This window comes from Mytilus trossulus, chromosome 2 (assembly GCF_036588685.1).
Source record: "Mytilus trossulus isolate FHL-02 chromosome 2, PNRI_Mtr1.1.1.hap1, whole genome shotgun sequence".
Taxonomy (NCBI): Eukaryota; Metazoa; Mollusca; class Bivalvia; order Mytilida; family Mytilidae; genus Mytilus; species Mytilus trossulus.
In genome coordinates, this window is record NC_086374.1 from 37,849,413 (window position 1) to 37,971,308 (window position 121,896).

Here is a 121,896-nt window from a genome sequence, read left to right on the forward strand (position 1 = left end):
ATTAGACGGATGAGCCAGTAACTATTGCGAGGAGAAAGTTTTTATCGCTATATTGCCCGATAACCAAGACGAGTCTGAATGCCACATTTTTCAAGCTTTGCAGGATTCAGCTGAGGATGTGAAGCAAGTCAAACAATGGGTACGTGAAAGTGCAGAGCCTTCTTTCGATCGGTGAAGTTGAAAAGTCGGTCAATCAGAGCTCTTTGAAACAAATTCGAAACAATTTTCGTTGAAAAAGATATTATGTATAGATGCTGGATTGATTGTAATCGGACAAAACGCCAGGCAGTTATACTGTGGTCGGAGAGACGCAACGTTCTTAAAATGTCTATGACTCCAAGATTCCGTGCCATCTTAGTATAAAGAAAACATTGCCTAGTGTGAGACAAAATTTAACTGACTACAAAGATGTCCGCCCGAATGTTCTGGATTGTTTTATTTTTATGAAAAGAAAGACACTAAGGAAAGCAAAAAATGCACCAATGCAGATTGAAGGATCCGCGTGTCCAATGGAGCGCATTGCTCTTGATATAATGGGACGCCTTCCAGTAACAAAGAAAGGGAACAAGTTTGATTTAGTATTTCAAAACTATTTCACCAAATGGGTTAATAGATTTTCCCATAGAAAATATGGAGGCGATTACTGTCGTCGCAAGATTGTTAGCAAATGACATAATATCGGGATTTCGTGTTCCCGGTATGATCCATTCGGACCAAGGAAGGCAGTTTGAAAGCGTAGTTTTCAGAGAAAGAACTGTGCAACTTGCTTGATAAACACAAGACAAGAATAACGGCCTTCCATCCAAAGTCAGATGGAATTGGAGTGATCAAATCAAATTGTGATCACAATAGTAAGCGCTGCCACAAACAGAAAAGTCAATGCCTAGTAACATGTGGTCTTGGGAAGTAAATAATTATCAGTACCAGGATTATAATTTAATACGTCAGACGCGCGTTTCGTCTACATAAGACTCATCACTGACGTTCAAATCAAAATAGTTATGAAGCCAAACTGAGGAATCAAAATTCCAAAAAAAGTTGTGCCAAATACGACTAAGGCAATCTATTCCTGGGATAAGAAAATCCTTAGTTTTTCGAAAAATTGGAGGCTTTGTCAACAGGAAAGGTGTAGGTCCGGTAAGACCCCTTTTTGGCCCCAAAATATAACAGTTTTATAAAATTGTTAAAATATAAGTTTAGTAATTTATTGCACAGAAGAATGCTTCTGCTACATAAACATTGGCTGTTTTTGACAATACAATGCACATATATCGGGATGTAGCACCATTAAGTCATGCGAAATTACTGAAATCTTCAAAATTCTAGCATTTTAGTTAAATTTTAGACGGTTTCTGTGTAAAACGAAAGTGGCCGTTTTTATCCTTAATATTCAAATGTAACTTGTATTCTATGATAATACATAACATATATAAAGGTTGTGGATGAACACAGATGCGGCCACTTCCATTTTTTACAAAAACCATCTGTAAAGTGACATTTTTCAGCATAATTGGTAGATTTTTCATATTTGAGCTTGACTCGGATCGTTTTTAATAGTCCCGCCGATCGGTAAAAAAATTGCTCACATAATGAGGAAAGCACCAATTTTTGCATGATGGTACATTTTTGTGTACTGAGCAATATTAGCTATGGACCCACCCTCAAAATTTTATATGGCGGCTTATTTCAAGATGGCTGCCGTACGTTCTAAATTATTTTCCAGTATTGCACAAACCACAGTGGATTTGATGATGGGTGCACAAAAATCAACATATTTTAAGACTTGGTGTACTACGCAAGATTTTGTTTTGATCTATTTTTGAAATACAAAATGGCGGCTATTTTCAAAATGGCCGCCTTGAAAAATAAGCAAATATTCATTATTGAGAATTGATCTGAATATAAGCATTTTATTGATGTATAGTGTCATTTGGTATCTGTCCCAGTTCTGTCCTTTTTGATTTTGCCTTGCTTTCCATTTCATACACAAAGTAGTAGCTTTTATAAAAAGCTGCAGTAGTAGCTTTCATTAAAAGCTGCACTATTTGTTGTCTTGGGTCACACATACAAGCTGTGATTTTCGGATTTATCTGCCTTTAGATATGATTCAGTGACTATCTTATCTCTTGGGTCGCAATTATTTGCAATTTGAGACATTAAACTGTGAATTGAGAATCAGTTAAACACATATCAGTGTAATGGCAGGAATTGAGGACAACAAGGACAAGATCATTGAAATGGCAGAAATGGAATCACTTGGGGTATGGAGAAACCCACAGCTGAAGACGCTTAAACAGAGAACAGCTCAGAAATGACTATTAAACAATTGTACCAAGAATATTTAGCAGATAGAAAATCAAATGCTCAAAGAACAGCTGAAAGTTACCGCAATATAAAACAGAGCGAAGCGCGAATATATAAAATATGTGTTGGTCTCATTACTTGTCAAGCTGAACTGAAACAGGCAATAAATATTAATAACAAACAGATAAAAGCAATATCTCAGCAACTTCAGCAGTCTATTCAATCTTGTGGTGAGACGAATGGACAAGCTGACAACAATTAAGGAAAGAGACACAGTTCTATTTAATAGTGCATTTGAACAGCAGGATACCTTCCAAAAATTGGCATCTGTTTTAAATGAATCAGTGGACAATCGAAATTAAGAAGTTTATATTTCTGCAATGGACACATCATCTAAGCCAAAGTTTGACCTTAGCCAGTACAACGCAAGTTTACCAAAAGTACACAACAAAATCCATGCCGTGGGTCTTTCCCAGTTGTAGTTCGCATGAACCATTAATCGCACCAACTTTGTTGAAGGTGCCCTTGGCCCTGCATGAGACAGTTCAAATTATTCAACAACAATCTCCATTTAAGAACATACTATAAACCTCTAGCACTAATCAAGGATACCAGTAAAAGGTTTATGTGTCTTCTTACGCACACTAACCATCTACTATGAGTCAATAATATTTGGTTCTGATCAGCACACCATTACAGAAACAATTGGCTGCAAGTGGATTCTATCATGTTCTCCAATGCTGAATGCAGGGTCTACTTACGGTATCATCCCCGTCGAGTTTATGGCAAATCCCACATTTATCACTCCAATTATGACAACCTCGTCCGCTTCTGGAGCTCTAATATGCTTCCCATAACAGCAAGTTGACTCCATTGACCGATCCAGGAAAGAACAGAGGAAACAAAAAAAATGTGGCAACACCTCTTCTTCAGACTCCTCACTGGAGAGAATGCAGGGGACCGGAGCCGAAGCCCACAGCTGCCAAAAATGCAAAAAACTCAATTGAAGAGGATCCATCACTTGGAAGGCGTTCATTTACCAATTTGAACGAACTGCCGGTAGATGACAATGGGAAATCAGGAAAAAATGTGTGTAGGCCCCCGATTGCCATGCCGATGTTGGCGTTGAGTACGCTCGCATGGTAAACACAGATAATGATTCCAAGGCTTTAAAAAAGCATTCATTTAGAACAGCGCTGCAGCAAGAAAGACGATCAAACCAGTTTGGAACCAAAACATTCCGTCGAGGTCGTAAAGACAAAGATTCTTCAAGGCACGTAATAGAGAGGAACCCAGAAACATTCAGCAAGGCGTTAAAACAATTAAAAACCTCAAAAGAAAACCAGATGGCGATATATGGATAAAAAAAGTGCCAATTATGACAATCGACAAGTCTACTTTGCTGATGGCGCAATATCACCAACCGATAAAGAAAATATGAGCAGTCCTTTGGATTATGAGTTGCATAACCTCACACAAATTGTCACAAAACTAGCTGATTTATGCTTTCAACTAATCAGCATAACTTTGGATTGGCCGATCAATATAATCTGGGTTCTTCTGATACAAAAATCATGGAAGATCACCAGTTCAATGAAGATCAATATAAACGTGGAAGATCTCTTGAGCAATACAATTGCGGTAAATCGGCAGATAGAAGTACACCAAAGCCTAATGCCTATTGATCAGCAACACTCCCACTAAGCTAGAGATCATATAGTCCCTAAAGACAACGGTTAGCCTCTCCACGGACAAACTCCAGAAATCCCGAATATTTCAGACAACGTTCACCTTCACCAGGATACGGAGCAAATCAAAGTGTAACCCTAACAATGGAGCAAAGGGTCGGGCCAGTTGGACAACTCATATTTTAAAGTCTATTGGCCATGTAACATCACCTTATCACAAAATCGAACAGAGGCCCACTGCCTCGTCCAGTATTGTCATCAGACGAACCATTTGAAAGAGCTTAATAGTACGAGGTACTATACATGACCAGAATGTGAGCATGCTTGTGGACACTGCTGCAATGATAACATTAGTAAATGAGAAATTAATCCCGGCAGAAAATGGAGATTTGGAGAACGTAACGCTACGTGGTTTGGGTTAAGAGCTTGTTATTGGGAAGATTATAAGGAACGACTCTCGACATTAATAGAGTGAACATACAATGGGATGTGTGCAAGGAGCCATTAACAGACGATGTTATACTTAGGCTAGTTATTTTGGACACACTGATCGCAGTGATATACCTGAGTACTCCCACAATTACCATCAACAAACATAAAACTAATAAAAGTGCTGACCAGGAGTGCATTTTAGGACCATGCTCGGTGAAATGCTGCAAATTGATTACGCACGTAGTTGGAAAAGGAAATTGTTGCCCCTTAACCATTTTAAATGATGACAATTGTCTAATCTGCCTGGCGAAAGGTACACCTATTGATTACATGGAATAATTTGACGATGTAGTGGGTACGGCAGATGAAAACGCGAAAAGTGACGTAAGACGTGGCATTGAAGAGACACGAGACAAGGTGCCCTCGGCACTGCCTTAAAGTTCAGATGAGTTACCTACTATTCCACCACATTTAACCGACCTACATGTATATTAACGTCAATCGACTCGTTTCAACCTATTTCATTCCAACCATTAAAACAATTACAATAACATGTAACATATTCATTAACATTTTGAATTTCACTATTTGTTTTTGTATATGCAGCCATATTTGCAACTTGTTACAACTTTGCAACAATGTGTTATAGAAATACCCAAATTATTTTTTAATACTTTGGAATTAATTGATAACAAATTCAAGAACATGAAGTCCATTTTTAAAGAATCATTACTTCAGTTTCCGAAATTATATAGAATACATTTAGGACAATCTTGAATTTTATACCGTTTCCGCCATCTTGAAAATGGCAGCCATATTGGATTTTTCAGAGTGGGTCCATAGCTGAAATCAAAGGGTATATAATTAAGAACTACTATGCAAAGTTTCATGCTTTCCTCATCAAGTGAGCAATTCTGCTCTATATCTGCACCAATCGGCCGGACTATAATGACTAAATCAGTTAAAATCGTACACATAAATTAATTAAGTCGAGTGAAATAGACACTTAATTAAGTGTTTAAAAAGTGGTCAAAATCTTTCGTCATATTAACCTGAAATTTGAGGCCAAACTCAGTCCTAACCGGGCCTACTCGGATATGGTCATTTTTATAAAGGAGTTACTCCTTTATAAAAAATGACCATATAATTGATACTCCTGTCAACACCGCAGTGCTGACTACTGGTCTGGTGATACCATCGGGGACGAAACGTCCACTAACAGTGGCATCGACCAAGTAGTGCAAATAACTATCAAAAGAGATTAATTGGCCCATAGATTAGCAAGAGAGTATTCAAAACGAGAAATGCTAAGACAAAAGAAGTAACACGACAATCGACTTTCGTGGGATGGGAATCCTTTGAACCAAGCGACAAAGTTTTGGTATATTTTCCGACAAGAAAAATGGCCAAAACCCCTAAATTCATGGGTTTCTGGCAAGGACCTTTTAAAGTATTATCGCAAAAATCAGATGTCACTTACGAAGTTACACGAACATTTGATGGAAAATCACAAGTTGTACACGTAGACAGACTTAAGAAATATAGGACACAGATACTATAGTAGGTGAAGAGAATTCGCAGAGACAATGTGTTAACCATAGAAGCGAAAGGAAGGATTATATGATTAACAAGTGTCCAATAAGAGTTATTCCTGGGACAAATGAAAATGACGACAATCATACAATATAAAAAAGATGTGGTATGATTGCCAATGAGACAACTATCCACAAAAGACCAAAATGACACAAACATTAACAACTATAGGCCACCGTACGGCCTTCAACAATGAGCAAAGCCCATACCGCATATAGTCAGCTATAAAAGGCCCCGATAAGACAATGTAAAACAATTCAATTTCAAACTTGTTTCAAACTCAACCGCGTTTGACGGGGAAATAGCAACGCGAAGTACGCGAAGTACGCGAGGGCGCAAATTGCCTGTCCTATAAAGTTTTCTATTTTTACAAAATAACTCCAAGACGAGGAACGGGGGATATATCAATAGAAGATGTCACAAGTTAATATGCGCTATGTGTAATAGCTTGTTTGATACAGAAGACAAATGGGCAGCTCACACGCTTGAATGCGACAAGACCAAGAGATTTAAAGTGTGAAGCTTGCTCGTATGCTACTAACAAGTCGTCAGATATCAAAAGGCATATACTAGTAGGATACTAGTACACAGTGAGTGAAAGACTAGATAGCGAAACTGATTGGGAGAGACAGGATCCTGGACCAGTAATAGATATTTTAGGGCCATTGTCGGATTTGGAGCAAGACGTGATGAGTGAGACGCCTCAGAAGTCGACTAATGAGTTACCACAATCCGCAGAACAGATAAGTCAGAAAGATCCTGCTGTGGTTTTCGCTAAGCTGCTCCGAATTATCACAACGGACCCTGAGGTAGGAAGTCTTTAGAAAGAGAACGACGTCCAAGGTAATAAGTCAGACATTAAAGCGACTCACAGTTTAACTGTTTCCAAAACGCCTGGGAAGTCTGTCATTACTGATGACAAGCCTAATGAAACAGGTCCTGATATAGAGGAAGATTTGATGGAAGTGTCAACTTCGGAAACTAATCCTCAAGAACGTCAGGAAATGCAGAAAAGTCCAAACATAGGAGAAAAATGTACACTATAAGGCAGAGAAAGAGCGATACACGCATCAGAAGAACCAAACCGACACAAGAACATACCAAGAATGAGAAAAGAACATTATACACTATTGACCTTTTATTTTTGTTAAAGACACTTTGTATTAATTTGTTGGAATAGACTCAGAGAAAATCAACTTTAACTGTTATGTAATGTAATATAAAATCAAAACAAAAAGTCTTCTCTACCCACTAATTCTGATTTCTAAATAATAGAACTTATGTTACTCCCAAATTTGTATATAAACAAATATCATTTTCTTAACACACAAATAAAATCTTGAAACAATTCCTGTAACAAGCAGATATAACAAGGCTGGAAATCTGCGATAGAAATCAATCATCAAATAATTATAATCTTCTGCAATTATGTCTGCTCCCTTTTAATATTAATAACAAATCAATACTTCTGTATATATAAACACATCAAATAACTTTTATCTGCTTAAAAAAGGTTTATTTGTGACAGCAAAATATTTAACTATACAAAAACATAAAAATGCAAGTTCTGTTAAAAAGCAAGTCTCTGAGATATAAACTTGTTCAACTAATATTATTGTCAAACTTTGACTTCAACAAATATAATGAAGATTTTTAAATCAAAAGTATTAATCAATAAAGCTTTCGATATTCTTTTTTTCTTCATTATTTTGTTCCAAAAAAAGCTAAAACATTTGGTAATGGCAATAATTGCTCTGTATGTCATACAGAAATAGTTAAAATTGCAGCTTTATATTTGAAATTAGATTGTACAATGTCATAAACAGTTCTAGAACCAAAATAAATGACATAAAGCACAACTAACTTTGGCAAGCTTAAACTCAAACTTAATATCAGTTTAAATAAACATTTTAAATATTAAATTATAATCCTGGTACCTTTGATAACTCTTTCAATAACAAATCCTGGTACCTTTGAAACTCTTTAAATAACAAATCCTGGTACCTTTGATAACTCTTTTAAAAACACAGGTTTTTTTAGTATTTTTTATATATTTCTTATTTGAAATACTGTTGATTTCAGTATTAATCATAGAATAAAATTCTTATAAATACTTTGAGAGGCTCAGTTTTATTAACTTTTCATTTTGTAAAAATGTCAAATTGTTTTAAGGCATAATTTTAAAAGCCTTAAAAAATATTTAATTTGTAAAATGCCTCAATCTCCACAAGCATACTATAAAATTAATAAAATTTTCTGACATTTTATAAAATGTGTAAATTTATAAAAATGCTTGTAAAATATTCAAAATGTAATTAAAAGCTAGGTTGAAATATCTGAATGAGCTACAGTCATGTGACAAATGATTCCAACTTTATTTATTGTAGCGAAATTAAGGTTTGGTTCAAATCATAGATACCGGTATTAAAAGAAGCATCATAAAACAATTTGAACAAACAAGAATGTGTTCAAAGTACACGGATGCCCCACTCGCACTATCATTTTGCATGTTCAATGGACCGTGAAATTTGGTAAAAAATTTAATTTGGCTTTAAAATTAAAAAGATCATACCATAGGGGACATGTGTACTCAGTTTCAATTTGATTGGACTTCAACTTCATAAAAAACTACCTTGACTAAAAACTTTAACCTGAAACTCCCATTTTCATTTTCTATGTTCAGTGGACCGTGAAATTGGGGTCAAAAGTCTAATTTGGATTAAAAATTAGAAAGATCATGTAATAAGCAACAAGTTTTACTAAGTTTCAAATTGATTGGACTTCAGCTTTATCAAAAAACTACCTTGACCAAAAACTTTAACCTGAAGAGGGACGAACGGACGGACATAGACCAGAAAACATAATGCCCCTCTACTAGGTGGGGCATAAAAATAAATGCTGGTACAAATTAAGCATAACTCAAAAAATATTTCTTATGAAAATCAATCATGTAAAATCTAAATAATGAATCTTCAATTTTTTGATTTTTTTTGTTCAAAATAAAATTATTGGATTCAAAATAATAACATTCAAACCAGAAATGATTTGATAATCCTGAAAAAAAATAAACTATCAAAATTAGCTTATATTCAAGCTGGTAAAGTCAGTATCAAATAAATGGGGAATGTGTCCATTGGACTCATAAGATGCCCTTGCTTGAATATCATATCAAGTTATAAAGGGACATAACTGTTGAACGTAAAAGTGACCCTACCCAAATTTGTACTTGATCTGAGTTTTATGGTAATAAGTACTTTGTTTTAGTTTCAAAAAATCAAGTTGATGCAAACTACGGTAAATTTAGAGAATGGAAACGAAAAATTCAGCATTTTTTCCATTGTGAAGGACCATTTCTCTTAAGAACAGTTAAAGTGACGACCCCAAAGTTCAAACTTGATTTGCATTTTGTGGTGATAAGCATTGTATATAAGAGTCAGTGCATTTGGTTGAGGCAAACTAAAGTAAGAGAATGGAAACAAAAATATTCAGCATTTTTTTCATTTGTAAAGGGGCATAACTCTAAAACAATTAAAGTGATACCCCCAAATTTATACTTGATCTGGCATGGTGTTTTGTGGCTATAAGCATTGTGTATAGATTTCATAGCATTTGATTGGGGATGAATGAAGTCACATGGATTTCATTGATTAATTAATGTAAATGGACATGAACATGTGACGTTGTTACACCTATGGCTGATTGTATTGCTTAACATTTTTTGAGTATTATTTATCCTGTCCATGATCTGGAAAAGTATCAAGTTTAAGATCAAAAGGAAAATGAAGTTATTGTTGGTATTACTCATTAGTAACTTGTGCATTTTTCCTTTACACCTTTTTTTGTGATAATTTTTCATATCATGCTACTCGCTTGAGATGGAAAATTATTGCTAGAAACTAAATAAGCACTTAGCGTTGATAATGAAATTGACATGAAATTGACAAAATAGTCATAGGTAAAATAGCGATAAACAGATTATCATTGGTCATCTCAACTCGATTGCTTTTCTCACTTTGGCCGTCCCAACTCAGGCGAGAAAATCAGTTATCTCCAGATAACAATACTTAGTTTGAGTCACTGAAGTTACATACAATAATTGTTTATCACAACAAAAACCACCACAAATAAAAAGCCACTTTAGGAGTCAATAATCCACAGAATAATGATGATAATAAGTTAACACTATGATTATCTAACAAGGCCCATCCACAGATATGTTCCACATTTTTACCTTCTGTTTCTACAATCTTATGTGTTACTCTGTTGTATCCTGCAAATAAAAAGAAATATACATCTTATTAACCTTTTATCATTTGATACATCTAGTTAACCTTAGAATCTAGTCAACCTTTATTCATCTTATACAATTTGCAATAGAAAAATTGAATGACAATTTTATATAAGTCAAATCCACTTTGAACCCAAATGTACTCAAATACATTTGAGTTATCTGCAATATACTCAAGCTGATTAGATTGATATATGGAGACAATATGTTCTTCATTTTACAATTACATTTACATTTACAAAAATCAAGCTGTTTATATTATTACATTGAGCAGGAAATTTTCATGTGCAAACCCCAAGAGTTACAATGTATCTAAATTAAGTTGACTGTCATAAAACTGATTTTAAAAATATTGATATTAACTCCTTATACAGTTCAATACCTTTTATATAAAATATGAGCACAACATCCACAACAATTGCTAATAATAAAGTACATAACCTTGATCATCATGCAAATGTTTTATGACTGTATCTAGATTAAAGTAGTTCATATCAGAACAAACAGTTCTCTTGGCCTTACTATTCAGTGTTGACACATTGGTAGCAAATTGAAATGAAACATGACTCAAATAGCAAACAGCTTGAGTATAATTTGCAGATAACTCTTTTTTTGAGAGCATTAAGGTATAAGGTAGATTTTACTTATAATCTTTATTCAATTTTCCTGTAGCAAATTCTTAAATTTAGACAAGATCATATAAATATGATAGTTTCTTTACTCGATAGTAAAGCAATTGATTATATTCCTAATTACTGCTCTGGTGTCTATAGCTGCATCATCATTCATGACATTGCCATTGGTTTCTACCCAATAAATAAGCCTTCACAATTTTAAAGCTATGAAATAAGACATAACAGTAGAATAAACAAAGCATTAAAATGTATCCTGTACATGTATTTCTAAATGTTTCTTATACAGATATTCAAAACTAAAGTCATGGTGTAAAAGTAATTACATGATTTGTAGGACATGATCAATACACCTAAATCTTTAGTATGGAAGTAAACATCACTAGATTTTTTCAAAAGGTTCTTTTCAATAAATATTATCAATCTTCAGCTGAAGTCTTGGAACAAATTTACTACATTTCAATATAAAAATATAAAACAAGTGAAACTGCGAGCTACTGCTCACTGATGAAGCCCCAGCCGCAAGTGGATAATATTAATAGTGTAAAAATATGCAAGTGTTCGGTAAACAGGAAGTTGTCAAGTGATGAATCTGAAAACCCATCACACAGTATAGCTGACTTAGACCCTGTTCACACTAGCATTTTGTTTTATCAATCTAATTTGAATTGATCTATATAAAACCAGTTAGTGTTAACATTATCTTTAATTATATCGATTTCTATCGTTCTAATCTGAACCACTGCGTTCACACTACAATTAAAAACGCAATCGGTCTAACCTTTTTGCCCGTAAAACTGTAAACAATATGTATAAACTGATTTATCAAATTCATGTGTTGATACACTGATACACACACTTGGAAAAAAATTGGATAAACTTATTGTTGTTTCTCTTGAATTACAAGTTAAAATTTTTATACTGGTGTTATTGCAGTTTTCTTTAATTTTGAAAAAAATAAGTGTAGCAACGAAGTTACAACACAACGCCGGAAATACTGCGGTTCTTGCAAAGAAAAAAATCAACATAATAAAAAAAGACACAGATTTCGCAAATCTATGCCATGACGAAGACAACATCTTTACAGTTTCTTTTAAAGGTCTTTTATGGGTTAAACAACTTACCTCTGAGTAAGTTTTGCCGCTATACATGCACATACGTTATTTTCGATTCAATTGTACTAGTTTAAACTGATCTCTGCGTTCACATCTAAAGTAAGATCGGTTTACTTTAGATCGATTCAAACTAAACTACCTCTTTTGGTGTTTTAGTTTAGACCAATTGAAGATCGATTCAATGCGTTCACATTAGTCCATAAACCGATCTAAAGTGAACTGGTCTTGTTTAAATCGATAAAAATGTCCTAGTGTGAACGGGGTCTTATATAAATCCTGAAACCAAATTTCAGAAATCCTTGTATTGTGGTTCCTGAGAAAAATGTGACGAAAATTTTCAACTTAGCTATCATGTGTAAAATCATACAAGTGTTCGCTAAACAGGAAGTTGTCAAGTGATCAATCTGAAAACGCATCACACAGTATAGCTGACTTAGATAAACCCTGAAACCAAATTTCAGAAATCCTTGTATTGTAGTTCCTGAGAAAAATGTGACGAAAATTTTCAACTTGGCTATCAGGTGTAAAATCATACAAGTGTTCGGTAAACAGGAAGTTGTCAAGTGATCAATCTGAAAACGCATCACACTGTATAGCTGACTTAGATAAACCCTGAAACCAAATTTCAGAAATCCTTGTATTGTAGTTCCTGAGAAAAATGCAACGAAAAATATTCATGGGACGGACTGACTGACGGACGGACAGACAGAGGTAAAACAGTATACCCCCTTTTTTAAAACGGGGGAATAATTAAGAAAATATCTAGTGAAAAGTAAATTTCTAATTAAACTTTACAAGTCTCAGGTTATGGGCTCAGAGATTGTAAACAATAAATCTTACAGAAGGAAATAATATTTACTAACTACAAGATATGCTTTAAATTTATCTATACATTAGAGTGCAAAATGTTAAACAATATAATTAATTTCCCATAAATTTAGAATTTAATGAACTTTATTCAGCTGTGAACTTTATTGCATGTTAAAAACCAATACACCAATTCAACTTCAATTAAAATTCCACATTAAAAATGATATATACTACTCTTAAACTGAAACCTATCTTTTTTGTGGCTTTCTGCCCAGTTAAAACAAAGAATAAGAACACTTATAAATAAACAGAATATTTTTTGGACATTAAACAATTCCAAATTTATTTTCTTTGCATGTATTGCATTAAAATAAAAATAATTCATCATTACTCTAACATGTCTAATGGGTATTTTTAACAATGATTTTATATTTAAACTGTTTTGCTCACTGAAAATTATACTTAAAAATGTCCTACACGGAAGAAATAGAAGAGTACACATGCTGAAATGCCTTGCTTGATTAATGATTGAGATTGAATTTTATGATAAAAAAAATTAAGATCAAGGTCTAACTACATATATCACAAAAACTTTCCATTATTGATGGTCCAGGTCAGACTTACCCTATCTGATAGACATTAATTTGAACAACAAATACAGGGTTCCAATGTCTCCTATGGTTGCATATATTTATATGCTATAAAAGGGCAATAATTCATTTTTTTTTAAATGTTTTTTAACAAATTAAAAATATCTTTCATGTACAGAAACTGTATGCATAAGATTACTAACAGTTAACTTGCCATTATTGATGGTTCAGAACAATGTTACTAAGGTCAGACTATCTCTATCTGAAAGACATTTGAACAACAAAATCAGGATCCAAATGTCCCCCATGGTTGCACATATTTTATCTACTAAAGAGCAATAACTCAAATTTTTTTTTTAAATATTTTTTTAACAATCTAAGAAATATCCTTCATGTACAGAAACTGTATGCATAAGATAACTAACAGTGATTTTCCAGTAACAAAAAATGTAAGTGTGACGATGTTGTAAAAAAGCAATGTTTAAGTATTTTTAAAGAAATGCTTCTAAATTCTCAAAAATGCATTCTTATACCTGAATTGTAGGTAACCAAGTGAATGATATTTAAAATTGGACATAACCTCAGTCAGAGAAGTTTGAAAATGGAGGCCACAGGCACAATAACCAACTGTTTTAGACGTGCTGTTTTACCCCCCAAAATATGCATTGTCAGCCTAAGTTATATAATGGAAGGGTGATGAGTATGGTATATAAAGCATATTTCAGCAAAAAAATCTATGGGCGAAGGGTGGTGATACTGTCAATTTTGCAGAAAACTGTCATTTATTATGCAGAGTTCTACAAAAATTCAAGATTTTACGAAATTCACCTTCAATATGAGGTCATAAAAAAGTCACTAATAACATAATTGGTGAATACTGTGAAAGTACTTTAATTCGTGGGTATCAATTTTCGTGGTTTGAGCAATATTTACATGTTCGTGGGTTTTTAAATTCGTGGATTTTTAGTTTTCAAAAAAAAATTAAAACCTATAAAAAACGAAGGTTACAAACAGTCTGGATTGAAGAAAATTGCAAAGTAAACATTGACCCGTGTAAATTGGAGTGATAACACTAATTAACCCATGGTAAAGTGATCAACAGATTAAAGGTGTTAATTAGGCCATAAACATGTCACCTAAAGAAAACAGTAACATAAACAAATGCTATAAACGTATCATGAATTGTCAAATAATTCTTATCAAAATCAAGCCCAGCATGAAATTATTATTTCCCATATGTATGTCAAATAATTCTTATCAAAATCAAGCCCAGCATGAAATTATTATTTCCCATATGTACGAGAACTAGGAGGATAAAAAATGAACACTTTATCATTCTAGCATATCAAGTCCGGAAATCTGACTTTTATCGATCAAAAGTATTTTTTATTAGAATTTAAAGATCCAAAGTTGTACAGTTTAGGTTATTAAAGATTAAATGGGTATAATTCTGCATGTGCTTCTATTCTTTGACTACTATTATTCTCAGATTGGCGTTATTCAATATATTCTCTAGATCATATTGATCAGTAGTCAAACCTACCGATGGGGATCTTTCCATGTCTTGATTTGGACAATGGTTGTTTTATTTCGTTGGACACTTAAATTCGTGGATAAAGTCATCCACGAAAACCACGAAAATTGGTACCCCACGAATAAAAGTACTTTCACAGTACCTTTTTTAGCTGCAAATTAAACTATTGGACATTTTAGCATAGATGTCTTCATCAAATTTTCAACACATTTATGACTATGTAGTGAAAATTTAAGATTTAAAATTAATAATCTTAAATGATAGAAAAAAATAAGACTTAAGGCCACGTTGTCACAAAAAGGGTAAGCCTTTTTTTTTAAATGCTTTGGGAATGATATATTGAGCACTATCCACCTATTTCATGAAGTTTATGCACTTTTTCATCTTAAAGGTTGAAAAAATTGAACTGATCCCTCCCATATAAGACTATGAAAAGTGAATAATCGATCCCCGACAAACCAGTTGATCACATGGTCGATATTGTACAGCTAAACACTGGAAATTTGAAAATTTGAAAAACAATAGCTCTGATGTTTGATTGGATATTGCTGCAGAATGCCCAATAGCCACTGAAATTGGATGGTGCTGAATACCGTAGCGCTAAAAAAGCATGGGGAGAACAGTAAAATCTTTAAATTGACCCTTTGTCTAATTAAAAATTTCTAAACAATTGAATCACACACTGACTGGAAAAAAATTGTTGGTCCTATAGCAGTTTATCAAACAAAACTTATTTTGATCATTGAGAAGCTCATGTGGCAGATCCAAGGGGGATTCCGGGGGTTGGAACCCCCCTTTTTTTTGGCCGATCAATTCATTTGAATGGGGGCATATAGCTGGAACCCCTCATTTACTCTGTGTTGGGACCCCCCCTTTTAAAAATGGCTGGATCTGCCCCTGAAGCTTGTTAATTCCCTTTACAATGGAACATGATTTTTAAAACAAGAGTATGGGTACTATTTACAAGTAAAAGGTTGTCTAAAGTCTTCAAGATGATATAAAATCATCCTACGAATTTTTTTTAAAATAATACAATATGGTTGTAAATTTAGCCTATAGTGAATAGGTAAACTCCTTTCAAACTTGTGCATATGTGTGAATAAAGCTGTACCAATACTTTGAGATAACAAAGTTAAATGCACTATGTGCAGTATACTATGTACTTACCAGAATATTGAAATAAAGCACCAAGGTAGGAATCTATAGTGGATCCTAGAACTCCTGCTATAGTACCTAACAGTATGATAGGCCATTGAGGTGGACATTTCTGTAGGTATTCATCTGACAATGAAAATATTAATGTCAAATAATAGGCCACACCCACCACTAATCCTCCAATCAAACTGCAAAAAGTTCCAACTAATGATACTCCACCATTTGTTCCTGCAGGAATATTTATTATAAATTAAACAATTTAGGACATGGATTAAAAGACATATTTCAGTTATCATACTAACAAACTTGTGAAGGTGATGCTCAATAATGTCTGAAATTCTTGTTGAGTGAGAAAGAGAAAAATTGTTATAACAGCTGGCATTGATTAGTTAATTGTTTTATATATAGATTCAAGACCGTTCGTTTTCCCATTTGAATGGTTTTACACATGTCATTTTTGGAGCCATTTATAGCTTGCAATTTGGTGAGAACCAAGGCTCAGTGTTGAAGACTGTATTTTGACTTATAATGGTTTACTTTTGCACATTGTGACTTGGATGAGAGAGATGTCTCATTGGCACTCATACAACATCTTCTTGTATCTAGTTCAGTAATTCCTATATTTGTCATGTTTGTAATGTAATAATTTTTAAGGATTGAAAATGTAAACAAATAAATAAATCAACACTGCTCAAACTCAATTTGAATGAACAAACAATATGTAATATTCAGCAAATATTAAAATATCTTCAATCTTTAATTTTACCTGCTTTCACAGGAGAAACCAATACACATCTTACCCACCTTTTGGAACTTTTCTGCATGTTGTTATAAGTCTAGGTTGTGTATTATACTTAAAGACAGTCCCAAGCTCTGATGCAAAAGTATCACCACAGCTACAAGCTAGTGCTCCCAAGACAGCCATTGAGAAGAAAGAAGGTGTATATCTCTTAGAAAAATCTACTGGCATTTCTCCTACCCCATTATCTAACATGTATATCATAGCAAACATTGATGCTATACCTCCATTACATATAACCTGTACCCAGTTTCTTTGTCCACCTGTAAATAAAAACCATATGTATCATGTTAATTCAGGCCACTACAGATTTACATTAATAAACAAATTTGTAATACTATTACATGTCAATCTAATTAAAAACCGATCTCTTATTGCTCCCATTTTCTAATATGTCGTGTGGGAGATCTAACCAAACCCACTTTGAGGTCAATGAAAATGAGTCTTCCATGATCTTGAAAATTTATCATAAGGTAAAGGAATGTAACTCATTTTAATTAAAAAGAAATCGTCAGTCCAAATAATTCATAAACTTTTTTGATTGGCTTATTAATAGGTTGTCAAGTCATTTGCATATCATTATAAATTCATAACTTCCAGTTCACTCACATGTGACCTCAAAGCGGGTTTCGTTAGATCTCCCACGAGACAAATCAGAAAACGGGAGCAATGAGAGATCATTTTTTTATAGATTGATTATATGTAACCATGCTGGTTCTTTTTTCAAATTATGTTTTAATTGTATTGTTAACTACCGTAATACATTTGCAAAATATTGATTCATAACAAACCAGTGTGACGAAAGACTCAAATGATAGCTTTAAAACCAGGTTAAGATATTCTACTAATTTGAATTACTGCATCATTTTTCAAAAATTTTGAATCAGGAAAAGTTGAATATTTACATCACATACCATAGATTTATTGCAACTTGATTGTGATTTATTCTTCCATTTGATATGCATGATGAGAGTTCATAACCTTGAGAATAATACATGTATCACCAAAATATTTTTCCTATTATTCTTCGTAGAATGAAGCATAAAATTATCAAAAACTACAATATATAATAACTTTATCCTTTTGGAAAAAGAGTCGCACTCTTTATACATAAGTCCAAATCCATTTGAGTATCCCTGTATAAGCTTCAACTTTAGTTGTTCAATGTTTATATAAAATTAAATTGTATTACATTATTCAAAAGAAAGTTTAATAAAGTTTTGTTATAATTTGTTTGTCTGTGTTAATAAGTATCATTTTTTCAATACTAGAATATTCAAGATTGTTTACCTTCTTTAAAATCTTCTTCCAACTTCTTCTTCACCAATGACTTGTATTTAGTTGCCTTTGAGGCTAACAGGAAGAATGTCAACAGTGAAGTGAAAAAACACAAGTTGCTAATGGTCAACAGGAAACCAACTACAATACCTGAAATCACAAGACACATGTTACTAATGGTCAACACCAAACCAGCTACACCACCTGAAATCACAAGACACATGTTACTAATGGTCAACACCAAACCAGCTACAATACCTGAAATCACAAGACACATGTTACTAATGGTCAACACCAAACCAGCTACAATACATGAAATCACAAGACACATGTTTTTAATGGTCAACACCAAACCAGCTACAATACCTGAAATCACAAGACACATTGATCTGTAACTCATCATGGTTATTTCGTATACCAAAAATCAGCCCAATATCTGAAGGCGTTAAGAAAAAAAGTTCGTATAACTGTGATTTTCAACAATTTCTCAAAGTCCAAAGCCCGTTTTTTCAGCAAAAATTAGTGGAGCAGAATGAAATTTAAACTTGATCTGTAACTCATCATGGTTAACTCACATACCAAAAATCAGCTCAATATCTGATCTGTAACTCATCATGGTTAACTCAAATACCAAAAATCAACTCAATATCTGATCTGTAACTCATCATGGTTAACTCACAAACCAAAAATCAGCCCAATATCTGAAGGCGTTTAGAAAATAACTCTGTATAATGGTTTGTTGCAGAATGACGGATGTATAGAATTTCAGAACTACAGAATTACGGAATTACGGAATTATGGAATTGTGGAATTTCGGTATTTCAGACAACTATATGGCATGGACAACTTCATAAAATTCAAAATGAGAGTTCAAATTATTGCGTTAATAACCCTGTCGCATTTTTACAATAATAAAAACACAGCAAAATATTTCTGAATTTACAGTACCAATGATGTGGTCAATTATTTCTTACATATCAAACATTAAATAGTGAATCAGAATAAACTTACCTGCTACTGCACCAGATTTGTCCAAACTTTTCTTTCTCAAGCCATACCATGCCAATAGTAAAGAAGCAAATATAGCTACCAGCCATCTCCATGCTGCTATGTAGGAACTGTAATCTAAAACATAAATGCATACAGCTTCAATCAGGCCTCACTGAACTAGTTTAAAGAAAGGTAAACTTAAAAGATGAAAAAAAGCTGAGAATAAAAGTATGGAGATGAGGTAAGATTGCCAATGAGGCCAGATTTTAAGTGACACAGATAAGCAATAATGAGTTATTGCACTGCCTTCAACAATGGAAAATTTTGCACATCCAGTATGTGCCTTTTGGTGCATGGTTTAACAATGTTTAATACGGATGATGTTCTTTTGATAGAACCAATAAAGGCAGCCATCACAAAGATTTGATGCAACAATGAGCATATCCATTTCGGAAGGTAAACAATTTCAATCTGCAATGTCCATTTGGATATAACACAATCTTTCAGTCATGTCAGTGACTGTCATGCCTCAGGTAATAAATACTTGAACCAAATGATTTTGACATTTGCCAACATATGTAACATTGTAAGTTGACAATGTTTTGGCTATAGACAAATGATAGACATGACACTGATGAACAGAATTTAATTTTTTTTTGTTGGTAAGAAATGTTACTGGCAATTAATGAATATAAAGCTATATATATAGTAAAGTATCAATAAATTTCAATATACTCACAATTTTATTTGTACATAACAATGCTAAGGACATGTGGAGTAAACATCAATGTCAGAGACAGTTTGTTTTACCAAAACATGACACAAATAGATATTTGTTGGAAAAAACTATTTTTCTTACTGGTTTTGTGATATGTTTTCTGTTGTTCAGAATTATTTTTTTGTAATTTGGTTTTCATGGTCTAACTTTTATTTGAAATCTGTTAGTTTTCATACTTTGATGAGTTGAGCCTTTTTTTCAATAAATGTTTTATAGTGTTTCCCTTTATGTTGTATTGTTACACCAATGTTTTAGGTTAGAAAGATGGATGGTGCCAGATAAAACTTTCATACCCTTTGCATTTGTGTGCACCTTTCTAAAGTCGTGAACCTAATGTTCAGTGGTCATGGTGGTTGTCTTTTGTTGATCTGGTTAATAAGTGTTTTTTGTTTCTCTGTTTTTATATAGATTAGATCGTTAATTTTCCTGTTTAAATGGTTTTACACTTGTTATTTTGGGGGCCCTTTATAACTTGCTGTTTGGTGTGAGCCAAGGCTCCATGTTGAAGCACAAACTTTTATCTATAATGGTTTACTTTTACAAATGTACGGAGAGTTGTTTCATTGGCACTCATACTACATTTTCTTATATATATATTTCATATTGTCTAAATGCATATATGAGGCTAGGAATGGGGTACCCCACATGAGGAATGACGGTAAAATATTTGTTAAAATAATATCATCATCAAATAATTTCTGCATTTGATGTTGACTGTATCTACAGAATGTGATTTGACAAATGGTGATAATAATATCAGGCTCATATCATGTATATGGGTAGTAATGGGGTACCTTCATGAGGTATAATGGTAACAATTGTTGCTAAATGAGGTTAACAGTAATTTTTAGTGCATGACAATTAAATGTACACTTTCTATAAGATGATAGAAACATCAGCTGAAATTGAAGAATCATGCTATTTTTTTCCCAAAAATAACGGTAACAATAATTATTTGAGACATCTGACGAATGAATCACGACAAAGATAATTTGAAGAAGCACAGTACAATTTTGACCAATTTGACACTAACAATAGCCAAATGACAGTTTGACACCTGACAGTAAAGGGCATTACCACCCTCTTATATGATGCAGATACTAGTTTATATTTGTGACCTCTAGAATATGATTAACTTATTTTTTTTTTTAATGTCTAGGTTTGAATTATAAATTTGTGTATTTATAAATTTTATTTAAGTTATTCTAAAGCAAAATAAAAATTATGTGTGTTTCCTATAATTTTTCCCAACCTACCCTGGTCTAGTGTTATAATTATTATTAACAATCCTATGTCTGAAAGGGAATTGAAATCTATTTGTATGTATATTGAAGAAGCTCTTGATTTGAGAGATCATCATACCTTTTCATCAGATAATAATCTTTTACAGTAGTTCGTGCATATACACATATATATCTTATATTGTGTGTTTTCAGTAAATTTATGAAACATAGAATAATACTGATGTATAAGTTTATGGTATCAATATCAGTTTATTATTTAAGAATTGAATGCTCTTGTAAATTTATTGGGGTGTAAAAGCATTGACCCAAGTACATTTTGTATTAAGCGAAATGTGCACACGGTCAACGTTTTTACAACCCTTTAGAGTTATAAAAAAAATGCATTCAATACTTATAATTACATTTTTACCTGAAGGATCATGAAAACACACCTTTTATAAAGTTTTTATTTCATTTACCTGTGTACTTTATTGTGGGACCTCGTGTTATCATGAATGAAAAGTTGCATTTAAGAATTGAATGCTTCTTTTTGTAAATTTATTGGAGTGTAAAAGCGTTGACCGAAGTACATTTTGTATGAAGCGTGGAAGCGCTTCATTCTAAAAATGTACGCACAGTCAACGCTTTTACAACCCTATAAAGTTACAAAAAGAAGCATTCAATACTTATAATTACATTTTTTAGGTAGGATTATAAAAACACGATTTTCATGAAGTTAAATTTTTAAATTAAATTCACCTGTGCACTTTATTGTGGGACCTCGTGTCATCATGAATGAAATGTTATTGTCTCATGCAACTGCTTATGGAATAACATGTGATGTGCAATTAGCCAATCAGAATAACGTATTATAATGAAACATACATCTAATGTAATTATTGTGTAATGAAATTGATTTAGGAATATCACGAAATTGCTAGTTAGCCAATCAGAATAATGTATCATAATGAAACATACATCTAATGTAATTATAATGTAATACTATACATAGAATTGGCTTATGACTTGTTGTTACATGCATCTTTATTTTATTTATATGTTGTTTAAATATTATAATTGTCTATATTTGGATCAACCTCGAGCCGTCTAGGGTGCTCTTTCCAGAATATTATATTCAACATATTTCTCACTCAATGACAACTAATTTACCTCCACTAATAAAAGCGTAAACAACACTAGTTAACCATAAAACCAAACTTATTGGAATGCCAATAGCTAATATAACTGCTAAAATCATCTTCAATTTCTTGACCCCACTTTCAGTTTCACTTTCAATTTAACGTGAAAGGGGCGGTAACTTTTGGTGACTTCCGTTGCGGGAAAAGCCGGTCTCTCTAATTAGCGACAAGAATAATTTTAGCGACAAGAAGCGACAAGAAGCGACAAGAAGATTTAATTTAGCGACAAGAAGCGACAAGAAACTATTTAGAGTCCATTTAGCGACAAGAAAACATATAATATTTACATAATATTTTATCATTTAATATGTATAACAGCCAGTATTACATTTACACTGTTGTGTTTTAGAACATATTATTTATCTTATAATTTGGTTTTTTAAACTTTTTTTGTACAATATATACAGAGACATATAATACACTGATATATATTAAGCTCGCAAAATGAATTATGTGTGCATCATTGTCCTGAAAATACAGACATAAATTGTGAAATCCGAAAACTGAAATCAAACAAGAGGAAAAGAAAATTAAAATGTTGATAATTATTTTCATCTTTTTTTTGGGGTGTGTATTGCCTCATTAAACGATATTTATCATGTTTATGCATGCCATATCAATTGAAGATTAAAGGAAACTAATGACAATCTTGAGTTTTCAACAGGTCTTCACTATTTACAATGATTGTATATTCTGGCGCATGTAATTGTATAGTCTGACGCGCGTACAAAGTTAAAGGTGTTAATTGGATGTTATTGTAGCAATAACACAAGGGACACGCTCCTCGTTAATCTCATTTGATGTTCCACATTGTGTGTACTGTTATTACCTTCGGGTTAAGCCACATCTAATGTTGTTCTTATCAAGAACATTGAATTATACTGTTAGAAAGGTAATAATATTTTATGTTTTTAAAAATAAAAAAATAATAAAAATATGGACCCAAGGTAGAACCACGTTCTCGTCGTGGGGTCTGGAAAAACGCTTAAATAATAAAGATGGCAAAGCGTGGTTGAGAGTTCAGGATTACAGCTAGAGCATAGCATTAGGTAGTCCGAGATTACTCTGACGTCCAACGGCTGTTATGCCAGACAAGCTGGGGCCGTGGGACGTCAGAGCTTGTCCCGTATCAAAAAGTGGATATTTGCCCACCCAAAATGGATGCGCTACTTCATCGCTTCTGGAGCCGACTGAGGGCCTTGGAATTATATAAATCGGGCATCAATCTCTTCATTTTTCATTTATCTTTTCATATATGTAAGTTTCACCTACCTGCCAACCATTATTTTTCTATATTTTAACAGTTTTTAAAGAGACCCGTCGGTTTATGCATTATGCCTTTCATTTTCAAAGATTATCACGTGACCACGAGAAAACAGTGCAAATAACCATAATGTAACTCCTCGTTCATTTACGATGCAAGATACCTAAATGTCCGAGAGCTTCCGATTGTTATCGTGGTCGGCACTAGATGCTTACTACCAATCTCCTGTAAAAGGAGGTGAAAAAACGTGGTTGCTTCTAAATGTTAACACATCGATCTCCTATAAAGGAGGTTAAAAAATATAAATATTTGCATATTTGAGTCTCGAGGCCACGAACTCTCTCGTAACTTGACGTCCATTTGAAAGTGAAAGTCAAAATGCATAAACCGACGGGTCTCTGTAAAAACTGTTAAAATATAGAAAAATAAAGGTTGGCAGGTAGGTGAAACTTACATATATGAAAAGATAAATGAAAAATGAAGAGATTGATGCCCGATTTATATAATTCCAAGGCCCTCAGTCGGCTCCAGAAGCGATGAAGTAGCGCATCCATTTTGGGTGGGCAAATATCCACTTTTTGATACGGGACAAGCTCTGACGTCCCACGGCCCCAGCTTGTCTGGCATAACAGCCGTTGGACGTCAGAGTAATCTCGGACTAAGCATTAGGCAAATGAATCAAAAGATTATATTCTATTATGCCCACTCCATCTATATCTCTCGTTTATTCATACTTTGACTTTGCTGAAAACAGATACATACATTATCTTATACATATTCTTCATATTTAAAAAAAAAGGAAAGAAAAGAAGCTCAATCTCTTTCTTCCTCATAAATGTTTTATTTCTTCATCTATCAATATATTATAAAAAAAAAATATCTGCTCGTATATTAAAATAACCCATTAAATACAAATTCTTTATATCTAAATAAATATATTTATTAATAGTATCGGAAGCACATGACTTGTTTGTGTTTGTTTATGTTCAACACGTGTTGATGAGCACATGGTTGCATACCTGGTTTGTTATTGTATGATTTGATTGGCTATTGTATGTCGCAATGCAGGTATTCTACCCGTTTGTACGAGGGTAGGATCGTGATTCTCGTGCAGAATCTCATTATAAATATAAGATATTTTTATAACCAGTTATTCGAAGTTCTGCCTTTACAGAGTAGCATACCTTCCGTTTCGTTATACACATCCCCCACCCACCCCACCCATTTTGATAGATTTAAGTTAGACAGTAATGATGTGACAAGATATATTGTAATAATAATGTATTTATTGTGTTTTGTAGATTGTTGTTGATTTTGATTTTTAGTGGGATGGAGTCCCGATACGATGTTTTGTTATATTGAGAAAATTGTGTGATTTACTAGGAGTAATTTGATGCAGATGGACGTTTGAATGACAATTGAAATATGAATATATATGAAATGGTTTTGTTGTTTGAAGAAAAATAAAGTATAAGTGTGCTACTCACAAGGAGAGCTCATTCCTATTGTATACATGTGTTGAGTTTTATTGACTAAATAATTTATGTTCGGTTAAGCTTGGCGAATTAGAACATAATAATAAAAAAATGTTTCCTTGTCGCTAAATAGTTTCTTGTCGCTTCTTGTCGCTTCTTGCCGCTTCTTGACGCTTCTTATTGCTTCTCGACGCTTCTTGTCGCTATTTAGTGAGACCCAGAAAAGCTGATCTTGTAACTACAACTTCCAACATGTAAATATACTATGTACTAGTAAATGACACAAGTTGAGATGACAGTTATGAGACCTTAATCCACAATTTTATCTTCTAACCCATCACATGAATACTTTTTCATAGCCTATTCCGTTCATGACAACTACGAATTTTGAAAAAAAGGGGGAGGGCATATCCCCAAAGAATTTATGGTCAAATCGATACCTGGTTAATGTGGCTAAGGCTTCTAAAATAAAATTGATAGAATCTTTTTTAAATTTGTTAAAGTGATGTTTTGAACGAGATTTTTTTCAAAAATATAATGATAAGTATGGGTCACTGTAGTCCAAATAATAATGACGTCTTGAAAGGCTATTATAATTTTTTTCTTAGACACCTTACTTCGGCTTGAAAGAATAAAAGTGTAATAGCTTTTCAAGACGTCATAATTATTTGGACTAGGGTCACTGGACTGGACTGGGGCGGCAATCAAATGTTGTCCGTGCATTAACTCATGAACCGTTCAACCAAAGCTTTTAAAATTTTAATACTTTGTTACTGACAACCAAATGAAGGTCAAGTTCAATAATGCAGTTTTGACTTTTACCGTTCAGGAGTTATGGTTCTTGAAAGATGGAAAAATGGAGTTTCCAGTCGTGTCAGTGCATTAACTCATGAACGGTTCAACCAAAGCTTTTAAAACTTTAATATGTTTTTACTGACAACTAAATGAAGGTCAAGTTCAATAATGGCGATTTTGACTTTTACTGTTCAGGAGTTATGGTTCTTGAAAAATGGAAAAATGGAGTTTCGAGTCTTGTCTGTGCATTAACTCATGAACCGTTTAACCAAAGCTTTCAAAAGTTCAATATGTAGTTACTGACAACTAAATGAAGGTCAAGTTCAATAATGGTGATTTTGACTTTTACCGTTCTGGAGTTATGGTTCTTGAAAGATGGAAAAACGGAGTTTCCAGTTGTGTCTGTGCATTTACGCATGAACTGTTCTACCAAATTCTTTCCAAATTTTAATATGTTGTTACTGATGATAAAATGAAGGTCAAGTTCAATAATGACGATTTTGACTTTTACCGTTCTGGAGTTAAGGTTCTTGAAAGATGGAAAAATGGAGTTTCCAGTCGTGTTTGTGCATTTACGCATGAACTGTTCTACCAAATCTTCCCAAATTTTAATATGTTGTTACTGATGACAAAATAGAGGTCAAGTTCAATAATGACGATTTTGACTTCTACCATTCAGGAGTTATGGTTCTTGAAAGATCGTAAAATGGCATTTCCATTCAATTTGTTGAATTTACTCATGAACCATTCAATCTAAGCTTTTCAAATTTTAATATGTTGATACTGATCAAAGTTGAGGTCAAATTTGATATTGACGATTTTTACTTTCACCGTTCATCAGTTATGGTTCTTGTGATATTTGCAGAACACAAATAAATGTTAATAAATCCGGTTTGCTGTCGTTGTGACAGCCTCTTGTTACTTGTTTTCTCATGTTTAGGTTGATGTTTGTGCTTTGTGTTTCCCCATATTTATTTCCGTGTTTTGTGTCATTACTCTACACTTCTCTTGCTTGTCATGCTTTTGATAAAAAAAAAAGTCACCTTGGATATCAAATTACTTCTGTGAATGATTATGAATAAAATTATTTTTTTCAAATCAAGATTTCAAGATTTTATTGTAAAGCAACGCTCAGACGCATATATATGTATAACAGAATATTTTTATTTCCAATTCTGCTTGTAATAAAAAAAAAAAAAGTAACATGAGTAAACCAGGACTCATTCAAAGTCACCTCGCATATCAAATTACTTAGATATGAATGATTATGAATAAAATTATTTTTTTCAAATCAAGATTTCAAGATTTTATTGTAAAGCAACGCTCAGACACATACATATGAAACAGAATATTTTTATTGTAACATGAGGTACATAAATACAATGGTAAACATGATTTAAATTACAAAGGAAACATTAAAAAAAAAAATGATAATAATAAAAAACCATAAAAAAAAACCAATAAAATAAAAAAATAAAAAAATAAGACAAATTAATATACATATATATCACAATAAGTTATTCAGCTTTTTGATAAAAGATGCCACCTGTCTATATAAATTAAAATTGCAGTAAGTTAACATTACAGATAATTTCTGCTTACTTGGATGCTTCGTATAATAACTAGGGATATGTTGTTCTCTAAAAATAACCAGTTGAGGAGACTTGCATATAAAAAGATAGTGAAATTCGTCTCCTACACTTTCTTTACATATGTGACATTTTCGGTCCTCCGCCGGAATATTGTGCCAATGCCCAGTTTCAATGGGAATTTTTATATTAGACGTTCTTAATTTGTCATCCAAATTCTCGAATTATCGGTATTTTTATTAAATAATTTTCCAAACCAAAACAGTTTTTATACGACCGCAAATTTTGAAAAAAATTTCGTCGTATATTGCTATCACGTTGGCGTCGTCGTCTGCGTCGTCCTTGTTGTCGTCGTCGTCGTCCGAATACTTTTAGTTTTCGCACTCTAACTTTAGTAAAAGTGAATAGAAATCTATGAAATTTTAACACAAGGTTTATGACCATAAAAGGAAGGTTGGTATTGATTTTGGGAGTTTTGGTCCCAACGTTTTAGGAATAAGGGGCCAAAAAGGGCCCAAATAAGCATTTTCTTGGTTTTCACACTATAACTTTAGTTTAAGTTAATAGAAATCTATGAAATTTTGACACAAGGTTTATGACCACAAAAGAAAGGTTGGGATTGATTTTGGGAGTTTTGGTTTCAACAGTTTAGGAATTAGGGGCCAAAAAAGGGCCCAAATAAGCATTATTCTTGGTTTTCGCACAATAACTTTAGTTTAAGTAAATAAAAATCAATGAAATTTAAACACAATGTTTATGACCACAAAAGGAAGATTGGTATTGATTTTGGGAGTTTAGGTCCCAACAGTTTAGGAATGAGGGGCCAAAAAGGGACCCAAATAAGCATTTTTCTTGGTTTTCGCACCATAACGTTAGTATAAGTAAATAGAAATCTATGAAATTTAAACACAAGGTTTATGACCATAAAAGGAAGGTTGGTATAGATTTTGGGTGTTTTGGTCCCAACAGTTTAGGAAAAAGGGGCCCAAAGGGTCCAAAATTAAACTTTGTTTGATTTCATCAAAATTGAATAATTGGGGTTCTTTGATATGCCGAATCTAACTGTGTATGTAGATTCTTAACTTTTGGTCATGTTTTCAAATTGGTCTACATTAAGGTCCAAAGGGTCCAAAATTAAACTTAGTTTGATTTTGACAAAAAATGAATCGGTTGGGTTCTTTGATATGTTGAATCTAAAAAAGTACTTAGATTCTTGATTATTGGCCCAGTTTTCAAGTTGGTCCAAATCTGGGTCCAAAATTAAACTTTATTTGATTTCATCAAAAATTGAATAAATGGGGTTCTTTGATATGCCAAATCTAACTGTGTATGTAGATTCTTCATGTTGGTCCCGTTTTCAAATTGGCCTACATTAAGGTCCAAAGGGTCCAAAATGAAACTAAGTTTGATTTTAACAAAAATTAAATTCTTGGGCCTATTTGATATGCTGAATCTAAACATGTACTTAGATTTTTGATTATGGGCCCAGTTTTCAAGTTGGTCCAAATCAGGATCTAAAACTATTATATTAAGTATTGTGCAATAGCAAGTCTTTTCAATTGCACAGTATTGTGCAATGGCAAGAAATATCTAATTTCACAATATTGTGAAATAGCAAATTTTTTTTTCAATTAGAGTTATCTTTCTTTGTCAAGAATAGTAAGCAAGAAATATCTTATTGCAAGCATTTTTTTTAATTGGAGTTATCTTTCTTTGTCCAGAATCAACTTGAATCTTTGTTATATACAATATACAATGTATATTCACTTTTTACTACCAACTGATAAATTTAAATAATCTTTACCATTCAGTGATAACAAGCAGTTTTTTTACATCTTAATATTTTATGATGTATTTAAATGAGTAGTTATTGTTGCAAACTCCATTAGAATATTTTAATTGAGATTAGTTTTGGAATAAGGGAAAGGGGGATGTGATTAAAAAATTGGGTTCAATTTGAAATTTCATAAATAAAAAGAAAATTTCTTCAAACATTTTTTTGAGAGGATTAATATTCAACAGCATAGTGAATTGCTCTAAGAGAAAAAAAAAATTTAAGTTCATTAGAACACATTCATTCTGTGTCAGAAACCTATGCTGTGTCAACTATTTAATCACAATCCAAATTTAGAGCTGAATCCAGCTTGAATGTTGTGTCCATACTTGCCCCAACCGTTCAGGGTTCAACCTCTGCGGTCGTATAAAGGTACGCCCTGCGGAGCATCTGGTTATAACAGAATAAAATACACCTCGGGAAGATAATTGGACATCTTGATGCCATTTTTGTATACATGTATATTGGTCTTGTAAAACCTGTTTTATCAGATGTTTGTAGTCAGCACTCTCTTGATTGACAAACACATATCCTAGTCCTGTATCATTCAATATTGATTCTATAAAGTTCAGCCATTTGAATGATTGACCGCTATTTTGCATTAAACTTAATAATAATCTATACATATTACTACTTAATTTGTCACCATGCATTATCCTTCTCCAAAATGATGTCATTCTTATTTTGACTTTTATTTCTAGTGGAAATCTGCCATTTCTCTATATACCATATAGTTAGGCGTTGAAGATATTACTCTTAGAATACGTTTACAAAAATTAAAGTGAGTTTGTTCTAAAATTTTCAGGTTTTTGTATCCCCAAATCTCAGAGTCATATAAAAGAATAGGCTCTACCATGACATCAAACATTTTAAGCTGTAAATCTAATGGGATGGCTTGATTTCTAATACTTTTGTACAAGCTGTATAATGCTTTTTGTGCTTGAATAACCAATTTTTAGATCACCAGGCCTAAAAGGCCAAGTGAGCTTTTCTCATCACTTGGGGTCAGTCGTCCGTCGTCTGTCGTCGTCCGTCGTCGTTAACTTTTACAAAAATCTTCTCCTCTAAAACTACTGAGCAAAATTTAACAAAACTTGGCCACAATCATCATTGATGTATCTAGTTAAAAAAATGTGTTTTGTGACCGTGCAAACCAACCAAGATGGCCGCCATGGCTAAAAATAACCATAGGGGTAAAATGCAGTTTTTGGCTTATAATTCAAAAACCAAAACATAAAGAGCAAATCTGACAGGGGGTAAAATTGATTATCAGGTCAAGATCTATCTGCCTTGAAAGATGAATTGGACAACTGGTTATTGGGTTGCTGCCCCTGAATTGGTCATTTTAAGGAAATTTTGCTGTTTTTGGTTATTATCTTGAATATTATTATAGATAGAGATAAACTGTACACCGCAAAAATGTTCAGCAAAGTAAGATTTACTAATAAGTCAACAGGACCAAAATGGTCAGTTAACCCCTTTAGGAGTTATTGCTCTTTATAGTCCATTTTTAACCATTTTTCGTAAATCTGAGTTATCTTTTACAAAAATCTTCTCCTCTGAAACTACTGGGCCAAATAAAATTAAATTTGGCCCCAATCATAATTGGGGTATCTTGTTTAAAAATTGTGTCCAATGACCTTGCCAACTAACCAAGATGGCTGCCATGGCTAAAAATAGAACAAACGGGTAAAATGCAGTTTTTGGCTTATAACTCAAAAACCAAAGCATTTAGAGCAAATCTGATTGGGGGGTTGATATTGTTCATCAGGTCAAGATCTATCTGTTCTAAAATTTTCAGATGAATTGGACAGCTGATTGTTAGAGTGCTGCCCCTGAATTGGCAATTTTAAGGAAATTTTGCTGTTTTTTGTTATTAACTTGAATATTATTATAGATAGAGATAAACTGTAAACAGCAATAATTTACAGCAAAGTAAGACCTAAAAATAACTCAACATGACTAAAATGGTCAATTGACCCCCTAAGGAGTTATTGCCCTTTATAGTCAATTTTAAACAGTTTTCATTAAATTTGTACTAACATTTTCCACTGAAACTACTGGGCCAATCATGATCAGTATAGATAGAGATAATTGTACGTAGCAAGAATGTTCAGTAAAGTAAGATTTACAAACACATCACCATCAACAAAAATCAATTTTGTCATGAATCCATCTGTGTCCTTTGTTGAATATTCACATAGACCAAGGTGAGCGACACAGGCTCTTTAGAGCCTCTAGTTCTTTAACTTTCTCAATGGGACATCCACCTAAATCAATAAAGAATTTTTCTTAGTCATTTAAAAAAATAGAAAAGAGAAAAGGAAATTGACATATTTGACTTAGATACCACAACTGGTTATGCTGGCTGATCAAAACTTCTCCATCTGAAAAATCACATTGCCAGTCGTTTGCTTGTTTATAAACCAAAATGGGAGGTTCATGGAAGAGCCTTTACAAATGCTCTACACTTATACACATTGGACATAACAATTAACTTAATTGTCTTAATCATAATCCATGTAATCTAAATAATTGATGCAAGCTATACTTTATTGTAGTTTCAACATTGTTAGGCATTATATTCATGATTTTTTTTGCCCAAATGATATACAAATGTATTTGGTTGTTATTGTCCTAATTATTGAATTCAAATTTACTAACTTGTTATATAACAAAATTAGGAAAAATTTGTTACACAGTGTGCAATTGTCCTATAAAATGAATTAACCTCACTTAAAATGTTAAAGTTCCAAAAGATGATTTGGGAACCCAACGCTCATGCAATAACTTTGTTTATCCCATCAAACCTATCCATCTTACAAATTACATGTACATAAAAGGATTTAGTCTAGAAAACAGAAAAAGGGAAAACAAAGCCCTGAAGCTTTATTAAGTTTGAGTGCAGATCATGGAAGTAGATGTATTGAGTAGTTTCATGGAACATTTGACAGATCTATCAACACGTTGATTTTTATTAACAATTTATAATATTAATCGGACCATTTTTATGTTATTTGCTCTGTTTTTAAACATATTTATAACTTTTTACTTTTAGATAGTTTTAAGAAGAATGGCTGAAAGGGAACAAAGCAAATTAGAAATACAGTTCTCTGATATATCTCACAAAATACTATTTTATATATTCCGTAGGTATTGGAAGTTAAAAACTCAATTTGAGATGATTCAATTAGAGTTCCAATTTTTATTAACAATTTATAATATTAATCAGACCATTTTTATGTTATTTGCTCTGTTTTTAAACATATTTATAACTTTTTACTTTTAGATAGTTTTAAGAAGAATGGCTGAAAGGGAACAAAGCAAATTAGAAATACAGTTCTCTGATATATCTCACAAAATACTATTTTATATATTCCGTAGGTATTGGAAGTTAAAAACTCAATTTGAGATGATTCAATTAGCATTGTATCAATTTAAATACAGTAGTGAAAAATTGTTTAACTCTATTGACTCTGGTCTCTGTGAATGTCGCGTTAGGATTCTTGGAGTAAATGTAGGTGTTGGTTCTGGTCAGGATAAAAAAGAAGCTCAAAATTCAGCTTTTGGTGATGCATATCTCAAACTAGTGAAACCCTACTGTAGAGTTGTACAGACAGAAGGGAATAAACTCAACTTGGAAACCTCCCATACACCATTTCTTGAAATTTTGAATCCTGTTAATGCTATGGAAGAGTTTTTAAGTGGGGAAGATTTTCATGAAGACAACCTTAAAGGTTTAGGTGACAAGCAAAGAACAGAAAGGGATTTGTCAAAGTTTATCATTGTCAGGTATATTGGTGCTAGTCACTCAGAAGCAGCACATATGGCAGTACTTCAGTCTAGTTCATTGTACAGTGGTATGATGTTTCAAATGGACTTTGGTTTTGAAAACGGTGGTAAGTAAATACTTTTCATGTAGAATGATTGAAATAATAATAAAACTAAAGTCACACAGAATTCCATATGAAATAACAAGATGTAGATGTTAGCGGCTACAGTTTACCATAAAGCCTTCTACAATGAGCAAATCCCTTACCACATAGCTAGTCATAAAGGTCCAGATATAATGAAATTTAAAACAATTTGATTAAGAAAAGGACAGTCTGATTTATGTACAAAACAAAAATAACTATGATATACAAACAACAACCACTGAAGTAGTACAGATTACTGAAAAGAGAGATAAGACAGACACATGTGTAACAGAATCTTGTAGGGTTACACAACCTTGTGTGTGCATAACCTGGGACTAGTATAACAGCACAATAAAAGTGAACAAATTCTAAAAATCATTAGCAAAATAAACAACCAGTATAAACACTAGAGACACTAAGTACCAATCTTGGAGAACCTGCAGTTACCAAGACAAAAACAACTATAAAAAACATGTATACAAGAAAAAAATGTCAATCAGTACACATCCAATTGATTTAGTGCAAATACAAAACGTATGTCCTAAACATTCATGGAAAACATGTAATGTCAAAATGGAAGTACTGAGTCTGACGGGATGTTTAACTGTAAGAATTAATAACTAGAGCCATACATTTTTAGGTAAATGTAGGTATTAATTTATTATTAAGGACCTCAATGCTAGTAGTAGTACATATGCCAACATTAAAATATTCAAAGATCAAATTACAATGTTAAATTAATAACCTTTGGCTTTGAGAATAAGTTATTCTTAAGATGAAAGGCTTACATGTATTGTATCATGTACTTTTTCTGAGGAATGTGTATTATTGTATACTAAACATGTATAATCCCTTTTCATTGATGGTCCAGATTGATTCAGGATAAATTTAACCCTTTGCATTTTATGTATAAACATTTCCACTCTCAATTTTTTATACAAAAACACTAATATCACGCATCTTCTTTGATGATAGAGTTCACATGTACTGTAGCCATTGAAGGACACAAAACAGCAACAGCATCATCTGACCAGAAACAAAAAGTAAGGACATTGGCTGCAGAGAAATCTCTGGAATACCTTTCAAAGACATGTTGGACTTTATTGATAAAAAGGAACAGAAAAAAGTCAGAAAATATGACTAGAGAAATAGTGGAATTAGAAATAGAAAAACATGAAAAGCTAAGTAAGTTTGAGAATAAAAAACTATATGGAATGTGAATACAAACAGGATATTTCTTGTAGAACAACTGAATCAATCCACACATTTAAAAAAAATAGAAGAGAATGTGAAACCTACATGTAGGGACTACAATCCAACTTTAATGGTAAACTGTTTGTATAAAGCTTCAAAAGGTGGAACACAGTAATACTGCATAACCATATAGCTAGTATGGAATGCAGATGCTTTTTGATATCAAGATCCTGTCTGTCATATTGAGATAAATGGCTTCAAAGTTGATTGATACCCTTAGAATTTGGCCGAAAAACGTGTGACGTTATTGAAAGCAGAATGTAACGTTATTCTTACTAAGAGAAATGGAAAACAAAATATGTGTCGAAATCTGAATGGTGTTTACTTTATTTTCATTTCCCCTGTCGGGTGTCGTAAATTTCCTAGTAATGCAATATGAAATATTTCGTCCCGCTCATAGAAATTTCACTCAAATGAATTAACATTAATTATGTCTGATTTTCAAACCAAACGTGCATATTGTAATTTAGTGGTTGTGGATTGTTTATGTGTAGTCTGCTTCCCGGCCGTTATTGAAATTCTTGGTTAATATTTGTATATTCCGAAGGCATACTGAATGTTTTACGTAGGGGACCAACCTAGTGTATGTGTTACATATTTGTTTTTCGTTCATTGTTTTATATAAATAAGGCCGTTAGTTTTCTCGTTTGAATTTTTTTACATTGTCATTTTGGGGCCTTTTATAGCTGACAATGCGGTATAGGCTTTTCTCATTATTTAAGGCCGTACGATGACCTATTTCTGTGTCATTTAGGTCTCTTGTGGAGTAATGTCTCATTGGCAGTTATACTAGTACCACATCTTCTTTTTTTATACATACTTGAAACTTGCTTGAACTGGTTGGTACCATGTGAATCTTATAAAAGACCAGTTCATGCATGTTCGGGACGATACAATACAATTTTGAAAACAGTTGTTTATAAAAGACACATTTGATGCACCAGTCAAAAAAAAAGGTTGAACATTCTGTTAGTTATGAAAATTATGGGTGAAAATTATGATCCTGATAAAATATACATTCTAAAAAAAAAATAATAAAACTTAATGGATATTTCAGAACTCTATCATATTCTTAATTTGCTACACACATAAGTATAGCGTACTCTGTGTGGTGTAAATGTGTCCGTTGGTTGCTCAGCAAGCAGGACAAACATTGCAAACTATACGCAACATTTCACAAAATGTCATTTGTGGAAAATTATTTACAAATTTATAAAAAAATATGTACATAAATTAAACCCGAAGCAAAAAGACTGTAGTGCTAAATAATTAGCCGTATACACCCTACATACCAAGAGCGGGATTGACCGTTGAACGGACACAAGTGACACAATATGATGATACGTGCCTATATGAATTTTGGTGACAAAACATCATTTTTTAATATCTTGTTCATATAAAGGAATAGTTATTTGGAGATCTAAAATATTTCATATAAAGGAATAGTTATTTGGAGATCTAAGATGTAGCAGAAATGTAAGCAAACTAACATTTCCGTAATTTTGTCTTTAGTGGAAAGTTGATAAATTGGCAATTTTACCGCACCACCTTATTTCATCATGGTTTGAATTTTCTACCGAAGAATAACAGTTTTAAGACTTAAACAAATATGTACTAGAGACTGAAATGTTAGTGTGATACTTAAGTTATACTGCAAATACTTTCAAATTGATGTTTTGATGTCATAAAGTAGATATAGGAAGATGTGGTGTTAGTGCCAATGAGACAACTCTCCATTCAAATAACAGTTTAAAAAAGTAAACCATAAGTCAATGTACGGTCTTCAACACTGAGCCTTGGCTCCAGATGTTGCTTTCTTATAAATTGCATAATCCACATCTCCATGCATTTATCATTATAACATCAACTGTTGTACAAATAAAATGTTCCATATAATTGTTTGCTTTATCTATACTTGTACTTTTACTAGTCTCATGTTACCCCACTTCCATAATGAGCAAGCGGTGACGTAGATATTTATTTTGTGCGTAAATGTTTGTAAACTTTGTCGATTTCTTTTAAATAGAAAAAAATGAGGCAATGATTTGAATTTTAACAACTAAAGTTTCAAGTGACGGTTGTAAATTGTAGGATTGATTGCAGTTTGCTTTACGCCCAGTGACAAATAGACCATGCATGTAACATGTATGGGCGAGAACAAAATAACAATAAATGCACCTGGTAGGTTATGTAATAGAGGCGTTCAGGGATTATGGTTGAGTAAATTTTGTATGACACTGGAAAATGAGGGTATAATGGATAGGGACAGAAATGTTATCTTGCAACAAGCCTCATACGGACCCCTCAAAGAGTTGTCGCAAAGGTTTTTGATTTTCAAAGAGCATAGCACTCTCTTTATTCCAGGCATCGGATTTAAAATCACCATTCTGACCGGATGTGGCTGCAAAGTTTATACATCCTGCACAGCCAAATAGACGCCTCAATTTAGAAGCATTTTACTGTCCGTCGGAAGAAGACCAAGTTTCAATTTCTATTCCATTGTCACCCTTGGGGTGTAATTCGTTGAATAAAAACAAAATATACAAATAATGTACATTGTCAGAAAAATAAAATGTATTTGACGTACTCACTACGGAACAAGACTCTGTCTGTCGTTTGCATGTAAATTTCGAAAGAAAAAAATGTAACGGAACCAGTCTGACCACAGCCAGTCCTGACTATCAACTTGCGTTTATATACGCAAGTGGATACATGAGACTGTCTGTAATCAGACTTTAACTGGACCTGAATTGATTTTAATTTCATTTTTGCCGAATCAAGTTCTCATGTATTTCTCAGTCTACGTTAACTTTCTCGGGCCTCATTCCGAATTTGCTGTCTATCCCGTGTAGAATTGGTCTATAGGATTACAAAGCTAGCACTTTATCTTATAAATGTTTCAGAAACGATATCGGATTCACAAACCAATGAATTTCAGAGACTGTTTATACTTGGAACACAGGGAAAGTGTTTCGGCAAAATAACAAATTTAACCACTTTTTTACATTTCATACAAACAAACTATTTTCTGTATATAGTATCAAAGTCTGATTGTACAATGTATTTTTCTTTTTCGCCTAATTTTATTAGGTGATATCCTTTTTCCATTTTGTCCGAGCGATGTTTTTGACGACCATTTTAACACGAATAAATAGTTGTACAATTTCTGTTTTTTACACATCATCCTAAGTTTTTATAGATAAGAATTCTACGTTCAAAAGAAAATTTCATGGGGATACAGCGTGCATCATGAATAAGTATTTATTGCAAAAATAAACCAAGAATAAAATAAAGTGACAAAACTCAGTCTTTTGTGCATAAGAACATATATAGTTAAATCGTGCAGATGCTTAAATATTCAAGAAACAGAATATTTAAAAGTAAAGTAATACATTTTTAAAGGTTAACAATGAGCAGAAGAATTGCAGGAAAACGATAGAGCAATCTATGTCAAATAAGTTAACTGTTACGTATTGCATCAAAACTCTTGGCACTATGCATCTAGAAAAAGTTTCCGTTACAAATATCACATAGTTGCCATTTTTTTTTTAATTGTTTAAGATCACTTTGTAATTGCAGAACCTGCTGCATTGGCTTATATACATGTGTGAACGTTATTCGATAACGTCAGGAACGATAACTCGTGGCGTAACGTCATTCGGTATCGTGTTACCTTAAAATACTCACTTATTATCATGATTATGAGTTATAGAATAACTTTATATTTGGTAAATCTGTTCTCCTTGCAAGGTCTTACACGCCTGATAGACATGGTTAATCTGACATCAGCCTCATTTCATGGATCAAGTTTTAGTTTTAATTGTCAAGTAACGAAGTTAATATCTTAGATACTATTAGCAATAGATCAACAATATTTGATGTATGGAGTGATGGTACTAGTGTACATATCAGACTAGTAGGTTTCATTTGAACTTGACCTTATTTTATTAGCTCACCTTGACCTCATTTTCATGGTTCATTGCTCAGTGTTCAGTTTTTGTGTTTTGGTCTGTTTTTCTTAAACTATGAGCAATAGGTCAACTATATTTGTTGTATGTAAGAACTGTAAGCTTACAGGTCTGTCTGGCATGGTTCATCTGATCTTGACCTTATTTTCATGGTTCATTGGTCAATGTTTAGCTTTCTTGGTTAATTCTGTTTCTTAGAAACTATAAGCAAGCAGTCAACTATATTAAATGTAAGGTGTACATGTATTTCTTGTTTGGATTATATGGCATTGACCTCATTTTCTTGGATCATTTTAAGTTTATGTAATAGTTGTAGTAAAGCTTTATATTAAGGACTATCAACAATTATATCAATGATAAGTAAAGAAGGCGAGACATTTCAGCATGTGCTCTCTTGTTTAAAAGATTTGTTGAAGACATTGTATTTATAAAGATAAATGATATTTTGGATTGTTTTCCTTTTCTTTATTAATTTGTTTGAAAAATTTAGTGGTTGGTTTGTTTATTATTTTATGAACAGATTAGTGATCAAGTTAGAATTTCATTCCATTACACTGAAATTTTAATTGGTAGGGGACTACGTATTGCCATGCAATATTCACAGACTTCTTGTTTAATTTTCAGGAAGAGAAAGTTTTGATCAGTCAGGGCAATTACAAGAAAAGGAAATGACCTTTATGAACAGAGAGAATTTAGACATTCGACCTCCAGGATTCAAAATACATTTTGAGGAAGCTGTTCAAAAGACTTTGAATGAACATATAATCAGCAAAAGGGATATAACATTCTATGATTTTGAGCGTCATGAGATGAAGAAGATAAGAAAGATTTCAAAAGTGTATGATAATGTTTTAGTTAAAGATATAATAGCAGACAACAAGAATTGTCTTGTTGTAAGTCAAGTTGTCCTTGGAGAGGACAGCAACATGAAAGGTATTGGAGTTTCTGGAGATTATTTTCTACAGTATCCAAAAACAGCTCCTGTGCACCAATTGCAAGGAAATTGTGTGAGAAATAATAGCCAAGAAGGTTTGAAGACAGAGTCTATTCAAAATGTAAAGGAAGATACAAAAGATGAATCAAAATGCATAATTTATAATGCAAAGCAGGAAATAGGGACTAGTGCTTGTTCTGTTAACCATGATACAATTAAACAGGAGAATTTAGTGAGGGATAAATCCTCTTGTCCACATACAATTAGTTTTGGACATGTTAGTCAGGATACTGTCATAGAAGAGCAAACCATGAAGAAGGAGCAGGTATCTAATTATCTTGTGGATGAAGATTTTGCTGGTAGTAATTTTTCTACTCAAGGAAATAATGGATTGAAAAGACCATCAACCACTAATTACCAGGAAGATTACAATATATCTCATTCAAAAAAGCTACGAATTTCAGACATTGAATCTGATAAGGTCATGACTCAAAACAATATGTATTCTGACTCAAACTACAATACCAGTCAAAATTTACATGGTGAAGGTCACTATGATTTGACAGGTTACAGGGAGACACCTTATGATAACTTGCAATCCCCTACTCCACCAAATGTCAATAGACCACCATTACAAGGTCACCATGGACAGTCACCACAGGGTTATAATTATAGATCAGCTTTACAAAGTCACCATGGACCACAGGGTCATAATAGACCGCAATTACAAGGTCACCGTGGACCACAGGGTTATGATAGACCACAATCACAAGGTCACTGTGAACCACAGGGATATAATAGACCACATTTACAAGGTCACCGTGGACCACAGGAATATAATAGACCACATTTACAAGGTCACCGTGGACCACAGGGTTATGATAGACCATACCCCCCATGCCAGAGAAGACCTCCGTTTAATGATTATTCTGTTAATAATTTTGATCAAGGAAACTGGTTCTGATGTTGTTTTTATTGTCAATGAAAGGAAGAGTTGATGTGTTGTATACATTAATATTGACTAAGGAAGCTTTGCAATAAAAGGATAACTATGACCATTATCACATTATCATGCCATGAAAGGCCATTAGTTTACTATTAGCTGTTACCTAGATCACCTATGTATTTCCACTCATCAGTGTAGTGACATGTCTGTATATGGACCTTATTGCTTCTGTTTTGTTGGACATAGAAAAAAAGCAATGACTTTTTCATTTGACAGGTTTTATACAATATTAGTGGCATCAGCCACAAGATAACATAAAAGTACAAAATTCTAACCATTTCTAATTTCTTTTTTATATATATGGAAAAAATACTAGAATTGCTATGAATTGCATACAAAAATGTATGAAAAAAATGCAAAGCGTTCGAAGTGTTATGATTTATAGTATATATTTTGGAGAATATTACTTACCAATATTTCACTTTTAAATTATTCATCATCCAATTCTTTTTGTCAACATTGGAAAGTATTTTTAGCTCACCTGGCCACAAGGGCCAAGTGAGCTTTTCCCATCACTTGGCTTGTGTTGTCCGTCGTCGTCTTCCGTCGTCATTAACTTTTACAAAAATCTTCTCCTCTGAAACTGCTGGGCCAAATTAATCCAAACTTGGCCACAATCATCTCTGGGGTATCTAGTTTTAAAAATGTGTGACTTGACCCCATAAAACCAACCAAGATAGCCGCCATGGCTAATAATAGAACATAGGGGTGAAATGCAGCTTTTGGCTTATAACTCAAAAACCAAAACATTTAGAGCAAATCTGACATGGGGTAAAATTGTTTTTAGGTCAAGGTCTATCTGCCCTGAAATTTTCAGATGAATCAAAGAACCCATTGTTGGGTTGCTGTCCCTGAATTGGTATTGGTAATTTTAAGGAAATTTTGCTGTTTTTGGTTATTATCTTGAATATTATTATAGATACAGATAAACTGTAAACAGCAATGTTCAGCAAAGTAAGATTTACAAATAAGTCAACATGACCAAAATGGCCAATTGACCCCCTAAGGTGTTTTTGTCGTTTATAGTCAATTTTAAACAATTTTCATAAAATTTGTAATATTTTCCACAGAAACTACTTGGCTAAGTTCATTATAGATAGTGATAATTGTAAGCAACAAGAATGTTCAGTAAAGTAAGATGTACAAACATATCACCATCACCAAAACACAATTTTGTCATGAATCCATCTGCTTCTTTTGTTTGATATTCACATAGACCAAGGTGCGCGACACAGGCTCTTTAGTTTTTAGAACGTAAGACAACTACTATTTTAAGGACAATCGAATTTACAGTATGTTATGAATGTAAACCAGTTGACATTTATTTCTTCTTAAATATACAAATGTATATGTTATACCCCTCTCTAGGTGCGAATATTTATTTTATCCACCTTGTCTATCAATCCTATATTAGAATGGCTTTATATTGGGTCAGCAGCTTGACATTGATTAAAGGTTATAAGGTTTGGGCACAACATTAAACACAGAAGGCCATGTGACCTTTTTTCATCACTCAGCAATCATTGTCTTAAACTTTTTTTTAAATTCTTCTCATCAGAGACTACTACCCAAGGTCAAATATTTCCAAACTTTTATAAAATGTTCTTTATGGTATCTAAGGGTATCCAGAGAATTTTTATTATCAACAAACTTGTTATTCTATATAATTATGCCACTGTCTTAGATTAGGGAGAAGGTAATGTACTCAAATAAACATGTTTAAACCTGCTACATTCTATATGTGCCTGTCCCAAGTCAGGAGCCAGTTGTTGTCGTTTGTTCATGTTTTTCATACTTGTTTTTCATGAATAGTTTTTGTCGAGACTGTGGCTTTAGTTGCAGAAAGCTCGACATAGGGATAGTGATCCGGCGGCAGCGGTGTTAGCTAACTTATTAAAAGCTTTATATTTTAGAAGGTGGAAGACCTGGATGCTTCATATTTTGTATATAGATGCCTCATATGTTACTAAGTTTCCGTCAGTCACATGTCCACCAATGTCCTCAACCTCATTTTCATGGTTCAGTGACTACTTGAAAAAAAAGTTGAGATTTTTTGTAATGTTAAATTCTCTCTTATTATAAGTAATAGGATAACTATATTTGGTATGTGCCTACCTTAATGCAAGGTCCTCATGCCCGTCAGACAGTTTTCACTTGACCTCAACCTCATTTCATGGATCAGTGGACAAGGTTAAGTTTTGATGGTGAAGTCCATAACTCAGATACTTTAAGCAATAGGTCTTGTATATTTTCGGTGTATGGAAGGACTGTAAGGTGTACATGTGAAACTGGCAGGTGTCATCTGACCTTGACCTCATTTTCATGGTTCAGTGGTTATAGTGAAGTTTTTGTGTTTTGGTCTGTTTTTCTTATACTGTATGCAATAGGTCTAGTATATTTGTTGTATGGAATGATTGTAAGGTGTACATGTCTAGCTGACAGTTGTCATCTGACCTTGACCTCATTTTCATGGTTGAGTGGTCAAAGTTAAATTTTTGAGTTTTGGTCTATTTTTCTAATACTTTATGCATTAGTTAACTATATTTGGTGTATGGAAATATTTTATGATCTATATGTCTGTTACACAGGTTTTATTTGACCTAAGGTCTGCCTGGCATGGTTCATCTGACCTTGACCTCATTTTCATGGTTCATTGATCAATGTTTCGTTTTCTTTGGTTAGTGTTGAATTTATGTGACAGTTGTAATAAAGCTATATATTTAGGTCTATCAACATAATATCAATGATTAGTAAAGAAGGCGAGACATTTCAGCGTGTGCACTCTTGTTTTACATAAATAAGGCCGTCAGTTTTCTCGTTTGAATTGTTTTACATTGTCTTATCGGGGCCTTTTATAGCTGACTATGCGGTATGGGCTTTGCTCATTGTTGAAGGCCGTATGGTGACCTATAGTTGTTAATGTTTGTGTCATTTTGGTCTTTTGTGGATAGTTGTCTCATTGGCAATCATACCACATCTTCTTTTTTATACTATATTTAGGACATATCAACATAATATCAATGATTAGTAAAAAAGGCAAGACATTTAAGCTTGTTCACTCTACAGGGCGCCGAATGGGACTCTTGTGGTTTTGTACAAAATTCAATTCTGTCATAACAAAATCATTTTTGTCTTACAAAACTATGTGCTACATACTTGCTTAGTGAGAACTTCAATTTTGTGATGACAAAATTCATTTTTGTAGACAAAATTCATTTTTGTAGACAAAATTCATATTTGTCATGACAAAAGTCAATTTTGTCTAAAAGGTATGCAAATATAAACATATTTGCATACAAAATTGACTTTTGTTACCTGATATGGAAATTAAATCACAAAAGTCAATTGTGTGAGATAAGATTCAATTTTGTGAGACAAAATTGACCTTTGTGAAACAAAATTATCTTTTGTGAGACAAAATTAACTTTTGTGAGACAAAATTAACCTTTGTGAGACAAAATTGACTTTTGTGAGACAAAATTCAATTTTGTCATTTTTGTTGAGACAAAATTCAATTTTGTCATTTTTGTTGAGACGAAATTCAATTTTGTCATTTTTGTTGAGACAAAAATCAATTTTGTCAATTTTGTTGAGACAAAAGTCAATTTTGTTAATTCTGTTGAGACAAAAGTCAATTTTGTCAATTTTGTTGAGACAAAATTCAATTTTGTCAATTTTGTTGAGACAAAAGTCAATTTTGTGACGACAAAATTCATTTTTGTGACGACAAAATTCATTTTTGTGACGACAAAATTCAGTTTTGTAACAACAAAATTGACTTTTATGAGACAAAATTGACTTTCGTGAGACAAAATTGACTTTCGTGAGACAAAAATCAATTTTGTTGAGACAAAATTCAATTTTGTCAATTTTGTTGAGACAAAATTCAATTTTGTCAATTTTGTTGAGACAAAATTCAATTTTATCAATTTTGTTGAGACAAAAGTCAATTTTGTCTCACATTGGTCAATTTTGTCTCACAAAAGTCAATTTTGCGTAACAAAAGTCAATTTTGTGTAACAAAAGTCAATTTTGTGTAACAAAAGTCGATTTTGTGTAACAAAAGTCGATTTTGTATGCAAATTAGTTCACAGAAACCAAACTAAACTAATTTGAAAACAAAATTGACTTTTGTCGCTCAATTTTCAAATTAGTACAACAAAAGTCAAGTCTGTGTAACAAAATTGAATTTTGTCATGACAAAAGTGACTTTTGTCCGCTGATAGATAATTTTGTATGACAAAATTTTAAATTTGTTGTATGATACAAATTTTGTTAAACTGAACTCATTTTTGTTGAACAAAAGTCACTTTTGTCCGTACAAAATTGAATTTTGAGTACAAAACCACAAGAGTCCCATTCGGCTATTGTCTATAATGTAAATGTCATTCTCCTTCAAAATTTTCAGAAAAATAAAGAAAACCCAGAATGAGTTATTGCCCCTGAAATGTCACTTGTTAACAAACCTAATTTCTATGATTCAAAAGTTATCTAAATGTAAACCTTGGTGAGCTAATCAACAAACAACAGGATAATTTTACAGGTAAGATTGGTAAGCCATTCACCAAACAACAACACAGTTATCTAACTGGTAAACTCGGTAAGCTATTCAACAGAAAATAAGTCGGTATCTTACTGGCAACCTTTGCAAGGAATGCAACATACAACAACATGCTAACGAGACGACCATTTGATATTCGGGGGGGGGGGGGGGGGGGGGGGTTGAAAATAAATAACTCAGCCTTGATAATCACAAAAATAAATGGTTTGTTCCTTGGTAGTTTGAAAATAAATAACCTGACTTGCAATGTATTGAAAATAAATAACTCAGCAGGTCTATAGCTTCTTGGGCCTTCAGCGGTTCCAAAACCCTTAAAAAAATGTTTGCCTTGCTCCGCTCGGCGAAATATGTTTGACAATATTTTGAAAGAGTGCAGAAAATGAATAATCTGTCCTCTCAGTTTACAAAAACAGAAATAACCGATCAAAAACAAATCCTCCTACCCCAGAATATCAAAGGGTCGTCCCCTAAGCACAAAGTTGACAGTGGCGAATCAAGAAAGTGGGGCCCACTGACTGTCTAAGAGGGGGTCCACTTATGTCACGCTTCAGTGATACCCTATAAAGTCTAACCAACCAAAATTCCAGAAAGGGGGGGGGGGGGAGTGCCCCCTAAATCCGCCTCCGGTTAAACTTGTAAGCTATTAAACTGACAAGGTTTTCCAACTGATAAACTCTGTAATCTATTCAACAGACAACAGCAGTATTGTTTTTCTGGACAGGTACCGTTCGTAAGTTAAAGAAAGGGGAAAAAAGGTTTTTTAAATGGCATGTCCGACTATAAATAAAATTTACTTACTTAATTTACTTAGCTTTTCAACAGACGAAACAGGATTATCTAACTAGTAAACTCAGTAATCTCCACCGAAAAAATCAGGGCTATCAAACAGGTAAATTCAACCGACAATTATAGGATACCCAACTGGTACTTAAACATTGCAAGTTACCCGGTATTAACAGACAACTACATGCTACTCATATTAATAGTAATGTTAAACTCGGTAAGATATTCAACAGACAACAACAGGGTTTTCTAGAGTGGGTGCCCACATTCGCCAGGGACACAATTTCGCCGTTTTATAATTTTGAGGTGTAAACACTTCAAAGGATGGCTAAAATGGGAGAAATATGCCGATAAATAATAATTTTATAACAAATATGATTATTTCTTTAACTTAAACAAAATTACGGCACTTACTGGAAAGGACAGAAAAACGGACAATGATTCTCGGTCAATTTCCTGATTGAAAAACGGGATTTTCAAAGTTTTTTTTAGTAATTTTTTGACTGATTGGCCTAAATTTTTGTGTTTCACGCCTTTCAAATGTCTGCTGTTTATCTGTAATGAAATTCATTTCATAAATATTATATAAACGGCTGCAGTTATTTGGCAAGTTTTAATTAGATGTGTAAAAACGGCGAACATGTGTCTTCTATTGACAAATCTTCAGGAAATCATACCCTTTAATCTAACTTTACAGATGATTATTTTCAAACAAACATGTTTTCAAGCTAAAGAATGATTTGCATTTGAAGTTATCTTCGTATAGAAATATCAGCAATTTAAACTTCAAAAACATATAGTCTAGAAAACATGGAAAGATATGGCAAAAATGAGCACCCCACTCTAACTGATAAGCTCGATCATTTATTAAACGGACAATATCCGTGCTATGTATCTGGTGAACTCTAACATCTATTCAAGAGACAATAACAAAGAATCTATGACATCAAACTGGCAAGCTATTTAACAGACAACAGCAAGCGCATCTTACTGTTGATCTCGGTAAGCTACCAGTATTCAACAATCATCAACATGTAAACTTGATTAAATTATTCAACAGACAACAACGGTGTAATTTTATTGGGTTTAATCCGCTAACAACAACATTGTTACACAGTCACTAACTCCTAACTGGTAAACTCGGAAATCTACAACAACATCGGTAACTGGTAAACTATGTTAGCTTTTCAACAGAACAACATGGTTGTCTTACTTTTTAGAGAACTTTGTATGTTCAATTATTCATCTAGTAGTAGATGTAGGGTATACAAAACCTTCCGCAATGAAGAAAATAGTCAATAATATCTGAGCTGTCCATTGTCTTCAATAAAAGATTTTTTTTATATAAGTCACAATCTGTCAATCTTTTTGACTAAATTGTCATCTATAATTATGAAAGTCATGAACCACGTCGTGTATGAGGCTTACAAATGACTATAGTTATACAGCCTGTTACTATATAAAAAAAGATGTGGTATGATTGCCAATGAGACAACTCTCCACAAGAGACCAAAATATCTTGGCACAGAGATTAACAACTATAGGTTACCGTACGGTCTTCAACAATGAGCAAAGCCCTTACCGCATAGTCAGCTATAAAAGAACTGATATGACGATGTAAAACAATTCAAACTAGCTGACTTGGGACAGGCACATACATACAGAATGTGGCGGGATCCCAACCCTCGGCATTCTCCTAACCTGGGACAGTGTTAAACAGTATAACATAAGAACGAAACTAAATAAAAAAGTTTTAACTCATCAGATAGACAAACATACTGTGGATGTGGACGGGTACTTGTACATCCCAATAACAAAAAGAGGCTATTGGTACTTTACGGAACGGAACGGAACGGAACGGAATTTCATTTAAGGTATCCAAAGGGGCATTTATCAAAATTTCGAAAAATCTTTAAAACAAAACAAACTTTAAAATTTCTGTGTTTTACGGTTTTCCATATACAAATAACACAAATGTATACTTAATCTCATCTTCACAGGTGAAATGTGTAATAATGTATAACATCGGGAACTATTCTGTAGATGAATATGTCGGATTGTCCTGATAAATTATCATGAAATTAACGCATTTGCAAGTCATGCATTATGATATCTAGACTGACCTCACGTCGTCCTTTCCGACGATGATTAGAAACATTGGTTCTGATTTTTTAACTTTTTTAAATTTATTATTCCGTTCCGTTCCGTTCCGCAAAGTACCAATTGCTCTGAGGAATTGGTATTTAACGGAATCGAACGGAAACAGACATCTTTAATGTAATTAAAGCAGTATGATAAAAAAAAATTGTCTGACACCTCTTTTTGCATGAGTGGTATGTGTTTTAGATAGCATTTTCGACTTGATCAATAATAAAAAATTTAACACAAAGGCAGGTTACACAAAAAGTCTTTCTCCTTCCATCGGTAATTATATTTTAAAAAAGAGGCCTTCAACAGCCCGTTCCGACGATGATTAGAGACAGTGATCAAGTTGAATCTGATTTAAACTTTTTAATTTATTATTCCGTTCCGTTCCGTTCCGCAAAGTACCAATTGCTCTGAGGAATTGGTATTTAACGGAATCGAACGGAAACAGACATTCATAATGTAATAAAAGCAGTATGATAAATAAAAATGTGTCTGACACCCCTTTTTGCACGAGAAATAAGTGTTTTAGATAGCATTCCCGACCTGATAAATAATTAAGAATTTAAAACAAAGGCAGCTTAGACAAAAAGTCTTACTCCTTCCATTGGTAATTATATTTTTTAAAAGAGGCCTTCCACCTCTCGTGCCGACGAGGATTAGAAACAGTAATCAAGTTGAATCTGATTTAAACTTTTTAATTTATTATTCCGTTCCGCAAAGTACCAATTGCTCTGAGGAATTGGTATTTAACGGAATCGAACGGAACCAGACATTTATAATGTAATAAAAGCAGTATGATAAAAAAAAAATGTGTCTGACACCCCTTTTTGCAGAAGAAATAAGTGTTTTAGATAGCATTCCCTACGGGGCGCCGAATGGGACTCTTGTGGTTTTGTACTCAAAATTCAATTTTGTACGGACAAAAGTGACTTTTGTTCAACAAAAATGAGTTCAGTTTAACAAAATTTGTATCATACTACAAATTTGAAATTTTGTCATACAAAATTATCTATCAGCGGACAAAAGTCACTTTTGTCATGACAAAATTCATTTTTGTTACACAGACTTGACTTTTGTTACCTAATTTGAAAATTGAGCGACAAAAGTCAATTTTGTATTTAAATAAGTTTAGTTTGGTTTCTGTGAACTAATTTGCATACAAAATCGACTTTTGTTACACAAAATTGACTTTTGTTACACAAAATTGACTTTTGTTACACAAAAATGACTTTTGTTACACAAAATTGACAAAATTGAATTTTGTCTCAACAAAATTGAATTTTGTCTCAACAAAATTGACAAAATTGAATTTTGTCTCAACAAAATTAACATAATTGAATTTTGTCTCAACAAAATTGACAAAATTGAATTTTGTCTCAACAAAATTAACAAAATTGAATTTTGTCTCAACAAAATTAACAAAATTGAATTTTGTCTCAACAAAATTGATTTTTGTCTCACGAAAGTCAATTTTGTCTCACGAAAGTCAATTTTGTCATCACAAAAATGAATTTTGTCGTCACAAAATTGACTTTTGTCTCAACAAAATTAACAAAATTGACTTTTGTCTCAACAAAATTTACAAAATTGACTTTTGTCTCAACAAAATTAACAAAATTGACTTTTGTCTCAACAAAAATGACAAAATTGAATTTTGTCTCAACAAAAATGACAAAATTGAATTTTGTCTCAACAAAAATGACAAAATTGAATTTTGTCTCACAAAAGTCAATTTTGTCTCACAAAATTGAATCTTACCGTACACAATTGACTTTTGTGATTTAATTTCCATATCAGGTAACAAAAGTCAATTTTGTATGCAAATATGTTTATATTTGCATACCTTTAAGACAAAATTGACTTTTGTCATGACAAATATGAATTTTGTCTACAAAAATGAATTTTGTCTACACAAATGAATTTTGTCATCACAAAATTGAAGTTCTCACAAAACAAGTCTGTAGCACATAGTTTTGTAAGACAAAAATGATTTTGTTATGACAGAATTGAATTTTGTACAAAACCACAAGAGTCCCATTCGGCGCCCCGCTATTCCCGACCAGATAAATAATTAAGAATTTAACACAAAGGCCGGATAGACAAAAAGTCTTACTTCTTCCATTGTTAATTATATTTTTTAAAAGAGTCCTTCCACCTCTCGTTCCGACGAGGATTAGAAACAGTGATCAAGTTGAATCTGATTTAAACTTTTTAATTTAATTTTCCGTTCCGTTCCGTTCCGCAAAGTACCAATTGCTCTGAGGAATTGGTATTTAACGGAATTGAACGGAAACAGACATCTATAATGTAATAAAAGCAGTATGATAAAAAAATTGTCTGACACCTCTTTTTGCATGAGTGGTATGTGTTTTAGATAGCATTTTCGACTTGATCAATAATAAAAAATTTAACACAAAGGCAGGTTACACAAAAAGTCTTTCTCCTTCCATCGGTAATTATATTTTAAAAAAGAGGCCTTCAACAGCCCGTTCCGACGATGATTAGAGACAGTGATCAAGTTGAATCTGATTTAAACTTTTTAATTTATTATTCCGTTCCGTTCCGTTCCGCAAAGTACCAATTGCTCTGAGGAATTGGTATTTAACGGAATCGAACGGAAACAGACATTTATAATGTAATAAAAGCAGTATGATAAATAAAAATGTGTCTGACACCCCTTTTTGCACGAGAAATAAGTGTTTTAGATAGCATTCCCGACCTGATAAATAATTAAGAATTTAAAACAAAGGCAGCTTAGACAAAAAGTCTTACTCCTTCCATTGGTAATTATATTTTTTAAAAGAGGCCTTCCACCTCTCGTGCCGACGAGGATTAGAAACAGTAATCAAGTTGAATCTGATTTAAACTTTTTAATTTATTATTCCGTTCCGTTCCGTTCCGCAAAGTACCAATTGCTCTGAGGAATTGGTATTTAACGGAATCGAACGGAACCAGACATTTATAATGTAATAAAAGCAGTATGATAAAAAAAAATGTGTCTGACACCCCTTTTTGCAGAAGAAATAAGTGTTTTAGATAGCAGTCCCGACCAGATAAATAATTAAGAATTAAACACAAAGGCTGAGTGCTGCAGACGTCTCTTTGTCACAGCCAACCTTTTTGTAGATCTCTGCTATTTGTGGTGCCAAATAGACCCACGTTGCTTGAGAAGTGTTTCAGGCATCGCATTACATTGTGTTAAACTCGCACGTCAATCTTTTGTCTGTCAAGTTTTGATCACTGTTTCTAATCATCTTCGGAAGGCCCCTTTTTTAATTTATAATTACCAATGGAAGTAGAAAGACCTTTTGTCTAACCTGTCTTTGTGTTATTTTTTATACGTCCGTCAATTTTGACGGGACGTATTATGGTATACAAATGTCCAGTGTCCGTCCGTCCGTCCGCCCGTCTGTCCGGTGTAAACATGTCGCACCGTAACTTGAGAACGACTTATCCAAATTTCATGAAACTTAACATAGTTGTTTCTTATGATGGTTAAATGATCTGTATACTTTTTTGTGAAAATAAGATTACAACTTTTTGAGTTACGGCACTTTGTAACTAAAACAGGGGTGTGTTTTTTTCACATGTCGCACCGTATCTCAAAAACGATTCTTGATTATGGCTTAAAACTTTAAATACTTCTTAGTTATATTAATCTTAATATCTGTATACTTTTTGGTGATGATTCAAAATTTAATTTTTGAGTTATTGAGTATTTTGTAAAAAAAAAAGGGGGGGGTTTACATGTCGCACCATATCTCAAAAACGATTTATGATTATTGCTTAAAACTTTACACACTTCTTTGTTATATTAATCTAAAGATCTGTATACTTTTTGGTGATGATTCATTTTTATATTTTCGAGTTCTTGAGTTTTTTGTAAAAAAAGAGTTTTTTTTCACATGTTGCGCTGTATCTCTATTGCTTAAAACTTAACAGGCTAATGTTGCGTCGGGTTTCCAAATACATCTTGTACAATCTTCCTATTGAGCGGGAATAATGAAGGAGTCAGGATATACTAAGCATGACATCCTGTACAACCCTGCGTTATTCAAAAAAGATTTATGTTTTTTCACAAGACGACGGGCGTATCATGCGCTCATGGCGCAGCTGTTTATTTAAATATTGATCAAGTCGAAATGCTATCTAAAACACTTACCACTCATTCAAAAAAGAAGGGTCTGACTTGTTTTTATCATACTGCTTTTATAACATTATAGATGTCTGTTTCCGTTCGATTCCGTTAAATACCAATTTCTCAGAGCAATTGGTACTTTGCGGAACGGAACGGAACGGAATAATAAATTAAAAAGTTTAAATCAGATTCAACTTGATCACTGTTTCTAATCCTCGTCGGAACGAGAGGTGGGAGGCCTCTTTTAAAAAATATAATAACAAATGGAAGAAGTAAGACTTTTTGTCTATCCGGCCTTTGTGTTAAATTCTTAATTATTTATCTGGTCGGGAATGCTATCTAAAACACTTATTTCTTTAGCAAAAAGGGGTGTCAGACACATTTTTTTTTATCATACTGCTGTTATGACATTATAAATGTCTGGTTCCGTTCGATTCCGTTAAATACCAATTCCTCAGAGCAATTGGTACTTTGCGGAACGGAACGGAACGGAATAATAAATTAAAAAGTTAAAATCAGATTCAACTTGATCACTGTTTCTAATCCTCGTCGGAATGAGAGGTGGGAGGCCTCTTTTAAAAAATATAATTACCAATGGAAGAAGTAAGACTGTTTGTCTATCCGGCCTTTGTGTTAAATTCTAAATTATTAGATGGTCGGGAATGCTATCTAAAACACTTATTTCTTTAGCAAAAAGGGGTGTCAGACACATTTTTTTTTATCATACTGCTTTTATTACATTATAAATGTCTGGTTCCGTTCGATTCCGTTAAATACCAATTCCTCAGAGCAATTGGTACTTTGCGGAACGGAACGGAACGGAACGGAACGGAATAATAAATTAAAAAGTTTAAATCAGATTCAACTTGATCACTGTTTCTAATCCTCGTCGGCACGCGAGGTGGAAGGCCTCTTTTAAAAAATATAATTACCAATGGAAGGAGTAAGACTTTTTGTCTAAGCTGCCTTTGTTTTAAATTCTTAATTATTTATCAGGTGGGGAATGCTATCTAAAACACTTATTTCTCGTGCAAAAAGGGGTGTCAGACACATTTTTATTTATCATACTGCTTTTATTACATTATGAATGTCTGTTTCCGTTCGATTCCGTTAAATACCAATTCCTCAGAGCAATTGGTACTTTGCGGAACGGAACGGAACGGAATAATAAATTAAAAAGTTTAAATCAGATTCAACTTGATCACTGTCTCTAATCATCGTCGGAACGGGCTGTTGAAGGCCTCTTTTTTAAAATATAATTACCGATGGAAGGAGAAAGACTTTTTGTGTAACCTGCCTTTGTGTTAAATTTTTTATTATTGATCAAGTCGAAAATGCTATCTAAAACACATACCACTCATGCAAAAAGAGGTGTCAGACAATTTTTTTTTATCATACTGCTTTAATTACATTAAAGATGTCTGTTTCCGTTCGATTCCGTTAAATACCAATTCCTCAGAGCAATTGGTACTTTGCGGAACGGAACGGAACGGAATAATAAATTTAAAAAAGTTAAAATCAGAACCAATGTTTCTAATCATCGTCGGAAAGGACGACGTGAGGTCAGTCTAGATATCATAATGCATGACTTGCAAATGCGTTAATTTCATGATAATTTATCAGGACAATCCGACATATTCATCTACAGAATAGTTCCCGATGTTATACATTATTACACATTTCACCTGTGAAGATGAGATTAAGTATACATTTGTGTTATTTGTATATGGAAAACCGTAAAACACAGAAATTTTAAAGTTTGTTTTGTTTTAAAGATTTTTCGAAATTTTGATAAATGCCCCCTTTGGATACCTTAAATGAAATTCCGTTCCGTTCCGTTCCGTAAAGTACCAATAGCCACAAAAAGACACTAGGTACAGATCTGAGAGTACTCGTAGTTAACTGACAGCTAGTCCAAAGCCTCTAACAACTAGTAATAAAAAAAGTCGTGCGTCTAAGACTAAATCATCCATCAATACGTACACATCCAACATCCAATTGATTTTTTTTCTGTGTACACTAAATATCCGAAAATTGCATAAACCTTTGTTATAAAAAAAATGCACAAAAAAGCAACATGGTCTAGGCAATGTCATTAAGTTGATGTATATGCAGACCACCAATTCACTACCTCCCTCTTATTTAGAACGTATTTAAAGTAACGCTACTCGGACACAAAATAGTCATTTTGATGTCATTTTTTACTTCAGGTTCGTGATAACAAATGGACAAACATAGTTGTTCGTAGACTTCAAAAACTAATCTGTGATCATCTGTATACAGACTAGCCTAGCTGTGTAGTTTGGAAAGTTTTAAGGTTTGGCATCCACTAGATATATAAAAGTTAAACGCATTTTTTTTCAGAAAGATAAAATCGTTTTTGGATTTTGATGGGCATTTTTTGTCCCTTCAGAAGGTGTAAAAAGATAAAAAGTAGGCGGTAAATCTTTGAGATGCTCCCTCTGAGGTAACAACCTTTTCACATTGTATTGATTGTCCTTGATTTGCCGAATGACAGCAAAAGGGCAATAGATATCTATACACAAGAACAGGTGAGTTAAAGGATGAAAATAAGTGGCCAGAATCAAATGCAATATAGGTATTTGCTTATTTTTACATCAACAGCTTGAACCCCTTACATTTTACTGCTGGTCGATTGGATATTGTGACGAGATGAGATGCATAATTAGCTATTCTAAACCCTACCATTAGTCTAAGAAAGGAAATACGAAAAATATATAAAAATGCAATGATTAAAACGTGTATAAATAATGTTCTAACAAACCAGTAAAACGGATATTATGTGTTTGTTCTCCTATGTTTGCTTTCGGTTTTAGGAGACACCGAAGGGGGGATAACTTCATCAATATAAAGCGGGAAATCCGAACACAGAGGACTGTACGGTAATTATGAACCAAGAACTTGGTGATATAGAAATCAATGTGTATATTTTGCATTGTCTGTCATTTTATTGTCTCAAAATAGCAATTAATGCCATAAATATAGCCATACCAAAACATCCTTATAGACAGTCTCATCAGTCTGAATGACTATCTATAGGTACCATGGAACTAAAAGTCACAACCTGCAATGCTATATTTTAATCATTGTGGTACTTTATTTGATTGATAAAAATTGAAATTGTATGTAATTATAAGTCAGTATAAGTACTTTACTTGTACAATGTATTTAAAAGTGTAAGATGGTACTATGTTTGTTTGATTATACAAAATACTTGCATTTTTAAAACAAAATATTTTCAGTTACAAATATAAAAATGAGCATGTTTCATGCTGGTGTACACTTTGGAATCTTTTTAAAATATTTTTCTTAAAAAAGTAAGACCTTTAAGGCTTATACATATTTTATCTCTCTGTCACAATTTATGTAATAGGACCTAAAATATATTACAAAATTTATAGTACTCAGATTTATAAGGTCATTTTAACCAGAGACATATAATACATGTTTTAACATATAATTTTCTTGTCCAAAATTAATAAACTATGAAGTTAGAACATATTTGGGGGTTTTTCAATAAAAACGTATTTTCTTGTCCCAGCCACACTTTAAAAAAAATGTGCTTAATCTTTAAAAGTAATTTTTTGTGCAGTCAGTACATTGAATTAGATTTAACATTTTTAAGCAAAGAAACAGTTTATTTTTAGAGGAATTGATAAGATGTTGACTCCTGAATGGTCCAAAACAACCAAAATGGCATGTCCTTAGACCGCTTGTTCAACATTCATACTCTAAAATATCGTACAAAAATGAAGGAATAAATGTTTTTTTTACTTTACATATCTTTAATAATTCAAAAGTATGTTTAGAGCCAAGATATTTTAATAAACAGCTTTCAATATAGTTTTTTTAATTTCAGAAGGTGTGTCCCTAACAAAATGTCCACTACGAAACAAAGTCATTAAAATTTGCAAATAAACAGTTTTATAAAATCAATGTAATTTTTGTTTGCAAGAGATATAAACATTTGGGTCATACAAGGGAAGTGATGCTTTAATAAAGGCATTTAAATTGTTGGTCAGAAAAATTGAGCACATCAAATGAACCAGAGTGATACCGTATTTTTGATTATGTCCACTACGAAACAGGTCAAATCTCCTTCAGTATCTGGTTTTAAAATTATGAAAAAACTATCAGTGTACAGCTTGATAAATGCTTTGATGAATACAATCAGTCTTGTTACTATTGCATTATAAGGATTGTCGGGAAAAAATAAACCATGCGAATATGTCCCTTACGAAACGGTCCCCTACGAAACAAGAATGGGAGAAAAACGTTTCGTAGTCGACACTACCACTACCATGCAGTCTTTTTTTTTAATCTTTTTTCAATTTTATTCGTGCAAAACAAATAACAAGGGTTAGTTTCATGTAATTTTTATTATGTTTTTATTAACATATAATAGGGTTGATGTCAACTACAAAACTTTATGTCCACTACGAAACGGTTTTGTTCACTACGAAACATGAGTTGAACCTTCATGTGTGAAGTACTGTCTAATCTTAATCGATAAAAATGGTTTTCCAATTCAGAAAAAAATGATATTTGTCTAGTATTTAAAGTAAACAAACTAGAATGTCTATTGGAAACATTTAAAATTGCAAAAAAATATGTGTGTTTAGAAGAAGTTTCGTAGGGACAAAAGTCCCCTACGAAACAGTACACAAATTATGAAAATAATATCATTTTAAAGAATATTTAAGATTGCACTTTTTGTTTACAAACAGGTCTATTATAGAGGTATTCAAAATAACTCTTGAAATTAAATTTTAGACAAGTTGATTTTCCATTTTTTTTAAGTCTGCAAAGTACGCTTTTATTGAAAAACGCCCATTTGTGCTTTCGTCAGTATAAGTGGCTCCTGGGTATAAGCCAATTTTTTTATATAGGAATTTCACCTTTTTTAGCTCACCTGGCCCAAAGGGCAAGTGAGCTTCTCTCCTCACTTGGTGTGCGGCGTCTGTCGTGGTCGTCGTGGTTAACTTTTACAAAAATCTTCTCCTCTGAAACTACTGGGCCAAATTAAACCAAACTTGGCCACAATCATAATGGGGTATCTAGTTAGGGGTATCTGGGCTAAAAATAGAACATATGGGTAAAATACAGTTTTTGGCTTATAACTCAAAAACCAAAGCATTTAGAGCAAATCTGACCAAACAAAATTGTTTATGAAGTCAAGATCTATCTGCCCTGAAATTTTCAGATGAATCGGATAACTAGTTGTTGGGTTGCTGCCCCTGAATTGATAATTTTAAGGAAAAATTACTGTTTTTGGTTATTATCTTGAATATTATTATCGATAGAGATAAACTGTAAACAGCAATAACGTTCAGCAAAGTTAGATTTACAAATAAGTCAACATGATCAAAATGGTCAGTTGAACCCTTTATGAGTTATTGCCCTTTATAGTCATTGTTTAACCATTTTCCATAAAATTTGTAAATTTTTACCAGCATTTTCCACTGAAACTACTGGGATAAGTTCATTTGATCTCGATAGAGATAATTGTAAGCAGCAAGAAGGTACAGTAAAGAAAGATGTACAAACACATCACCATCACCAAAATACGATTTTGTCATGAATCCATCTGCTTCCTTTGTTTAATATTCACATAGACCCAAGGTGAGCGACACGGGCTCTTTAGAGCCTCTAGTTTTTCTATAAATGAACTTTATCATATATACTTAATTGAGAAATAAAACTCAAAAAATAAGGGGCGGCGTCCATTTAAGCTAACAATCTGCCTTCAAAAGAAGCATGCATGTTGATAAGGTACCTTTTTTTTCTGTTGAACTTATAGGAGAAATATAGGTAATATTGAAATAAAAAAGAACTAAATTACAGAAACAGCTTTATTTTACAGTCTACGCCAAAAACTCTTTCATTTACTAGTCAGGACACTAAAAATCAAAACTTGTCCCTATATGACTATAAAAAATTTCGTTCACTACTCTGAATCAATATTTTATACAATATAAAAAGAAGATGTGGTTTGATTGCCAATGAGACAACTGACCCAAAGAGACCAATATGACACAGACATTAACAACTATAGGTCACCGTACGGCCTTCAACAATAACCAAAGCACATACCGCATAGTCAGCTATAAAATGCCCCGATATGACAATGTAAAACAATTCAAACGACAAACGAGAATACTAACGGCCTTAAAAGTTATTTATATAAATTAAAAAAAAATGAACCAAAAACAAATATGTAACACATAAACAAACGACAACCACTGAATTACAGGCTTCTGGCACCAGACATTAGACTAGTGGCTAAAGGTGCAGACTGTTTTACAATTGTTTAGTTTAAGTACATCTTATTCATGTTATTTGAAAATAATAAATGAAAAATATAGGTCACTGATGAGTTCAATTTTGATGCCAAAAAAAATCATTTTTGCACCAAAGAGAGATAATTTGGAGTTTTTTCAATGATATGAACATTTAAAAAGTCATCTGGGGCCAAAACTAAGAGATTTTTGGGGTTGATTTTTGTACCATTTCATAAAGTAACAACTAATAGTATAATAAAAAAAAAATAATAAAAAAATGATAAAAATTTTCCTGAAATTTTTAAACCCTTAAATACTGTATTTGCTTTTCTGTCTCAAACAAAGATGTGCTCCTGCAAATTGAGCCAATTATAAGCTAGGGAAATTAATTCAGTTTACATAACTTCTTTTTAATTGAAGGTCCTAAAGCATGGAGAAAAGAGAGCAAAGTGAACTTGAGAAACAGCTTTCTGATGTCTGTAGAAGGATCTTGTTCTGGCAGTTCAGAAAAAAATTGCGGTCAAAATTCAACTATGAAATAATTCCACAGGCATTATATCAGTACAAATACCATAGTGAATGCTTATATAAATTTCTAAGCTCAAGGGTTTGGGAATGTACATACAGAGTACAAGATGTAGATATAGGCTTTGGGACAGGTCAAACCCAGTCACAGTCTAGAAAAGCAGCACTAGAGGATGCCTATCACAGATTAGTGAAACCTTACTGTAAAGTTGTATTGTCTGATTGTGGTACTCTGTGTCTGCAAACATCTGATACCCTATTTCCTGACATCTTGAATCCTCTCAATGCAATGGCAGAATTTAGGACTGCAGAAGATTGTCATGAAGACAACAGAGATAACATAAAGAAAACCAGAAAATATCCACCAGAAACAGACCTTTCAAACTTTATCATAGTCAAGTTCATTGGAGCCAACAAAGAAGAAATAATACCCATGTATGTCCTCAAATATAGTGCTTACTTCAGTGGCATGCTGTATAATATGGATTTTCACTTTGACAATGGAGGTATATATTGCATCTCGATTTAATTAATTAATCACCAACCTATGATTAATGTATATAGCTTAATAGTCCAGTCAATCACTGTCAATGTAGCATAAATTTTAGCCCAAGTAATTGCAACAACAGAAGATATTTTTAAATTTTAATCGTTAGCATTATACCCCAAATATACACAGAAAAAAGTCGATCTAACTTGAGGAAGACTAAAAATACCACGCTATGGAGATTTGCATTGAAAATGGGAGATAACTCTGCATAAAAGGAAAAAAATATCAATGAAAAATGATACAAAATTATAACTTTACCGCTTCATCTGCCTTCTATTTAGCAGAATGTTTTGATTCTTGATATAATAGTGGTCTTAAGAGTATAATAAACAACTCTAAAGGTGTTTTTATATCTTTGATCAAGCTACAACCTAGTTTTGGTTATTCCTTAGTTGACCATTTATTAGATTTTTAAACATGTCAAGGTAAAGAATCTCAAATTTAATAAAAAAAATAATGAAGCATATATTCTTCATTTTGTGGTTTAAAGTTTCTTTAAATAAGGTGGATGAAAAGCAAATATAATTTACAGATTAAACACTACCAAATTTTTACATTTTTTTTCTCAGATTGGTCTCATGAAAGCTATAAATTTGCAATTTCTTTAAAAAAAAAAAAAATAGCAAAAAAACTTAAAATACCCATAACACTTTAGCTTTGTACATTTTATGAGAAGAAGATAACATAATATAGGCAAATAAGAACTTATTACCCCATGAAAATATTATATTTTACATGAATTTTTTAAACAAACAACCAAAAAGTGAAAAAAAGACTAATTTTTGCAGAGTTATCTCCCTTTACATGTTAATTTCCATAGGAAGGTAAAAATGTTGACTTTGAATTTTCCACAAGTTAGATTTTGTTGGACTTATTCTGTGTATAGTTGGGGTTGAATGCTATAGATTAGAACTAAAACATTTTCTGTTGCAATTAGTTTGAGGTTAATACTTAGTTTGACTGGATAATAATATTGATTTTAATGCCACAGCCACAAATGTTAAATGTATTAAAATTATCTATGTCCATTCTTGTGTTTTAATACAAGGATAATGTAATTTAATGTTTTTATTTGATTCGTGGTAGTCTCTGTTGATTTCATTCTCCATTTGCATTTAAAAAGCTTGACATACATATTATGAATATGATCTGTGAGACCATATGTTACCTGCAAATGTCTTCTTTTTCTTTTTTAAATATTATTGTGTAAAATTACCTTCAACCCCTGTTGATTTTCAAAAAGTTGCTCTCTGGAGAGGATTGTCTTGCAAAAATATTTTCAAAAAACAATATATATTCTATTTTACAGAGTTCATGTGCACTGTAGCTTTAGAAGGAAAAAAAATAGCCATAGCAACAACTGACAAAAAGATAACTGTGAGAAACCTGGCAGCCGAGATGACATTAGAATATCTAGCAGACAAATGTTGGACTTTGTACATAAACAGAGAAGTCAAAGATCTAGGAAGTGTGAAAATGACCAAAGATATGGTACTCTGGGAAATTAGAAAATTGAGTATGTTATACTTTTAAAACATCTTTATTTTACAGTGGCGGATCCAGAAGTGTGGCCGACTGACTGGCTATTAAAGAGGGGACCCCCTTCCGTCACGTCAGTGATTCCCTATATAACCAACCAACATTTTACCACAAAAAGTAGGGCCCTGGGCCACCCCCCTTAATCAGCCTAAGCTCTGTTTTAGGAAGTAAGATACTCATTATGTCTTCATAAGACTGGATCAGTTAAAAGTACTTCAATCAATGAAAAGTTCCAAATCTTATTCCAAATTGAAGAGCTTCGAAAAAGACAATTAAAAAATGTAAAGGAAATTGATTGGTACCATCCTGCTTTTCCAAACTTGATAACTGATGTAACATACATAATAGATAGTATCAAAATAATCACAATAAATCATCTGAATTAATTTTTTATATATATTTGTATTTGCCAAAAAAAAGGAATGCTCAAGTTAATTCTTTTTTTATTTTTACTTTGCATCAGTTATGAAATGTCTGTGGTTCATCAACTTTTATTTAAAATGTTCTCTTAAATTGATCAGTCAATTATACCCAAATTTGTTTGCATCATATTAATTAGGATGTGAACTACAAAGTTTATAATTTTTGATTAGGTTGATGGTAGTGTTCAAACTTTAGGTTTTGGCCCATATTTCTAAAACTATAGAGGTCAGTGGAAAGTGACAGGTAAAAATGGTCAGAACAACAAGTTCTACCTATTAGAAAATTTGGTAAGTGCCCATCCATTTTGAAGTTATTGCCCCTGAAATGTAGATTTTTTTTTGACAATTCCTTGCCATTGCTTCAAAATCAAAAAGATCTAGTTGAAAAGCATAAATTGCAAAAGTGATCAACATGACAAATTGTATCCACCTTGAAAATTGGAGAATTTTCTGGTTTTGGGGTATTGCTCTTTTTGTGAAAATTGTGAAAAACATTTTAAGCAGAACAATAAATTTCTGTCAGAGATGCCAGATACTGAAAGATTCAGACATAAAATATACCTTTTTTTCAGGGCAAAAACAAACCCAGCCTGAGACAGAAAAAGAAATTTTGAAATATATAAAGCGAGATGGATTTACACTTCAGCCAAATGGGGAAAACAAGAAATTTGAGAAAGCTATTAATCAGGCATTGAATGCACACATGTTTGGAGATGAAATTTACTTGGTATTTGAATCAAAATTTTCTGACCTTGAGAAAGAAAAAATCAGACAAATAGCACAAAATCACCATGTCACTGTTGATGATCAAGTTATAAATAATCAAGTGTTTGTTGTCATGGAGAAGATAACAGATGACAACTATGTTTCATGCAAAAGGCTCAATCTGGGGAATTCTGGGAAATATTTTATTAAACCTCCAAGAACAGAAAAGTTGTCCACATCAACCTTCCCTCAAGGTCAAACATCAATGGAAGCCCCAAAACAACCAGCTGTTTGTAAAAGTAGTATATCTTTCTTTTGGATGACCATTGTGATAAAGGAAGTAAAAATGAACATGATCTTAGTGAGAAAATATTAAAAAGACCAATTCCTATCACTGATGACATAAATCAAATATTTGGTCCATGTACAAAAACAATGAGACCACCAGAAAGCACAAATGTCTCAGGGGGTAATTTTATGCCTTTCCATAGCAATCCCATATCACAAAATGCTATTAATCAATCTATAAATGCTTGCACCACCAAACCAGAATTTTTACCATTCTGTTCCACCAAATCAAAATTTTCTCCAAATGCTGGTTGTCCCAACAAGTGTCAAATTCCACCAATTGCCACTTGTCCAATAAAATCAGAATTTCCTCCTTGTGTTTATGTTCCAGTTCCATTCCAATATCTACAGTTCCCAATCCAGCAACAGGCAACTCACTGTCATCAACATGAGGAAAGCATTGGACATCAGTGTTCACATTACCAACAGAGTACACAGTGTACACATCATCATCATGGAACACAATCCTCAATTAAAATAGAGGAAGCACAGTATTTGAATCATCTAAAGGAAACAGGGCATTGTAATAACCAGGTGGGATACTTGAATCAGCAAGAAGAAACTCCATACATAAACTTTGAGGAGAGAATTCTGCAGTCCAATGATCAACTTGAAACAAGACATATCAAGTACCAGAGGGAAGCACCAATAAATCAAGACAAACCAACTGTTATACATTCATCAAATGACCAACATGGAGCACCTTATCATTCTCAGGAGAGATCAGATCCAGATCAGTATTCAATACCATTATACAGTTATCTTAAATTAATGTCTTGACAATATATTCAATTCAAAAACAGTATTCAGTTCCATTATACAGTTATCTTAAGCAGATGTCTTGACATTAGTATACGGTTCAAGATCCCTATTTAACACCATTATAGCTTAGGTTGGTGTCTTGACTTTAGTGTACAGTTCAAAATCACTATTCAACACCATTTAACACTTAAGATTGGATTGATGTCTTAACATTTGTACACAGTTCAAGATCTTTATTCAACACCATTAATGATTGATGTCTTGACATTATTAGTATATAGTTCAAGATTACGTTTCAACACCATTAAACACTTAGCTTGGATTGATGTCTTGACCAATTATAGATCACCATTCAACACAATTAAACACTTAGCTGAGTCAAATTTATGTTGACATTATTTTATACATCTCCCCGTATTAACTACCCAACTGAGCTTTATTTATCATTATTATTTTACATCTTCAATTACACATTTATAGCTTATTTATGATAATATTGTTGTTAAGTTTCTTCCTGTTTGTTATCGGCAATACTTTTATTTATTGTACATATGAAGACTTATGTATTCATCTTTTTAAAAGAGAACTGTTATAATTTTATTCAAATGATTGTTTTAATGAGCTAAGAATACTCATGTTTAGATTTATTATTATACCCTTATTATAAAATGCAATCATTGTGTCTGTCTGTCCATTTGTTTGTCCAACTAATGTTTTTATCTGCCTTTCTCAAAATTATAAAGTATGATCAGGGTTTTATATCTGTCAGAAAGATATTTCCTGTTTGCTGATACTACACATTTTTATGCCCCATTTATTATGCCCAAATTATGGGCACTGTGTTGTCTGTTCTGTGCGTTCGTTCATTTGTTCATCCGTCTGTCTGTCCTGCTTAAGGTTAAAGTTTTTTGTCGAGGTAGTTTTTGATGAAGATGAAGTCCAATCAACTTGAAACTTAGTATAAATGTTCCCTATGATATGATCTTTCTAATATAAATGCAAAATTAGGGAAATTCACCCATTTTCACGGTCCATTGAACATAGAAAAATCTGAAAATGATAGTGCGAATGGGGCATCTGTGTACTATGGACACATTCTTGTTTTTATATGTAAAATGAACTGAAAAATATCTTGTTCCACTTTCTTCAAAATCTGTTAAACAATTTGGTCTTTAGCTCAACAGAGATAAATTGTATGATCAGTTCACTTTTCAGATCTGTCAGGCATCTACTTCATATTTTTTTGCATGTCGCACCATATCTCAAAATTTGATTCTTTATTATGGCTTAAAACTTAAAACACTTCTTAGTTATATTAATCTCAATATCTGTATACTTTTTGGTGGTAATTCAAAATTTCACTTTTGAGTTATTGAGTATTTTGTAAAAAAGGGGGAGGTTTTTTTACATGTTGCACCATATCTCAAAAACGATTTATGATTATTGCTTAAAACTTAACACATGTCTTAGTTATATCAATCTAAAGATATGTATACTTTTTGGTGGTGATTGAATATTTCACTTTTGAGTTATTGAGTATTTTGTAAAAAAGGGGGAGTTTTTTTTTACATGTTGCACCATATCTCAAAAACGATTTATGATTATTGCTTAAAACTTAACACATGTCTTTGTTATATTAATCTTAAGATAAACATTCTTTTTGGTGATGATTCAAGATTTCATTTTTGAGTTATCCAGTATTTTGTAAAAAAAGGGGGAGGTTTTTTTTACATGTTGTGCCGTATCTCAAAAACAGTTTATGATTTTTGCTTAAAACTTTACACACTTCTTTGTTATATATATCCAAAGATCTGTATACTTTTTGGTTTTGATTCAAAATTTTATTTTAGTGATAAACAAAAAACAGGGTTTGGGGTTTCACATGTCCCGCCGTGTCTCAAAAACAATATATGGTTATTGCTTAAAACTTTCTTAGAAACTATTTATGATTATTGCATAAAACTTCCACACAAGACATCAGGCGTATCATGTGCTCATGGCAAGCTATTTATTATTATACATGTACAAACAAAATGTATAACTTATGCATTATATTTGATTAAACATGTTTAGCTTTATTTTATTCATTATGATTATGAAAAACGTCAAACCAACATGGTCACCAAGCCTACAAATACTAATCAAAGGGGGAAATGGAAGTATTGTCTATCATGTTACAAAAACGTTACAGGTCTAGAACAAACCTGATGGGTCATAACTCAGTGCATCATTTCAGGATCAAGCCCCCCCCCCCCCCCCCCTTATGTCTATTTCTTTTCTTTTTTCTCAATTTTTTCAATTATCTTGAAAACTATTTTAGATGAAGAGCACCTTACAAAAATGATTCAGATGACAATCTAAATTGTCATCATTGCTAAAATCGTTATAGAAGTCACTGCCCTTAAATGACGATCTTTATTCGTTTATGAATGGTTTGCAGTAACTATTGTAGACTTGTCTGTAAATTCAAAAATTATCTCATTAAAGTCATTGCTGAATTCACCAATTAAAGCTCACACTTTTTTTTATAAATAATAGATACAGAAAAACTCTAAAATAACTAAAAAGATTATCAGAAAAAGTTTTTTTTAGATAAGATACATGGCACCTGAAATCATCAAAAACAATGAAAACACAACGTTGGTCACTATCCTCAACTAGAAACTAAAGTAAAAATATATCCAAGCATGTGGTCCATGTAGTCGTCAACCCGAAGCAGAATCAAAACCACAGCACAGCATAACATGTCTGGTCACTGTCTGTAGTCTTTGGCTAGAAACAAACAAAATAACACCCAAACATGTCTGATCACTGTATGTAGTCTTTAACTAGAAAAAAACAAAATAACACCCAAACATGTCTGATCACTGTATGTAGTCTTTAACTAGAAAAAAACCAAATAACACCCAAACATGTCTCATTTGTGTATGTAGTCTTTGGCTATAGAAACAAACAAAATAACACACAAACATGTCTGGTCACTGTATGTAGTCTTTAACTAGAAACAAACAAAATAACACCCAGACATGTCTCATTGGTGTAGTCTTCAACAACAACACATCTTGGCTGGTTTGGATGCTAATTAAAGTCCTCAACTAGAAACAGAAACAAAAACACAAAGTTAAATGTCTGGTCGTTGTAGTCTTCAACTAGACGCAAAGGCCAAAACACAACCAAATATGTATGGTTGATGTAGTCTTAACTATAAAAAAAAAAAACGAACGAACATGTGGTTGCTGTAGTCTTCAAAAACAACACAATTAAAAGAACGGATTTGGTAGCTAAAGTCTTCAACGACTTTTTCAACTAGAACAAAACCACAACCAAACATGTGTTGTCGCTATAGTATTCAAGTAGACACAGAATCAAAAACACAACAAACATGTGTTGTCGCTATAGTATTCAAGTAGACACAGAATCAAAAACACAACAAACATGTGTTGTCGCTATATTATTCAAGTAGACACAGAATCAAAAACACAAGTTAACCAAACATGTGTTGTCGCTATAGTATTCAAGTAGACACAGAATCAAAAACACAACAAACATGTGTTGTCGCTATATTATTCAAGTAGTCACAGAATCAAAAACACAAGTTAACCAAACATGTGTTGTCGCTATAGTATTCAAGTAGACACAGAATCAAAAACACAACCAAACATGTGTTGTCGCTATAGTATTCAAGTAGACACAGAATCAAAAACACAAGTTAACCAAACATGTGTTGTCGCTATAGTATTCAAGTAGACACAGAATCAAAAACACAACCAAACATGTGTTGTCGCTATAGTATTCAAGTAGAAACAGAATCAAAAACACAACAAACATGTGTTGTCGCTTTAGTATTCAAATAGACACAGAACCAAAAACACAACAAACATGTGTTGTCGCTATAGTATTCAAGTAGACACAGAACCAAAAACACAACAATCATGTGTTGTCGCTATAGTATTCAAGTAGACACAGAATCAAAAACACAACCAAACATGTGTTGTCGCTATAGTATTCAAGTAGAAACAGAACCAAAAACACAACCAAACATGTGTTGTCGCTATAGTATTCAAGTAGACACAGAATCAAAAACACAACAAACATGTGTTGTCGCTATAGTATTCAAGTAGACACAGAATCAAAAACACAACCAAACATGTGTTGTCGCTATAGTATTCAAGTAGAAACAGAACCAAAAACACAACCAAACATGTGTTGTCGCTATAGTATTCAAGTAGACACAGAATCAAAAACACAACAAACATGTGTTGTCGCTATAGTATTCAAGTAGAAACAGAACCAAAAAACACAACAAAAATGTGTTGTCGCTATAGTATTCAAATAGAGACAGAATCAAAACCACAACCAAACATGTGTTGTCGCTATAGTATTCAAGTAGAAACAGAACCAAAAACACAACCAAACATGTGTTGTCGCTATAGTATTCAAGTAGAAACAGAACCAAAAACACAACCAAACATGTGTTGTCGCTATAGTATTCAAGTAGAAACAGAACCAAAAACACAACAAACATGTGTTGTCGCTATAGTATTCAAGTAGACACAGAATCAAAAACACAACAAACATGTGTTGTCGCTATAGTATTCAAGTAGAAACAGAACCAAAAACACAACCAAACATGTGTTGTCGCTATAGTATTCAAGAAGACACAGAATCAAAAACACAACCAAACATGTGTTGTCGCTATAGTATTCAAGTAGAAACAGAACCAAAAACACAACAAACATGTGTTGTCGCTATAGTATTCAAGTAGACACAGAATCAAAAACACAACAAACATGTGTTGTCGCTATATTATTCAAGTAGAAACAGAACCAAAAAACACAACAAACATGTGTTGTCGCTATAGTATTCAAATAGAGACAGAATCAAAACCACAACCAAACATGTGTTGTCGCTATAGTATTCAAGTAGAAACAGAACCAAAAACACAACCAAACATGTGTTGTTGCTATAGTATTCAAATAGAGACAGAATCAAAACCACAACCAAACATGTGTTGTCGCTATAGTATTCAAGTAGAAACAGAATCAAAAACACAACCAAACATGTGTTGTCGCGTAGTATTCAAGTAGAAACAGAACCAAAACCACAACCAAACATATATGGTCGTAGTCTTTAAGTAGACAAAGAAACAAAACTTAAGCCTTGAATGCGACTTCTGTAGCAGAAAGCTCGACATAGGGATAGTGATCCGGCGGCGGCGGCGTTAGCTTACTTCTTTTAAAAGCACTGTATATTTTAGAAGATGCTATAGTATTCAAGTAGAAACAGAACCAAAAACACAACCAAACATGTGTTGTCGCTATAGTATTCAAGTAGACACAGAATCAAAAACACAACAAACATGTGTTGTCGCTATAGTATTCAAGTAGAAAGAGAACCAAAAAACACAACAAACATGTGTTGTCGCTATAGTATTCAAATAGAGACAGAATCAAAACCACAACCAAACATGTGTTGTCGCTATAGTATTCAAGTAGAAACAGAACCAAAAACACAACCAAACATGTGTTGTCGCTATAGTATTCAAGTAGAAACAGAACCAAAAACACAACCAAACATGTGTTGTCGCTATAGTATTCAAGTAGAAACAGAACCAAAAACACAACAAACATGTGTTGTCGCTATAGTATTCAAGTAGACACAGAATCAAAAACACAACAAACATGTGTTGTCGCTATAGTATTCAAGTAGAAACAGAACCAAAAACACAACCAAACATGTGTTGTCGCTATAGTATTCAAGAAGACACAGAATCAAAAACACAACCAAACATGTGTTGTCGCTATAGTATTCAAGTAGAAACAGAACCAAAAACACAACAAACATGTGTTGTCGCTATAGTATTCAAGTAGAAACAGAACCAAAAAACACAACAAACATGTGTTGTCGCTATAGTATTCAAATAGAGACAGAATCAAAACCACAACCAAACATGTGTTGTCGCTATAGTATTCAAGTAGAAACAGAACCAAAAACACAACCAAACATGTGTTGTTGCTATAGTATTCAAATAGAGACAGAATCAAAACCACAACCAAACATGTGTTGTCGCTATAGTATTCAAGTAGAAACAGAATCAAAAACACAACCAAACATGTGTTGTCGCGTAGTATTCAAGTAGAAACAGAACCAAAACCACAACCAAACATATATGGTCGTAGTCTTTAAGTAGACAAAGAAACAAAACTTAAGCCTTGAATGCGACTTCTGTAGCAGAAAGCTCGACATAGGGATAGTGATCCGGCGGCGGCGGCGTTAGCTTACTTCTTTTAAAAGCACTGTATATTTTAGAAGATGGACTAATGTGGATGCTTCATACTAACTTTGTATATAGATGCCTTATGTTATAAAGTTTCCGTCTGTCATATGTCCATTGTCCTAGCCATCATTTTCATGGTTCAGTGACTACTTGAAAAAGTAAAGGTTGTTAGGTAATGCTAATTTCTTTCTTAATATGATCAAATCAGATCTAATGTGCTTAGATTCACCTTTCGAGGTCCTGATGTCCGTCAGACAGTTTTATATAACCTTGACCTCATTTCTTGTATCAGTGAACACGGTATTTCTGTTTTCATGGTCAAGTTCATATATCAGATACTATAAGCAATAGGTCTCCTATAATTGGTGTATTGAATTATTGTAAGGTGTACATGTCCAACTGACAAGTGTCGTCATTATTTTTTTTATTTTTTTTATTTTTTTCTAATACTATATGCAAAAAGTCAACTATATTTGGTGTATGAAAATATATCATCATACTCATGTCAGTCTCGTATGTGTTATTTGACCTTGACCTCATTTTCACGGTTCATTGCTCCGCGTTAAGTTTTTTTGTGTTTTGCTGTAAGCAAAAAGGTCAACTATATTTGTTGTATGGAAGGATTGTATGGTGATCATGTCTGTCTGGCAGTTATCATCTTACCTTGACCTCATTTTCATGGTTCAATGGTCGATGTAAAGTTTTCATGGTTACGTTTGTTTCTTAGATATTATAAGCGATAGGTAAGTTATAGTTTATGCATATATTGATTATAAGGTGTACATGTTTGCCTGGCATAGTTCATCTGACTTTGACCTCACTTTCATGGTTCATTGGTCAATGTTTAGTTTTCTTGGTTAAGTCTGTTTCTAACCGTGGCAAGATATAAAGCAATTGGTCAACTTTATTTGGGGTATTGAAGTTCGATTGCAAGATGTACATGTATTTCTCGCTTGGTTTATCTCACTTTGACCTCATTTTCTCGGATCATGTTAAAGTTTATGTGATAGTTGTAGTAATGCTTTATATATTTAGGACCATCAACATAATATCAATGGTTTATAGTAAAACAGGCAAGACATTTCAGCGTGTGTACTCTTCACTTATAAATAAGTTGTTATTGGCTTTGAACTAGCTGTCAGTAACTGTGGCCGCATTCCCTCTGTGTGTTTTGTTTGAGGTATTTCTATTTGAATCCATCTAAATTAAGCCTTTTCATCTGATTCTTATAGTTCGTGCATATGTTGTATTGTTACACCACTGTCCCAGGTAAGGATAGGGTTGGGATCCCGCTAACATGTTTAACCTCGCCACATTTATATGTGTGAATGTGTTTATCCCAAGTAAGGAGTCTGTAATTCAGTTGTAGTCGTTTGCTGCTGTGTTACTTATTTGTTTTTCGTTCATTTTATGTACATTAATTAGGCCGTTAGTTTAATCGTTTGTATTGTTTTACATTTGTCATTTCGGGCCTTTTCATTTCCGTGACGAATAAAAAATTAAAAAAAAAAACGAAAAACAATGATAAGCAGAACAACATTACTCAATACACAACATAGAAAAATTAAAGACTGCCAATAAGAACCCATCCAAAAAGCTGAGTGACATCAATTGCTCCGGTAGGGTTAGTTGATCCTGCTCTACGAGTGACACCCGTCGTGTTGTTCATCATGGTAAGTACAAACATTGTGGTAAATCTAATTTGATATGGCATATACGAGATAAGAATTTGAGTTGTGGTTTCGACAACTGGAACATGTTCGTTGTAATCTGTGAACCTGATATTCCATAACAGTCAACCTACTTGTGATGTCGTCCGAAGAATTTTAGTCAATTTAAAATTCGACATTTATTTTTTAGATCATTCTTAAATCACCCACATTTAGTAGGTTAAATTATCCATTTTCTCAACTTTATTTTCTAATATTTTACAATTGTTTTAACATAAATATCAATGCGAGGACTTTGCTTTAAAATTGCTTATATTTATTGTTCTGTAAAATCATATTTGTGTAATGATGAAAATAAGATATCTATGACGGGCAATACAAGTTATGTAATATATCATTTTTTGCTGCAGTGTATATGATGAAAGTACGCTAACAGTTATACCTATTGACTTCTTGATGTTTCACCCAGTTCTTAATCTAATCTGATGCACATTACTAATATATGTGCTGGACTCGCGGTTATATACTAGTATATTATTTAATCATTAATCACCGAGCAAGTATAAGTAGGTAAATAGATAAGTAGATACTGTATTTAAAGATGATTGTACATGTACAGTTAGCAGAAATAAAGCTTATATCAACAGGCACTCCATAGGGTTTTCAATCAACCAATAATTCTAACATCTGTAATATACGTTTTTCGTTTCTTGTTTTTGTCTCGCCTTGACGAAGTCAAAAAGCGAGAAATAGGTATTTTGATTTTTAAAACTTGAATGTGGTATCTGAACAAATTCATTTTCGTTACTTTACTAATCGATCAATCACTATCTTTATATACATGTCCTTTTAATTTCAAGAAATCAACCAAAACTGACCCAAAAAAAGGACCAATTTTTGTGGAGTTATTTCCCCTTCCAAAGTTAATTTCCATAGGAAATTAAAAATGCTGATTTTGAGTAACAGTTTTCCTCAACTTAGATTTAATGGGACTTTTTTCTGTGTATATACAGGGCATAATGCTATAGATTAGAACTAAATCATTTTCGGTTGCAATTAGTTTGAGGTTAAATCTTAGTTAGACTGGACTATTACACAATGAATACAAACATGATAGTTTTACAAGAAAATGCATGGACATGCCTTCCTTAGCTTCATACACTGAAAATGTGCTTCGGCCAACGTTTGCCGTGCTTCCCAATGAATCAATTAATGAGAGTTGTGTGAATGGGGTTACAGAATAGAGAATAATGGGCAATATGGCAAGATAATTTGTTAAACATGACTGATAATAGAAAAGACTGCGAACAACGGTCCAGAATACAGTAAAGCCATTAATTTAAAGATAAAAGATTAAAAAAAATATGCAGAAATGAGGCATCCCCATCAATACCCTCACAAATGAGGTCCCTCATGTGGATGTCCAAGTAATCACATAAGGGAACAACCATATAATTAAAAAAAAGGGGGGCGGAGTCAGAAAATGTCTATTAAGTTTTCCAATGCTATCAATCAAATTATTTTGTTCAATATAATCTAACACTGCCATGCAATATAATGACATAATTAAAAATACAGCCCTATATATTATCTAAAGATCAAATTATCATGAAATATTTTGTCTGGTAGTCACTATCAAAACGGCAGAGCTGAGACTACTATAACTGTGTTATAGTAGTCTCAGGGCAGAGTAATCACCTAAAAAAATCATGAAAATTAAGAGCAACGTCCAGAACACATAGCCATTATTTTGAAGATAAAGAATTGAAATGAAGGAACTCCATCCATACGCTCATAAATGAGGTCCTTCCTGAGGTTTTCCCAGTAATCATATATAATCACATTTGTTTTGCCGGCCAACATAATGATATCTATAATCACATTATCATTACTAATGAATATTTTTTTAAACAAGATAATCTAATAATCAAATATACAGCAATACATTTAAATTATTATAAATTTAGTTGGTCTAGTAAATTAATCACTATTAAAACGGCAAAGTAATCAGATAATTAGAAACACCATGAGGACACCGGGACTCGTAAATAGAATCTACATAAGAGCCGTGGTGTAGTGGTTAGTGCATTGGACTACTAACACAAAGGTTCCGTGTTCGATTTCCGTCTTGGATGAACATTTTTGGGAATGAATTTTCGACTCTCCCTTGACACCATTTGCGAGTATGGTCTTGAGGAAACGTTACTAGTCGGAAGGGGACGATAAATAGTTGACCCGTGTTATGAGAGAGTCATATCTCTTGTACGTTAAAGACACCCTTGTAGATTTCGAAAAACTTTAAAGAGCAGGCTAATGCCGCTACAAGGCAGCACTCACACCCGCAAAGTGGAAAGGAATTAATATAAGTTGCAAAACTTGTTTCTCAATCCACTATAAATAAATATGTAACTTGTTTAAACTAATAGAATCTAGTCTGAGTGTTGTAGACTACAAGTGAAACCATTTGCATTTTGGCGGGAGATATACTCAACAGAACACGTGATATCAGTACAAAGGTTGACCTAATATAAAGTTCACTGATCAAGTATCAGTATAAAAACATATTATTTACAACAAGCAAAAGACTGTAAAAAAGGTAATGATTGTAATATTGAATAAGTTCCATGATTGAATGCAGACAGGAATATTATAAATACATTGCAAATTGTAAAAGAAAATGAACAAATTTTATTTTTAACAAAACAACAACACTAAAACAGTATTGACCAGTATTCATATGATTCTATAAATATTGTTGACACACGCATGACATGTTGTTAAGTTCATACTATAGACATTATATAACACGTGAAAGTTGCTTGTGCTTAAAATCATCAAGTTGTCATATTGACAATATATATAACCTGTTTGAAATAAGAGCTAAAAAAATGTTTAAATTATTTATACAAAATGTTTAAACATGTTTTAAAAACATCTGTTTTCCTCCTCTCAGTGACTCCCAATATATAGATATCATTTGAGACTACAGGGGTGGATTCATCTTCGCTAGCCAAGGGTTACGATCCACTCCCGCTCTCTTCACTAGCCAAGGGTTACGATCCACTCCCGCTCTCTTCACTGAAGAGAGCGGGAGTGGATCGTAACCCTTGGCTAGCGAAGATGGGATGGATTCAGCCATTTCAAAAAGGGGGATTCCAACTATACATTGTATATGTCCCCATTCAAATGCAGTGATCATCCAGACAATGGGGACCCCCCCCCCCCCCCCCCCCCCAAACCCCAGAGCCCTTCCCCTGGATCCTCCACTGGACTACTTGTGTAAAAGTTTTCTCTGGGATGATAAAATACACTATTATAGCCTTCGGTCCTACTAAAAAGCGCCCGAGAGCGCCCGGGAAAGGAAAAAGCGCCCGGGGAAGAGAAAAAGCACCCGGGAAAGGAAAATTAGCGCCCGGGGGAATAAAATAATAATATTTTATAACAATATTTTTTTTCCTTAAAAAAAATCATTGCTTGTTTTGTCCTTAATATAAATTGGGATATGTACGATGCTACATCGAAAGTGTTGTTTTTATCTTTTTATAATTTAAAACTAAAACTTTGACTGTTTTAATGTCTATATATATATGCTTATCAGGAATTTAATGCATAATTTGAATTTAAACAAACTCCTGCTTTTTACCCCCTTCATTTAACTACTGTACATGTATAGTACTGCTTTTTTGCTGAATTATTATGTGTAACTCTTTTAATTTTTATTACATAAATATTTATCTGTGAAATTTAAGTTGTTTTTTTACATTTTTCATTTTAATATTGTTTTTGAAAAACATGTCTTTTGAAGTTTCACATTTTATAAATCTTCCGCATAAACTGTGATCTATTATTATCTGTCTTTCGAAATAGTATTCATATATTATTGTAAACTTTGAAAAATTCATACTTGTTTTAATAGTGCTTTATTATAAATGTCTATTATCTGAATTTGCAAATTAATTGTCTAAAATTTAAAAAAAAATCGATGTACATAACTTATTTCATCGACACAAAGTTGTCTCTGGCCAATAAAATATCTATACATTTTCCCCGGGCGCATTTTCTTTTCTCCCGGGCGCTATTTGTTATTCCCCAGGCGCTTTTTCTTTTCCCCGGGCGCTTTTTCTTCACCCGGGCGCTCCCGGGCGCATTTTAGTAGGACCCATAGCCTTTGTATGAGGTATATTCATTAGGATGAATTCACGGGGGGTCTCAACATGGGATTTTGGGTACAGGTGTGCAGCTGGGATTTTAAAAACACCCCCCATTCATATATTGAATAATTGTGAAATCCCTACCTACACATATATTTCACAGCGAAATCATAACCCATTCATATATTTATCAGCTCAAATATATCACAATCGGTCAATTACTACCTATTGATATATTTCCTCGGTAAAATTGCACCCCATTGATATATTTGACGGATCAAAAAAGGGACCCATTCCAGCTGCACATATGTATATACCTTTATATAGGAAGAGACCCCCCCGTGGATGAATTGACCTGAAAGAAGTATATTGACTGGGGACAAAGCCTGAGGTCGATTTATTCCTCTTAAATGGGTCGATATAGCCAGTATTGACAAAGGCTATAATTGGTATATTATTAATTTTCGTCTAGTTTTTTATCAAAATGGTCCGTGCATTATATTCTCTTTTATTTATTTTATTTTGTTGGAATTTTCATATATATCATATTGTCTCTTTGACAATACCAACATAATCTGTTGTATACATTCAAATATATTCATTTTTGTTTTTTGTGTATTTCTTATGTATTGGAAGATTTTTTTCCATATAGTAGATCATTAACATACACCTTTTGAAAAACTTTTAACAATTTTTATATCTTTTTTTATGGCCCAGTTGTAGCTGAGGGGGCATCAAGTTTTGACCTTGTCCGACTGTCCATAGGAATGTCCATATGTCCCAAAACTGGTTTCTGTTCTCTAACTTTAGTTTTTCTCAATCAAATGTTATGAAACTTATACACTATGCTTGTCACCACAAAACACAGGTCAAGTTTGAATTTTGGTGGAGTCACTTTTACAGTTTAAGAGTTATGCCCTTTAACAATAGAAAAAATTGCTATTCTATAAATATATATTATGTCATTTTAAAATCTTCTTTGAAAATTGGAGTTATCTTTCTTTGTCCGGAATGGTAGTTGAATCAACTAAACCCAATGTTTTATACAATGCAATATTCAATTTTACTTCCTACTGATAAATAAAAGCAATCTTTACTATTTAGTGCTTACAAGCACTTTGATTACCATTCTAGGGTTACACCCTTTACAAATGGAAAAATTGCTGAACTTTCGTTTCATTTCTCTAACTTTAGTTTGTCTCAACTAAATTTAATGCAATGTGTATATAATGCTTACTATCACTTAACTCAGTTTAGGTTCAAATTTTGGCAGCTTCACGTTTACAGTTCTTGAGTTATGTTCCTTTATAACGTTATATGCTAGCGGGGGCATGTAATTTATATTGAAATGTTCATGACTTAAAAGTATTTTTCATGTAAGACATTGTGTGAAATTAGTGACTGTTTACTGCCTCCATACAAAAAAAAGGGTAGCTAGATTTCGAAGTTAAAATAATAATATTTCATTTGAAACTTTCATAGAGACTATTTGTTACATGTAGAGAAATGAGCTACACTTTACTAATGCTTTACAAAATTGTCTCTTCGACAGTGACCAAAAATGTTTATAGAATGTGTTGGGGTAGGCTTGAAAAGGACTTATGGTAGGGAGACAGGAAACAGAACAGGAATTTTTTGCCGTAATAATAAAAATAAATACAGCCAACAGTAGTATATGGCTGTTCAAAATTCATAAATGGATAGAGAAAAAACAAATCTGGGTTGCAAACTAAAACTGAAGGAAACATATCAAATATAAGAGAACTACGAAACAACAGAAACACAACACTAAAACGTTACACACACAGAAACAAACTATAATGTAACAATGGTCATTTTCCTGACTTGGTTCAGGGCATTTTATGAAAAAATGGTGGGTTGAACCTAGTTTTGTGGTATGACAAACCTCCCGCTTTAATGGCAGTTCTAATTATAACATTAAAATGACAACTTTACATGACAGGGTTACAATAAACAAACAGATGAATGGGAGAAAATATAGGACAGAAAAACAAATGAATAATAGCCATCAAAAGGTAGCAGGTTAAAAAACGCCAGACGCTACCTCCACCCAAAACTATGCTCAGATGTTAAAAGTTTGGAAGCCATAACAAATACAAAGTTGAAGATTGCAGAGGACCAAAAGTTCCTAAAAGTTGTGAGGCCAGGGTTATCAATGGTTATCGGCCTGGGACAAAAACATCATTATTATCACGAATAATACATAGTTTTGCAAATAGTAAATTTTATAAAATAACTATATAAGGCCAAATAAAATAATATGTGTGTTTCCTGTTTCCTCTTTGAAAAAAATAGGGTAGGTAGGTAGGGATTTTTTTTTATTTTACCATTTTTTTTTACATTGAGTCTATGGGAGAGAAATCCTGACTTTAACAGTGCTTATTGAAAAATGACCAAAAAAACTTTAGGGTAGGCTATTTCTAAGCTTAAAATATAGGGTAGGTAGGGAAACAGGAAACACACATGCTTTTTTATTTGGCCTAATAGATATACATGATTAAACTGAAGTGGTGACTTAAGCTATAGAATAAAAACGAATACAAAATCACAGCCCTGTTAGCCATAGTCAATGCAATAACATTAATTCTGTATTGAATAGATGCACATTTAATGACATTATTTCTTATTGATTTTCAGAACATAGAATGCATTGACTGTTTGCCCTTGAATACAAAAACAAAACTTTAGGATGGAGTCTGAGAAATCTCCATTACTGTCTGCCGATAGCAACTCTCATACATATGTAAATATTGATCAAAACAGTAGATCTGTAAAAGAGACAATCTATGTAGATAATGATTTATACCAACCATATGATGGATCTCAACCACCCAAAAATATGCGAGAAACTTACCTTCAGAAGCCAAGGACCAGCGTTATTGACCCTGTTGACCCAATAACACTTTCTTGGAAAGATGTCAATGTGTACTCTATACCCGAAGACAAGAAATGTTGTCGTGGAAGTAATCCTGCAGCTATACCAAAGCGTATTCTTAGGAATGGTAGGTACTTAGTAGGTCTCAAGAGATAAATTTTAATAGACATACCAAAACTTATTTTTAGGAACAGTAGATACTTATTGAGTAAAAGCTACAGATGTACAACGATTGTGACATAATGTTTTGAATAGGTATTTAACAAAAAAACAATAGATACCAAAGTACATTTAAAGAAAACATGTAGATTTATGTGACTGAACCAAAAAAAAACACAATAATTTCATAGGAGTGGTGAGTATTACACATAGAAAACATTATAATGTGGATTTATCTATTTTTATGGGTACCAATTTTTGTGGATCTAAATCGATATCGAAACACTTTCAATTTTTTGTATATATTTGATTTGTGGTTTACATTTGTACGCATACATTCCTATAGAAAAATTTGTATTTGTTAGACATTTCAATTCGCGGTTCCCAGACAACCACGAAATCACGAAAAAATTGGTATCCAAAGAATAATAATGAATCCATAGCAGTACATCAATACTAGAAACATTCCTTAGAATGATGAGTATTACACATGGAATACATAAATCCTACATCAATGCTCAAAATCTTTCCTGAAAATAGTGGGTGCTACACATAGAATACACGAAAAATGCTTAAAAAAATTCTATGGAATGGTATATCATTTAGTCTGATTTTATTACTATAAATTAAGAAATGTTTACATGCATTTATTATTGCGATTGTTGAGCAAAGGTATAAAAAGTGAAATTGTTATTTTAATGTTAGGAAATGCTGCAGACAAATAATACTATCATAATGTAAAACAGTTGGGGTTTTTGAGAAACCTTTCTAAATAATAAAACAATCCCAAAAATAACAAGTACCCCAAATACCTTTAACATTTGTTCATGATTCTCTTTCAGTAAATGGAATTTTGAAACCAGGAACATTGATGGCTTGTATGGGTGCAAGGTAAGAATTATATATATATGCCAAACTTTTATTTTGAAATATCTGGGGAATACATATTAGTCATGTTAGTCAATTAAGTACTGCTGTAAAGATTGAGCAGCACAAAAAGCTAGTGTAGCTATTTTCATCAGAAAATGTGGAAATGACATTAAAAAGAAGTTTTAAAAAGACAATAAGAAAGGAAACAAGTCATGCAAACTTGTGACAACAGATTCAGCATTTTTGACTTCCACAGAAAAACTTATGGAGAGTTTTCATTTCTCCCTCAGAATAACAGTTACACCACTTTTAATGACAGGTGGTCTTCTGGTCTTTACCTTAATCTATAAGATCAAGCAGTCACCACAAGCTTTTTTATACCTATATAATTATGTGTCGGTCTTGTTCATCAAACTACAATTATTAGTAAGGTACCAGTATAATTGATGATTTATTGGTGTTGGACACATATACAATAAATATACTTGATGTTTTTCAGTGGCGCTGGAAAGTCAACACTTATGAACATCTTAACATTCAGGAATTGTGGGAGACTTGTAGTACAAGGAGACGTGAGAGTCAATGGGATAGAAATTGGACGAAGTATCAGGAACGTCTCAGCATATGTCCAACAAGATGATATATTTATAGGTGCTTTAACAGTCAGGGAACACCTACAGTTCAGGGTATGTAATCAGAACAGGAGATAATAAATTGTTTTTATTTGTACACATTCTTTTTTTATTTATAGGATTTTTGTTTTAAACTGACTTCTCAGTCACACATACTGTAAGACAATTGATTTTTGTGAGCAACCCATTGTTACATGACTTTGCAAATAGGAAAATTAAACAAACCTGAAATTGGGAACGATGGCCTAGTCGATGCTAGAGTGAAGAAGTATCTGCTTAATTAAGTTGGTTTATTGTTGTTACAGATGGATATATATATGATCTTAAACTAAAAAAAAATGGAATTATTGCAGGCATTAATTATTGCGATTTTTGAAGAAAGGATGATAATGTGAGATTATTTATTGCCATATCAGGAAAATCTGCATGTTAATATATATATATATATGTATCAGATATCTGAGTGCAAGTTCTAATTTTGATAATCACATAGTAGCATTATAATGAAATGTTTTGGTTCATCATTTTTAGCTCACCGGGGTCCCTTTGGGTCCCATGTGAGCTTATGCCATCACTTGGTGTCCTTGTCGTCTGTCATCGTAAACTATTTAAAAAATCATCTCCTCTGAAACTACTGGGCCAAACACATTCAAAATTTAACTGAAGGTGTCTTAGGGTATCTAGTTTATAAATTGTATCTGAAGTTTTGATCCATCAACAAACAAGGCTGTCATGGCTAAAAATAGAACATAAGGGTCAAATGCAGTTTTTGGCTTATATCTCAAAAACTACAGCTTTTAGAGCTAATCTGACAGGGTTAAATTGTTCAATTAGTCAAGATCTATCAGCCTGAAATTTTCAAACAAATTGAAAAACCCTTTGTTGGGTTGCTGCCACATAATTGGTAGTGTTAAGGAAATTTTGCAGTTTTTGTTAACATCTTGAATATTATTATAGATAGATATAGACTGTAAACAGCAAAGTAAAATCTACAGAAAAAAGTTACTATGAAGGACAATTTTACACAAGTTGTTTATGTTTTTAAACTTTAAAAATCTTCTCAAAAGAATCTAGTATAATTTTTTTATTTTATTTCCTTGTACATGTTGTACGTCAAGATACAAAGACACTATGGCTAAAATTGAACATATGGGTAAAATGCATTTATTTGCTTTTGAAGAAAATATAACAGATACGATGAACATTTAAATGACATTTTTAAACCACCCATTGATATATATTAAAAAGCAAAAATAATCATTGATGAAAGATTTAAGCAAAAAAATAACAGGTAAGCGATTCAGGCTCTTGAGAGCCTCTTGTTTATTTTGATGATATTTAATAATTTATCAAACACACTTTTGGAAAAGACAGATCTGATATTTTACAGTCAATACATTTGCAGCTATACAGATTTAGGGAGTTATGATAAATTTACTTCTAATTATATAAGCCTTTTAAATATATTTTCAGGCCATTTTAAGGATGGACAAAAGAATAAGGAAAAGTAGAAGATTGGAAAGAGTGGAAGAGGTTATACATGAGGTAAAGGATAAAAGACAGATGATGGATTGTGAACAGCTTCCATACCATACTGAATCAATGAACCACCATTTAAAAAACTTTATTCTTTTTTAAATGAAGTTGCCTCCAAATTAAGTCTTATTAGTCTTTGATCCATTCTTTTTTCTGTGTCATTGAAATATAATTAGTTTCATTTTTTTTAAATCTGAAGTGAATATATTAATTTTTAGATATTTTTAAATAATGAAGAAAATTAACTGAATTTGAATAAAGATACCTTATGTTTACCTTATTTTCATGGTTTAGTGACTGCTTGAAAAGCGTGTAGAACTATTTTGTCATGTGAATTTCTCACTTATGAGTAAAGAGATTATAATATTTTGCATATATAGATTATGCCAGTTCTACATTCATGACATTTGTACCAAGCTGTATGATGTTATTAAAGTTAAGTTTTAATACTTTTTGAGAGGTTGGTGGGGCTAGAGGGTTAATCTCTCAGAATTATAATTACAAGAGTAGATAAACATAAACAGCAAAAAAAGTATTTTGCTTTTCATTACAATAGTATGACAAGTATGTTATTTGTTGCAGCTAGGTTTATCGAAGTGTGCTAACACATTGATTGGTACTCCAGGAAGGATAAAAGGTATATCAGGCGGGGAAATGAAGAGACTCTCTTTCGCTTCAGAGGTAAAATCATTTGTATATCTTTCTAAAAAGTATGTTGTAGTTTTGAATGTACAATAGTTTGTAATTTGATGATTTTTATGTACAGAACAGAATGGTAAGACATACACATGCACTACAATGTGATGTTAATCAATTTAACACAACAAATTGATTTTAAATTATAAAAATAGGGAGATGAGGTATGATTGCCAATGGAACAACTATCCACCTAAGTTCAAATGATGTGGGTGCAAGCAATTAAAAAAATATGAAACAATTCAATTGAGAAAACTAACATATCTGCTCTCCAAAGGCCATACTTAATTGTGTACCATTCATCACCAATCACTAGAGGTTAACTTTGTGTTTGATTAGTAAGTAGTTAAAAAGAAATATGATTATCTCCCTTGTTATGTCATAGAAAAGTGGTATGTTGGCCTAAGATCACAATTAATTGCCTTTGTTCATGGTCTAGGAATATAGTTCCTAATTATTATATGGGGTATTTCTTCCTAGGTGATCTGTCTACTGTTATCTTTGAAATGTTTACTATTTAAGAGGTCCTTTCAGTTGCCTATATATTGAAATAAGTAAAACATGTGGAAAAAAAATATTATTGAAAGTGAAAGTAGTAATTTGGCCAAAATGAAAGTAGGGTAGAAATAAGCCTTCGTCATTTATTCAAGATTCAAACCCTACCATTGGCATGTCAATACGGCTCTCAAAAGAAAAAGCACTCATGGATTGTCCTGGGACAAGCATATTTTATTAGAATAATAATGGTCTATAAGCAGTTAAATTTATTTTATGTTTAAAGCGGTGCAAATTTTTTAATTCAAATTGACTTTAATAAAAAAATGCATTGTAGCCAAGGGAAAGAATAATTGTGTTCTGAGGCCTGTTTGATCAGTAAGTTGTTAAAAAGGAATGTGATTATGTCCCTTGTTATGTTACAGAGAAGTGGTACGTTTGATCAGAAAGTAATTAAAAGGGCATTTGTTTATCTCTCTTGTTATGTTATAGAAAAATGGTATGTTTGATCAGAAAGTAATTAAAAAGGGATGTGATTATCTCCCTTGTCATGTTACATAAAATTATGTTTGATCAGTAAGTAATTAAAAAGGGATGTGATTATCTCCCTTGTTATGTAGAAAAATGGTACGTTTGATCAGTTAGGTACTACAAATGGGATGTGATTATCTCCCTTGTTATGTAAGAGAAAAGAGGTATGTTTGATCAGTTACATACTAAAAAGGAATGTGGTTATCTCCCTTGTTATGAAATAGAAAAGTGGTACGTTTGACCATCAGTTAGGTACTAAAAAAGAGATGTGATTGTATCCCTTGTTATGTTATAGAACAATGATATGTTTGATCAGTAAGTAATTAAAAAGCAACATGATTATCTCCCTTGTCATATTGTAAAACAATGATATGTTTGACAGTTTCTTCAATAGATTTCAACTGGTTCAAACAAAACCAAAAGTTTGGAAACCTGTAACAATAGAAGAAAATACAAGGACTTAAACGGAGCAGCCAAAATGTTCAAGATTAACTCTCTGTCTTTTCCAAAGAAGGTTTCAAATATGCAATTTTATTGAAATGAACAATTATGGCAGATATTACTATGAAAAATAATTGAAAGTTGAATGCAAATGTATTTATATTTCAGATACTAACAAACCCACCTTTATTATTTTGTGATGAGCCTACCTCAGGATTAGATTCCTACATGGCCATGAATATTGTAGATATGTTAAAAAACCTGGCAGCCAAAGGCCATACAATATTGTGTACCATACATCAACCATCTTCAGAGGTCTACGATATGTTTGATCGGTAAGTAAATAAGGGAGAATGTGATTATCTCTCTTGTCATGTTAAAGAAACATTTTTTTTTAGTTTAGCATTTAAAACCTATGCGTTTTTACACATAATTACATTTTTTCTAACATAGCAGGGGAAAACAATTTTAGCTTAAACGGTTGATATCACAAGAGACAATAATTTTTACTAACTGTGCAAATGGGATTGTTGTTTGATGCCAGTAGATCAAGAAGTTAAAAATCTCTTGTCAAATGTGGTACAATTCCAAACAGCATAAACGTTTGGTGGAAACAATTTGATTACTCAGTCATGGTCTATTGACTTTTTTTTTAGCTTTAAAATAAAATGGAAAATGGAAATGGGGAATGTGTCAAAGAGACAACCCGACCATAGAAAAAACAACAGCAGAAGGTCACCAACAGGTCTTCAATGTAGCGAGAAATTCCCTCACCCTGAAGCGTCCTTCAGTTCCTTAAGTTATTAATATATATAAAAAAAGCAACTTGAACAAAAATATAGGCATTGGTCAACCCATGACCCACTTGATTTTCTCTAAATTTTCTCTTTGTATTTAATGTTCAAAATCTGATGAAGGCCCTATTTTATTTTACAATTTTTAAAATGATTAAAAGCTTGATATTTAAATTCTTATAAGTTGTCTCCCTTTGACCCACAGATTATTATTGCTAGCAGAGGGAAGAACAGCTTATATGGGACCTGCCAAGGAAGGCCTAGATTTCTTCAAGGAGTAAGTATGAAATAATAGAGAAAGTAAAAAGTAGGTTTTATATTTTGAGATGGTTATATAGTTATGCAAGTTTCACATAAGTTGAATCCTTTTGAATTTCAAAATTAGAAAATTTTCAAGGTGTATGTTAACATTGAGCCTACAATACATATAAATGTTTCAGTGTGATGTAGTAAAAAAGTCAGTAGTTCTAAAAAAAAAATAGATATAGAAGAAAAATCTCATGATTTATAGTGTTTGTATTTTTAAATTATTTAAATTCATTCTCTTTTTATTCAAGATTAGATTGAAACTACCTAGAAAAAAATTCCATGGAAACACGTTTTACAAGTAATTAATAAGGAAAGATGTTTGTAGTGTAATAAATGAGAATTACCATTTCAGGCAAGGTTACCCATGTCCAGTGAACTACAATCCTGCTGACTACTTCATTATGACAATGGCTATATTACCTGATCAACTAGATAGTTGTAGGAAGAGAGTGGAGGTAAGATATTATAGAAAATATTTTTCGCCTGATAAAATATATTTTCTAACAAGTTAATGATATATCATGAAAAAATATTTAGTTTCAAAACTGTTTATCATGGGAAACCAAAATAAAATAGATAGGTCAATTTGGATGGACAGTCATTGGTCAAACTATATATAATTTACATTGACAGAGATGGTAATGAATTTGAGATCAGGACACTCCAGTATGATATAAAGTTTATTCTGGCTTCACAGGAAATAAGTGCTCTCCAGGAGTAGATTACCTTAGCCGTATTTGGCAACAACTTTTAGGAATTTTGGGTCCTCAATGCTCTTCAACTTTGTATTTGTTTGGCTTTTTAACTATTTTGATCTGAGCGTCACTGATGAGTCTTATGTAGACGAAACGCGCGTCTGGCGTATAAAATTATAATCCTGGTACTTTTGATAACTATTTACACCACTGGGTCGATGCCACTGCTGGTGGACGTTTCGTCCCCGAGGGTATCACCAGCCCAGTAGTCAGCACTTCGGTGTTGACATGAATATCAATTATATGGTCATTTTTATAAATTTTCTGTTTACAAAACTTTGAATTATTCGAAAAACTAAGGATTTTCTTACCCCAGGAGTAGATTACCTTAGCCGTATTTGGCAACAACTTTTAGGAATTTTGGGTCCTCAATGCTCTTCAACTTTGTATTTGTTTGGCTTTTTAACTATTTTGATCTGAGCGTCACTGATGAGTCTTATGTAGACGAAACGCGCGTCTGGCGTATAAAATTATAATCCTGGTACTTTTGATAACTATTATCCACTTCTTCTGGTGGCTCAGGAGATAGAAAAACTCTAACCCATATTGCTAGAGAAGATATACTATAATGACAACAGATATTGAGAATCCATCCATGACACGTAATCAGTACATGCACAGCAAAAAAAAAATTCACAAAATAAAAGGAACAGTGCTTTAATTGCTGTGTTTTTCATCTGAAAGTCACAGTGAGTTTTATACCCTGGTCATCTAAGAGATGTATGGTTGACACAAAGTCAATGTTGTAATATACTGTAAAGCAACTTATTTTAGTGGATACTTTATTTCGCATTTTACCCTTTCTTGACCACTTTGCTGCTATTTAATTTCGTGATTATCTGATTAACTTGATGAAGTTTCTTAAGGAAAGTTCAAAGATTGACATATTCGCGACGATTTATAATCGTGTTATTTTTCTACTCGCGAAAGTCGCGAAAAATAAATCGCTCACGAAAATATGTTGGTTTACAGTAGTACATTAGTTTAATTGTGTCCAGCTGTTTTAAGAAGTTGCATACTAACATAGAGTATAACATGTATAACATGGCCTCATATAAGTAAGTGGTCCCTATATGTTGCTATTGACAAGAAGCAAGGTTAAAACAGAATAACTAGTAATGAATTTTTTTTTAAACCATATTGTCAACATAACAATGCTTCTATATGTGAAATAGATATAGAAAAGTATATATATTGATGCTGACACCATGTTGAAGACCGTATATCTCTATGAACAGGGTTTAAAACACACTGTGATTTTGAGATAAAAACAGATATCACTAGTCATCTTTGTATTGCAGAAAATTTGTGATGCATTTTCCAAAAGTAAACATGCAGTTGAGTTAACCAAGGAAACAGATATCGTTTGCAATGGTACCAACCCTGTTACCACGACAAACCTGGTAAGTTAAATATCATCTTGATATAGTCATTGTGAGCTGATGTGGCGTTAAGAAACAAAATAGTCATAAAAAACTTCTGGCATGGTAACAAATATACCCTTTGAAACAAGACTTAATTTTATTCTTAGTGAGTATAATTGGCATAAATATGGATTTCTATAATTGTCATTATATACTGCTTTTGTTGGACAGAAAAAAAAGCATATTTTTTTTATCAGCAACTTATTTTAGACTGAATACAACTGAGTATGACATAAAGTATAAACACATGTTAAAACTACCTCATTAGGAGGATGTAGATAGGAAATTGTGTATTGGTTATACATCAGGTGCATTGTACAACCTTTTCCTGAAGTAATAAGTTCATACTGGTTCATGTTATCATCCTTTATAAAGGAAGCTACACTTCCCTTTCCAGTTTTGGCTATCCTTAAGGTCCTTTGTTAATTTAGTTATCTCTTCAAACACCCTATATATATTATGTTTTGTTAAGTTGGTACCGTTATTATTATAACATTATATTAGCCATAATTACTGCAGTAATTAACTGACAGAAATTGCATTATTATATGCCATGATTATGATTATCATGGTCATATTACAATTAGGAAATGCCACAGGCAAATGGAATGTGCAAATCATTTTTTTTTCACAATTTTTTCAGTTCTATATATTTAAAAATGAGAAAGGTAAACAATTCTCCAGTTAGGCAGTATGACAGTAAGAGAAGTGGAAAGATATCAGAGGGACATTCAAACTCATAAATCACCTTTTGTTGGTCCTATGTGAATTGGTAATTATATTCGGCTATATTGCATCACGTGTATTGCATCTTCTTTGTCTGTCTGTCTGATTCTACAAGATAAATTTCCATTCCAAGTTCTCAACAATTGGTTAACAAATAGTCTCCTTACTTTATAAGTCATCAGCTTGACAACTCAATGAGTAATGAGTTCTAATGTGTCTAATGTGTGACCATTCTTGTAATCTGTAGGACACCTAGAGTTCATGTTTCCCAATACCAGTACTATTTTATGCCCCACCTACGATAGTAGAGGGGCATTATGTTTTCTGGTCTGTGGCTCCGTTCGTTCGTCTGTCCGTCTGTCTGTTCATTCGTCCGCAGGTTAAAGTTTTTGGTCAAGGTAGTTTTTGATGAAGCTGAAGTCCAATCAACTAGAAACTTAGTACACTTGTTGCTTATGATATGATCTTTCTAATTTTAAAGCCAAATTAGACTTTTGACCCCAATTTCACGGTCAACTGAACATAGAAAATGAAAATGGGAGTTTCAGGTTAAAGTTTTTGGTCAAGGTAGTTTTTGATGAAGCTGAAGTCCAATCAACTTGAAACTGAGTACACTTGCTGCTTATGATATGATCTTTCTAATTTTAAAGCCAAATTAGACTTTTGACCCAATTTCACGGTCCATGGAACATGGAAAATGATAGTGCCAGTGGGGCATCCGTGTACTTTGGACACATTCTTGTTTTAGGGTTAATTAAATGCACTTAAAATATAACATCACTCTTTTCTCAAGAACTACTTAATGGAACAGTCAATAATTTAAATTATTTTAAATGATGAGTATAATTGACATTGATCTCAAGCACCACTGAATAAAAAGGCTTCATACTTGGTCAGCAGCTTTACTGAGTTGTAATGTTTTAAGGTGGTACCCAACACTTTAACTAAAATAAATTTAGCTTGTTTAATTTTCTTAAAATTACCCTTGACAAAAATTTCAAAATTTCAAAAAATTTGAACCAACCGTTTTATCAGAAAAATTACACTGGTTATATAGCAGTTTGACAAACACTTTTTTTTTATCATTGAGAAGCTTAATATTCCCTTAGCAATACAACGTAATTAAAACGTTAAGCTGATTTTACAGAGTTGTCTCCCTGTAGTGTTAGGTATCACCTTAACATGTACCTATTTATCTGTCAGACACATACTTCCTTTTTGTGAAGTTTTCAATGTGAATAACCTCAAATGTTTTGATTCTGAAGTGCTAATGAACAGAGTTGCATGTGGCAGAATGAGTTTTAACCAATGAGCATTTGTTTTGTCTGTAAGAACGGTAACAGTATGCTAAGCACACCAACACATGCATTTTTGTTCAATCAATGTTGCAATTTAAAAGTTGTTCTTTTGTTGTTAGAATAAAAGATTATGCTTTGAAACAATTTTTAAAAGACACATGAAAGAGTACAGGCATATCAGTGTTAGTATTATTATTGTTTGGACTCTATAGAATAGTTGTCTTTTTTTGCCATCGTACCACATCTCCTTATTTTTAAATATTTCTTTTGTTTCAAAGTTAAGTGGAACTCTAGATTTTTTTTTTAACTTTTTCATGTTATTTGGTTGCAGTCTTGATTTATTGCAGAGTTTATGAGCTTGGACCCTTGTTTGGAAGTTGAAACAACACAAGCTATCATTAGCAACTGGTATTAATTCTTCAAAAAAGTAAGATGCAAAACTTTGAAAAAGTAAAAAAAAAACTGTCTTAATCTTAAAATTATATGAACTATATTTAAAGATCAAGATTAAGGCTGATGTCAACCTGGACCATGTATATGCTTTAGTTTTAATTTAATAAAAAAAGAAAACAAGAGTAATTTTCCACACTCAATTTACAAGTTTTATTAAGTTTCTTGACAAGTAAATATATTTATTAGACATCTTTTGAATTTAGGATCAAACATGGCATAAAGAAAAGGATTGACAATGTTATTTACAATATAAAACCTATTTAGAAATTTCAAGAAAGGAAACAAAGACAAATTACTGGTAGAAATAAACCAAAATTTTCTATCTGCTGATTCAATGATCATGAGAATTAGACGGGGTGTATATGTAACAATGCATATAACAGATATTGCAATGAAAATAAAGGTGTACTTGTGTTTCCTGTTGAATTTCTCCTTTTTGCGTTTTATCCTTTTGGATGCTGTTTCTTTTGAAGGTTTTGATGCAGTGGTATTAGATGAGTTTGATGGCTTATTTTCATGTATTTCAACACTTAATTGAGAATCTATAGAGGCAACTGAGTCCCGACTATGTTCTTCATTTTCTATGTTTGATGTCTTTAAACTGTTCAAATTCCTACTCGTCTGTTTAAAATGATGGAAAAGCTTTAAACCTACTTTGGTATAGCAAATGGTCATCAGTGTAGCAATGGTTATGACAACTAAAGCTTCAAATACTGTATACCCTATAGCAATGTTATATTTCATCCCATCGATATAGTCCTCACTGATTCTTTCACAAGTGTGAAACGTACTGTTACCTCTGGTAAATGTTGTCACACCTGATGTGAAAATAAGTGGACTTGAAATGACAAAAGAAGTAACATACAAGCAAATCACAATAGTTATTTTCTTTTCCATTAGATTTGTATGATTGTATGGTTTACAAATCTTTGTATAACGGTGATAAGCAATGAAGACCAAGATCATTGCAGCTCCGCTTGTAATGGCTGTCATTAAATACCATATCATTTTACATCCCACATCACTGTTAAAATCCACAATGTAAATTGACAAATAAATACCACAAAATCCTCCAACTGTACAAGCCAGAATATCAGCTATAGCAAGGCACGGTATGAAAAAGCGGCTGTCTGTCGATTCCCTCATCTTATAAAGATAGACATGTATTACAGTACTATTACCAACTATTGCTATGAATATATAAAGTCCAAGGATGACAATATGTGGAATAAGAGCAGATGATAATTTCTTGTTTATCTGCTCTGCTGATGGATTAATCATAATCCAATCTGTTGAATTTGTGTCCATTTTGAACAAGTTTATATTGTTAAAGAAATTGTTAATCGCCTTAGTTTTGTCCTGCTCAATGTTTGAACTCACAAGTGTACATACTTTCAGTCTTACTAAATGTGATATATGAGGGTTGATAGTCCAGTTAAAAGTGAATCTGTTTTGTCCAATTATGAGATAATCAACCTAGTCCAATTATGAAAGAATTTATTTAGTCCATTTTAGAGATAAACTAACTAGTCCAATTATGAGAGAATCTATTTAGTCCAATTATGATAGAATATATTTAGTCCAATTATTTGAGAATTTATTCAGAATTCACTGATTTCCAGTTATTTCAAGTTTTATGTCTATGTTCTCCATAATTGATAGTTTTTGCAAAATGTCAAAAACACTTAATGATTGATGTTAATTAATTATAGCATCTTTAATGTGAAACAATTAACAGTTGACACCAATATAACTTTTGATTTTATGTGAGTGACGTATATACAATAATTGTTTCCTTCCTATTTTATTCAACCTATAATAATCTTAGACGACAAATATGTAATTCTTAAATCATTTTCATAACGATTTGTTAATTTAAAGTTTGTAATTGTTTTATGAAAGGTATGAGGCAATAGATCTAACATATTTAGTTAAAATTTACTGTGTAAATTTTGGATTCTTTTTTGGTGCTTCTGTAGCATATCACTTGTAATAATCTTTGCTAATACAATGACTTTTATGTATCGTTCAATTAGAAAAATGTTGATGTATATACTTAAAACCAGCAAATGTTTTACAACCTGACAATCGGATGTAAACACTTTATATTATAGATAGCCCTAGAATGCAGGTTGTCAGATCCCAACCGTCACCTCTGCTGTATTCTGTCATCTGGGGTTTGTTAGTCAATCATAAGATTTCAAAAATTACTTACAGGTTGCATTTCTGTAAATATTGACAAGCAATTTCCCATAGGAACTCCTTTTACGGCTAAAACTGTACCACTTTTACTATGAAGTTTTGTAAAAAAATGTTATCCTAGAATTGAAAGTTCATTTGCACCACAATTTTTTTCAAAGGTCAAAATATAGGGCTGTGCCGCATATTTTCAACGTTTATATGCCCTGAATGTCTCAGAGTTTAAACTTACACTAATTTTTCTTAACTACCCCTACCTCGAATGAAAGGTTACCACAGATTTCAATGTAAACAATATGCACGTGTTTATTTACTGGTAACATTCCCAAGTTATGTCTCTGCAATATGGAACACAGATAGCATATTTGAGAACCAGTATGTAAACAAAATTAATTTTCTATGAATTTTCAATTACTCCCCAAAAGAGGCGTGTTTTAAGCAACAGCTGTATTTACAAAGTGCAATCTACAAGAGTGTGCCAATATTCAGGAAATAGCATTAAAATCTCAATAAAGTCATAATGAAAAGAACTATTTCATTTAATTTTCGTGGATTGCTGTAAACTTGCATATATGCGTGGATATTTGACTTCGTGGTTTTACCAATCTCTGTATACATGCAAAGCCTAATGAAAATATGTTATTCGTTGAACATTTGAATTCATGGTTCACCTGTACCCACAAAACCCACGAAAATTGGTATCCAACGAATATGTAGTAATGAATCCACAGTATATAAAGTCTGAGGGTGGCCACTTTCATTTTGGACAAAAACTATCTGAAAAAGTCTGACATATTATGGCATATTTGATAGGTTACCATATTCAAGCTTGAAAATGAGGTCTGAAATGACTAAATCAGTTCAAATATTTTACATAAACTATTTGAATCGACTGAAGTAGACACTTAAGTGTTTTAAAAGTGTTCAAAATCTGTCTTCAGATGAACCTGAAATTTGAGGCCAAAATAGGCCCTTACACAGACCTACTCCTTTTGAAATTTCAGATCTGTATTGAAAAAGATAAAATAAAATAGATCATTTGTAAAAGTTTTTAATGTAAAAATGTTGGCTAAGTACCATGGAATTATATTTTCATGTCTGCTAAAAGTAATAATATGACATGTTCTAAGGATTTCTGAAGTGCTTTTGATCATTTGCACTGTAGAATCTGTAAGAGTTGTGCTTTGAATTTTTTGTCAAACATTGCATAAAGAAATGGATTAGCTATGTTATTAATAATATGGAACCTGTTTAAGAGCTTCAGAAATCTAAGTAAAGATTCGTTCTCATAGAAACTTAACCAGAAATTTTCTTTAACAGATTCTAAAATCATTAACAGTAACCTGGGAGAGTATGTAACAATACAGACACCAGATATAGCTATGAATATATATGTGTAATGGTGCTCCTGGTTAAACTTTTCTCTTTTGTGTCTAAAACTTTTGTATGTCCCTTTCTTTCTAATGGACTTCGATTGGCCTGGTTTGATAGTGCTGACCTCTGAACTGGATTCTGTTTCTTGGCTGTTGCCATTACTTCCGTCCTTTCTTTTCTTACTCATTGTCTTCAAATGTTTAGCAAGTTTCAATCCTACTTTTAAATACAGTGTTGTTAGAATTGTTGCGACACTCAACACTATAAAAGCTTCCAAGCCTGTAAAGGCTAATGCAATATTGATCCTCCAGTCTTCCCTTAAGTCCTGTCTGATTCTCTCACAAATATGTAAAGTTATCGTCTTGTTTCCCTCCTCTAATGTCAGGTGACTTAATCCAGAGGTATAAAGCAAAGGGCTTGATACAAAAGTAGATGAAACATAAAGGCATATTACAATTGTAAGTTTTCTATCCAGTAGAGTAGAGGGTTTAAAAGGTTGGCATATTTTCTTGTATCGCTGGAAAGCTATAAACACCAGAATTAAAGCGGCACCACTGGCACTCCATGTCATTGAGTACCACATTATTTTACATGTTACTTCATGTGTGAAATTAGTATAATAAAAAAACATGACGATTGCGGCAGTGCTACAAACCGTACATGCCAACATGTCCCCAACTGCCAAACATGGAATAAAAAAGTGGTTATCTGTAGTTTTCTCCATTTTACGTAGATAAATATATATCACTAAACTATTTCCAACTATTCCAATGAGAATATAGACTGCCAGGAAAGCAATGTTTGGAATGAAAATATGAACAAAATGTGTGTTTATATCACTAAAAGATGAACTAGCAAATTTGATGTTTTCTAATATGTTAGCCATTGCCATTATCTTCTATAGGTAATTCTAACAGGTAATATATTAAATCCAAGTCTCTAATAAACTTCACTGAATTTCAAAATTAAAATGTTGAAGATTTCATATATACAATGTAGTTATTTCCTGTATTATGTTGTATGAAAATGAATTATGGAACCAATTTCGTTTTTTTTACAATTAAGATGTTTGATAATTTCCTTATAAAAGAAGTTAAAACACCTACGAAACTTTTTAGTCTAACCTTTAATGTTTTCAATTAAGTATTATTTCCTCATTCTTTCTTTTATTTGAAGGTTAACAATGAACTATTGTTTTTCAGAAAACGTACACTTTTAGTATATATTTAGATAATTATTATGTAATTTTCCGTCAAAATATATAGTTTGTAATAGAAACGTTTGTAACATTTTAAAATTATAAGAGATTAGAATAGAAATAATTCTTTTATTTATTTAGAATTTTACTGTGAATAAAAAATGTATATAAATTAATTAACTTTTTTTTTATTTTCATGTGATATATATGTTAAAAAAAAGTAGGTTTTGTAATAAATTAAAACAGGTTATCTTTATAAAATTATCAAGGAATATGGGTTATGAAAATGAAACAACATAGGAAATTAACAGTAAACACAAGACTATAAAAGTTATCATAACATTGTAGTGAAAGCATTACTCTTTCTTGAGGAAGTCAATAAAGCATAAAGAGTTCTTCCCACCAGAAAAATATTGTCATATCTGTGTATAGGGGAAATTGAATCTAGCTTGGATTTTTATGTCCCATTTATGGACATTATGTTTTTGGGTCTGTGTGTCAGTTTGTCTGTCTGTCCAGCTTCAGGTTAAAGTTTTTGGTCAATGTAGTTTTTGATGAAGTTGAAGTCTAATCAACTTGAAACTTAGTACACATGTTCCCTATGATACGATCTTTTCTAATTTTCATGCCAAATTAGAGTTTTTACCCAAATTTCACGGTCCACTGAACAAAGAAAATGATAGTGTACTATGGACGCATTCTTGTTAAAGACTCCTTTAATAGCCATGATAATGTAGTGAAAAGAAACTTATATTTAAAAAAAAAGGTAGGATTGGAATGATTTCCAATGAGACAACTATCTACCAGAGACCACTGATTGACAAATGTATGATCGCAGAAATTTGTATGAAATAAGGTCAAAATAGCAACTAGTAGACCAAAGGAAAAGGGGTAAATAACTATAGATCATCATACAACTCTCAACATGGAGCAAAACCCTTACCATATGGAAGGCATTGGGATAAAAAAATGTGTAACAAATTTGTAACTATTTGTAATTGAATATATTTACTTTGTAATTTTACTGTATATTGGGTCTTATACACGTTTAATACAAGTGACAACACTTGAATTGCTCAAGACTTTCTGGAGTATTCTATTCCAACAAGATTTATTCCTAAAAAGAAAAGTAATAGTGCCAGCTAATGTTTTTAATTATCTGTAAATCATAATTAACACTTAGATTTTTTGTTTTCAATTGGTTAGAAAGAGGAAAATTCAGAGATTTTAGAGAATTTTTTTTTACAGATAATTGAAATTCAATGTTATGTGCATTCACACTTTTTTGTTCTTACCAATTCTCGTGGATGAAGGAAAACTTACTTGTTCGTGGATATTTAATTTCCTGGTTTTGCCGAAGTCTGCATAATATCAACTATCTCTCATCAAGATGTTCACTTATGTATATTTCACTGACTTTACTATTCTTTGGATACAATTTTTTGTGGATTTCGTAGGTACAGTTGAACCACGAAATAAAAAGTTCAAAAAATTACATATTTTCTTAAGACTTAATATTATATATTAAAAGTATATTCAATGCATTAGATTTTAACTATGTAATTATTTAAAGCTGCATGCCTTGATCTAAATGAAATGTTTTAGTTTTGGCAAGCATTGATTTCATATACATGTATATTTGTGTTTAGTTCCTATTGGATTGAAAGATTTGTGGGGGCTTAAGGGGGAACATTTATATTTATGTCCCACATATTTCAGCTAGAACTTTATTGTTATGCTTGATTATGATATACACAAATATATGAAGGATATGGATGATTTCAGATTTTGATTTTGTCTTTACATTTTCCACAAATGATAGGAAGTTTAACTGTCAATTTTGTGGAAATTCTGGATGTTGGGTACATGATTTGTCTTTCTTACTCCTCCTACAGTCTTCTAGCTAGAACTCTTGTATTATACAGGATGTTAGATTATATAATTAGAATGTGCAAATATATTGAATTTCCCTTTGCTTTTTATTTTCCATAAATGGCAGGATGGTGAGTATAGTTATTTTTATTCCCCTTTCAAAAAGTCTAACAAGTAGAAGAAGTAGGGTCACATAGGCCTTATTTGACCTATAGAAATCAAACTTTGTAATATCATATGAAAAATTTATATTTTTTAATATTTTGGATGAATTAGACCACCATTCATTTGAAAAAAAACATCAAATAAAGACATCTCATCAAAGTTGTTTGTTCACTTGTCAACAATCTTAGATTTCTCTTACAGTATTATTGTCGTGTCATATGTTTTCGTATGTCATATGTTTTCGTATCAACCACATTTCGTCGGTTTCGGCTGCATACGCGTACATTGTGGCGTGTTTTTCGGTTTCTATATTTAGAACAACAACACCACTACAACTTGACATATTTAAAACATATTCAACGTCGCTTTTTAAAGACGTTAGAACAAATTAAATAAAACTGACCTATTTAGCCATTTTTATTTAATGTCAAAAATATGCATCACTAGAATAGCTATAGAAAAAAATTGTGAAGGGTTAAAATAAAGTCCAGATATGTTTTTTGCAAGTCAGATACTGGATCTTCAAGACATATGACTGTCATGTGTTTTTGGGCCGTTTTAATTACAAACCAGCGAGTTAAAATTAGTAGGGTTCTTATATAAAATGGTTGTTCAAAATCTAATTATTCAATATTTCATTTATAATTTTTTTGTATACATCCTTGATTCATGAAGATGAAACAGTCTTGACTTTTTATATTTAATCCTAAATTTTGAAAACTGCATTTTATTTTAGAAAAAATAATGTATTTTGTACAAACCAGGTGCCAATCTGAAATTAATCAAAATCTTAAAATTTCAGCACACAATTTACCAACCTAAAACTATTTACTAGTAATTTTTAGTACTGAAAAGTATTTATTTACTTTTTTTATGATTCAAGCGATCATTAGAACCACGACTTTAGAAAATATTAATTTCCGGATTTTGTAGTCATTTCCTGTCCGTGTACTGATCCAATTTTTATTTCATACGAAAACATATGACGCCGTTTTTTTGACATACAAAAATCGCAAAGTAATCGGAAACAGTAAAAAATCGTAATAAGCATTGAAAAAAAATCTAGATACCTTTAATCAATCTACAGGACATGCTTTTTAAATTTGAGTAAACACCGGAATAAAAACTCAACAGTGAAAACTGTAAGCAGTGAAAATTGTTATTAGTACGAAAACACATTACACGATGATACATGATACAACTTACGTGGTATTTTACATGTACATATATTGCAGCCATTTGTCTATATTGACAATTTATTATTTTCTATTTTGTAGGTTGTAGACAGAGAATCAAGGTAAGATTATATTTCATAAAGTTCTGGAAATATATAAAAGAATATATTTAAAAAGGAATTGCTAAAATGAGCACAACAGACCAACATCTTGGTGTCTTCAAACTGGTTTAAATAACTATAAAAGCTAATGGTCCGAGACCACAATTATTTCGTAGTGCATTTCTTATAGCACATAAATGAAAATTAAAAAAATCCCACCTGCTCTTTCTCAATGAAATTTTTACAGTGTGTTGTACTACTTTTGGGACAAATTATATCAAAATTATAAAAAAAACTTCACCAGCTCTAACTCAAAATATGGACAATTTTATGTTTAGGGCGTCTTGAAATCTTTTAACAGCTTCCGAAGTGCTAATTTTTAACCTTTTTCAGCTGGACCAAATCACTACTTTCCTTTAAAATTCGAGACCCAAATTTTTTTACAGTGTAATTTCAACCCCCTTCTTGCAATTTGAGGCATTAAACATGGAGAAATAAATTTGGAAGGGGTATAAAAATTAATGGCAAGTAACCCGCTGTCAATACTAGGGATATATTCTTGAACAATGTAAATCAAGGGACAACAATTGTGGTCTCAGACCTAATGGAATCATTTTGAAGTGTGCATGTCAGCCACATGGTTCATTGATCAAGGTAAACATTTCATAATTCAATCAATCATCTAAGAAAGATTAGTTTTAAACTTTGATTATTTCGTTTTTATTGACGATAAAACTGTGATTGTTTATAGAGTAGGTGCATTTCTGTCTTTACAAATAATGGCTTTTTTTATGAATTTATACTTTTTCAGCAAGATAAATTAATACTAACTATTCTATTTTAGCTATGGGGCAAATTGGATCCAACAGTTTGGAAGCCTTACATGGAGAGCCTGGGCACAGAATGTCCGAGATCCATTGATTCTGAAAGTCAAAATCTTTCAAACAATTGTAAGCAGGTGCTATCTTTCAAATAAGATTGTTTTATTAAATCAATGATTTATTGTACCTGTATGGAATGATATTGTGGTTTATCTGATCTTATGTTAGCAATTGTTCAACTGCATTTGGTGTTTCATTTTGGAATGCCTTAAAAGTGTACATGTCCTTTTTGCAGAGTTCATCTAACCTTAATCACATTAACATTGATCATAATATAAACTTGTTTCTTAAGATTTCCCACAAAATATATGAAACTTAATATAATAAACCAAACAAGTATTTTTAAATGTAAAATAGTTTTGCTAATTCAGATTTGATATTTTCAAAACATATTTATAGAGACCCCCCCCCCCCCAAAAAAAACACAAAAAAAACAACCCCAAACCAACCAACATATTGTTCAGAAAAATTTCTGATGTCAAAAATATTATAAGTTGCATTTCATTTCTTATAATACCAACTTCATCAACATCAGCTCATCCATTAAAGTTTGCTCCTGTAATATCCTTGCTGATGATGCCAATATCAAAAATTAAAATGCAATTAGTCTGTTATTCTGTCTGTATATATAGAATGTTTGATATTTGTTTATTTTACAGTTTATAGGAGTTGTACTTGGTCTGATATATCTCCATGACAACAACGATTATGATCAGAAACGAGTACTCAACGTCAATGGAGTGCTTTTCTTATTGCTGACCAACATGAGCTTCTCAAACATGTTTGCTATCCTGAATGTAAGTTTAAATATTTTTACAGATAATAGCCAGTCTTGTTGGTTTAATCTTCTTAGATACAGACAACAATTATAACCAAGAACGCCTGATCAACATAAGTGGTGTTATCTTTTTACTTCTCATCGAAATCACAGCAAATACCATGTTTGGTGTACTTCTTGTGAGTTTTTAGTCTCTTGAAATCACTGCAAAAACCTTGCTTGGTTATTTTCCTGTGAGTCCAATAATGTAACTGGTTTACTGTAGCTGTGTGGATTTGAACATCAAATCACTATTCCATTTCAGCATTGTTTTTTGGGAACTTCCTATCATTATTAATACTGTGGATTCATTATTATTCGTGGGTACAGGTGAACCACGAATTCAAATGTTCAACGAATATCATATTTTCAATAGGCGTTGTATACGGAGATTGGCTAAACCACGAAATCAAGTATCCGCGAAAATTAATACTAACGAAAATAAATGAATCCACAGTATGTTCCCCCCAAAAAAACAAATTTGGAGTGGAAATTTTGGGGTCAATAGGCAAAAATTCAAGGTCACTGTTACTCAAAGATACACTGTTAAAATTTCTGAGTGCCCCTTGCTAGAATTAAATAAAACATAACAATGAAAGATCTAGGTGGTGGGGGGTAATCCTATTGATTTTGGAGTCAATAGGTCAATTTCAAGGTTTCCATTTAAACTGATACAAGTCTCCCATATATACTTATCTAGTCTTCTATATTCACTAATACCAGTCTTCTATATTCACTAATCCCAGTCTTCTATATATACTGATCAAATCTTTTATATACACTGACCAAGTCTTCTCTAAACACTAATACAATTCTTTTTTATCCGCTGCATGATCCAAGTCCTTCATATACATTTGCCAAGTCTTCCATTTTGTCCATATCAAGTCTTTTTTATACACTGATCCAAGTCTTTCATATAATATACACTGATCCAATTCTTCCATATACACTGATTAATTTATGCACTGATCAAAAAGAAAACATATGACTTGTATACTGATTCAACATCCTTTGTCTTTGATACATTACATAAATGGTTACATATTTTAAAAAGTTTTAATATATATTAAATAAGGAGACGTGATTCTCAATGAGACAGCTATCCTCCATATATTAAAGAACAAGGTTGTGAACAAATATGATAATTTATATTTGCTGTTATTGACTCTATTTAGTGGTATTTATTGTTTTTGTGTTCATAAATTTTAATTTCAAGTATAATATGTGTTGCATGAATACTTTAAAACACCTGATAAATATACAGATAGAAAATTTAAAACGGACATAGAAATATTAGCTGGTAGTTTTTCTGTGCCTGTGGAAGGTCTTAGGAAAGCACACACTGGCCATGCATGCAACAAATGGAAGATTTTAACATCCTTAACTGGCTATACAGCCCTTGCATGGTCGGTCCATGCTTGCATGCAACAAGTGGAAGTTTTTAATGACCTTGACTTGCTATACAGCCCTTGCATGGTCGGTCCATGCTTGCATGCATCAAGTGGAAGTTTTTAATGACCTTGACTGGCTATACAGCCCTTGCAAGGTTGATCCAGATTGTTCAGTATATGTCTTTGCATTATATTAAAGTACAACAGGTCCAATAAAGATACATGCAAAATGTCATTCATTTGTGGAAATCCTAGACATGAAGTATTTTGATATCGTATTTAAAGAATTATAAAGATGTAGAAATCCCTATTTAATTTTTCATACGGACTTTTACCATTTATGACATCGATTCAATAGAATGAATTTCAACTTGTGTAAGGGAGATAACTCCAATTATATCTTAGAAATCTATTACAGTGACTTGACTGTTAGTGTTGCTATCCACCAATTGCAATTCATTCAAAATTTTGACCAAATTGCAATTTGTTTTATTAAACCAAATTGTTCAACTGGTCAAAAATTTGAACAAATTGTTCAGTCAAAATGTGAAAGTGCAAGGTGATAAAATAAAACATACTTACAATCCTATAAGACTTTAACTCCACTGTATTGATGTAGTTCCTAATTCTGTCTATCAATCTGTATAATTATATTATAGCCATTTCCATACTAAGGTGAACTGTTTTATTATACCCCCGCTTTAAAAAAGGAGGGGTATACTGTTTTACCTCTGTCTGTCAGTCCGTCCGTCAGTCAGTCAGTCTGTCCCATGAAACTTTTGTCACATTTTTCTCAGGAAATACACATCCACCCTTTCTGTAATTTGGTATCAACATTTATATATGTTAGCCATATGGTGTGATATGTTTTCAGATTCATCACTTGACAACTTCCTGTTTACGGAACACTTGTATGATTTTACACATGATAGCCAAGTTGAAAATTTTCGTCACATTTTTCTCAGGAACTACAATACAAGGATTTCTGAAATTTGGTTTCAGGATTTATATAAGTCAGCTATACCGTGTGATGCGTTTTCAGATTCATCACTCGACAACTTCCTGTTTACCGAACACTTGTATGATTTTACACATGATAGCCAAGTTGAAAATTTTCGTAACATTTTTCTCTGGAACTACAATACAAGGATTTCTGAAATTTGGTTTCAGGATTTATATAAGTCAGCTATACCGTGTGATGCGTTTTCAGATTCATCACTCGACAACTTCCTGTTTACCGAACACTTGCATATTTTTACACTATTAATATTATCCACTTGCGGCGGGGGTATCATCAGTAAGCAGTAGCTCGCAGTTTCACTTGTTTTGAATTGCTATAAAAATGTCCAAACTTTAAAGCTTTTATATAGTTTTTCTTTGGAAAAGGATTTTATATTTATAAGAATCATATATCATTTAAAATAATACATCATATATTCAGTAAAATATGTGTGAAATAACAATATGCTATTGATAAGTTTCCTTGGGGAGATAACCTAAAATACTATTCTTTTGAATAAAGACTTTTTGAAACCAAAAAACGATTATCTCCCCTTCCTACAAACATATTGCAATTTCACAAATATTTTACTGAATATGAAATGTTTTAATTCACATAATGTGTGATTCTTATGAATATAGAATACTTTCGAAAGAAAAACTATATAAAAGCTTAGTTTGGACATTTTTATAGCAATTCAAAATAACAGTTCACCTTAGTATGGTAATGGCTATAATATAATAAACAGATTGATAGACTGATTTAGTAAGTACATCAATACAGTGGAGTTTAAGTCTTATAGGATTGTAAGTATGTTTTATTTTATCACCTTGCACTTTCACATTTTGACTGAACGATTTGTTCAAATTTCTGACCAGTTGAACAATTTGGTTTAATAAAACAAATTGCAATTTGGTCAAAATTTTGAATGAGTTGCAATTGGTGGATAGCAACACTAACAGTCAAGTCACTGTAATTGTAAAATGCATGTTTATTATCTATCCTTGTAATGCAATAAATAGACAAAATTACTAATTTCTTCATTGCACTTATATTGATACCTTATGTCAAAAACTATTTATTTAACAAACATGTGTAGAATTTCATGAGATGCTTTACAAAATTTTAATTTTGCATAATTTTTATAAGGACTATTACAAATTTCTATGAAAATTTAAATCTTATCCTACATATCCTTACTTTGAAGTCGCATTCCTGACCTTCCATCTCTTATATAGGATGGCAGAATTTTCAAAATTGACTTATTTGAATCATTATTTCAATAGTTCTTTTACTTTTTTATAGAAATCTTGTCTCTACTAAACAATAGCTATCACAAGTTATTTCTTATTCATGGTATAATTATAACCTTTACCAAGGATATAACAGTGACCTTTATGAGGAAAATACAAACGAAAGTGAACCAGCTCCTGGTTAGTCTGTAGTGTGATAGAGTTCCTAAAGTGGGTATGCACCCTAGGCACCAAAACATGTCATTCAACAAACTTTCTGCAGGAGTCCCTAAAGTGTTGTTGTTATAAGATTGTATTTCATTTCAGACATTCCCTACAGAACTACCTATTTTCCTACGAGAGCATGGCAGTGGTTTATACAGAGTAGATACATATTACCTGAGTAAATCTATTACAGAACTACCATCTTTGATCATCCTTCCTACATTGTTTGTATCTATACTCTACTGGATGGCAGGTTGGTATTTTACAATCAATACCTCTGCAATGTTGTTTTGTAAACCAATCTTTGACATATTAATTAATATTTTTAGTCATATGTATGATTTTACAGAACTAAACATTTTCTATCAAAACACTGTGAGTAAATATTAGGTTGAGATAGTTGGTGTGACTTACTGAACCAAATTTGTTAAGAAAGGATTTAAAAACTAGTTAAAAAAAATATACATTGAATATTTAAACAATGGACCTCATTTTAGATCAGTTTAAACAATGCCACCTATTTTAAGTATGTGATCATTGTTATTAGTTTGCATTTACCACAATATTTATTGTTCATTTCAATTACTAAGTTCAGTTTTGTAATTGTATTTATATTCCTTGAAATTTGAATACCTTCTAATATTTTTTGCTGGTTATCGAACTGACTTTTATAGTGTTAAAACACAGCTTCGGCAAGATGAAAAAATAACTATTTGTCTTTTTCAGGTTTATATTATAATGTTGAATCTTTCCTGATTTGTTGTGGCATTGCTATACTAGTGGCTAATACTGCAGCATCATTTGGTAAGTAAATAAATATTAAAAGGTCTGAGGTTATATATCAGGATTTACTTTCTTATATAACACAATTGTAAGTAAATTATATAATGAATGTATACCAGAATAGGCTGACAGTAACTATCCAGTTATTGGCCTAAATAAATATATGTTCACCTCAATAAAGTCTTTCCATCCACCACTATGTCGGGTACGATTGTATAGAGATAGATACAAGTAAAATTTAGAACAATTTCTTGTTTTTTTACTAAAATGATTTTTGACCTAATCTCACCATAATTGGTGTTTCAATTACATCATTATACAGAATAGTTTTTCAACGGATATTCTCCTTCATAAATGAAATAATCTTCATGAATGAGATAAAAAAAAAAAAATAAGCATTATCTGTGTGATGCGTTTTCAGATTGATCACTTGACAACTTCCTGTTAACGGAACACTTGTATGATTTTACACATGATAGCCAAGTTGAAAATTTTCGTCACACTTTTCTCAGGAACTACAATACAAGGATTTCTGAAATTTGGTTTCAGGATTTATATAAGTCAGCTATACTGTGTGATGCGTTTTCAGATTCATCACTCAACAACTTCCTGTTTACCGAACACTTGCATATTTTTACACTATTTATTTTTTCGTCGCATTTTTCTCAGGAACTACAATACAAGGATTTCTGAAATTTGGTTTCAGGGTTTATCTAAGTCAGCTATACCGTTTGATGCGTTTTCAGATTGATCACTTGACAACTTTCTGTTTACCGAACACTTGTATGATTTTACACATGATAGCCAAGTTGAAAATTTTTGTCACACTTTTCTCAGGAACTACAATACAAGGATTTCTGAAATTTGGTTTCAGGATTTATATAAGTCAGCTATACCGTGTGATGCGTTTTCAGATACATCACTCGACAACTTCCTGTTTACCGAACACCTGCATATTTTTACACTATTTATATTATCCACTTGCGCCGGGGGTATCATCAGTGAGCAGTAGCTCGCAGTTTCACTTGTTAAAATCTATTTGTGTGTTTGTAGCTAGTATCTCTCTCTATATATGTTGTTTGTGTATGTGTAGCTAGTATCTCTCAATATATTGTTTAGGTGTATGTGTAGCTAGTATCTCTCTCTATACATATTTTAGGTGTATTTGTAGCTAGTATCTCTATATATCGTCGCTTGGCTTCTAAAATGTCCTATATGAATTTTTTAGCTAAAAATACTTTTTGACACCATTGGTCTGGGCGGGAGGAAATCTTTGGTATTACAAAATAGCATACAGTTAGACCAATCAAAATGTGTGAAATAAGACATATTACAAAATTGCCAATGTCAGTTGCTTCGAAAATGTTGTATGAAAACTTGAAAATCGTTGTAGAATGGCTTTGGGAAAAAAATAATTGAACATTTCTTTATTTCTGTGAAAATAGTTTAAGTTCTTGGATAATCCAGAAATGTCAAAGTTTTTATTTCACTGCTATTTACAAAAATGTTCAAGTTCACATACAACATTTTGGAAGGATGCATTTTGCCAAAATTTTCAAAGCCTGTTTGTGAGAATTTTTTTTATTGGAAAAATTGTAATTTACAACATTTTAGAAGCCCAGCGACGATATATTTTAGGTGTATTTGTAGCTAGTATCTCTCTCTTTACATATAGGTTGTTTGTGTATTTGTAGCTAGTTTCTTTTTTATGTGTATTTGTAGCTAGTATCTCTATATATATATCTGTTGTTTGTGTATTTGTAGCTAGTATCTCTCTCTATATTTGTAGGAATGATTATATCAACACTGTCTAGTTCAGCCAACATGGCTTTAGCAGTAGCACCACCATTATTGATACCATTGATGTTGTTTGGGGGATTTTTTGTACAAAATGAGTAAGTCAGAATATTCCTGTACTATTGTATAAGTCTAAAATGATTTGAAACCAAGTTGCATGACTTTTGTCGTTGGTTAGTTTGTCTTGAAAATCTTGCAAAAAATTTATTTTACTCTTTTCTAAAACAGGGTAGGATATTAAACCTTTGTTTGTCCACAACCCATTTCTGTTTCTTAGCTACTACAAGTCATAGCTAATTACTATAATGTGACGTCATAAATACTTTATATTGTAAAATTCAAAAAAAAAGTTTGTCCTTCAATCTGTCGGTCCCATTACGGGTATATAGTAATTTGGCATAACTCCTCCTACAGTTTGAAAATTAGGATTTTTTTTTACTTTGCTGTCTTTTTGTACATATATTGAAGATGTGAATGTGATCAGGGTTTTGATTTTTATTAATATATTTGTTTTTTTGGGAGATAGTTGAACTTTGTCATGTTTTTGAGTTTACACTTTGTATCAATTGTGTCTCCCAAACACAATAATATTTCAAAGAAATTCCTACAATCAGTCACTTCAGAGTGGAGTGCGGGGGCATCACTTGTCTAGTTTTATTGCATTCAATGGAACATGAAATTTTTTGACAAATTAAACCTAGATTTGTTACCAAAAAATCCAGTTTTAAATTATTAACAGAGATTTTATTATAACATTTTAAGTATATATTACACACTTGTGTGAAAAAAAGTAAAATTTCCATAGATTTAGAAACAGAAAGGTAAATAATACTTACATGTTTATGTTTTAAAAAAAGAGGTGAAATTTTGATACAAAACTGCTTGGTTTAGAGCTTTAATCCTCAAATGAATTTCTAAAATGTAATAATTACTTAAAAAAAAGATGAAAACTAATAGTGACTATATTTTTACTGTTTTGCGTGTGCATTCATTTCAGGAATTAGGTATTTCAGATGAATTCATGTGTATTTCATTTGGCTTCTAGTTTCAGAAAAATTATGTTTGTTTTTACCTTATTTTCAGTACCATTCCAGACTGGTTACTTTGGTTGAAGTATTTGTCCTGGTTCCAGTACAGCAATGAAGTTCTAAACATAAACCAGTGGAGTGATATAGATCATATAGGTATAATATTTTGATGTATCCTGAATGAAATAGTTTAATTATGTGTATAAGGAAATCTGTATGTGTTTGTGTTTCAATAGAAAGTTGAGTGGGGCTTTTGGGAGCACCTGTCTGGGTTGATACACAGTGTTGTTTTAAAAGAAAATCTACATGAAAGACGATATGATTTGAGACCTACAATATAACAAACGTATAGTATGATAGGGTCTGTTTTCAGTCTAATATTTGGAAGAAGATATAATGCACTTTGACACTAATTTAAGGAAGGAATAATTTGTAATTCGCTCTGTGGACCTGTTGTTATTCCATACACAATACCTCTTATTTTATCAAAGATTAATATTCCAGTGATTTTTTTTAATGAATGAACCACTTTATAATGAAGGGGGATTTTTTTGTATTTGTAGATTGTAAGAATGTGACTGTGGCAGTGAACTCAACTGTTAGTTCTCCTTCACGATGTTTTACTACAGGAAGTCAAGTTTTAGAGTCTCTTAGTTTTGATGAGGTTTGTAATCCTTTCTTGTTATAGTGAAACTTAGATGCAACTAATATCATTTTTAACACAATTTAATATTTGATTATTGTCAACTGAACCTTGTAACAGAAATCTTATGAATAAACCTGAAAACTGTTGACCTGAGTTATCAAATCAGATATACTTTTATATCTTTCTGTATAAAAGATGTACTATGAGTCTAGACTTCTTGGTATATGCTGTAGAAGCATTACAGTAGTTTTTCGTGGGGTTAAAACTTCGTGGTTTTGTATCTAAATAAGATTTCATGGGGATTTAATTTCCTGGTTTCCATTAATTGGAAGCGATATTATATGAAATTAATTTTTCCTGGGTTTTTTAAATTTCATGGATAGCTTATTTCCACAATTATAAGAAATCAAATCTTCCACGAAAATTCCTGCTTTAACAGTATCTATAAAGTCGGGGTAAAAAATGTTTCTTGACGCCAAACCCTCTCCCTAACTTAGGCCTGAAACAGTGGTGTAAAAATTAGTTATAAGAACAAATTGTAAAAAAATCAGTTGAAAAGTGCTGAACTCATCAGATGTAGATATAAGAACAAATTGTAAAAAAATCAGTTGAAAAGGGCTGAACTCATCAGATGTAGATAAAGCACATAAAATCCCCAAGAAAAATATAAAAGACACAAAGTGCAGATCTGAGAGTACTTACAGTTACTGAAAGCTACTTTAAGTAGATATAGGAAGATGTGGTGTGAGTGCCAATGAGACAACTCTCCATCCAAATAACAATTTAAAAATTTAACCATTATAGGTTAAAGTACGGCCTTCAACACGGAGCCTTGGCTCACACCGAACAACAAGCTATAAAGGACCCCAAAATTACTAGTGTAAAATCATTCAAACGGGAAAACCAACGGCCTAATCTATATAAACAAAACGAGAAACACGTATATATTACATAAACAAACGACAACTACTGTACATCAGATTCCTGACTTAGGACAGGTGCAAACATTTGCAGGCCCATATCAACTAATGCAGAACCATGTATCTTAGCCTAAAATATCAATCAGTACACATCCAACCTTCAATTGATTTAGTGTACAGATGTAATTATCAGTCAGAGAAAAAACCTTGCGTAAACTTACGGTATATCGACAGATTGTAGACCAGTGAGTGTACATATGTGTATAACAATAATAAGCTTATATAAGAACAAAAACTACAGTAATGTTTTTTCTCTACAGGACAACTGGTATTTAGACTTTGGACTGATTTCAGCATTGTTTGTTGGATTTAGGATTGTTTCCTTCATCATTCTTGTTATACGAGCCAAAAGATCTAGTGCTTAAAAGTATTAAAACAATACCTGTTTGAGATGGTTGTGTGTCTGAGTGTTAGAAATAAGATATGGGATTGGAAAAAAGTTCCTGAAATTCCTGAATTTACATACTTAGTACATTTTTCATGAGGAGAAAATTCACAGATTTTGTGGTTCATCAGTTCCATCAATACTAATACCCAACAAGAGGCATGTACTCCATTGACTTGATTTATGTAAAGTCTGAGACAATAGATCGATAAACCTTGTTTTGTAATGATTGTTCAGTCACTGTAATGATAGTTTAAACAATCTAATAAAGAAATTATACTTACTATATTTCTATGATGTAAAGAATTTAACCTTTTTACAGATGAATGTTTTACTAGGATAACACTTTTTGTAAGTGATATAAATACTCATATTAGATTTTATTTCTACTATTTACCTCAAAATGAATAGGTCAGTTTTAATGAGATGAAACCATTAGATGGTTTCCTGTTTATTATTTAATGTCATATTTTAACAGTTTTATGTGTTGATATGAAGTTGTAGATATTTTAAAAATCAAATCTATTTTATTTGTCGGCTGTCAGCTTTTGTATGTGATATTTATATGGCTCTGACATGTGTTTAATTTTATAATTATAGATTATCGTGGATCATCTCAACGAGATTGATTTTTCTCGCTTGAGCTGGTACAGCGAAAGTGAGAAAAGCAAGCGAGTTGAGATGAACAATGATAATCTATTTATCGCTATTTTACCTATGACGACGTTGTCAATTTCATCATGTTCATGTCAATTTCGTTAGCAACGCCACGTGGCCTCCTTAGTTTCTAGTGATAATTATTCCATCTCAAGCGAGTAGCATGATATGAAAATTATCACAAAAAAAGATCAAACGAAAAATGCACAAAATAGCGATAATAATTAATACTGTTTTTAATCTTGTATTTTTCTTTACCAATAAATTATCTGAAATTAATTGTGCAATATTTTTGTCCATGCTTTATTCATGGATTTTATTGTTTCTATGTAATACTCAAGTAAATTTTAATATTTCAGTGGCGGATCCAGAGGGGGGGTTCCGGGGGTGCGCACCCCCCCTTTATTTTTGCCGATCAATGCATTTGTATCGGGACATATGTTTTGCACCCCCCCTTTGCCCTGGGTTAGCACCCCCCCCCTTTCGAAAATTCCTGCATCCGCCCCTGTATTTCAAATATGAATTAAATTTGTTGATGTGATTATTTTAGAAGTTTCATAATTTTAATTCAAATGCTGGAATTATTTTCAGTCTTGTTGTTGCTATACCAGAATGTCAAATGGTTGTCTTTTATTTTGCAGAAACTTTTATTCAATAATGTAAGAAATCATTTTTTGAAAGTTTAGTTTTTATTCAAAGTTACACATGTTACAAGCAGATGTCAGCTTGTATTATGCATTGTTGAATTATCTCCCTTTATACAAGGAGAATATCAGGAGACTGTTAGTTATGATTACCCAAATTACTGTACCAAGTACAAAGTCAGCCAGATAACTCAGATTTAATGAAACACAAATTCATACTTTATTATACCATGTTAAAAAATCATTTAAGCATATTACTATTAGAATATGAAATAAGTTTAATACACAAATATTACATGTAAATCAGTCATATTTGTAAATTAATAATATTCCTCATGCATCTTTATATCAAATAATAAAATATATTTTCTGTGTTTTAAAGTACACAACTTTCTGTAAATTGTAAAATTAATTGAATGTAGGTGTAGATATGATCATAATTCAACCCTCAACCTGATTGTATTGAAAATATAGCTCAAGCATCTCTTTAAAGTATAACCATGATAGTAATGTAAATCTTATGAAATGTTACGGAAAGAAGTTGGGGAAAAAAGGATGAAACTGATCATGTAATCATATACTTGGTGTCTGGCATCAAACTTCTCTTTATTCATGTAAAAACAATACATTTTATCATCTGATGTAATCTTATTTACTCTTCAAAGTAATGTCAGCATTAAAATACTTAAGTGATTTTATTTTACATTTACATGTAGTCCATTGATTTGTGAATATTGACCAATTTCTTTTAGTTCAGTATGAATTTAATGATGTCAACTTTGACCTGAGAAAATTGTTTTAAGGGTCATAATTTTTAGAAGAATGCATATTTATCTGTGATATTATTAAGTCATATTCCAGTTTGACATAATCGTTTTGGTTTTTGATATTGTAGAAATATTTTATGAATAAAAATTATAATTTAATTGTTTTTCTTTAATAAATATAAGAACAACATAAGGATAGTTGAGCTGTTAACATATGGTATATATACCACCTTGCAAAAGATCAAGTGTGAAGCATCATAGCTTTCTTTCTTTGCAAGTCTTTCTGTCAATCTATTTTTAAAAAAGCTGACCTTCAGAAAGTACTGAGCAAATGTAACAAAACTCAGTGACCTTGACCTTTGTTTGTGAAAAATGAATGCAAACATCTGAATAGAAATGCAAGCAAATGAACAAGCATATTCAAATGAAGATACAAATGTAGCAGCTCTCATTAGAAATTGAATCAAACTAAGTGGTATTGAGACACCAACCCTTTCTTCCATATACAATGCCAAAGAATAAATCCTTAGCTTGCTCAAATCAAAATCTGTTACCTTGGTGAATCCATTTTCTCCACCAGGCATACCACAATATGATTACAAATTCAAGCTGGTGAGGAATCATATTTATGTGTATGAGTTAAGGAAAAGATCACTCCACTGGTTAACTGTAATCCTGTGAGCTATCATTGTTATGATTCATCAAGTACTCGTATCTCATTCACATGTTTTTATGCTAAATTAACTTGAATATTTGCCTCTTGAAGTGAAGCAGCCATTGATCGATCACTCAATCATCAGTCATTCCAAGAAAATACTGGTATAATAAATACCTTACAAAATTCATGTTTGATTTTGATAAAAAATGAAAGTCAGCAACATAAAAAAAAAACTTCAAACTTACAAATGCATGAATAGAGTAACATACTCACTTCTATCATGCTATTCACAGTAATAACAGTTAATCACAAGGATGATGAAAGAAAGGCACTAGAAACATATCTTGCACAAAGATATAATCTTAAAAAACAATTCTGGTCTCATACAAGTGAGAGGTTAAGCTAGCTATAAAACCAGGTTCAATCCACTATTTTCTACATAAGGGTATGGAGTATGACATCTGTTATCCATTCATTTTACGTGTTTGAGCATTTGATTTTGCCATTTTATTAGGGACTTTCCCTTTTAAATTTTCCTCTGAGTTCAGTACTTTTGTGGTTTTACTTTTCATTGTTGTACAAACTTTTCACTTACCACTGAAGTATGCTTAGCAGTTCTGACATTACAAGCAATTATTTAATTTGATGTTTGCAGACATTTCAAAATGATATGGTTAAAAGAACAATAAGGAATGGTATTTAGATCGTCTGTAAACATTATAACGATCATTTTTACTTTTTCTCTGCAGAATTCAGGGAACTATATGATGTAGAGATTAAATCTTTGATAAGAATGAAACTTACATTGATTGTTAGTGAAGGGTTAACACAGTTACACTTTTTCAAACCAGGTTAATTTGACTATAATAGAACAGAATCATTTAACCTATGAAATGAATATTAACATTCCTATACTATATCACTGTTATATTACTAGTAGTTTGTTTTAATCTCCATTAATTCTCTCTTCATTCCATTTCTTCTAACTTTATAACAGTTAACAAAATTGCATATTGCACATTGTTGGTTAAATACTAATTGTTGAATTGTCAATTTAGTTATAAAGCCACTAAATAAACCAAAAGAATGCAGAATGTAGACATGTGATGTATTTTTGAAGCGGAGTTGTGACTTTGGTTTGGATATTCTACTGTTTCTCCAGGCATGATGGGTTCATCTAACAAAGACATCTGACAGCTTGGTATCCGTTTTTTATATGTTCCGTCACCACATGTAGGAACTTCGTCTGTCTTACAGAAAAGGTTTTCGTTAATGGATAAAACTTCTTTCCCTGCTAACTGTGAAGGTGAGTGCAATGAGCAAGTGTTATTCACTAGTTCAAAATCTTTTGAATTTCGTCCAGCCTCAAAAATCCATGTTGTATTACATGAACAGTCAATTGCGTTTTGATGTAATTTAATTTTCTTTACAGATGGATTTTTCAATATGTTTTTAAGTCCGCACAATGATGACGGAAATGTACATCTGATAATTTCAAACTGGTCGATAGCATCAAACTTTTGGAAGAGTTTTGGTTTCATATCAAATACTTGCATTGATCTGAGCTGCACCAGTCTCATATTTGACCAGTCATGGAAGACAAAGTTCTCCATATTAGCAGCAGTGAAATCTTCTATCACAAACTTGTCCACGTGTTTGATATCATTGAAAGCGTATTCATGCAATTTTTGGATAGTAACTTTTCTCATGACTATTTCCTTTATATGTGAAAGGTGAGAAAATCCATTTGTGACTATTTGACCAATTCTCACATTTGAAAATTCTAGCTTTGTCAGATTACTCAAGTCTGATATTGAACATGTGTGTATAAATGTAAAATTCGAATTAATAAAACTTATGGTTTTCAAATTTTTGAACATTTGTAAAGTATTTTTCCCGAAGTTGTTGAACGATGAAACATCAAAAACAATATCTTTCATATCGTCTGGCAAACCTATGGGAAATCTATCTAGTCCTTTACAAATCACTTTTCTGTCATGAGAGCATGAGCACATAAATGGACACTCATCTGGATTCTGACTTCCAACTGTTACTATGTTGATGAGGAAAAGGAGAAATTTCATTCTAGAAAAAAGCACATGAAATTAGATTTTTAATGTATGTACTTAAAGTTCTCTTATCTTAGCATGTTAAAAATGTTATACCTACTTCTATCAGTTTTCCTCACTTTATAATATTTGATATTTAAATACTGTGATCTCTATTTTTCTTCTCTAATGAGAATGGTATAAGCATATTCAAAAACCGTTGGAATATTTTGTGTCTTTTTTTTATCTACATTTATATAATGCTATATATTTTAAGAAATAATAAGTCATTTTGTCAAACTTTCATTAATGAAATGCAGCTCCAGGCGACACGAAAAGTGAACTGTACTTTAATCAGTTACAATTTACTCCTTTAAACTGACATTAAGTACCGATGCATAATTGAATATGTAATAATTTGTTAAGTACTCTTAAGTCATATTTCCACGAGTGTCTACACTTTTTCAGTTTTGTACATTATTTGTTCTGTATTTTTGTCAATTAAGGGAATAATAGTACGTATTTTATAAAGCTATGAAAATCCATCAGTCAATATACAAAACCGTATATGTTCTATGTTTTATAAATTGGACCTAGAATGTGTGTACATGTATGATTTTATATAGCAGAGGTTTATATTTTTGCAATATTGATCTTAAAAGTTATTATATTATCAATCAAATAGCTACCGTATCTTTTTGACATATACAATACAAATGGATACTTTTTTAAACACAGAATTTATTTTCTGAAGTTAGATTGCTTGCTACATTGAACAAAAATGCGGGTTTTTGTTCTGGATTAAATTTTAAAAACTTACCTGTAATTTTTGCTTCTTCGGTAGAAGTCAGGAAATGGGAGGCATTTGAAAAAATGATCGCATTATATTAAAATTAGATTGTGAATTACAACAATTATCCAACAAGCAATTTCCTGTGACACACAAAGTAATGACAGGAAATACTAAGTACAGGGTGATAGGTCGACGGTCGCAAAAAAATAAGAATTATTATCAAATATTTCACATTGTTCGGAATACTGTATTAAAATAAATTAAGAATTATATGAATTTTTAAGTAGGTTAATTTCAATGGATAATTTGCTAAAAGTTGACATATATCCCCAAGTTTTGTTATGATTGCATTAGAAAAAAAACTATATTCATAGTTATTACTGCCAGTCAGGAAAAAGGGTGTGTATATTACAATTCACTGTAAACCCCACAGAAAAACATATTTTCCAGTTTCGGAGTTTTCTTTCGTGACTGTTCACAAAGAAAATAAACGAGCTGAAAATTAATATATAATCCACAAAAATCAACCTCTACGCCACGAATATCAAACATTGGCCCCCTTACTGACAGTCAGGATGAATGAATTAGAAATATGCCTTTTTGTTGTAGAAATATAGTACAGTAAAATGTATCCTTTATATATAAGGTTCATACCCCTTTACTGTTTCAGTTTTGGAGTTTGCGTTCGTGATATGCATTTCATGACTTTCACTGAGAATATAGACAGATATGCAGAAATCCACAACAATAACCTACCTTTTAATCATTTTGATTTACTAACATTTTCCCGAAGTATCCGGCGTAATGTAATCTTTAGACGTTTATAATTTACTGCAGAAATATTGTTCAAAACTATTGCCCTTTCAATGAATCCTATTATGGGCTATGTTGAAACCATCACCATCTATATCTAAGAATTAAGACATTACATTTACGACAGGCGAGATCAAGACCAAGCTCGGCTCAATGTGGCAAGCTATTTTGCCCATTTCTTAGTCGTGATTTAAACAAGAAACTTGATAGTCTGTATTTTGTATGAACTTAATGCTAATTTTAAAAAAAAATTGAAAGCGTTAATATACACATTTTGCATGAAGCGAATCATGCAAAAACATGTTCGCATGAAACGCTTTTATAATTCTTTAAATTAACAAAGAGAAGCATTTTATTCTAATTATATTTTGCCTTTCGTCTGTTTTCAAAATACATGTATGTAATGTTATGATGTGCACGTACAGTAACCCTGAATTTCATTGAGATATGAATGATGACTTAGGTATGCATTCTGTGAGAAGCTCATTCAAGATTATGCTAAAATGTATGTCAATATGCGAAATCAAAATATTCGATGTCCAGCAACAAAATTACGAAATCTTATTAAAGCATTCGTTGAACTGATAGCGAATAAAGTAGAATTTAACCTATGATTATTCCAAGTGGAACATGTATGTTACACATATCATTTGTACACTTGTATACTTCCTTAATTGGTAATCTGACAGTTAAAAATAGAAATGAATCAAATATATATAGTGTAAAAGAGGGACGAAAGATACCAAAGGGACAGTCAAACTCATAAATCTAAAACAAACTGACAACACCATGACTAAAAATGAAAAAGACAAACAGATGAATAATAGTACGTATGACAAAACATAGAAAACTAAAGAATAAACAACACGAACCCAGTGTTTAAGTACTATTATGCAAGCATTTGCAGAAGAAATGTTAAGTACTATTATGCAAGCATTTGCAGAAAAATATTAAAAGAAATGAGGTTGATTTACATTCAAAACAAATCTGAAATAATCTGTTCCTCTCTCACTTCTGTATTTAATCAATTTTGCATAAGTTAAATAAACACACAAAAGTCGGTTACTGGTGTTCACGGTCAGGAGGATAGGCAACTGAGGACACATATTCGCTACCATCTCTTTCAAATCGCACAGATAAATGCATACAATCAAGCATTACTTTGACTTCTAAAGGAAAAACGTTGGTGCTAAATATGGATAAGACATATTAATGAAGTATGTGTATATCTTAGATCAAGAAAAACACTTCAAACACAAATAAATTTATGCACATTGCCTGAGCATAATATTCATCATAAAAATGCCCTAAAATCCAACCCATTAATATAACTATCATACTACTAAATCGTGGTCAGAGCATTTAATTGATATAAGAAGCTGTAGTATGAGTGCCAATGATTGACATAGTGCTTGCTATACAAGTCAATGATTGATACAGTGATTGCTATACAAGTCAATCATTGATATAGTGATTGCTATACAAGTCAATGATTGATATAGTGATTGCTATACAATTCAATGATTGATATAGTGATTGCTATACAAGTCAATAATTGACATAGTGCTTGCTATACAAGTCAATAATTCATTACAGTGTCTGCTATACAAGTCAATAATTCATTACAGTGTCTGCTATACAAGTCAATAATTCATTATAGTGTCTGCTATACAAGTCAATAATTCATTATAGTGTCTGCTATACAAGTCAATGATTGATATAGTGCTTGCTATACAAGTCAATACTTCATTATAGTGTCTGCTATACAAGTCAATAATTCATTATAGTGTATGCTATACAAGTCAATAATTCATTACAGTGTCTGCTATACAAGTCAATAATTCATTATAGTGTCTGCTATACAAGTCAATAATTCATTACAGTGTCTGCTATACAAGTCAATAATTCATTATAGTGTCTGCTATACAAGTCAATAATTCATTATAGTGTCTGCTATACAAGTCAATGATTGATATAGTGCTTGCTATACAAGTCAATACTTCATTATAGTGTCTGCTATACAAGTCAATAATTCATTATAGTGTCTGCTATACAAGTCAATGATTGATATAGTGCTTGCTATACAAGTCAATACTTCATTATAGTGCCTGCTATACAAGTCAATGATTTATATAGTGCTTGATATACAAGTCAATAATTCATAACAGTGCCTGCTATACAAGTCAATAATTCATAACAGTGCCTGCTATACAAGTTATTGATTTATATAGTGCTTGCTATACAAGTCAATGATTTATATAGTGCTTGCTATACAAGTCATTGATTTATATAGTGCTTGCTATACAAGTCATTGATTTATATAATGCTTGCTATACAAGTTACGGATTTATATATATGCAGAAGCTAATGCTTTTATTTGGCATGGTTTTAAATCTTTGAACTAATGCTTTGTTAAATTGAAATAACATGTGTATTCATTGATATGTGCAATTCTATAGTAACTATTTTAATTTTTCAAACAGTTATGTTGCATTTTGCACGTGGAAACAGAATCAGTTTTTAAGCACTCTTGGATAATTGCAGCCATTATCTTATTCAATCACTGAACACCAATAAATATGTATACTTCATATGCTTGAAAACCATAAACACAAAAGAACACTCTCAGCATTTAAAATCATAAAAAAATATTCATTAATCAGAAGCAATATGTACCACCCAGTAACAACCATGACTTAGTCATTGTTTATTTGGGATGAAATGAAATAAAATAGGGATTCTTAAAAAAGAGGGACGAAAGATGCCAAAGGGACAGTCAAACTCATAAATCGAAAACAAACTGATAACGCAATTGCTAAAAATAAAAAAGACAAACAGACAAGCAACAGTACACATGACACAACACCAAAATCTAGGGGTGATCGCAGGTGCTCCAGAAGGATAAGCAGATCCTGCTCCACATGTGGAGCCCCTCGTGTTGTTTATGTGATAACAAATCCAGTAAATAGTCTCATTCGGTAGGTCACATTCATGAAAGAGAAGGGGTTGTAGTTACGACGTAGAGAACATATCCGATATCATTTGTGAAACGGTTATTCCATAACGGTCAACCAACTCGTGATGGTGTCCGTAAAATTTACGAAGCGATGATTTCAACTTCACCATTTGGTTTAATAGCTTCCTTGTGAGCAGGGAAGGATGGAGGGTCTCTAAACCATCACAACTGCTGTTGGCACAATGAATTTATACTTTACTCAAATTAATGCCGTAGTTCGTTACTTACCAATAATCCTATAGTTATTTTTAAATAACAATTTTTTTTTTCTGAATCGTTAGGGACGACATCAAAAAATCAATGAAGGATAAAAACAACTTAATTCAAATAGTTTGGAGTCGGAGTGGGGTTTGGGGTCAAAATTGCTGCAAGTTTTGTTTAATTGACATCGATTTTATATATATCCTTATTGGTCAACCAATTTTTGATGTCGTCACTTATCATGCAAAGAAGTATTTTTTCATTTATTATAAAAATTGCTGGTAATGTATATTGTACGTCAAGATATGTTTTTACGTTTTTAAATGATACTTTTGGTTTACACATATGACTGATAGGAATAACAACACTAAGCATTATTTCACTTTGCGTTTGATGTTTTTATGTACATGTTGTGATGTTGTGTGGTGAATTGATAAAACAAGTATCCTTTCTGTTCATATATAAATATATGACAATACTGTATGCAATCTTCTATCTAGAACATCAACCAATACTATAGTTTTAAACAGCGAAGATTAATCAAGTTAAGGACTTTAAGACATACTGCATCCTTTTTTATTGGACTGCACCATGCGCAATTTTATTCAATTATTCACTACAACTTGATTTTTTCAATCATAACAGAACGAGTATTTGTGGTACTTTTAGTTTGTCGGTACAAATATGTATGTATTCTTTCTCTGTTGAATTCATGAACTATCTTGCTGTGATCTAAAGAATATAACTTCTGAATTGGTTTTGTATAGAATAATTAATCGTGTAAATGTTTATTAAAGCAAATAATAGACTGTTTAAAAACAAAATCATATAACCTGAACGGTTTGCAATTGGATATTTAATTAAACGTTTCTGAACCATATCAGATGTATATTAATTGTTTTATTCCATTTCTTCTGACTTTTTCAAAGTTAAGTTGTCGGAGTTTAATATTGTACACTGTTAGTTAAATATTGTTTATGGAATTATCCTTTCAGTTTTAAGGCTACTGAAAGAACCGCAACGAAACACAAAGTAGACATGTGAACGTGTCTGTGTGTGCCGGCGTTGTGGAATTCGTTGGGAAATTCTTGACAACTTGGTGTCCTTGTTTTATATGTTCCGTCACCACATTCAGAAATTTCGTCTGTCTTACAGAAAAGGTTTTTGTCAATAGATAAAACTTCTTTCGTTGCTAACTGTGATCGCGAGTTCAATGAGCAAGTGTTATTCGCTAGTCTTAAATCTTTTGCACTTCGACCGACTTCAAAAATCCATTTCGTATTACACGAACAGTTAATTGCATTTTGATGTAATTTAATATTCTTTACAGATGGATTTCGCAAGATGTCTTTAAGTCCACACATTGATGACGGAAAGGTACATTCGGTTATTTCAAACTGATCGATTGCATCAAACTTCTTGAAGGGTATTGAGTTCATGTTCAGTACTTGGACTTTTTTTAGCTGCACTAGTTTCATATTTGACCAGTCATGGAATACACAGTTCTCCATATTAGCAGCAGTGAAAAATTTCATCACAAACTTGTCCACGTGTTTTATATTATTGAAAGCGTATTTATGCATTCTTTGGACAAGCACGTTTTTCATTACTATTTCCTTTATTTGTGAGAGGTGAGAAAATCCATGTGTTTCAATTTGATCAATCCTCACATTTGAAAATTCTAGTTTTGTCAGATTACTCAAGTCTGATATTGAACATGGGTGTATATATGTAAAATTCGAATTGATAAAAGTTATGGTTTTCAAATTCTGGAATGTTTGAAAAGTATTTTTCTCGAAATTGTTGAACGACGAATCACGAAAAACAATATCTTTCATATCGTCTGGCAAACCTGTAGGAAATCTATCTAGTCCTATACAAATCACTTTTTTGTCATGGGAGCATTTGCAGGTAATTGGACACCCATCTGGATTCTGACTTCCAATTGCAACAATTTCTATGGTGGCGAGAAAAAAGAGGAGTTTCATTCTGAAATGGCATAATGAATAAAATTGTATATTGACTATATTCCTGTTATGTTAGCATGAACAAATAAGGTACCCACATCTCTCCGTTCTGAAGTATAAATGGCAGGATAATAGAAAAAAGCAATGGACCTTTTTGTCATGCACTGATAATCGAAAAAATCCTTATATCTTCACAAACTGATGTTAACACATTTAAATACCGTGTCCCTCTATCGTTCCCTTTCCTAGTGTCAAAATATATAAATTATAATATCAACATCTCTGTCTCTCTCATTATGATGTCAATATGTTTCTAAGTACTGTATCCATCATTCTTCCTTGTATGCTATCAATATACTAAAATAATGAGTCATATATCTTCCTTCTTTCTCTGATATGTTTGTACCTTTAATGTGTAAAATATTTGCTACAAGTTTCATTTTAAGTTGATGGTTATAAATAAAGGCAACATAAGTATATCGCTGATCAAAAGTCATAAACCGATAGAGAAGAAACAAATCCTGGTTACAAACTGAAAAACGAAGGAAACACATCAGGTAAAAGAGGAAAACAACGAAACAACAGAAATTCTGAAGTGCAACAAAAACCAATTCCAATGCAACATACATACATAGAAACGAACTATTAGATAAGAATGTCATATGTCTATATATCAAACTTGGTACAGGAGATTTTTAGACAAAATGGTGGATTGAGCCTGGTTTCGTGGCTAGACAAATCTCGCTTTTAATGGCATTGTGTTTAGAATATCGCTTAAATGACAATATTCCATGACAGGAATACAGTAACATGCATCTTTTCTGTAAATTCATTGTGCTCAGCTTTGAAAAAAGAAATGTTACTTCTGACGACACCAAAAGTGAGATGCATATTAATCACTTACAATTTATTCCTGCAAATTGTCATTCAGATGCATAATGAGACATGATATAATTGATTAAATGTTTTTTGGTAATTCTTTATACGAAAGTACTCATACTGACATAAGTTCTAAAGTTGTCTCTTATTTCCAACTTTTATATATTTGTTTCTATATCTTAGACACTGAAGTATTTTCAGTTATATGGAATTTAGCATTTTAACAAGATCATGCTTTTGATAATGAACAAAGATTTGTTTGTGTAGTTAGATTAATAGCTACATATACAAATTTGATTTAATAAGTATGCATTTTTTTCTGGTTTTGAAATGGTATCAGAATAAAACTTACTTGTTTTTAGACTTGTTCAATGAAAAATCAGGAAATGAGATGCATTTGAAATAAGATCACATAATAATAATTTGGTAATGTGAATTACAACAATTATCAAACCAGCAATTTCCTGTAATACAAAAAGTTTTGACAGGAAATACTAAGTGCTGTGTTATTGGTCGACGGTCCAAAAAAATCAGAATTTTTACCAATAATTTTACATTATTAGGAATAGTGTATTAAAATAGATTAAGAATTATATGCATGTTTTAGTAAGTTAATTCCAGAGGATAGTATGCTTAAAGTTAACCAATACCTATTTTGATTATATTGAATTAGAATATTAATGCCAGACATAAAAAAAACTTTGTGGAAAACTCTTAGGAGAAAGTCCTACTAAAATGGAAATGGGAGTATATACCAACATATAAACATTCCTGAACGTTTTAAGTTCGTGAGGCGACTTTAATTACAATTCATAAAGAATAAAAATAAATTTGAAAAAAGGCAATTTGAACATGCCTACAAAA

The 121,896-nt window shown here is 32.2% G+C and overlaps 7 protein-coding genes across 8 annotated transcripts; 2 read left to right on the forward strand and 5 right to left on the reverse strand.

Annotated features, from left to right (window-relative positions):
- Nucleotides 1-7,256: 7,256 nt before the first annotated feature.
- Nucleotides 7,257-22,513, reverse strand: LOC134707141 (transmembrane protein 19-like). The gene is made up of 6 exons (XM_063566678.1): nt 22,380-22,513; nt 19,230-19,343; nt 18,231-18,368; nt 16,946-17,203; nt 16,154-16,369; nt 7,257-10,287 (listed from the first exon to the last, which is right to left on the reverse strand). The coding sequence occupies exons 1-6, from the start codon at nt 22,465-22,467 to the stop codon at nt 10,121-10,123; spliced, it is 981 nt and encodes a 326-aa protein (XP_063422748.1). The 5' UTR covers nt 22,468-22,513; the 3' UTR covers nt 7,257-10,120.
- A 2,841-nt stretch (nt 22,514-25,354) lies between these two features.
- Nucleotides 25,355-40,723, forward strand: LOC134707142 (uncharacterized). The gene is made up of 4 exons (XM_063566679.1): nt 25,355-25,401; nt 32,655-33,264; nt 34,258-34,467; nt 39,129-40,723. The coding sequence occupies exons 2-4, from the start codon at nt 32,670-32,672 to the stop codon at nt 40,400-40,402; spliced, it is 2,079 nt and encodes a 692-aa protein (XP_063422749.1). The 5' UTR covers nt 25,355-25,401; nt 32,655-32,669; the 3' UTR covers nt 40,403-40,723.
- Nucleotides 40,724-73,649: 32,926 nt separating this feature from the next.
- Nucleotides 73,650-110,814, forward strand: LOC134707143 (protein white-like). 2 transcript variants are annotated; one of them, XM_063566681.1, is made up of 19 exons: nt 73,650-73,770; nt 77,984-78,348; nt 79,223-79,271; nt 79,750-79,936; nt 81,356-81,427; nt 82,001-82,099; nt 83,750-83,916; nt 84,581-84,652; nt 85,037-85,139; nt 86,741-86,842; nt 97,426-97,445; nt 98,269-98,374; nt 98,965-99,102; nt 103,073-103,223; nt 103,697-103,774; nt 105,543-105,648; nt 106,634-106,734; nt 107,142-107,242; nt 108,465-110,814. In XM_063566681.1, exons 2-19 carry the CDS (start codon nt 78,036-78,038, stop codon nt 108,567-108,569), a joined length of 2,070 nt encoding a protein of 689 aa, XP_063422751.1. In that variant the 5' UTR covers nt 73,650-73,770; nt 77,984-78,035; the 3' UTR covers nt 108,570-110,814. The 2 variants fall into 2 exon arrangements, with proteins under 2 accessions (XP_063422751.1, XP_063422750.1); XM_063566680.1 differs by lacking the exon at nt 73,650-73,770 and adding an exon at nt 73,924-73,982.
- Nucleotides 89,464-91,095, reverse strand: LOC134707145 (neuropeptide receptor npr-1-like). The gene has a single exon (XM_063566682.1). The coding sequence runs from the start codon at nt 90,646-90,648 to the stop codon at nt 89,494-89,496; it is 1,155 nt and encodes a 384-aa protein (XP_063422752.1). The 5' UTR covers nt 90,649-91,095; the 3' UTR covers nt 89,464-89,493.
- Nucleotides 92,575-93,962, reverse strand: LOC134707146 (orexin receptor type 2-like). The gene has a single exon (XM_063566683.1). It carries the CDS (start codon nt 93,803-93,805, stop codon nt 92,690-92,692), a length of 1,116 nt encoding a protein of 371 aa, XP_063422753.1. The 5' UTR covers nt 93,806-93,962; the 3' UTR covers nt 92,575-92,689.
- Nucleotides 110,815-111,938: 1,124 nt separating the features above from the next.
- Nucleotides 111,939-114,318, reverse strand: LOC134707147 (leucine-rich repeat-containing protein 4-like). The gene is made up of 2 exons (XM_063566684.1): nt 114,184-114,318; nt 111,939-113,400 (listed from the first exon to the last, which is right to left on the reverse strand). The coding sequence occupies exon 2, from the start codon at nt 113,397-113,399 to the stop codon at nt 112,374-112,376; it is 1,026 nt and encodes a 341-aa protein (XP_063422754.1). The 5' UTR covers nt 113,400; nt 114,184-114,318; the 3' UTR covers nt 111,939-112,373.
- A 4,640-nt stretch (nt 114,319-118,958) lies between these two features.
- LOC134705111 (leucine-rich repeat and immunoglobulin-like domain-containing nogo receptor-interacting protein 1-B) lies at nt 118,959-121,499 on the reverse strand. The gene is made up of 2 exons (XM_063563872.1): nt 121,385-121,499; nt 118,959-120,175 (listed from the first exon to the last, which is right to left on the reverse strand). The coding sequence occupies exon 2, from the start codon at nt 120,172-120,174 to the stop codon at nt 119,170-119,172; it is 1,005 nt and encodes a 334-aa protein (XP_063419942.1). The 5' UTR covers nt 120,175; nt 121,385-121,499; the 3' UTR covers nt 118,959-119,169.
- Nucleotides 121,500-121,896: the final 397 nt, after the last annotated feature.

Coding starts and splice junctions, on each gene's coding strand:
- LOC134707143 (XM_063566681.1), top strand. CDS start 78,036: ATGGAGTCTGAGAAATCTCCATTACTGTCTGCCGATAGCAACTCTCAT. Junction 106,735..107,141: donor GAGTGATATAGATCATATAG/GTATAATATTTT, acceptor TTGTATTTGTAG/ATTGTAAGAATGTGACTGTG. Junction 107,243..108,464: donor AGTCTCTTAGTTTTGATGAG/GTTTGTAATCCT, acceptor TTTTCTCTACAG/GACAACTGGTATTTAGACTT.
- LOC134707141 (XM_063566678.1), bottom strand. CDS start 22,467: ATGATTTTAGCAGTTATATTAGCTATTGGCATTCCAATAAGTTTGGTT. Junction 19,344..22,379: donor TTACGCTTTTATTAGTGGAG/GTAAATTAGTTG, acceptor TTTATGTTTTAG/ATTACAGTTCCTACATAGCA. Junction 18,369..19,229: donor CAAATCTGGTGCAGTAGCAG/GTAAGTTTATTC, acceptor TTGTGATTTCAG/GTATTGTAGTTGGTTTCCTG.
- LOC134705111 (XM_063563872.1), bottom strand. CDS start 120,174: ATGAAACTCCTCTTTTTTCTCGCCACCATAGAAATTGTTGCAATTGGA.
- LOC134707145 (XM_063566682.1), bottom strand. CDS start 90,648: ATGGACACAAATTCAACAGATTGGATTATGATTAATCCATCAGCAGAG.
- LOC134707146 (XM_063566683.1), bottom strand. CDS start 93,805: ATGGCAATGGCTAACATATTAGAAAACATCAAATTTGCTAGTTCATCT.
- LOC134707142 (XM_063566679.1), top strand. CDS start 32,670: ATGGCTGAAAGGGAACAAAGCAAATTAGAAATACAGTTCTCTGATATA. Junction 33,265..34,257: donor CTTTGGTTTTGAAAACGGTG/GTAAGTAAATAC, acceptor CTTTGATGATAG/AGTTCACATGTACTGTAGCC. Junction 34,468..39,128: donor AGAAAAACATGAAAAGCTAA/GTAAGTTTGAGA, acceptor TTTAATTTTCAG/GAAGAGAAAGTTTTGATCAG.
- LOC134707147 (XM_063566684.1), bottom strand. CDS start 113,399: ATGAAATTTCTCCTTTTCCTCATCAACATAGTAACAGTTGGAAGTCAG.